General features: G+C 41.7%; 1 protein-coding gene, 1 non-coding gene and 1 pseudogene across 4 annotated transcripts; 1 reads left to right on the top strand and 2 right to left on the bottom strand.

The window, feature by feature from the left end:
- Positions 1–1686: 1686 nt before the first annotated feature.
- On the top strand, positions 1687–97421 carry PAPSS2 (3'-phosphoadenosine 5'-phosphosulfate synthase 2). 3 transcript variants are annotated; one of them, XM_025274204.3, is made up of 14 exons: positions 1687–2008; positions 36582–36635; positions 62301–62418; positions 66408–66643; positions 68852–68990; positions 69803–69921; positions 70044–70157; positions 72162–72273; positions 75438–75452; positions 79281–79486; positions 90067–90202; positions 93127–93395; positions 94807–95036; positions 95587–97421. In XM_025274204.3, the coding sequence occupies exons 1-14, from the start codon at positions 1982–1984 to the stop codon at positions 95726–95728; spliced, it is 1917 nt and encodes a 638-aa protein (XP_025129989.3). In that variant the 5' UTR covers positions 1687–1981; the 3' UTR covers positions 95729–97421. The 3 variants fall into 3 exon arrangements, with proteins under 3 accessions (XP_025129989.3, XP_025129990.3, XP_006073058.2); XM_025274205.3 differs by lacking the exon at positions 75438–75452 and having other exon boundaries at positions 1690–2008; XM_006072996.4 differs by lacking the exon at positions 36582–36635 and having other exon boundaries at positions 1690–2008.
- On the bottom strand, positions 19342–19413 carry TRNAC-ACA. The gene has a single exon. It is a non-coding gene; the product is annotated as a tRNA-Cys (tRNA).
- LOC112581689 lies at positions 86805–86922 on the bottom strand (annotated as a pseudogene).
- Positions 97422–104294: the final 6873 nt, after the last annotated feature.

Below are 104294 nucleotides of genomic sequence, written 5' to 3' on the forward strand. Positions count from 1 at the left end.
CTAGAGCCCATGGGCTTTAGCTCTAGAGAGTGGGCTCAGTAGTCATGGTGCACAGGCTTAGTTGCCCCTCAGGACATGGAATCTTCCCAGACTATGGACTGAACCTGTGTCTCCCGCATTGGCAGGTGGATTCTTAACCACTGGACCACCATGGAAGTGCTGTTTCAGCTTTTAAAGACATAATATGAAATAAACCAAACATAAAAATTGCTATTTCTCTATCCAAATTTAGTTTTCTCTTAGGTCAGGATCTGGCAGAGTTCAAAATACGGTTGCAACTGATACCAAAGGATTTTTTCAATAAAATTAGAATGAGATGTTACAGTTTAAACCCCATAAAATCAAAACATGCTAGTTCGTGTGCAGAACAGAAACTCAAACCCAGCATGTGCCCTCCAGTTGCTCACAGTTGAAGGGAGTGGTGGCAGCTTACTCTAAATAAGTAAGAAAATAAATATACTGATATTTCAAGACTGGACAAACATACGAGTTCCCATTTAGGTTTCTGACTCCTGATTTATTTTCCCACTTCCCCATGGAGAAGGGCAGTCAATGAATGAATACTCAGATCTTCAGTGTCTGTCTGGAAAGCTGGCAGTCTTCCAGAACTACAATTGGATATGAAAGCAAAGTTCCAGTCCTCACCTCCTTAAGCCACCACTTCAACCTTTTCACAGAAGGAAGACCAAAGTTGGAATGGGCAGCGTGGCCCTCATTGATCTGTTTGTCACGCTGTGCACAGACTTAAGGTACAAAGCGTTGGCCTTGGGACTGCCCTCAAGGTGTTGTCCCTAATCGTAGCTTCTCCTTCCTTCCTTTTGATTGTCCCAGATATTTGAGTTAAAAGAGATGCCCTCTGATAAAACTTTAAAGCCCTAGGATGTAGTCCATAAGCCAAGACAACTGGGCCTTCTCTTACTTTTCCTCCTCAGGGCCCTTCCTGGTTGCTGACCACAGGGAAGTACTATAAGAAAAGGTTTGGAACAGGGATTGAAACAAGCCGCTGGGCTACTATTTACCATTTTCAGGGGCTGGGCTTGCTTACTCAACTTGGTGAATAGGCGCAGCGCTTCAGCCCGCCCATCTGCAGCAGGAGGAAAATATTGTGGGCTCCAAAGGAGTGATTGCATGTAGACCCCTCAGTCCCAGGCCTGGCGCGGAAGATGCAGGCCGGCCTTGCCCATCGACATTTCTTCATCAGCGTCATCGATGATGATGCTGGTGCAGAAAGACTTAACAGTGGAGGCCGACCTGGGCCTGGGCGTGAATCCCCTCACTTGGAATATCATCTTGAGAAAGCCTGAAAGCCTCCACTGCTTCACGGGAGAAGGCAGGAGTCGATGCCTGGGGGGAGGGGTGCAGGGGGCTTAAGGCAAAGGTCAGCGGAGCGCAAAGTGAGGACCAGAAAATGTTAACCCTCGCTGTGATTACTGCCCAGGAAGACGAGCTGGGGCAGCGGTGCCCACGGAGGACCCTGACGACCAGCTTGGCGGTTTCAAGCAGGTCCCAGAGGCAGGAAGCCTTCCTTGAGAGGCGCACGGGTGGGGTGAGAGGTGAGGGGACGCTCAGGCACCCGCTGGGAGTGGGAACTGGGAGAAGCGAACTTGACCTCCGACTACGCGCGGGGCGTGTCTGTCCGCGCCTTGGGCTGCAAGGTCCTGCCTCCAACCTCGGCGGGCCCAGCGGAGCCGCTCCCGGGAGTCGGGGGCTGGGCCCGGGACCCCGCCCAGGCGGCGGCAGGGTACCCTGGGCTGGGCGCTGCTGGCCCAGCCGACGGGGCGGAGAGGAGCGCGGCGGGAGGAGGAGGAGGAGGGGGCTGGTCAAGGGAAGTGCGACGTGTCTGTGGAGCCTTTTTATACCTCCTTCCCCCGGAGTCCGGCAGCCGCCGCCGCCGCCGCCGCCACCCGAGCGTCCTAGAACCTCCGCTCCAGGGGCTGGGCTCCGAGTTCCAGCGCGCCGGGCACCGCCGTAGCCAGTCAGCATGTCCGAGGTTAAGAAGCAGAAGACGGTAGGCTGCCAGTCGCCTGCCTTCCTCCTCCGCTCTCGGCCCCGGACGCTCGGATCCCATCCTCCCCGGGAGGAGGCGAGCAGCCCGGGCGCGGAGGCTGGGGCGCGGGGAGGAGGAAGGGGTGGAGGGAAACAGGAGGGAGAGGCAGAGCCGGGATTCCCGGGGCAGCCCTCGCGGGGCAGTCCCTCCCCGCCCCGCGCCGCGTGGAACCTGCGCCCGGTGGGGTCGTCACGAGGGCTAGACCTCCGGAGCCGGAGACATGGGTCCCCATCCAGAGAAAGGTCCAGAGAAAGGTCCAGAGTTGGGAAATTTCCTTTCTTCCCCCGAGAACTTTTTCTAGACCCGTCTTTTCTTTTGAATGAACTCCGCACGGGTCCAAGCGGTGGGGTTTGAGGGACTGAGGGGACCCCGGTCCTGCCAGGTCTGGACGCTGGTGACACGTCAGGGACAGTCATTGGGGTTTTGTCCACGGAACCTCCTTGGAGTGGACTTGAGTGACAGACGTTCATAAAGGGAGAAGGCAATGGCACCCCACTCCAGTACTCTTGCCTGGAAAATCCCATGGGCGGAGGAACCTGGTGAGCTGCAGTCCACGGGGTCGCTGAGGGTCGGACACGACTGAGCAACTTCACTTTCACCTTTCACTTTCATGCATTGGAGAAGGAAATGGCAACCCACTCCAGTATTCTTGCCTGGAGAATCCCAGGGACGGGGGAGCCTAGTGGGCTGCCGTCTATGGGGTCGCACAGAGTCGGACACGACTGAAGCGATTTAGCAGTAGCAGCAGCAGTACGGCTATCTAGACGAGGGAGGGAAATTGCCTTTCTACACACTGGCAGGGTTCTAGCTCCTTGTTGGGATCGGATGGCACCTTAAGTTCAGCCATGGGGGGTGGGGTGGCGCAGGGGACTCCTCAGCTTGGGGGAGTGAAATGAGCGGACTGTTATGAGGAGGTTCAGTTTTATCCACAATGAATCTGGGCCATCCCCATTTGCAGGAAATAGAAGGTTGTTGAAAAGTGCCATTCCCACTTAGTGATAGGGGCTCCTGTAAATTCTGCATCCTTAAAAATGGCAGCGATGATCACAGACTCTTTTAAAGTTGGAAAGAGCCTCGTATAGACAGCATTGGGGCCACACCAGGGGTGGTGTGCAAGCCAGCCTCTGATGGCTGAACACTCATCTTTTTTTAACTACCAGACTGAAAGCCTCAGGTGATTATGGAGGTCAGGGAAGGGGCTGACCTCTCTCAAACAGATTTGTGCTTGGCACATAGTAGGTGGTCAATAAATGTTTTATTACTATTATGTAATACTTAATCACTGAAATCTCTTTGAGGTGTTTTTGTGTCAGAAGAGATGAAAAAACGTAAATTGGGGAAGGGGAGTGGAGGGGCACACACGGGCTAGGAGTGTGGGCTTGAGTGCAAGGGAAAGGGGGGCTCTGTGGTTTCAGGGACCACACAGCCCTCAGGAAGGTCCAGGAGGAAGGAGGCATCTATTTGAGAAGGGAGAATGGTCAGGGGGTTGCCCTTTATAGGAGCAATTTTAAAGTGGGGAGTCTCTTGGTATTATATTTGAAAACACTTAAGTGCAAATCACTTGTGTTTTATTCCTATTTAATTTCTGTAACATTCTAAATGGTGTCTTCTAAGCGACAAGCTGCTGAGGCACTTTAAAGTGAAGTGAAGTGAAGTGGCTCAGTTTGTCCGACGCTGCGACCCCATGGACTTAGCCTACCAGGCTTCTCAGTCTATGGGATTTTCCACAGGAGTACTGGAGTGGGGTGCCATTTCCTTCTCCAGGGGATCTTCCTGACCCAGGGATCGAACCCCCGTCTCCCGCATTGCGGGCAGACGCTTTACCCTCTGAGCCACCAGGGAAGCCCTTCTATCAGTAAGGTTTCAATTCTTACCTCCGGCTAGCATCAAGAATTCCTTCCAAATGAGATTGCTTTCTCAAGCATCAGTAATGAAAGGGCAGGTGATCTCTCCCTTTCTTGCCTCCAGTCGGCAAGAGCCTGTGAAGTGAAAGGCTTGAAAACAGGGACTTTACATACAAATCACTGCAACTGCACAGAGAGAGTGATAAACTTGAGAACCAGAGGATTTGGTTTTTGTACTTAGGCATTTAGAACCCTCTGTTTTTTTTTTTTTTTTTTTTTATTTGAGGTGTGTTTGTGTGTTCTGCATAGGATTAAATTAACCCCTAAAACAGCTAGGACAGCTTGGGAACTTTTATATAGCTGACATGATTATAACCCAGGGGACCAGTACAAGTCCCCCAAAGCGCCAGATAGATTCTATTGGGTAAAACGAGGCAACTGTAAATGCATCTGAAATCTCTCAAGCTTTAAATGTTAACACAAACTGTGTTTTGGAATTTTGCAGGCCAAAACAAAATCTGCCCACATGTGCGACCTCTGAACTAATCAATTATTTGAGAAATGAGTCTTGCTGATCTAGGAAGCTTTCCTGGAAGTGAGTCTGTGATCTGAGTTTCTGATCTTTTTCAGAAACTCACAGAAATCATTGCCTTATTTTCTGTATTGTCAACTGAGGATGTCAATTCACACCCCAGTGACTGCAGTCACTCTAAATATTTGTTGAGCCCCTACTGTGTGCCAGACAGTCTACTAGGGTGAACACATTGTCACCAGATTTTTTTTTTTTTTTTTTTTTTGCCTCACTCTCTGGATGAATATAGCCTTTCAGTTCAGACCACTCTAAGAAGAGTAAGTAGTTCTGGTTTAAATGTGAGAATGTAAGATGATTTTCTCACAAACTTGAAAAAACAAAAAAGGAAAAGTTCTGTTATGAGGGAAGGTAGTACATTCCTGCTGTGTTAGGCATCTTTACCATGGAAACCAAAGACAGCTAGGTGTCAAGCCCTCCCTGCTACCCTTGACTTCCCTCCAAACTTGGCCACCTCCCATCCCCTTGACACACACATCGATCCCAGGAGAAGGAAGGAGGCAGACAGCAGCCAGAGGATGGAAAGAGATGCAAAGGCCTGGTCCTTTCTTCTTGAATCATTTCCTGGATTAGCATTTTTCAAGGTCCACAGACAATGTTATTATGTCCTGGAGACAACCAATCTGAAAATTCTGAGAAAGTCAACTGAGATATTAAAGTATTTCCCGAAGGGTCAAAGAAGCCAGTGTTTGGGAGGGAGTGAAGAGCTATTGAAAAGTTAAAACTCCCCATAAATGTAAGCCATTGTTCATCTTTTATTATTTTAAAGATTCTGTACAATATCACAGTATTTTCCTGGAAGTGGCTACTTTTAAAACTATTTGAAGATACTGTGTGAGGCAAGACATGAATTTCCAACTGGAAGGAAGGAGAAACAAGTACTTCCCAGAGGCCAGGCCCTTTGCCTCATCCTTACAGCAGCCTTTACCCAGAAAATGGAGCCTCACCTCTAGGAGAGGAGAAATGCCAGCAGCAGCTTAGGATTTAAATTCAAGTTTGTCCACGGACTTCAACAGTGGTCCAGTTGTTAAGACTCCATGCTTCCATTGCAAGGGGCACATACATGTTCGATCCCTGGTTGGGGAACTAAATTCCAGTTTGTCCAACTTTGAAGTTCCTGCTCCTTTTAGTCCCTCTATTTCTCAGGCCCATAAATTTTCTCATCCATAATGACTTCCCCCTTACAGTTGCTGTGAGGAATAAATAGCTCCTAAACACTGTCTCGCTCAGTCTAGACCCATATGCAGTCACTCCTGTTACTATTTTTTATTACACCATATTGTCTTGGTGTGCCCAGCAAGGAGAAGAATGTACAGGTCAGACCATTCCAAAGGCTCAGTAAATGACAACCGTCAGAACATCTAATGACAGCAAACAAATACAGAAGTAGAGAGGTGATGACTTGAATTCTAATTGTAAAAAGCTGAATAGAAGATAAAGGTTAATAATCAATGCAGACTTACCAGAGAAACCCAAATAATCAGCAAGATTTTGTCAACAACCTTGGCCAAGAAAGGCAATCTTTATATAAGTAAATATTAGACCAACTCCTCTCTACCCTTCCTGCACCTTCAGCTATTTCCAGATTTATCTTAAAATTAATGTTGTCCGATTCATGCTGTTATTCCACGATCATCTCTTTGGACTTTTGCCGTTAAAGATAAATGTGGCTAACTATGAATTTTATGTCTCTGAGATAGTTATCTTTATCTTTCAGCCCTTTGTCTTCCTGTTCGTGTGCGTGGTTATCTGGTTTGCCTAGGGGATAATTAGACTGAACTCAAGCCTGGAAACCTGAGGGAATGAGAGTCTGAGAAAGGAATCAGTGATGTCAATCTTGGCCTTAGATTACTGTTTATTTCAAAACCTGTCACTAAATAATAATGGGCACTGTCTTCGTGTTTGGAAGTCTTCAGAAAACACAGAGAGTGAAAGTAAATATACATATAATACCATTGCAACTAACCTTTCATCACTTGGGTGCTTTGCTCATGACAAGTGAAATGACATGTTATCTCGGCAATCCTCCATACAGCCTGGCACAGAGTAGGTGCTCGATAAATATTTTTTCCATATTAGGCTATAAAATTGATTCGTGGTTGAATGTGTTTTTGGACATCTCTATTGTTAGATTTCTCCCAGCCCCTCTTATCTGTCTGCTCTCATGTGCTGGCTCATTTTCGCCTGGAAATCCATCATTACCACTGAAAACTCACCTGTAGGGATTCTTGAGGCTGAGAGTGAATTACCTCCCCACCCCACCCCAGAGGAGTTACTCTTGTTTCTGCCAGATGCCTGGTAACACTACTACTCTGGCACCACTTTGGGGATTCTCCGGGAAAGAATGCTGGAGTGGGTTGCCCTGCCCTTCTCCAGGAGATCTGGTGCATCAAATCCGCGTCCCCTGTATCTCCTGCAATGCAGGCAGATTCTTTACCCACTGAGCCACCTGGGAAGCCCCCTTTAACCTAAAGGTACCATTTAAAGTTTTTTAGACCACCCAGGTGATGACCATTTGAGTTGCACTTTTACGCACAGGGACCAACTTGTGCAGGCAAGTTCTCATGGACCACCTACCCCCCACCCCTCCCCTTCTGTAGCCTTTCAGTGTCAAGGCAGCTGTCCCTGCAGTCTCTTGGAGTGGGAAGTGACTTAATTCTGGCTCAATCTTATTTTAGGGGGTGACTCTTAGGAACCTCAGCTTAGGGTAGACAAAAGCCTTTTTATTCTCCCCCCTTGGGTGTGTTCGAGGCTTTGTTGTCTCTTTCACCTCCCCTGTGAGGTTGTCAAAATCAGTGCAGAAACCCCTTGTGCTGGCTTACATCTGAGGTTCTTGCTTTCCTGCAGATTTTGGCCAGGTGGTTCCTTACTATCTTATTGGCTATTTGATGTTTCTAATTAGGTTATTTTATATCATAACCTGAATTTTATTTTTTAATTTTTATGAAGCCTTTATTGAATTTGTAACAATATTGCCTCTGTTTTATGTGTTGGTTTTTTTGCCACAAGGTATATGAGATATTACCTCTCTAACCAGGGATTGAACTCACAGCCCCTGCATTGGAAGGGGAAGTTTTAACCACTGGACTATTAGGGAAGTCCCCACAACCTGCATTTTAAATTTGTTTTTATGGAAAGTTTGGATGGTTTAAGCTAAAACCAGCATTGGTGGAAACAAAAATCTCTGCCTTTTCTCAATTCCTGATTATCATTAACGTATGATGTGTATATGGAGAAGGTGATGGCACCCCACTCCAGTACTCTTGCCTGGCAAATCCCATGGACAGAGGAGCCTGGTAGGCTGCAGTCCATGGGGTCACTAGGAGTTGGAGACGACTGAGCAACTTCACTTTCATGCATTGAAGAAGGAAATAGCAACTCACTCCAGTATTCTTGCCTGGAGGATCCCAGGGATGGGGGAGCCTGGTGAGCTGCCATCTGTGGGGTGGCACAGAGTCAGACACGACTGAAGTGACTTAGCAGCAGCATGATGTGTATAGCATACCTTTCCCTTATACCTATAACACTTACAAAAGGAGTACTTTCAGAACAAGTAAACTTAAGTTGGGTTGCTAGTCAGAAATATTTAATTGAATCCTTTCTTCCCCTACAAAGTGCTAAAGTCTGGGCTAGGGAGAGAGGGGGGTTGGTGCTCACCTTATCTTAAAGTTTCTGCCTATATGGACATCCTTAGAGCTGTGCATTGTCCTGTCTCATCCTCAGTTGTTGGTCCAGGTCAAGTGCATTCCTGTCTGAAGCCCCTTCAGTTCAACACCTCTCTTTGCTTCTCCCATGCTCTTGTGGGTACCCTGAGGTCACTACACTGCAACTCTTGGGGTAACTCGGTGAGGCTATCTAAGATATTTGTTGTTGTCCCCTGACTTCCAGAAGGGTGAGAGCTGTGCCCCTACTCTGGTGTGACCATGCTGGGACTTCGAGCAGCTCTAGGGGCTGCTCGAGTCTATCCCTGCTTCCTCTCCCTGGGGGTCTGTCGAAGATCAGAAGCACAACCAGTGCCCCCTCCTTTCAGAGTCCCCAAAGCTAGTTGATTCCTCTTACCCCAAGCCCAGCACCGGGCCCAGAACACCACTCCCCTTCTCAGACTCACATCTGAGCTCCTTCTGCTTCTAATAGATATTAAATAGAGCTTTTCCAGAAAGGTTATTTAACATTAACATTGGGTTCCTTACAAATGTGGTCTTCTTGTTCCTCTTTCCTGCCTTTTGATCATTAAATATTTCTTTTCAATTTAGAATAAACTGGCACACAAGATGGAAATATCTTTTTCTATCTGCAAAAGAACCATTGTATTAAAACCTGACCTCTTGCCTCTGATAACACATGGTGTGTAAACTGACTTTCATCAGTTGGCTGATGTGACTTCCTTTAAAATCTAATCAGAAGCTCTTTCTGCACTTTACTTTTACTCCTAAAGTGGATTTTGCTATTACTGGTATTGTGAAAACATGACTGCAGCATAAACATGGCAAGCTCAATCTGTCTAGCACCAAAAAATTTTGGTAAAAAAAAAAAAAAAAAGGTTACCTGTTATAAAACTTCCCCAAATTATATCAAATGCTAATCATGAAAAGTGATCATTTCTATGCTAGGTTAGTATTTGTTTTAAATATATAGTTAACATCTTTGTATGTTTTATTAAAAAAATACGGATTTTTATCTACCAAGCATCTATGTCCAGTCTAATAGTACAATTACTTTTTCTTTTCTTTTTAATGTGTGCCAACTGTGGGCTTGAAAATTATTTGCAGACTTTGTTTGGAGACTTAAACCACCTACAGTGAAGATTCTGTCTCTATTACCTCATCCATCTATACCTTCCCCAAACATTTATTTGTGGGTAATTCGTGCTTTCTCAACTTTTAGCAAAATAAGCAACTAAGATGTTGGTGATGACTTTTATTTTTATATATTTCTTACTGTTAAAAAGCTGAATTAACTTTTTGGTCCTCTACTATGATCCCATTTTGTTTTCCTTCAAGGGCTCTGAAAACCTTTCTTTTTATTTCCTGTCTGATCCTCACTTATGAATTTGTTCACTTCATTTACTCAACAGATATTTTTTAAATGACCCAACCAGGACCTGTGCTTGCCATAATTCACCAGAGCTACCAAAGCCTTATATTCGTTAATTATAGTTTTTTAGATCGTTCCAATACTGTCTTTAAACTACTTTAAACATAGCATTTACTTTTTTCTAATTGCAACACCCCACCCACAAACTTTATATTCTTCCAACCTTCTGCCCAGTCAGTATTACAGTGGCCTGGAGCCAAAGCAATAAAATTCTCAACTGATTTTTCATACATTTTAAAAAATCTTTTTCTCCCCCAAATTAAAATTTTAAATTATTTACTTTTTATTCAAGTTGTTCCTACTTTAAAAATGTATTTTTTTCCTCAAGACTCCTAGCATTTTCCTTCTGGGAGGAAAATGAAGAGCTCATCTCCAAGCCGTACAGGTTGAGACACAGAGCTTTGCTGAGGCACATGACCATCTTCCTGGCCAGCTGGTGGTGATACCACCGCTGAGCTGGAACTCTCCTCATATAACTACAGGCCTAGCACTTTTCTCTTTTTGGCATGCCCTTCAAAAGAGGCCTTGCCCATTTTCTGTAGCTCTGCCTTTTCTTTTACATACTGGGAACTATTTTCCATAAATTAAAAAAAAAAAGAACTTCCAAGTTGGTTATCAGTGAATCACAGTTATACTTTAATTTAGCTTTAGCATCTTGCTCTGATAATCTGAAGATAGAAAGCATGGACCAGAGAGAAGTGTTTGAAAAATGAAGAACTACCCTGTTGGTCCAGTGGTTAAGATTCCATGCTTCCACTGCAGGGGACACAGGTTTGATCCCTAGTCAGGGAACCTAAGATCTCACATGCTGTGAGGCATGGCCAAAATGAATGAATAAATAAATTTTTAAAAAAGAGAAAAAAATGTAATTGACCATTTTGGAATATGTTTAATGGTCCAGTCCGTTTCTCTTTAGAAAATTCAACTTATACCCTCTTAAGCTCCTCAACCTCATTCACTCTTTCTTAAGCCTTCTCAAATAGTTTAACCATTTTATCAAAAAAGAGAAAAAAAGATAGTAATGATTGCATAGTGTGCAATACAGATCAATTTATATTAGGCAAAATTTCAGGCAAATTCAGTTGTACATTGAATCCTCAGTTCTTGCTGTAGAATTTCCAGTTTTATCTCTTAATCCATTCATTTCCATTGTTTTCTAAGTTCATGAAGTGCCGTGAAGTTGGTCACACCTAACTGTGTGGTTCAGCCAACTAAATCTACCTAAATTGCTGAGTTCCAATATTCTTTTCCTAAACAGTATGAATAAATACAGCTGTTGGGCCATTGTGTCACTAATACAACAATGCTTTAAGTAGTTGCTGCTGCTGCTACTGCTGCTAAGTCACTTCAGTCGTGTCCAACTCTGTGCAACCCCATAGACGGCAGCCCACCAGGCTCCCCCATCCCTGGGAGTCTCCAGGCAAGAACACTGGAGCGGGTTGCCATTTCCGTCTCCAATGCATGAAAGTGAAAAGTGAAAGTGAAGTCACTCAGCTGTGTCCGACTCTTCGCAACCCCGTGGACTGCAGCCCACCAGGCTCCTCCTCCATGGGATTTTCCAGGCAAGAGTACTGGAGTGGGGTGCCATTGCCTTCTCCGAAGTATTTACTAAAAATAAAAAAAAACAAAAACAAAATAAAATAAAAAACTTGCATTCATCTATTGTGTTTAAATTCACCATGTGACTGAGAACTAATAAACATAGATATTAAAATTCTCTCTATGGGATTTGCATATTTACCAGGAGTTTCGATTTTTAGAACATGTTTTGTTAGAAAATTCCTACTGTGTTGTGATTTGTTTATCATCTGAATTGAGCCCTTATGATGTGGCAGGCACTGTTTCACAGCTTGGCCTGTGCATTAACTCATGTAGTCTTCACAGTCTCCTGAAGGAAGTTGGTGAGCAAATAGTCAGGAGGGAACTCATTTAACCGAAATAAGGCTTTAGAGAGTTCCCCACAGGAGAAGCTAAAATCTTATTAGCTGCTCTGTAGTTAATAAGTTGTTTATTTCATAGAGGGAATGAGACAAACGCCAAGAAGCTAACGCAGTAGGATTAGGCAACTAGTAATATACTACTGTTTCATTTGTGAAATGTTTTGGCAGCTGCCTACTGCTAATATCTCAAGATAGTAATAATGAATTCTATTAAGAGACATGCCCCAGCACTTTTGTAAAAAGAGGAAATGGCACATATTTGCAAACGCATGTTACCCTTGCGGTCACACACATTTCTTTCCTTATGGTGACATAAAGTGAATAATTGGAAAGTAAATTTTCTTTGTGCTCAGACTCAACAAGGAGGGGTAATAGTTTTTATTGCCTAGTTTTACCACTGGGTCAGTATTCAACAAATGTGAACGGAATGATTTGTTTCCACTAAAGCTCCTAATACCTGAGCCAAGTTGTAACTGTGATTTGTCGATGATAAAAGGAAACCAGGCCACCCGTGTGTTTTTCACAAAATAAAAATTTGACCTAGCTGGAAGTCAAGGCTTAAGGATGTTGGCAAACCAGATAATGCTTCCATTTTCACTGGGGACCAATGAGGAGTGCCTGGAAATTGTGAGAGCGTGAATGACAGTTTCCAAGATGTTTGGAAGGAATGTTTGGGGGAATTTGTCTCATTCTGTCATCATAAGTTGGAAAAGTTTAAGATTTCAGCAATCCTGAGCCATAGCCTCAGTGACCACTTCTAGGAGGGCCTGGATTCAGACTGTCAGAAGACCATGGTGTTAAGAGGGCCAGAGCCCATGCTCACAGGGAAGGGAGCAGCATTGGCTGCACGTGATTGTAGGGGCTGAAATGGAAGTCTTTTAACAGAGAGGTTACCTCATTTAAAGGAGAAGGAAATGGCAACCCACTCTAGTATCCTTGCCTGGAGAATTCTATCGACAGAGGAGCCTAGTGGGCTATTGTCCTTGAGATTGCGAAAGAGACACGACTTAGTGACTTCATTTAAAGGGGACTCCCAGGTGGTTCAGTGGTAAAGAAACCGCCTGCCAAGCAGGAGACTCGGGTTCGATCCCTGCCTTGGGAAGATCCCCTGGAGAAGGAAATGGTAACCCATTCCAGTATTCTTGCCTGGGAAATCCCATGGACAGAGGGGCCCATTGGGCTTACAGTCCATGGGGTCTCAAAAGAGTTGGAGGCAACTTAGTGATTAAACAACCTTATTTAAATAACAGGAGTGGTAGTGACAACATAGAAATTAAACCACAAAATCCATTGTTTCACAGTATGAGACACCTTGGATACAAAATTCTGTCTGAAGGATGTGTTGTCTCTGCTTAGCTATTCAGTGAATGGAAAAATCCCGTCATAATAAACACCGGGTTTCTTTTATTTTCTTCTCAGTGTTGAGGCTCTGGTTTAATAAGTCCTTTACACTTCACGCTATGATATGTATTCCTTTTATTTTTTTTTCACTCAAATCTCCATTTTATTGACAACAACATGAACATGCTAAAAAGATAAAACTTCAGAGATTTCCCTTTATACAAGTATTTTTCTTAGCTCTCAAATACACCAAACATTTTAAAGTCTCTTTGAAGAAAGAATACAGAATATGTGTTATCTCCCCCTTTCTTTTCATTTTTGACATTATTTTCTTCAAAGATAAAAATTTTAAAGTATCTTATTTTGGAATATAGCCAATTAACAATATCATGATAGTTTCAGGTGGACAGCAAGGAGACTCAGCCATACATATACATGTATCCATTCTCCCCCAAACTCTCCTCCCATCCAGGCTGCCACATAACGTTGAGCAGAGTTCCCTGTGCTATACAGTAAGACCTTTTTGGTTATCCGTTTAAATATAGCAGTATGTACATGTCCATCCCAAATTCCCTAACTATCCCTTCCTCCCACCCTTTCTTCCAGCAACCATAAATTCATTCTCTAAGTCTGTGAGTCTGTTTTGTAGAGATGTTCATTTGTATCGTTTCTTTTTAGATTCTGTATATAGGGGATGTCATAACGATATTTCTTATTCTCTGTCTGACTTATTTCACTCAACATGACAATCTCTAGGTCCATCCATGTTGCTGCAAATGGCATTATTTCACCCTTTTTAATAGCTGAATAATATTCCATTGTATATGTGCACCACATCTTCTTTATCCATTCCTCTGTCTATGGGCGTTCAGGTTGCTTCCATGTCTTGGCTATTGTAAACAGTGCTGCAATGGACATTGGGCCGCACGTATCCTTTCAGATCATGCTTTTCTCTGGGCATATGCCTGGGAGTGGGATTGCAGGGTCATATGGTAGCTAGATCCCTCAAGGTTGAGGAAGGAAACTTGTTGGTCCAGCTAGGTGTCTAAGTAGGAGGAGGGAATAAGCATTTATTCAGGAACTTTCGATGCAGTCCCTCATGTCCTCCTCATAGTAACCTATGGAGTAGTTAATGTTCTTATCCACATTTTATAGTTGAGAGCAGTACAGCTTAGTAAGTCTGCTAAGTCACTTCAGTCGTGTCCAGCTCTGTGTGACCCCATAGATGGCAGCCCACCAGGCTTCCCTGTCCCTGGGATTCTCCAGGCAAGAACACTGGAGCGGGTTGCCATTTCCGTCTCCAATGCATGAAAGTGAAAAGTGAAAGTTAAGATGCTCAGTCATGTCCGACTCTTAGCGACCCCATGGACTGCAGCCCACCAGGCTCCTCTGTCCATGGGATTTTGCAGGCAAGAGGACTGGAGTGGCTGCCACTGCCTTCTCTGGCAGTAAAGCTTACTGATATGAAATAACTTGCCTTAGGAAGTGCCAGTGCAAATGGCAGGGCTGATTCCCTCCTAATTCTAAGGCCCTGTTTTCAATCATTCTTATCTCTTTCATCTGTTAATGTAACAGATGTCATGTACACTACAATTGTCAAAATGAAGATTATTCTGATGATTGAAACATACATGTAAACTGTCTTTGTGGATGCAGATGAATGCAGTGAAGAAACCGAGAAGATGAGGTGGTCGCTTCAAAAGTGATTTTCCTCAGGGGCTTTTTGGAATGTTGTGTGTAATCTTTAAAAGATGTGGATTTGAGCAAATGCTGTTAAAAGGCAATAAATGTTAGTCTGGAGGAGGCTCTGCAGCCATTTTTAGAATGGTAGTGTTTGGAACTGAACCCAGCATTTCACCTCAATAATACAAAGCTTCAGTGTTCTAGTGGGTGAATGCATATACTCAGGAATAAGTGTCCTTAGAAATAATCACAGTGACTTACATGTAACTCGACCTGGCCTTGTTCATTATGTGGGAGCTGCACAGTTGAGCATTCATGAGTTGCAAGTTCCCAAAGCCCCACAAGCTACGGGCCTGTTCTCTAGACGTACTAGAGGTTTCACTGACATTTCCCCAGCTCAGCACAGAATTTTCATCTTTCATGGTTCAAAGAGCCTGTGTCGTATACACAGGCTCATTACCAGAACAAATTGCAAAAGAATATGAAGAAAATACACTGAGGTAATGAAACACAGCCTTCAGCGGAACATTTACAGGGCTGGTGTTTAGAAGGGCAGCTAAGACCTGTGCTGAACACTATACTTGTGTGGTTCAGAGCATCTTCTGAAGGTAGTTACACATTTCTAGGGGACTCCATTTGGTATGTGTTGTGTTTCCATGAGGGTAATTGCCACCTCCCAGAATTACAGCAAGGTTCCTCTGGGTATTCACGATACCTTTCTTTCATCATGCTCATCAAGGCTTTTTCATAAATTCTTCTTAATTATCCTAGCAACTCTCTGGAATAGGTGGGTATAAGTATTATAAATCTTTACTAAAATAAAGCGATGTTAAAAATTCCCTAAGACCTTCTTGTGAGCCCATATGATAATAGAGACAACCCAAGTTTGCCGAGTTTAGTTGGCCTAGTACTTCATTTAGTCTCAGAACAGAGAGAAGCTCAGGGACACCTGAATGATATTTGGAATGAAGTCTTTCTTATTGTGGTCACACAAGATGATTGTGTGCTGTGAAACACCATACAGCCTCATTTTCATTTTGAGAGCTGGTGCTGTGAACACTATAATAGATGAATTAAGTGATTCAGCTCATTAGACCCATTTTTTTTTTACATTCACCTACAAAACTAGCATGTGATCCCTGAAATAGAGAAGGTTATACGTTAAAACTTTTCTACCTTTATTTTGATGTGGTATATATGTTTATTTTAATGAAAGTGGAAACTAAACCATGTCTTTGCAGCTAATTCATGCTGGATTACCTTCTTATTTCCATGAGACATAAAAATTTTGAAGTATGTCTACATGATGGCACCCTGCTTGGATCTGTGTATAGTTGTTATAAAGTACAGAAAGAGTTATTACCTTAAAAAGCTGATACAGACAGGGGCTTGAGGAAAGTGAAGGATACAAGAGTCAAGGAGATATCTAACTTGATCCTGTAGACCAGGAGTTAAGAAATTCAGTCCTGTGGCCAAATCCAGCCCTCACAATTTTGGTATAACCTGTAAGCCAAGAATGATTTTTAAAAAGTTCTGGGGAACTCATTGTTATGTCTCCATTAATGATACCATTGAAAATATTGTTCATTAATTACAACACATGATATACTCTTTATAAAGATCTGTGGAAGAAATTTCTATTCAGTCTTAGTATCAATAGCGGAAAGGTTGTATTTTTTCTGAGGATTTTTTTTTTTTGTATAATCGTTTGGGACTTGTACATTCCATGACTGTCCAGGTCAGTCCGCCTGCCAGAAAGCTCGGAAGTGGGTTTGTGGCTCATTTTCTATTTTTGTGCCAGTTTCATGCTTGGTGTCACTCACTTTATGCCCCTGTTTTGCTTTTTCTTTTCTTTTCCACGTCCACTCAGAAGTGAGGCTTTGCTATGCTTTATGGATCTAGTAAGTCATGAACATATATTAAACATGACACATATATTAAGAACATTAAAATATATATTAAAGGGACTTACCTAGCAGTCCAGTGGTTAAGACTTTGCCTTCCAATATAGTGGGTATGGTTTCGATCTCTGGTCAGGGAGCTAAGATCATCTATGCCTCATGGACAAAAAATCCAAAACATAAAGCAGAAGCAATATTGTCACAAATTCAATAAAGACTGTAAAAAAATCTTTTAAAAATATATGTATATTAAATTAAAAATAAGATGTACTGAAACTTTAGCTCCAGAAACTCACAGAGCATTCCTTTTGGTCTCATCTCAGAGAACTCTTCACCTTTTCCCTACTGTTCTATGACTTTCCAGGGCTCTGTGTCTGTAGGACCTTATGGAAACCAATCCTGAAAATGCTTATTAAGTGCTTTGTGGCCTAATGATCTGTCCTTGCTGCAGGCTTATCAGCAACCCCCCTGAAGTTGGATAAAGACATAGATCAGATGTTCTTCATCTAGAGTCCAGAGGACTTAGGAGGGTTGTGAACTTGGATGGAGAAATTATTTTTATAACCTATAATAGAAATTTATCACTTCCTTCAGTGATGATCACAGACAACAAATCATCACATTATTAATAGTGCTTGTGATTATGTCAGCAATAGAAGGCACAGATATTTTCAGATTCCATAGATTGTTGCTCATGTTTCTGATGTCATGAAAATTTCTGTGTTCTTTATTTCTCTGAAAATAAGATAATTATTATAGCTGCCCATCTAAACATCAGGATCTTTTTATTTAATATCCTGATAAAGACATATATTTATTACCGCCCTGTAATTTTTTAATTGATAACTGTAATTCAGTTTTTCCTTTGCAATCCTTTGTGTTTTATTTTATGCATTTAAAAACGTTTTTCTGAGAAGGGTCAGTAGACCACCAAAGGAATTCTTCTAAAAGGATAAGAAAGTTCTGTACATGGGTACACCCATGTAGGCCCACACACAGTTTTTACAAGCCGTTCCAGAGGGTTCACAGAAGTCCAGACAAGGTTCATGTCTAATAAGCAGTTTAGAAACTCAGGCCCTTATTAGCTAAAATCCATGATAGAAGATCCACATGAGGGAAGGGGTTTATTTTATTTTTTATTTTTTTGAGGCTCAGTTCAAATGAATCACTTCTAGGAATCAACCTGCAGTGCTTAGTCATAATCTTAGACTTAGTATTGATTCTGGCTGTCATCATTTAGAATTATCTCTTTCATCAATTAAGCAAGGAATGTACAAATCTTCATAAAAATAATCTCTTGGCTTTTGCCACATCAACTCTTGACATTTTTCAGTGAGGAATTACAAATTTGCTACTTCGGGGACTTCCCTGGCGGTCTAGAGGTTAAGAATTCGCCTTCCAGTGCAGAGGACTGAAGTTTGATCCCTGGTTGGGAAATTAAGATCCCACATGCCAAGGGGCAGCTAAGCCTGCATGCCACACGCAAAGATCCCACATATCACAACCAAGACCTGATACAGCCAAATAAATAAATAAGTATTAAAAAAAAATCTACCACTTCACACTCTTTGATTTTTAGTTTGTATTGGAAAGAGCTTTGAGTCTTTGAATGGTCAGAGGTGGACATGTTCATATTTCATAAATTTGGAATTGGATAAAAAATACAAATGCCACTAGATGTTAAGTACATAATACTTTTCCTATTGTTCTATTCTGAATGTTTTTGTTGATGGTGTCTGTACTAATCAAGCATATTTTTTTGTTCATGAAGCCACAGTTCATTTGAAAGTATCATTCTGTGCTAATATTTGTGTGTTGTACATCCCTGGTTAGGAGTTGCTTTACAATGCATGACTTTTATGTTTTTTTCTGTTCCTTTTATTGTACTGGAATTCTGAATTCTCTCCTTATTTTATTGAGATCTGAGGAGGACCTTAGAGATTATCTAGTCTGGTGTTTCTCAACTCTGCTAAACTTTACAAAATATTGATGCCTAGACACCACTCCCAGAGAACTGGATTGAATTGGTCTGCGTGGGGTTCTTCAAAACTTGGGTAAGAGGTTCCTTGGTCTGGCCTGGCTAGAGAACGATCACCTAGCTTACTTCCTACCCCATACAAATGTGGAGCATGGAGACATGCCTGAGGTCCTCCAGCTAGCTAGTAACAGATGGGTTTTTCCCTACTTCAGAATGCTATTTGCTCTTTAAAGATTTTTTTTTTCCCCAAAAAATGCTAGGCCATTTACAAGCTAACTCGGACTTCTGTGATGGCCACATTCCTCATGGAATATTTAAAATTAAATAGTACAGCTGCAATATTTAAAAACTTGCCATCCTTGTCCTATTTTAACATTACCTAATGAACAGACAGCTTTCTGGAAAAACCTGGAGATCTTTCTTTCTTAGTCAGTTGTTCCTGGCTGTGGTTACAATTTATCCCTGGACATTTGCCCCATTCCTGAATCACAATTAAGAGAGTGGCTTATTTTAGTAAGTAGCTTATAATTCTTAGTAATACAAGTCTCTAGACCTTACTGTTGAACCTAATGTGTCCCAATGGGAATAAATCTAAAAACAGTCCCTTGTCACATTTGATGGCTTTGAATATTAAAGATCCATGTTGGAAGAACTCTCCAAAAATAAGCCTGCCTTTCCATGTGATTTGCCAGCATAAATCCAACATTTCTGGGATATACATATAAGGACCTCATCAGCAGAAATGCTGTTCATTTATATATTTCATGCCTATCATCTGAACTTACTAAAGAAAGAAAGTGAAGTCACTCAGTCGTGTCCGACTCTTGGCAACCCCATGGACTGTAGCCCACCAGGCTCCTCCATCCATGGGATTTTCCAGGCAAGAGTACTAGAGTGGGTTGCCATTTCCTTCTCCAGGAGGTCTTCCCTACCCAGGGATTGAACCTGGGTCTCCTGCATTGTAAGCAGATGCTTTACCATCTGAGCCACCAGGGAAGTTACTAAATGAATCAACTTACTAAAATGAATCAAATTAATTTATAACCATTCTGACTTTTTCACCCACACTAATAAACTTCTTGCCTTGTTTTGTCTGATCAAGGATTTTGATCAACTTTATATATCTTGGAGAAGGCAATGGCACCCCACTCCAGCACTCTTGCCTGGAAAATCCCATGGACGGAGGAGCCTGGTAAGCTGCAGGCCCTGGGGTCGCGAAGAGTCGGACACAACTGAGCAACTTCACTTTCACTTTTCACTTTCATGCATTGGAGAAGGAAATGGCAACCCACTCCAGTGTTCTTGCCTGGAGAATCCAAGGGATGGCAGTCTATGGGGTCGCACAGAGTCGGACACAAGTGAAGCGACTTAGCAGCAGCAGCAGCATATATCTCATTGAGCTTAAAAATTAATAATGCTTTGCTTTATATAACACATCTTCACAGAGATTATTCATTCTTAATGCAGTAAATGAGAGGGGAAAAAAACAGATTTAATATAGATAATAGGTTTAAAAGGATTATATGACTCAAGCTAGTGCAATTCTTTTTTTCTAATTTATTTTTTATTGCAGTATAGTTGATTGACAATGTGTTAGTTTCAAGTGTGCAGCAAAGTGATTCAGTTTTATGTGTATATATATATATATATATATATATATATATATATACACACACAGTGGAGGGGAGAGAGAGAGAGCCACCAGGGAAGCATATATATATATATTCTTTTTTAGGTTCTTTTCCCATATAGATTACTACAAAATATTGAGTATAGTTCCCTGTGCTATACAGTAGGTTCTTGTTGGTTATTTATTTTATATATGGCAGTGTATATATTCTAATACTATCACTGAGTCATGTTTGACTCTTTGCGACCCCATGGACTGTAGCCCACCAGGATTCTCTGTCCATGGGATTGTCCAGGAAAGATTACTGGAGTGAGTTGCCATTTCCTCCTCCAAGGGATCTTCTTGACCCAGGGATTGAACCCATATCTCCTGGGTCTCCTGCATCATACGTGAATTCTTTACCCGCTGAGCCATAGAGGAAGTATATATTTTAATCCCAAATTCTTAATTTATCCCTTCCCCTGCTAATGACAATTCTTCAATCAATGGCAGGTTTTCTGATCTACAGTTGGTTTCTTTATGACAGTAGCTTCCATTTACCTTCTTTTTCCTTCTGTCTCATTTTGAAATGAGTTTGGTTATAACTATTTTGAAAAAGACCCTGATACTGGGAAAGATTGAGGGCAGCAGAAGAGGGTGACAGAGGATTAGATGGTTGGATGGCATTACCAACTGAGTTAGAGCAAACTCCAGGAGATAGTGAGGGACAGGGCAGCCTGGCGTGCTGCAGTCCATGGGGGTACAAAGAGTTGGACACAGCTTAGCAACTGAACAACAATTTTGAAAACAATGTGTCCATATATATTAAACATAACAAAATTCAAATTCTCCTTTTCCTATAATTCTCTTTAAAACTATCAGAACAGAAAATAAACTTCACCTATAGCAGGTCAGAATATCTTAGAATCAAAAATGACATAGATTAACTGGCTTGGCCTCTAGTAACCAGGATAGAGAAGAAAAGGGAATTCTACACTAAGCCCTCTCACCATCCCTGTGTAGAATCAGCATGGAGAATTGCCTCCCCAAGAAAGAGCCGTGTTTCCCTTCTAGATCATCTTCATTTTTGCAGGCAATATAATTTCAAAGTTTTGTAGAGTATAATCCCTTTATCAAGTTACTCTGGGAGAGCTATCTGCTATCTGTTTATGGGACAACATTATCTATGCAGTGTATAAGGTTTATGTTATACACATGCATGAGGATTGCACTTTGAACCAGTCCATATCTAGGGCTGATTCTAGATCTGTACCTGCCAAAGGATGAGCGTTTTAAAAATGTGATCACAGAGATGAGAAAACAGTCTTTTTTTTGACCCAGAGGGATGGTATGGGGAGGGAGGTGTGAGGGGAGTTCAGGATGGGGAACACGTGTACACCCATGGATGTATGGCAAAACTAATACAATATTGTAAAGTAATAAGCCTCCAATTAAAATAAATACATTTATATTAAAAAAAATTAAAATAAATTAAAAAAAAAATAAATGCTATGCTTAGCCTTACGAATATAGATAAGCATTTTAATGAATTAATTTTGAAAAGACTTGATGGAGCAAAGGTTTAAGCATAAAAAATAAAACCAAAAAGCTACAAGAAAAAAATATGAATCTTATGATCTCAGCTGGGAAGATGTTTCTAAGTGTGACACAAATTCAGATACCACACACACAAATACACATACAAAATTTTTTTTTAATTAAAATAAAATCAAAAGACAAACAACAACCTGTGGGAAATTTTATAACTCAGAGAAGACATAGTTCTGTTTTTCAAAATATACAGCATTCCTACAATTCAATATTTTAAATTATCAACAATCTAATAAGGAAAAAATTGTGGGAAAAGAATATGAAGTTCACAGAAGGGGAAATGCAAATGATTCTTAAATATGTGATAAGATGCTGAGTCTCATTTATTATAATAAGAAATACAAATTAAAAGTATGAGATTGAATTTTTCACCTATCAGACTGGCACAGGTAAAAACTTAACATGTTATATTGGCAAATGTGTGAGAGAAAAAAACATTCTTATACATTGCTGCTGCTGCTGCTGCTGCTACTAAGTCGCTTCAGTCGTGTCTGACTCTGTGCGACCCCATAGATGGCAGCCCACCAGGCTCCCCCGTCCCGGGATTCTCCAGGCAAGAACACTGGAGTGGGTTGCCATTTCCTTCTCCAATGCGTGAAAGTCAAAAGTGAAAGTGAAGTTGCTCAGTCGTGTCTGACTCTTCGCGACCCCATGGACTGCAGCCTACCAGGCTCCTCCGCCCATGGGATTTTCCAGGCAAGAGTACTGGAGTGGGGTGCCATTGCCTTCTCCAAATAAAGGGTTGGAAATAGCCTAAATATCAATCAATAGGAGGATTGTTTAAGTACATACTATGTACTCTTCTGTTATTACTACAATATATACATAGTACAAATTAATTTGCCACTGTTTAAAAAGAATGAGGTATCCCTGAATTATACCAATCTGGAAATATTTCCAAGCATTTTACTAAGTAAAAAGGGCCTGATACAAAAGAGTGTCTGGTTATATTTGGGAGAAAAAGGAAAAAAGACCTATATAGTTATAAGCACATAGAATATCCCTGGAAGGATACATAGTAAATTAATAGTATTACTGCCTTCAGCAAAGATAACTGAGTGTCTGGGTAGGAAATTTACTTTTCAAAAGGAGAAAGCTGTATTTATCTATCTTTCTAGATAATGTATATATAGTCAGGAACTGTGAAGGGTCTGTGATTTTATCCCACTTGCAGTCTACTTACCTTGCCATAATTTCATGGATAGTGGCAGAAAACAGCTCCTGAGTCAGAGACAAAGGGCTTTATTACTTACAGCACAGCAATCATGAACATCAGCTTTTGTGTTGGTTTCTCTTGCCCCCATCTCCCAAAAGGGGCATGCATCTAGATGGATACCTGCACAAGCAGTGAGTTGTATTACAGGAAAGAAACTGTAAGTGAAGGGAACCTGAATCTTTTTTATGATGGGCAGTAAGGAGGCTGGGCTTCCCTGGTGGCTCAGTGGTAAAGAATATGCCTGCTGATGCCGGAGACACAAGAACTTCAGTTCAATCCCTGGGTTGGGAAGATCCCCTGAAGTAGGAAGTGGCAACCCACTCCAGTATTCTTGCCATGAGATCATGGACAGGGGAGCCTCGCTGGCTACAGTCCATGGGCCGCAAAGAGTTGGAATGACTGAGCACACACACACACAACACTCGCCCTTTGTTCTGGAGGGGATGTTATCTCTCTCAACCAAGACTATTCACTATACAAACATCATTGAAAAGATAATCTGAAATAAAAAGCAATTAACACTCTGCACAGCAAAAGATGGGCAGAGACACAAGAGAACAATGGAGAATTATCTGAATCTCTTATTTATTTGTAATATTGTGCATTCATATACATTTATGGGCTTTTTGGGGGGGTTAGATATTTTATATATTTTATAAATGTATATATATACACATACATTTGGCCACTCGGTGTGGCATGCAGAATATTAGTTCCTTAACCAGGAATGGAACCTGTGCCATTAAGTCTTAACCACTGGACCACCAGGGAAGTTCCCATATATGAGGTTTGAAGACTAACAGTAACTCTTGATCATTTGAGCCTCTCAAATAAATTGTGTGGAGTGTGAACTCGTTAGTCATTGGTCACATTACTAGGCCCAGATCTGGTGTCATTTAACTACCTCGATCAAAGAATGCAATGGCCACAAACTGCACTCTGCACCTGGTCCCCTACTCTAAGGGTAAGTTACTGGTCAGGAGGAGCCCCAACCAAGAGTAAGAGCGTGCATGAATCCCAACTGCTTCTCCCCACGGCAACAGACGACAGGAGCTGACACTTTGGGCATTTGTAGTACTCTCAGTTTGGGGGATTAGACCCATTATTTTCTTTAGCACTGGAGTGAATGCTAAAGAAAGTGCTTCCTTTATTTGGCTTCATTTAGCTCAATTTCACACTGAAATCAGTTTTAGGCCTTTCCTTTGCAAAGTATGAATTGAAAATGGGTGATGAGGAGGGAGAGACTTTCTTGGCTTTGGCACCTGGATAACAAAGTAGCCCAGGAACAAGCTTTCATTCATCTGCGGAACACACTGGACTTGTGTCTTAGAGGTCAGGGTGGGCCCAGAGGGGTCACGGATGGTGGGTCTGTGAAGGGATGAATTAGCGTCCTGTTAGAAAGGTGCCGAGCCCCTTCTCAGTCACCTTGAATGCCCTCTTTTTTGCAGCAGCCACAGCAGTGGCCCATATTTTTAAACTTTTTATTGAAGTATAGTATATGTATATGAAAATATATAAATCTTAAGTGTTCTGCCCGATAAGTTTTCATAAAGTGAATATACTTGTGTATCTTAATCCAGCACCTGGATTAGGAAACAGAATACTATCCAAATCCCAGAAGCCCCTTTCAATTGCTAACTCTTCCTCCACAGGTAATCATCTGATTATTTGTACTAGTACAAAATAGAGTACAAGTAGAATGGTATACCATACACTCTGTATATGGCTTCTTTTGCCCCAAGTTATGTTTCTGAGAGTCCTCCATATCGCTGTCCTGTTTGTGTGGGGTTGGAATTTGTTCATCCTTATTGCTGCATAGCAGTCATTCTCAGTCGGGGTGATTTTCTCCTCGGGATATTTGGCATTGTTTGGAGACATTTTCTCGAGGTTACAACCAGGGAAGGAGGGAAGTTACTGCTAACCATCTTATAATGCGCAAGACAGCCCTCCTGCAGCAAAAGCCCAAACGCCAGTAGTGCTGAGGTTGTAAAACCCTGCTGTATAATAATAATATCCCATCGTGTGAATACACCACAGTTTCTTTACTCACATATTTCTTAGGGCCTCAACTACAGCTTTCATGAACATTATACAACTCAGGCCTGGCTTCAAAGTTCTTGAAACCATGCTTACCACAGTCTCATCAAAATAAAAAATTACCAAATAAGATATGCTTTTTATACTTAGAGTAAGTGTTAAAGTCAAAATGAATTCCTATGTACAGTCTTAAGTCATAGATAAAAATTGTGCATTTTGGAATCACTATAAGAATTTGAAGAGATTCTGAATGAGAGGACGAGATGTGCCAAATCCAGGTTTTTACCAAAGAATAAAGATCTGAAGGACCGTGATTAAAAACATCTTTACTGAAATAAATTTACATATCATAAAATTCATATAATTTATTAAATAAGTATACAAGGCAAAGATTCTGAGTAGATTTACAGAATTGTGCAACCCTCACCACAATCCAATTTTGGAACATTTTCATCACACCCAAAAGATCCCCTGTGCCCATTTGCAGTCACTGCTGTTTCTACCCTGACATCATTACTTCATTCTTTTTTATGGCTGCATAGTATTCCATTGCATGGATATGTCACATTTTGTTTATCTTGTCACCAGGTGATGGACAGCCGGGCTGTTTCCAGTTGTGGCTATTATAAAAAATGAACATGATGGTTTTTTAAATTGAATTATACTTGATCTACAAAGCTGTGTTAATTACTCCTGTACAGAAAAGTGATTCAGTTACACTATATATATTCTTTTATATTGTTTTCCATTATGGTTTATCATAGGATATTGAATATAGCTCTCTGTGTTATACAGCAGGACCTTGTTGTGTATCCATTCTATATGTTAAAGCTTGCCTCAGCTGACCCCAACCTCCCTCTCCATCCTTTCCCTAATGCCCTCCCCTTGGCAACCACCACTCTGTTCTCTCTGTTTGTGATTCTGTCTCTGTTTCATAGATAAGTTCACTTGTGTCATATTTTAGATTCCACATATAAGTGATGGCATATGGTATCTGTCTTTCTCTTTCTGACTTACTTGACTTAGTATGATAATTTCTAGGTGCGTCCATGTTGCTTCAAATGGTATTATTTTGTTCTTTTTCTTATGGGTGATTAGCACTCTATCGTATAAATGTACCACATCTTCTTTATCCGCTCATCTGTTGATGGATATTTAGGTTGTTTGCATGTCTTGGCTATTGCGACTAGTGCTGCTATGAACATAGGAATACATGTATCTTTTTGAATTATAGTTTTGTTCTGATATGAGCCCAAGAGTGGGATTGCTGGATCATATGGTAATTCTAATTTTAGTTTTATGAGGAACCTCCTTATTGCTTTCCACAGTTCCAATACTTTCCACAGTGTTGTTTCCACTTGGCTATACCGAGTTACATTCTCACCGACAGTGTAGGAAGGTTCCCTTTAACATGAAGAATTTTAAAGCATAGTTAGGTAATTGGCAAACACAAGTAGGCTTTTGAAGGAAAGACATGATTCTGGGTCAGATAATCTGTATCGTTTTCAAGGATAATTTGACTAATTAAAAGAAAATAGGAAGGAAAAAAAAAGACAGGAGAATGGCATAAGGAGTATTAGACTTAAAGGAAAAGGAAATATCTGACATTTAACCATACAGACTGTAGCATTTTTGGAGGATATTATAAACAAATAGGCTAAACTACAGGGCAGCGAAGCTCTGCCTTAAAAAGAAAGATAAGAATAATTGGTTGTATTCAGAGAAGTCATTAAACATGCCTCATTTTAGTATCCTGTGATAAAATAAATCATAGCTTCAAAGGATAGACTATATCCATCTACAGAATGGATATGCAAGGGACCACTGTATCCATTAATAAAAAATGATGTAGAGAAAGAGCACTCAGATCAAGTCAGGCTTATACTTCATAGAATTGTGAAGATCACAGACAAAAGCAGAAAGAAATTATTCTTTAAATCATAAGGCTATCTTTAACAGATATTAAGGCTTGTGTGTTAGTTGCTCAGTCATGTCCAACTCTTTGAGACCCCATGGACTGTAGTCTGCCAGGCTCCTCTGTCCCTGGGATTTCCCAGTCAAGAATACTAGAGGGTAGCCATTTCCTTCTCCAGCAGATCTTCCCCGTCGAGGGATCAAACATGGGTTTCCTGCATTGTAGACAGATTCTTGATCATCTGAGCCACCAGGGAAGCCCAGTAAGGCTTACCCCTTACTAAAGAATCCACCTGCAGTGTGGGAGACCTGGGTTCGATCTCTGGGTTGGGAAGATCCCCTGGAGAAGGGAAAGACTACCTACTCCAGTATTCTAGCCTGGAGAATTCCATGGACTGTTTAGTCCATGGGTTCGCAAAGAGTTGGACACGACTGAGTGAACTTCACTCACTTACTAAACACAGTAAGACTCCTGAGGCCAAACATAGGGAAATTGGTCATTGAGAGTCAAAGGGATTTCCTGGAGGTAGAATTGCCTCCCAAACACCAATGGAATGGAGAGCTCCCGGAGTAATGAACCTGCAGCCTAACCCCATCACCTTCACTGCTGCTGCTGCTGCTGCTGCTGCTAAGTCACTTCAGTCGTGCCGACTCTGTGCGACCCCATAGACAGCAGCCCTACAGGCTCCCCCATCCCTGGGATTCTCCAGGCAGGAACACTGGAGAGGGTTGCCATTTCCTTCTCCATCACCTTCACTGAAGGTGTTCAAACAGTAGGAACCTATTCTCCAGGCACATGGGATCATGTGGCTTCATGGAATGAAAGTTGTTCATTTTATTAGACCTGCACAATTACCCAGTAGCTGTGCTTGTGAGGTGTCAGGTGAGAATGAAGAGGGTCAGAACACTTGCTGATGGGTTCCCTCTCCTTTCCTCCCCTTCTCCTCCCTCATTCCTTCCAGGGGATAACTTTAAAAAAATAATACACAAAATTCTTAACATAGCAACTCAATCTCTTTTTGCAATAGAATAAACAAGATAAGGGACTTTTCACATTACAAAAAGACATCCTTTTCAAGGATTTGTTTATACAGCGTACATATGCAGCATTATATATTCCAAAAGGCAAAATGAAGCTGAACTGTTTAAAAAACTAAGATAAAACAAATCTTATAAGTTTTTTCCCCTCATTTTACTAGAAAGGTAGTTAAGCTATATCGCAAATTCAAGCTCATATTTTTGGTGAACCTGTTTAGTGTTTTCCAAGTTTATTTGGCCAATGCCCACTTTTTTATTCCCACAGACGACATAGTATCCCAAGGGACAAGCTGAAGACTGCAGTTTGTGAAATGTTAATGGGGCCAGACTTCATCATTTATGGCTAGTGCCTTATTTACATTACAGATTGAACTCGCAAATGAATCTAGTTTAGATGAGAAATTGAGTAGTCCTTCATCCCCATTCAACAAACTACCAGATTTTTCTAGTGCCTCCAATGAGGTGGATTGGCTCTACTTTTCCTGACCATAGATAATATGATATCCAGCACCACTCATCAGTCCACTGCATTGCTGCACCCAAATGAATTATTTGCCATGAAATCTTATCCTCAAGGTTCTAATCAACCAATCTAAGCTGAATAAATATTTGTTGTCTTTAGTATGTTTACATTCAGGCTTAGTATGGGTATACTCTGGCTGCCACAAAGCATGCAACCTTTGTAAATAACAGAGAAAACAAAATTAAAGTCTAATATTGGAAATTGTAAATGACATTCATGCTTTTTAAATCATGTTTTTATCATGTCAATTTGAAGAAATTCAAGTGTACATTTCTATCCAGGTAAAACAAATGTCTTAAACAAGAAAGAACGGAAAGAGAGAGGGGGATGGGGCAGAGAGAAGGAAGAAAGGGAGGGAGTGAAGGAGCAGAGGCAAGGGGTGGGGAAGGAAAGGAAATGCAAAACTGTAACTTTGCTTACCTGACCCAGGTTCCCATCTTGATAGTTATGTCCATAAAAGCTCTGTGTTTGCTTAAGTTTTGCTGAGTTAGTTTGTTCCTGTGGGTCTTGCAGAAGAGCAAAGCTTAACACCTAGCACCCCACCCCCAGTCTTGCTGGCACCAATCAACAGAGGGGCAGCTTGTAAGGTAAGTACACAGAGTCCAGTTGGAACAGCCTCGGGGCTGATTTTCCCCAGTGGAACCAAGAAGACCCTTGTTTCTGTGGCAGATTTAATAACTAGTATTCAAACAGGGCATCTTTATAATTTACATTCTGAGAGGATTTCCCTAGGCTATAAAACCACCTTAACTCAATGAAAGTTGTTCTCTATTCTTGCACTGGAGTTTTAAGATGAAGTCCTTAAGATGGAAAGTTACGTACACGATAATCACTCAGAATATTTATAATAGACAAAAGTTATAAAACATGGCATTAAAAAATATGTTGGGAAAAGAAAGAAAATACCTAGAAAAACAAGCATGAAATGATAAAAAAAATAGTCCCACCATCAACATGAAGCCATCTGCCCCAAATGAAGCTATGTGGACAGTGTTGCTATGGAAGATGTGCAGGGTGTGTAAGTGGGGGTAGCTACAGGGCTCCCTTTTAGCCTGGGCAACATAGGTAAATGCAGGGAACTGAGTGAGTCAGAAGGAGGAGAAGCATAGAGGAAAAACACAGTCAGGCTGAGAGGTTGAGCTGAGCCAATTGACCGAGCCCAGTGTGAGGACAAAGCATCTGGACGCCTCACTCATCCATCCAAGGAGTGGGGTTAGAGGGTAAGGAGGTTTTTGAGCCCTGAGACACACTTTGTGCTTCTTCCACAGATTCTGAGGGTAGTGCGGATTATTCCTAATTGTGTAGTTCCTACATGCAAACTAGGCCCAGAAGCATGGAAGTTCAACAGTGTGGGTCTTGTGTCTGTCTAAGGGAATAATGCCTTCAGCCTTACATCTGCTCTGTTTCCATCACCTGACAGGAACCAAACAGAACTCTGTGGTGTGAATTTGCGTTAGTGTGCAAAGTTCCTGTGTGTATCCTGCAGAACTTTGGTTGGAAATATTTTGTCTTGGTGTGGATTCATGAAGGTTTAAAGACATGGTCAGGCATAGAGAATACGGGAGAGGGATTGGGAGTTTGGGATTAGCAGTGAACTAGTATAGATAGGATGGATAAACAACAAGGTCCTACTGTATAGAATATACTGTATATTCGAGATCACGTGGTAAACCATAGTGGAAAAAAAAAAAAAGACTGGGTTAGGCAACCCAGCTGCAGTTAAGAGCCACTTTTCACTTCTACTTATTCAGAAACATCTTGCTTGTACTACATAGTAGCAAAAAAGTAACAGTTGATATGCTGCCTGCCTAGCCAATTTGAATCCATTTATAGCTATACTGTATTCATATGGTCTAAAAAATGCAGCAAAATAGAGTTGTGGGGTGATCTTAATGCATGATCAATGAAGACTGAAACCCACCCATCAAGTTAATCCTGTGTTAAAAAAAAAAAAAATCTTAGTCTTTCCCCTCCAGACCTAGATTTTTGCCTTGACTTAGCTGGATCATTGTTGCAAGAGTCTTTTTCTGTCTACTTGTGTGAAAGCAGCCATGGGGAATATAGTTGCATGTGGATCGTTTGTCATTCAGGTTGTAGTTGCAAAGGTAAGCCATGCTCTGTGTGAGTCCTCAAGCAACAGCTCAGCTGTGCTCATCACAGGTCTGATTCATGGCATGACATGTCAGTTGCAGAGTCGGCTGTCTCAGGAGGTCTGCCTTGTCTTTGAACACTACAGATTATTTGTTTTGCCTGTCTTTGAGCTCTAGATAAATGAAATCACTCAGCATGTACGTCTTGGGTGTCTGATTTCTTTCAGCGTTGTGTTTGCAAGACCCTTCCTCATTGTTGTGTGTCATTGTACATTGTTCATTCTCATTGTTGTGTAGTGTTCCATTTTAGTGAAACGCCACGATTTACTTACCAGGCTGCTGCTGAATGGCAATTGGGTGTCTTTCAATATTTATAACAACTTGTGAGGTAGGTGCTTTATTCTGTCCATTTGGGGGAGGGGGAAACTAAGGCTTTGAGCAGCTTTGGAATTCATTTATCTCAGGTTACATAGGCCTCTGTGGTCGAGCCAGACCTTGAGGCCAGGTCACTTGACCTGTTGTCTCCCCTCTCATTCTGTTTCTTGAGTGAAGTGCTTCTTTGATCTGCTTTTTGGCTTTCTTCTGTCCTTTAAACTGATTCGATCGTGAACCTGTAGGACCAGTTGGTGTTTAGTCCCTAAATCATGTCTTTTTTGCAACCCCATGGACTGTAGCCCTCCAGCCTCCTCTCTCCATGGGATTTCCCAGGCAAGAATACAGGAATATGTTGCCATGATGTACTCCAGAGGATCTTCCAGACCCAGGGATCAAACCTTCATCTCCTGCATTAGCGCACAGATTTTTTATCACTGGTGTCGCCTGGGAACTGCCTGTAGGCCTGGAGCAGGAGACAAATCCCTGTCACCAAGCTACATATGGACGCATCCCTTCCCCTGCTGCTGCTGCTCCTGCTGCTAAGTCGCTTCAGTCGTGTCCGACTCTGTGCGACCCCATAGACAGCAGCCCACCAGGCTCCCCCGTCCCTGGGATTCTCCAGGCAAGAACACTGGAGTGGGTTGCCATTTCCTTCTCCAATGCATGAAAGTGAAAAGGGAAAGTGAAGTCGCTCAGTCGTGTCCGACCCTCAGTGACCCCATGGACTGCAGCCCACCAGGCTCCTCCATCCATGTGATTTTCCAGGCAGGAGTACTGGAGTGGGGTGCCATTGCCTTCTCCGATCCCTTCCCCTAAGACTAAATAAAGCTTTGTTCCTGGGTCTACTTTACTGAGCTTAGAGTAAAGGCTCTCCCAGGTGGTTCCAGTAGTTCACCCGATGTGTCCAAATCCCTATAAATCCCGTATGTGGACTCAAGCTGGGCTCCCCACTTCAAAAATATATTTAAAAGCTAAATCGACTCTGGAGATGAGAGTTTAGCACATCTATTTTGTTTGTATATCTCTGGCTTTAACTGTTTTGATTCTATGATATATGAAGAAGCCTGAGGACTGTTTGGGGGGTTTTATTTGTATTTTTCTATATTGAGGATTTTTCCCCCCTGTATTGAGCCTTCTCTGGATATTTGTAGGGAAACAAATGTCAGTTCATGTTTTATTTTTTTTAGAAACATTTCACAAATACGTTTTTCTTCCTGTTGCTTCCTGGGAGACATTCAAGGGAAGGCTACAGATTAACACTGGAAAAAAAGACCAATTTTCTAGCCCTGAGATCAGGAATCCAGTATGTTTATAGGGTGGAAATGAGAGGCATAGGCAGGACTCCTCACTCCCAAATTCCATCATGCATCTCTTCCCTACCATCTTAGAACAATGCAGAAGTTTGCTACATCTTTGCTGTGATGACAGGATAGAGTCAGAGGAAGCCTGCATCTCCTCGTAGGGGACAGATAATCCCACCCAGAAATGCAGCTCATTCATTTTGTTTCCTACTCTGGAATGGAAGGGGTAATTTTGACAGCCTTCAAATCTTGATGGAAGTTTTGTCTTTAAATAACAAAGTTAATTGTGCATGTATGTATAGATAGGTTTTAGAAAAACTTGTAAAGGCCTTTAATAAAAGTTAAATGTGCAGTCCATCCTTTGTAGAATTTCATCATTTTCTTCCAGACCCTTCTTTCCACTGTGGAATCTGTGAGCTGTGCTAGCCAGAAGAGCAGCAGGTTTTTGTTTTTTGGTTTTTTTTTTTTTTTTTTTTTTAAGGGTAATTTAACTGATTGGTGGATAGAGGGGGAGGGGAAAGCTCTTTAAGTGTGTCTGAACTCAGTCTTTCTCCACTTGTGAAACTGCATTCTCTTCTCCCCAGTGTCTTCATGTAGTCATCCTCTTGCCCTACCACACACTCCCTTGCCACACCAGGATTCTGTATTCCATCTCAACCACCTTCTTAGCCAATGAACCTACTCACAACTAATTTAAGGCAATGTGGAAAGCTGTTATTTCTTAATATAGGGTATTAGGTCTTGCTGGAAAAAATTATCTAAACTTTGAAAAATATTATGTCTGACATTTCAGAACTGGTTGTAAAACTCTAGTCTCTTAAGACAAAACAAACTGTTCACCTATAATGTAGTTGTCTTTAGCAGCTAACAGTTTGGAACCCAGACTTTTAAGCCATCCTTTCCCCCTGGTTGACACCAAAGAAGAAGGGCATTCCTTTGGAAATACTTTATAAAGAGAGAACTTTTAAATGAAGTATTGAAAAAAGAATGAGGCACAAAGATAAATATCTTCAGTGTTCAAATGGCTTATGTATATAATAAAGGCAAGGCTAGAACTTTTTTTTCTGAGATGTAAACTGCTAGTAGTGTGGTAGATAAAATACAAGATGTCCAGTTAAATTTGAACTTTAGATAAACAACACATAATTTTTAGTACAGCCATAGCCAAACTATTGCATACTATATTTTTATTTGTCAAATATGGCAACTCACAGACAGTTCAATATGGTTTCAGCACAATTTCAATCAATTAATATTTTTTGAGCGCTTTCTGCATGATGGTTAAGCTCAGAGGTAGCCTTAGGCAGGTCTTGTGTGTGTCTTTTACCATTGTACCCACAGCTCCTAGCACAGCTTTTGGCATATAGCTGGTGCTCAATGAACATGTTTTTAAAAAAATTAATCAAAAGGATAACATAAACTCTAGAATATGATGAATTTATGATGCACATAACCTAGGTAGGAATACAAGCTCACACCTATAACAAGATAATATGACTTTGTTGTTGCAGGTCAGTCACTAAGACTTATCCAACTCCTTGCAACCCCATGAACTGCAGCACTCCAGGCTCCATCCAGATTCTGAATATATAAAGGTTTAATCCTACTTCAAAAAGAAGTGATAACTGAACAGGATATTGAACAATAGTCTTATCTGAATTTGATGCAATCTTAATTATCTGATTTAAAGCCACTCTACTGGCATATTACTGAAACAACCCTTTGTTTTTCTCCCTTGCTTGAAATTATACTTACATTCAATCATTGCACCAATTGCATCCAAAGAGTTAAATGGGAGAAACATTGAAGTTCCAATTGAAAGACTGAGAAATTTAACTGCACTAAAAAAAAAAAAAAGTATGACAAGCAACACCATAAACAAAGATATAAGTAACATGATTTATAAAGTCAAAGTACAAAAAACCAATGGGAAGATTACCTAATATATAAAGAGTTTCTATAAACCAATGAGCAAAAGACCAACAATGCAATAGAAAAATGGAGAAAGGGTATAAATTTGAAGAATAAATAAAGAAAATACAAAAAGTCCTAAACATAGTAAAAGGTCTACAATCACTTGTAATAATAGAAATTCAAACTAAAATCATATTGAAAAAAAATAAAATCATATTGAAATACCATCTTTGTCTATCAAATTGGAAGAAATCCTAAAGTTTTGATAATGCACTCTGTGGCAATGCCATGGGGAACCTGAAACTCCCATGTATTGCTGGTGAAAGTACTGGTAAAATCTTCTGTTGATAGCAATTTGATTATGTGGATCAATATCAAAAATGCCCATACTGATTGACCTCGTAATCTCACTTCTAAGAATTAATCTCATAGACATATGTTCACATGTGAGAAATCAAGGTAATTAATTGTTGCATTGTTTGCAGTAGTAAAAGTTTGGAAGCCTTTGAAATGTCTGTCAAAAGGGAACTAGTTAAATAAATTACGGTATATCCATACAGTAAAACCCCCACTCCAGTGTTCTTGCCTGGAGAATCCCAGGGACAGCAGAGCCTGGTGGGCTGCCATCTATGGGGTTGCATAGAGTCGGACACGACTGAAGCGACTTAGCAGCAGCAGCAGCATACAGTAAAACAATTTCCAGGAATAAAATGAATAAGAAATCTCTCTGTATTGATGTGGAAAGATTTGCCAACATAGACCAGCAAGGTGTGTCATAGTGTGGAAAAGTGGATTAAACAAATAGTATATACACATTTTAAAATTTACTTCTTCTTGCATACAGAAACCAACAGGAGGACTTTCCTGGTGGTCCAGTTGAGATTTTGAGCTTTCACTGCAAGGGGTGCAGGTTTGATCCCTGGTCATGGAAATAAGATCCTGCATGTGGTGTGATGTAGTAAAAAAAAAAAAGATTCAAGAAACCAACAGGATATAGAAGAAACTAATAAAAGTGGATACCTGTTTGCAGAGGTAGGGAAAGTGGAGATGGGGCACATGAGTGATGGGAGTGAAAGCAAGACTCTTCCATGTATCTTTTGTATATACCTATATATTAATATTTAAGGTTTGTGAGTCATATAGATATTACTTATTCAACAACTAAATAATAAAAAAAGAGAATGGCTTGTGTATCAGCCCAGGAGCAGAATACAGCTTAAACTCTGAGGGGAACTTCAGGGATTCAGACTGACAGGTGTGTAGAATATGAAAGTAGAGTGTGAGAGATGAGAGGAAACCCGGGAGCTGGCCTGGCGCTGAACTAGGTCAGAGCTGGCAGGAGGCAAGGAGTCCAACCAGGCTAGTAAAGGTGATTTCTGGGTAGTTTTAGAACAAATAGACTCCCTTCAGAGGAGGGAGCCCAGGAATGGATTTGGGAAAGGGCCCAGGTGATCTCTAGGAGCCAGATTAAGTAGAAAGGACTCAGCGTTGGGAAAGTATGTCATGAGATAAGCAAGATACACATTGTCTACAGTCCAGACTATACACTCTAGGGTATGTGTGTGTGTGTGTGTGTGTGTAGGGGCAGGGAAGGCTTCTGTTAGGCAGCATTTGTGTGTTTTAGTGCTTTGTTGGTCAGCCCCAAACACATCTTTATCAAGAAGCTGTGGTAACTTCTGACAGCTTATTTGCCTGCTATGGTCTTATTTCTAAACTGAGCTTTTACGATCCCCAAAGACCACTCAATTTGGAGTAAGAAGACAGATTTGAGACCCTAAGCGACCAGCTGTATGACCTTGGGTAAAACACTTAAAGTCTTTGAACCTCAGTTTTTCTGTCTGTGAAATAGACATGAAACAAACCATAGCCTGCTGTGTTTTGTGAAGCTCACATGCAGCTTTAGAAATTCTGAAGTTGCTAGGACAGGTGAGGGAGTGAGCACTGGTGCTGTTTTTGTCTCTGCTTTAGTTAGTAGACGCAGCTGCTCGTTCTGCACCTAAATGGAATGGCCACACACTGTTTGCTCAGTGCTGAGTTAGAAATAGCAGGGTACAAGGAGCTTTCACAGCTGGACAATAAAGGAGAATGCCTTTAACAATATTGCTTAACTCCTTTAAACAATAAAGGAGCGTTGCGGGAAGTCAGATTTCCTTCTACACTACATGTTTCAGGGAAGACTGAACAGAGGGAAGCAGTCTTCATAATTTTAACTATCATCATCCCCTTAATTATTATTATTGTCATTATTCATTACCATGAGTTAACAACTATTTGTCTCATTTTAGCTAACATTTAGTGAGGCCTTGACAACTGGCCAGGCCCCCGTGCTGTTTTATGTACATTTCCTTTTTTCATCCTCATATGACTTCCCTATGGCAACAACTGTTACGAAAACTATTCTACAAAAGAAGGAATGGCGAGTTTAAGGAATTTGCTCAAGGGCACACAGCTGGGAGCCGTAAGAATCAGGATGCAGTACCAGTCACTCTGATGTGGAGCCCATGCTCTTAACCTTTACACCATCTGTTTCTTTAAGACAATGCAGTGGAGGCAGGTGCGGTGGGGGCAAGAGCATCCATCTTTCTGCATGGTGAGTTTTAATTCATGTTGTTAATTTCATCAGACAGTACTAGCAGGTTTGGCTGCCTCCAAATCTGTAACTCAGCCAAGATTTTGAAAAAATGTGTGACATCTTTATCGCCCAATCCTACCACCTGGGCATGCATGTTCTTCCAAGACTATCACAGCCCCTGGCCCTCTACCTTTGCCCATGATAGAATCTGAATAATGAATCAAATTTTATCAAATATCATGAGAATGAAAAATTAGTTTACATAAAAATACTAAACATTCCTTCAGTAAATTCTAAACTTCTCCATGGGCAGAGCAGACTATCGAGTTCCTGGTAGAGCAGACTATTGACTTCCCAATCAGTGAAGTAGATGGACATGGCAGCAAAGAATCTGCTTATTTGCCACCCCCCTCATCTGCTGTTTCCCTTTCTGCAGTTTTAGTTTCCTGAAGTGAAGCATAGTCTGAAAATATTAAATGAAAAATCCCAGAAATAAACAAGTTATAAGTTTTAAATTGTGTACTGTTCTGAGTACAGCCTTCCCTGGTGGCTCAGACAATAAAGAATCTGCCTGCAATGCAGGAGACTCAGGTTCAATCCCTAGGTTGGGAAAATCCCCTGAAAAAGGAAATGGCAACCCACTTCAGTATTCTTGCCTGGAAAATTCTATAGACAGAGGACCCTGGTGGGCTATAGTGCATGGGCTCACAAAGAGTCAGATACAAGTGAGTGACTACAGTATTGTAGAGTAACATGGTGAAATCTCACATTGTCCTGTTCCATCCCATATGGGACATGAATCATTCCTTCGTCCAGCATGTCCATGCTGTATATAAGCTACCTGCCTGGCACTCCACTCCAGTACTCTTGCCTGGGAAAATCCCATGGATGGAGGAGCCTGGAAGGCTGCAGTCCACGGGGTCATGAAGAGTCGGGCATGAGTGAACGACTTCACTTTCACTTTTCACTTTCATGCATTGGAGAAGGAAATGGCAACCCACTCCAGTGTTCTTGCCTGGAGAATCCCAGGGATGGGGGAGCCTGGTGGGCTGCCGTCTCTGGGGTCACACAGAGTCGGACACGACTGAAGCGACTTGGCAACAGCAGCCTGTTAAGAGGAAAAAGCATAGTCTATACAGGGCTCAGTATCATGTGCTGTTTCAGGCATCTGCTGGGGGTCTTGGAATGTATTCCCCGCAGATAAGGGGAAACTACCATGACCACAATTAACATGAGTTCTCTAATATCACTAGTGTTTCCTAGGTATGCCTGAGCATTAAAATCACCCGAGGCACTTTAAAAACAAACTACAGGTTCCTGGGTCCTAACCCAGACAAAATGAATCAGAATCTCTTGGAGAGGGTCCTGAGATTTGTTTTTTAAAAATCCTGTGCTTTTAACAAATACCCTCTGAGTCTTATGTCAGAGTCTTGAGTAAGTTTGGGAAATGAGCTATCAGTAGAAACAGGATACTGTGGGGTCAGAGGAAGAAGCTAAGTCTGTCTGTGGGTGGGGAGATTAGTCAAAGCCTCAGAGCAATGTTTATGCCACACCTTCATGAGTGAGTAAGCAGACATGAGAGACGGGCACTCAAAGGGCACTCCAAACATGGAGAATATGGGTGAAAGCGCAGAAGCACAGGGAAAAAAAATGGTTGTTCTGGGGTTTGTGTGACTGGAGTTCATGGAGTTCAAGGCCACAGAGGGCAGTAGGTAAAAAGCAAGTCATGGCCCAAAGTGAGGCCTATGTACTTTACCATAGAAGCCAAAGGATTTAAGCAAAAGAATTTTACTGTGGAGGCAAAGGAGAGGATAACTTGATGAGGAAAGAGGTGAGGGGTCCAATTTGAAGGCTGTCACAAAGGTTCTCATGAGTGATTAGCTAATAACAGGTGGTAAGTGCTTTGGAGAAGGCAATGGCACCCCACTCCAGTACTCTTGCCTGGAAAATCCCATGGATGGAGAAGCCTGGTGGGCTACAGTCCATGGGGTCGCGAAGAGTCGGACAGGACTGAGCGACTTCACTTTGACTTTTCACTTTCATGCATTGGAGAAGGAAATGGCAACCCACTCCAGTGTTCTTGCCTGGAGAATCCCAGGGACAGGGGAGCCTGGTGGGCTGCCGTCTATGGGGTCGCACAGAGTCAGACATGACTGAAGCGACTTAGCAGCAGCAGCAGTAGCAGAAGTGTTTAGTCACTCAGTCGTGTCCAACTCTTTGAGACCTGTCAGGCTCCTCTGTCAATGGGATTCTCCAGGCAAGAATACTGAAGTGGTTACCCATTCCCTTCTCCAGGGCAGGAATCAAACCTGGATCTCCTGCACTGCAGGTAGATTCTTTACTGTCTTTGCCACCAGGGAAGCCCAACAATAGTGAGGTGATTTCTTAGTTAAAGTTGACAGGACTGAGTGATATATTGATTGTTTTTTAAATGAGGGAGGGAGCAGTAGGATTTCTCCTAGCTTAAATAATAGAAGTGTGGGCCATTACAAGTGATGAGAAATATGGGAAAAGGAGTAAGGGGCAATGACAAGAAAATGAATTATTGATGATGCTGAGTTTCAGTGGCTCTGGGGGACCATACCTGCTAAGCATTTAATACTTGAAGATAGAGATTTTGCATAGCATTTTGATAGTAAACAAAGCCTTGGGAACAGATGAGAGTCACTGAAGAATGTACAGGGGAAGAGCAGAACCCCAACATTTAAAGGGACATGAGGATCGTGTGAAGGAGCCTATGGAGGAAAAGAGAGAAGGCAGAAAGGCACAGGAATAGAATGATATCCTGAAAGCTAAGGAAAGAGAGAATTTTCCAGAAAAGAGTGGTCATAGGGATAAAATGAGAGGGAAACATTGTTTTAGGAATTCTTGGCTGCTCCGTGTCTCTTCCCAATGCCTTGAGTTGGCAGCTTTTGTACAGGTTCTACATGGATCTCTAATCTAAGAAGTGCGTATGTAACTGGCTGGGTGTTTTGTATAGCTGCTTGAAGAATAGGCAGTGTATTGAGGGTATGGAGAGAGTGTTCCAGGTAGGATGGGCTGAATGAGAAAAGTTGCAGAGCCAGAACGAGCTGTATTCAGGAAAGCTTGAGACCTGCTCAGAGCAGAAGTTCTGCAGCTCAGAGTAGCAACCGTGATTGAAAAGGTCACTGAAGCCTGCCAGTGGGGGACCTAAATTCCAATCTAAGAGTCAGGACTTTATTCTGTGGACAGACTTTATTCAATGGGGAGCCATTGAAAGCTTTGAATATAAAAGTAACATGATTAAAAGATACTTTAGAAAATTCATCTGATTGTCTGTTGGAAGAGGATTGGAAGAGGAAGTGAGAACTAAAAACTATTAAGGGAGTTCTGAGCCAAGGGGTGGATATGATGGATGCTTTACAACTCTGGGGAGATCAGAAAGAGCAAGATTCACAGGCAGCTGTGGCAAGGAGTAAGGTCTGAAAAGCAGGGCCATTTATTCACAGAGATATTTATTCACAGCAGTGGAGGGTAATCCAGCCTTAAAGAGGGGACTCCAGATCACGGTCAAGAAGACAAGCAAAGGTCAGATCTGGAGAAGGAGGTCATAGCATCCGGAGATCTGGGGACTGAAAGGTGATTATATTTGAGCAGCGAGCCAGGAGGACCCAGAACAAGTTCTATTGGAGAGAATGACACCAATGAGGCCATTCGTTCTGGACCAAAACTGAAGACCATATGGAGGCCTGCTCACCACATAATGTGGAAATAGGCCTGAGCATTAAAGTGGCCATGCTGAGTCATGCTAAGAGTCTAAGTCAGGGTGTTAACAATAGAAACTGGAAGCAATATCCTTATATGAGAGATACTATGAAGAAAAACAGGACTTGAGGATGGATGATGCTTAATTAGAGAGGAATGAGAGCAATGGCTCCTTTAAGTCTTGAGTCATTTTAAGAACAAGTCACCTTCCAAAGATTAACTTGGAGATGAGTTATGTAGGCCTTAGGAAAGTTTCATCCTTAAGAACCTTTCTCCATCATGAAATGGTTTTTTTTTTTAAATGTCAGTCTAATGTACTAGTCTAATACTGCCGCTGCTGCTAAGTCACTTCAGTCGTGTCCGACTCTGTGCGACTCCATAGACGGCAGCCCACCAGGCTCCCCCATCCCTGGGATTCTCCAGGCAAGAACACTGGAATGGGTTGCCATTTCCTTCTCCAATGCATGAAAGTGAAAAGTCAAAGTGAAGTCGCACAGCCGTGTCCGACTCTTAGCGACCCCATGGACTGCCCCCTACCAGGCTCCTCCGTCCATGGGATTTTCTAATACTGCTACCCACAGTATAACCATGGGATCTAAACTTCCCCTGGCCTCACGTACCACCTTTCAACTGGCTTCTCAGTGCCGGTGTGAGCTGACCCCCTCCAACTAGCTGAAGGAGGCTTTTTGGTCCACATGTGAAAATTTGTGAGCATCTGTGGGTGTGGGACTCCCCTCCCTTGGAGGTTCTGGAAAGGAACTCTACACACATACATCCCCAAATTTCAGCCACATATTTTTCCAACCTGGGTACACTCTAGGACTATAAGCAATTTCAGGATTCTTCGATCCAAAAATATTAACTCTTACCTTGCAATAAACTTCATCTAATAGCTTCTCTTCCACTTTCCTGTTTCTGAAGCAAAAAACATAGCCTTTTGAAGGTTTTGTGGTTTTTTTTTCTCCTCCCCTAAGGAGTTTCAGATCTCCTTTTTTCTCCTGCTTTTTCTTTATTTATTCTCCTCCCTCCATATGGAAAATTAAGGGCTATGTGTGTCATAACAGGAGGTTTGGAGACATAAAGAGGGCTGGAAGAAAATTAATTCGCCTTCATTTTAGAGGGACAAAAGGAGTTCAGAAGAGAGAGAACATTGCTAGATTTCATCATTTTCCTCTAAAACCAAAATCTTACTTGTAATATTTTAGAATGTCCCCATAAACCATGTGGGTATGTCACAACTTGTTATCTATGTATTTAACTCATCAATGTCTTATCTATTTTTCTTTCTGTCCTTCCTCTTTACTCCTCAATATGCTTATAAAAGGATTTCTCAAAAACGCCAAGTAATTTTAATACTTAAATTAGAAGTAAAATAATAAGAGTTGGTGATTTTTAAGAAATATGATCAGGACAGATAAAGAATCCAGCAATGCAGAGGCTAAGGTGATTATGAAATGTACAGGTTTTCACAGATTTTTTATTGCCAAATCTTGTAAAAATGCACTCTTTTAAGAAATAGATTTCTTTTTTTAAGAACAGTTTTAGATTTACAGAAAAAATTGAGAAGATGATAGAGTTCCCAAATACCCTGCCATTAGGTTACCCTATTATTAACTTTTGCCTTAGAGTGGTACATTTGTTACAGTTAAGGGACTGAAAACACATTATCATTAACTGAAGTCCATGCTTTTTTTCTTTTTTCAGATTTCCTTAATTTTTACCAAATAATTTTTCTGTTCCAGGATCCCACCCACATTAAATTTAGTTGTGATGTCTCCATAAGCTCCCCTTGACAGGGATAGCTTCTCAAACTGTCCATGATTCTGATAACCATCACACTCTTCAGGAGTGCTGCTCAGGTATTGGTAGAATGCTTGGAGTTTGCCTAGTGTTTTTCTCATGTGAATGGGAAGTGACCCCACCTGGTTGTTCTGTCAAACGTGAATGTCAGGCCATGGCAGGGATCCTGCTGGTCTGCCTAGTGTGCACCCTGCCCCATTGGCTACTTCTAACAATTGGACCCAGGACTTCCCAGATGGGGAAGTGAGAAAAGAATCCGCCTGCCAATGCAGAAGACACGGGTTCAATCCCTGGTCGGGAAGATCCCCTGGTGAAGGGAACGGCAACCCACTCCAGTATTCTTGCCCGGGGAAATCCCAAGGACAGAGGGCCACAGTGGCGGGCTATAGTCCATAGGATCACAAAGAGTCGGACACGACTGAGCACACACGCAAGCAGTTGCACCCATAGTGGCTCAGGCCGGGCCTCGCGGCGTCGAGGGGGCGTGGAGAGGCCGGCAAGGGGACAGAGCTGGCATCCTGGCACGTGGGTTCACTGGGTCCCGTATTGCATCGCGGTGGGCGCGCAGCCAGCTCTGGGGCTCCAGAGGAGCCCCTCTTCCCCTCGTGGGTGGTGAAGTCCAGTCCCGCCAGCATGGACCCCGGATGCAGACGGCGCCAGGGAGCTGAGCGCGCTGGTGCCTCCCGAGCTGCAGGAGAGGCTGGGACCGAGTGTGACGCAGGGAGTCGGGTGCAGACCAGAACCTGAGGAAGAGCCAGATGGCTTTGCAAGCGAGTGCCACGAGGGGCTACAGTCAAAGGAAAATCAGGCTGACTCAGGGGCACATGAGCAGAAGACAGACCTAAAGCACAGAGCATGTTACGTTCTTGCAGTCACTGGTGTATTAGACGAGTGGAAAGATTCTGTGACTATACTAAGAGAGCTGCAAAACGTGGAAGATGGTGTCAGAGTTCTCCAGTGTCATAAACTTGTGCCTGCAGAGTATCTGCTGCTGCTGCTAAGTCGCTTCAGTTATGTCCGACTCTGTGCTACCCCATAGACGGCAGCCCACTAGGCTCCCCCGTCCCTGGGATTCTCCAGGCAAGAACGCTGGAGTGGGTTGCCATTTCCTTCTCCAGTGCATGAAAGTGAACAGCAAAAGTGAAGTCACTCTGTCCTGTCGGACTCTTCGCAACCTCATGGACTGCAGCCTACCAGGCTCCTCCTCCATGGGATTTTCCAGGCAAGAGTACTGGAGTGGGGTGCCATTGCCTTCTCCAAGCAGAGTATCTAGAAAAGCCGAAGCTGAGCTGTTCCCCAACCAATGGACGCTCATAGTCTCTTTCCTTCCCTTCCAGAGGAGACGCCACCTCTTGACTGCTGCACAGACTCTAGGTTGCTATCTAGCTGTAGCCTTCCAGGCTTCTCTGTTCATGGGATTTCCCAGGCAAGCATACCTGAATGGGTTGCCATTCCCTTCTCCAGGGGATCTTCCCCATCCAGGGATGGAACCCGAATCTCTTGCATTGCAGGCAGATTCTTTACCGCAGGAGCTGCTAGGGATGCCCATCTAGCTGTTAGATGCCCTGAATTGAGAGGACCTCTATCTTCACCCTACCATCTCCTCAGGGGAGGGGCTTCTTTATTTTCTTTTACAAACATCTGAATGATGCTTGCAGATTGTGTGAACTTGCCATCCAGAATTTCCAAAAAATAGCAAGTTTCTCAGATGCTTTGAAAAAATTATGTAAAATATTTTAATAAGCAAAGCCATGTGGTTTTTTTGTTTTGTTTTTTTTTTGTTTTTTTTTTAAGAAACTTGAACTATACCCTCTCCTTGTACTTTTCCGGTTGTCTTTTTTTTTTTTTTTTTTGCATACAAATTCTTGTCATTTGACCTCAGTCTGTGGTTTTATTTCATAGTGCTGGCTTCTAAAAGTCAAACCAACCTAATTGCAGGTTTATTTTCCCCTTAAGTTGTTTTCTCATTCACAGCATTAGCTTATTCAATAAATCCTTCAGTAGTGGGAACTGGTGAAAAGTGATCATTTTGGATTTTAAAGAAATTTAATATACATTCTTCTTTTATGGGGCCAAATTTTAATTTATAAATTTCAAATTTGGATCATTTCTATATTGCCCAGTGACTGTTTTTGACAAATGCTTTAGTTTGGTCTTTTCAGAAATTTGCCAACTCATTTGCTTCCTTTTTCACAACTGGTTGTTTGTCACTGGCTACATGATATGGATATTTCCCTTGTAATTCAAGAGTAGTTTAACACCAAGTATAACCCTATGGAGTTAGTGATTTCATACCATCTCAGGATGGTATGAAGCAAATACATCTTACTGTGGAAACTGTATTCCTAGAATTGGAATTTTTAATGTGCTCAGATGTCTAATCCTATCATCCACGATCTCTCTTTATACACAATAATTTAGAACAATATTATCTTCAGTATTGGAGAAGGAAATGGCAACCCACTCCAGTATGCTTGCCTGGGAAATCCTATGGACGGAGGAGCCTGGCAGGGCTACAGTCTATGGGGTCACAAAAGAGTTGGGCACAACTGAGTGACTTAACAACTTAACAACAGTCTTTAATATAAATTCCTCTTGAAAACATATTTTCAGTTTTGAATTTAGTGACACTTTTTCAGTTAAAACTTCCTTATCTACCAATAACCACAGGACTGGAGCTGAATCTTAAATGTCATATGGGTAGAGATTGCACTGAAGTTGAGTTAGATGGCCTTAATGATTTTCAGCTGTTTACAGATCTTAGCCCAAGATCGTTGAGGCACCTTTTTCTGGGAGCTTCCCACAAGGGAGTCAGCTGACCTAGACTCTGCCTTGTAAATAGAATGCATAGAAGAGTGAACAGAGATTCCCACTTGTGATATCAACTTCCAAAAGCCACAGTTATCTTCTCTATGGGCATTTTTCCTCTGCATGAAATAATGGTATGCCAAAAACAACCATCACTTCTGATCACGTGAAATAAATTGTACTTTAAAGTTTATCTGTTAGAGTGCAGTGTACTTTATTACGTATTTTAGGGAGACTTGTCTCAAATATTTAGTTTATTAATTTGATTTTGTCTGGTTATTGTTGGTTGTAATGTACCTTGTAACTCAGGTACACGGGTCTGTTAGTCTTCGAGCATCAAACCATTTAGTTTTACCATTTTCTGGTTGAGAAATCCTTTATATTTAAAAATATTTTAATTTCAGAGTTCAATGTAGAAAAATCAGAATGTAGAGATAAGAAGAAATATAATTGCTTAGAATTACCTGACCCTCAATGAAAGAGACAGAAAAGACATGAGTTCAATCCCTAGATTGGGTAGATCCCCTGGAGTAGGAACCGGCAACCCACTCCAATATTTTTGCCTGGAAAAATTCCACGGACAGAGGAGCTTTGCAGGCTATAGACCATGGAGTCACAAAGAGTTAGACATGACTGAGCACAACAGAATTTGACAATTACTCTTAGCATGTCCAGATATTTTTCTTTGTAGCCCTCTACATATAGATACATATATTTTATTTTTTTCCTTAAAATGTTCATATTTATTTTTAAAAAATTTTTATGCAAAAGAGACAAACACACAAATATGATAAGTAACTTACAATGTGAAAAAAATACATATTCTTACTAGTAACTAAATAGGTACAAAGTAATCTGGGGGGGGGGAAGTATTAAAATGCAAACATAACAAATCAGTTGGAATATTTAAAAACAAGTATACCATGTAGCCTGGCAACTTGACTTTATCTTACTAAAAAATGAACTAGCAGTACATAATGACACTTATGAAATAGTTCACAACTCTTCATACTCAGTTGTTTCCCTTTGGGTTATAGACCCAAAGGAAATACTCTGAAAGGAAAGAAACATAAATAAATATCTGTGATTGTAAAACATTTGAAGCTACTCAGGTTAAGTAATGAAAATAGTGTAAGAATAATCTTTTGATTGTTTACATTTTTTATGTAGTATCAAAAGCCATAATGGACATTATCTCATTTAGTCCTCATTGAGGAAGCTGTGCAGAGAAGGAAATGGCAACCCACCCCAGTATTCTTGACCGGGGAATCCCATGGAGAGAGGATCCTGGTGGGCTGCAGTCCATAGGGTCGCACAGAGTCGGACATGACTGAAGCGACTTAGCATGCATGCATGCATGCATTGCAGAAGGAAATGGCAGCCCACTCCAGTATTCTTGCCTGGAGAATCCCAGGGACAGAGGAGCCTGGTGGGCTGCCGTCTATGGGGTCGCACAGAGTCGGACACGACTGAAACGACTTGGCAGCAGCAGCAGCAGCAGAGGAAGCTGTGACACGGAGGTCACACAGCTGGGACCTGGAAACTAGGGAGTTCTGTCTGGGCAGAGTAAGACCTACACTGAGAGTTGGAAAGCCTGGCGGTGCCTCCTGTGCCTTCCAGGTGCAGGACTTCAGTTAGTAGTTTGATGATCTGTAAATGGGTCACAACGCACAGCCTCCACAGCTCCCAGGCTTTGAGCAATGAGTGAGATAATGCCTAGGAATGCTCCTACCATGAGCCTGAGAGGACACTTACTGAGATCACTGCTTTCTGCACCTGAATCTTTAAATGAATCTTCAGACTGCACATTGAAGTCAGAGAGGTTTGGAGCACTTTTAATCAGCACGAGAGCAATGAAACTATAGCCCAATAGCTGTGAGGCCCAAGTTCAAAGGCAACAGTGGTATTGTCTTCAGAGAAGTAAAGTGGATTTGTGTGAGCTGTGTGGGAGGCAGGAGGGAGTAGAGGGAATTCAAATCCAGTTACTTGTTTTTGACTGAAAACATTAGGCACATGCCAAAAAACCTTTGAGCATTGAGAAACTCACAACCTGGCCTGCGGTTTCCAGCTTCCTCATTCCTCCAGCGTCCTCTCTTGCATAATCCTGGTCACTGTGGCACAAGCTGGAACTTGGCTCCCAGGATGCCCTGCCCCTCCATCAATCATCTGAAGTTCTTTCCCCGTGTAGCTACTTTTCTTCCAGTCACGAAAAACCAGGGCTGAGGCAGTCTGCCATGACCCAGAACCCCGAATTCCAGACACTCCCTACATATTTCCCTTTCAGCATTGCCAATGGGAGTGAGGGGTGGACCTGGCAGAGACACAGTCTGCAACCCTGGGCTGGGAGATAAAGTCCCAACTCGATAGCTCATGAGGCTGACTGGGGCAAAGGCCATTTTCGTGCTGATGACGAAGGTTTCATGACTGAGACAGTCAACAGAAGAGCAGTCAGTCTGGGGGAGAATGAGGAGGCATCAAACTGATGCATGTCAGAGTGGCATATTACTGGCTGGGCTTTGGGTCAGAGAAAAGGGTAACTGGAATAGCAGCAGCATCCTCATGTGTGTGTGTGTGTGAGTGATGTTTCAGCCCCACAAAGTGTTCTCCTAGCCATTGTCTGACTTGATCAAGAGCCCCACAATCCCTAGACTTCACTTAGAGTGGACATAAGCCTTAGAACACTCCTAAATCTGGTAACTTCAGCCTCAAACTACCATGCTGTGTCCATAGTAGATTAATGCCACCTTTGCTTCACCAGCCTCAACATCTCATCGTGTCCTATGCTTTCTTTGGTACTTTATGTAGACAATTATTTAATCCTTTCAGCAGCCCTACAAGTAAACTATTCTTGGCCCCATTTTATAGTACAGGAAATGGAGGTTCAACAACGTTCATCACTTGCCCAGGTTCTGGGCAAGTAGGTTATGAAGAGGGTTTCAAACCCATATTTGCTTGACTCCAAAATCCATTCTCTGTGACTCCTGTGCATGCTGGAGGGTATTTTTCTGTGTCAGTGACCTGGAAGAAGGTAGGGATTTTTGCCTTTTTTTCCCCCCCCTTAGGGATCCAGAATAGAAGTATGTCACCAACTTTGTGGTTTCTGGACCACTTCCTGCTAAGTGACAGTGTTAGACGAGTTGCGGGGCAGAGGGAAGCAAGCATTTTTTTCTTTAACATGTGCTTTGCTTTCCGTAAACAGAATCCTTTTTCTGGCAGCCACTTTCTTTCCAAAGCTTAGAACACCATATGCTTTCAAGAAGGGAGGAAACGTTTCATTCAAGGAAAAATTTTCAGCTGCCCTGCCCCTCTGCAGTTCAAATAGTCTTCAAAACATCTGTTTCTATTTTATTTGTTTGCCTTTTGGAGAAAATGAAGAGTAAATTTGAGGTTAATAAGAAGCAAGATATCTTCCTCTTGAAACAAACGACCCCCCACCCTACCCGCCACTGCCCCCGCTCCCAGTACCTGGCAATCTGAAAAGATTTTGTTTGTTTGAAACATTGTTGGAGTAATAGAAAATCTAGACAAACACCCATGATTCAAATGCAGTTAATAAGAACCATAAATTCAGAGATTAACTATTATATACCATAAGAGAACAGGTCCCTTCCAATGGACTCTGATGTTTTTGAAAACCAAGCACTTGTTGGGGAAGCAATTAACAAGATCATAACAAAGTTTCCACAGAAAACTAACATAGCCTGGAGTTTATTCTGGATCTCAGCCTGTAGGGAGAGGGAACCACTAAAAGACAGAAATTAAAAAAAAAAACTCTGTGGGCAAACTAAGCTCTGGTGGGCATTCACGTGCCTAGGTGGACAGGAGCCCTTTAGGTCAAACATATCGTGATGGGATCAGAGCCCTTTTCTACAAATGCAGCAGAGTTCAACAATATTATTCCACCATCTGACTCTCTGACTCTCATTAGGTATTTTCTTATTTGGTTACTTGGAAAAAAAAAAAAAAAAGGCTCTTTTTTTGGACATCCCTGGCAGTCCAGTGGTGAGACTCCATCTTCCGGTACAGGGGGTGTGGGTTTGACAGCTGGACTGGGAGCTAGGACCCATGCGTCATGGCCAAATAACCAAAACAGAAAAAGAAAAAACAAGCAATACTGTAGCAAATTCAATAAAGGCTTTAAAAAAGGTCCACATTTAAAAAAAAATCTTTAAAATGGCTCATTTTTGCATGTGGTAAAATTTACATGTAACGAAATAACCATCTTAAGAGTACATTCTGTGAGTTCTGGTAAATGCGAACACCTGTGTACCTCAAACCCTTATCAAGATGTACATCATGGCCTTCACTCAGAGACAACTCTTGTTCAGATTTGACACATTAGTTTTCCCTGATGGGGGATGTCATATAAATAGAATCACATGTAGTATTGTTGTGTGAGGTTTCTTTGACTCAGCAAAATGTTTTCATTTATTATCATCTTTTTATTGCTGACTAGTGTTCCATTAGAAGAGTATTCTACAATTTGGGAGTTTTGTTTTGTTGTTACCTATTTTCCTGCAGATGGACATTAGGTTATTTCCAGTTTTTGTCCCAAAAAATCTAATCATATTCTTTGTATAAGTCTTTTTGTGGATAGAAGTTTTCATTTCTCTTGAGTTAATAGCTGTGAATGCAACTGCTGAGTTATAGGGGATGGTAAATGTTTAATTTTATAAGGAACTTACAAGTTTTTTTTCTTTTTTCCAAGATGGTTGGATCACTTTACACCTCCACTACCAACATATGACAACATACCCTTGCTAACATTAGATGTTATCAGTAGCATCTCATTTTTATTTTAATTTGCATTTCTCTCATGACTAATAGCATTGAGCACCTTTTCATGTGCTTATGGTTCATCTGTGTATCTTCCTTTGTGAAGAGACTGTTCAAATCTTTTGCCCATTTTCCAAAAAGTGGGTTGTCTCTTTATTATTGAGTTGCAAATATTCTTTATATATCCTCACATCAGGGGATGGAGGGAACATGAAGTGACCACTGAACTGAGAAGTCATCCTGAGACCAAAAGAATGAGGCAGGCAACTCCAAATAAACAATGGATCACTTTATTATACGGCAACTTACAGGGTAGGATCAGGATTGAGTCAACAGTGATCCAGAGGCATTCACAGCTGTACTTTGTGCCACTGAGGGGCCATTGGGTCAATTTTATAGTTAACCTAGAATGTGGGGGTGGGCACTTGGAAATAGGATATGCATTTCTATGGTAAGATTTATGAATGGGTAACTTTGTGGACATCAGGAATACGTCAGTGCAGGTTTTCATCATTGTTTGGGGACTAATAAAGCATAGAGGTCACCTGAGTCTAGCGATTCTTAAACAATATCTGTTAACTAAAAGCCCTGAGGATAAAGAATTCATTCACTACAGTACGGTTCTGGGCAGGGTCAGCAGAAGAACAGGAAATACCATAAGGGCCCAAGATGGCTGTGGTTACGCTAACTGTCATACACTTCATATAGTAGAAAAATATATATGTCTCAGACCACCCCTCCTCCTCTGATAGGCCCAGGTACATGAATTTTTTTGTCTGTGTCTGTGTGCATGCTAAGTCGCATCAGTCGTGTCAGACTCTTCGGCCCTATGGACTGTAGCCCACCAGACTGTCTGTCCGTGGGATTCTCCAGGCAAGAATACTGGAGTGGGTACCCATTCCCTTCTCCAGGGGATCTTCCGGATTCAGGGATCGAACCCACATCTCTGTGTCTCCTGCATTTGTCAGGCAGGTTCTTTACCAGTAGCACCACCAGGGAAGCCCAATGTTGCCAGAAATTCTGCTTGGTTTTTTTACTGTATTCCCAGTATGGCCTCTGGCACTTAGTAGGAGCGCATTTACACAAACATTTACTGAAAAAAAAAAGTCAACGAATGAACAGATGAATGGACTTTTGGGCCTGATATCCAGACACAGTGTTCTTAAATTTAATGACAGTGATTAACAAGGAAATGGAGAGAGAGAAAATCTTAATGTTATCCTTGAGTCATAAAGTGTACTTGACACAAAAGACTCAGGGTACCTTCAGGGGGTTTGTTCACCCAGGGGGAAGATGGCTAGAATATCTCACGGAGAAGGCTCATTTGTCCCCGTTTCTGAAGCCTCTTGTGCAAGCCAACCCTGCTGACTAGTGTGCTGCATTCTGTGACTGTGTCCCAACCCTTCCAAGTCTTGGATTCCAACTGGGCTTGTGCGATGGATGATTAGAGCCTCTCCCCTTGGAGAGTTTTAGGTAACTTAACCCAGCTGATCCTGGCTTCAGCACCTTCCCCTTGGCTGCTGATGACACTGATAATGCCGTTTCCTGCCAACTGTTCCTCTGCTGGGCCCTGTGCCTCACTAGCATGCCCACCTCTATGGGTGTGCACTGTCTTTCTGGGCTCCCAAGGGCCAGCGGGGGGCTCCTTCCTCCTTGGTCTTGAAGTGGTTTTCCTGATCCTAATCCACCTGTCTCCAGACTCTCCTGCTGGGGCTATCCACTGAATGATCATGTCAGAATCCACATCTGTAGGGAACTTGGCCATTTACAAAGTATGTTCCTGTCCACTATCTATGTGTGTGTGCATTAGTTGCTCAGTCATGTCTGACTCTGTGTGACCCCATGGTCTGTAACCTGTTGGACTCATCAGTCAATAAAATTCTCCAGGCAAGAACACTGGAGTGGGTTGCCATTCTCTTCAGCAGGGGATCTTCCTGACCCAGGGATCAAATCTGGGTTTCATGAACTGTAGGCAGATTCTTTACCATCTGAGCCACCAGGGAAACCTATTATCTATGCTGCTGCTGCTGCTAAGTCGCTTCAGTCGTGTCCGACTCTGTGCGACCCCATAGACAGCAGCCAACCAGGCTCCTGCGTCCCTGGGATTCTCCAGAAAAGAACACTGGAGTGGGTTGCCATTTCCTGCTCCAATGCGTGAAAGTGAAAAGTGAAAGTCAAGTCGCTCGGTCGTGTCCGACTCTTCGCGACCCCATGGACTGCAGCCCACCAGGCTCCTCTGCCCATGGGATTTTCCAGGCAAGAGTACTGGAGTGGGGTGCCATTGCCTTCAGGAGCCTCCAAATAGCCCCATTTATATTTTCCTTGATTCCCTACCCCCCAAACCCAAGGAAAACCATAAAGAGGTGATTTAATTTGCTCCAGAATATAAAAGTTGCTCATGTGACCCAGAGTTTTCTAAGACTCTCTGGGTCTTGCTCAAAGAATATTGGAGCTTTTTTTTTTTTTTTTTAGCTCTGATGGGTGTACATGTTCAATGTTTAAAAGGCTTCATAGATTTTACAATTTGGCAACTTGGCTTACATCTATCATTGTTGTTTAGTCATTAAGTTGTGCCCAGCTCTGTGAGTCAATGGACTACAACTACAGCGTGCTAGCCTTCACTGTCCTTGGATAGCCTCCACCATCTCCTGGACTTTGCTCGATTCACAGCCATTGAGTTGGTGGTGCTATCTAACCATCTCATCCTCTGCCACCCCCTTCTCCTTTTGCCTTCAATCTTTCCCAGCATTGGATCTTTTCCAATGTCATTAGAAATGTAATTACCATATCAAGAACACATATGGGTGGTTCTCAACTTTTAAATTTTTATATGAGCATCATTATGAATTTCCCTGGCCCACCTCCTTTTCCCTCCTTGGATCACATATTCACATATTACTTTTTTAAATGTCCACTACAAACTGTATTTACTGACTCCTTTTACCTTTTTTATTCATCAGACATGTATACCTTCCAGAGTTTAGGGTCAGGATCAGATAATCTGTGCCCTCAAGCTGATTTTATTACAGCCAGAATAAAGACATCTGAGATTTGAGTTAGCCTCCAAGACTAATAAGTGGTACATTTCCATTTCTACAGGGCTTTTTGTAGATTAAAAAGTTCATGCACTGACCCATGGGAAAGTGGAAGCAGATTTTAGTGCTTGTGAAAAACGAGTCCTATTTCAGGGAGAAACTCTCTAGTCACTGATGTCTATGTCTGGGTGGCAGAGGAAGCGGTATAAGGGTCTTTAACACTTCTCTGTGGCTCTCTAGACAGTGAAGCTCAGCCAACCTCACGCTAGTACTTCCTCAGCAGCTGGAGTATTTGGGCTGTTCATGCCTGGGACTTGGGAAGAACCTGCATTTATAGAAACAAAGACATTCTGCTAACCACTGGCTAAAGGTAGACATTTTAAAATGATCCTGGGACCAGAAGTTTTACATTGTATCAATAGTTGTCTCTTTCAAATTTTACCTTCCAAGGGCTGTGATGGTTCTTCTAAAGGCAGTGTCTGTTTCTAAGTGAGTACAATTAATTAATGTCGCTCTGTATGCCTGTTGAGGTCCTTTAATGGACTGGAACCTGATGGTCCGGAGTCGATGATAAGAAAGTAAAAAAGAGAAAGAGGCTGATATTCCTTGGTTTACACAGAAAACCAATAAAACCCTTGACACGGGGCTTGCACTGCTTCATGTAGGCACCGGGCACCCTCTTGAGGGGGTGAAGGCACTGTGCGCCTTCTCGAGAGGGTCTTAGAAGCCCAGGCAAGAAAGTGAGCTCAGCGGGCTTCTGCGCTCCAAAGAATTAGCCTGAGACAGAGAGAGAGAGAAAGAGAGAAAAAGAGAGAGAGAGAGACACAGAGAGAAAGACAGAGAGAGAGAGAGAGAGAGAGAGAGAGAGAGAAAGAGAAAAACATAGAAAGAAAGATAAAGAAAGAAAGAAAAGACACAGAGACCTGAGAGAGAAAGAAAGAAAGAAAACACACGGGGACCCAAGCTCTGATGGAGCAAAGGTGTTTTATTCAACATAGTGTGGGTATATATACTGTCTTACAAGGTAACTATTTTCAGCAAAGATAAAAATCAAAAGTCCAGACTTACAAATTATCAAGGAAACATAAGGCAATCCATATCAAAGAGAGAGGGTTGTAAATAATCACTTTTACCATACGGTTCATAAAAAGGAAGAGGGTCCTAAATAGTTACTTATCACCAAATGGAAAAACTAACGAAGGAAATGCATGCATTCCTCAGCCCCGGGAGCGGTTTGCCAACTCCTCTTAATTCCTGAATATTCAGGAATTGATAAAGGTCAGAGGATTTATGACAGATCCAATACAGCACACAGGAAACCTCCTGTTAAATACTTCCTGACAATTCCCCCCATTTTATTATATTTGTAAAAAAGGTCCTGACCAATTGAGTTTGTTTAGTATGGCAACGATAGACAACAAATATAGTTACCAAGACAATCACCAATTACACTTCCAGACCCATGCGGTAGGTAATACTTTGAAACCATCCTCGTGGGTCTAGCCCAGATAATTGATCAGCTAGTTGTTTAGCTAAAGTTTCCAAGACCTAGAGCCAGACATCCTGGAATGTGAAGTCAAGTGGGCCTTAGAAACCATCACTACGAACAAAGCTAGTGGAAGTGATAGAATTCCAGTTGAGCTATTCCAAATCCTGAAAGATGATGCTGTGAAAGTGCTGCACTCAATATGCCAGCAAATTTGGAAAACTCAGCAGTGGCCACAGGACTGGAAAAGGTCAGTTTTCATTCCAATGCCAAAGAAAGGCAATGCCAAAGAATGCTCAAACTACCACACAATTGCACTCATCTCACACGCTAATAAAGTAATGCTTAAAATTCTCCAAGCCAGGCTTCAGCAATATGTGAACCGTGAACTTCCTGATGTTCAAGCTGGTTTTAGAAAAGGCAGAGGAACCAGAGATCAAATTGCCAACATCTGCTGGATCATCAAAAAAGCAAGAGAGTTCCAGAAAAACATCTATTTCTGCTTTATTGACTATGCCAAAGCCTTTGACTGTGTGGATCACATAAACTGTGGAAAATTCTGAAAGAGATGGGAATACCAGACCACCTGACCTGCCTCTTGAGAAACCTGTATGCAGGTCAGGAAACAACAGTTAGAACTGGACATGGAACAACAGACTGGTTCCAAATAGGAAAAGGAGATCGTCGAGGCTGTATATTGTCACCCTGTTTATTTAACTTATATGCAGAGTACATCATGAGAAACACTGGGCTGGAAGAAGCACAAGCTGGAATCAAGATTGCCGGGAGAGATATCAGTAACCTCAGCTATGCAGATGACACCACCCTTATGGCAGAAAGTGAAGAGGAACTCAAAAGCCTCTTGATGAAGGTGAAAGTGGAGAGTGAAAAAGTTGGCTTAAAGCTCAACATTCAGAAAATGAAGATCATGGCATCCGGTCCCATCACTTCATGGGAAATAGATGGGGAAACAGTGGAAACAGTGTCAGACTTTATTTTTTTGGGCTCCAAAATCACTGCAGATGGTGACTGCAGCCATGAAATTAAAAGATGCTTACTCCTTGGAAGAAAAGTTATGACCAACCTAGATAACATATTCAAAAGCAGAGACATTACTTTGCCGACAAAGGTTCGTCTAGTCAAGGCTATGGTTTTTCCTGTGGTCATGTATGGATGTGAGAGTTGGACTGTGAAGAAGGCTGAGTGCCGAAGAATTGATGCTTTTGAACTGTGGTGTTGGAGAAGACTCTTGAGAGTCCCTTGGACTGCAAGGAGATCCAACCAGTCCATTCTGAAGGAGATCAGCCCTGGGATTTCTTTGGAAGGAATGATGCTAAAGCTGAAACTCCAGTACTTTGGCCACCTCATGTGAAGAGTTGACTCATTGGAAAAGACTCTGATGCTGGGAGGGATTGGGGGCAGGAGGAGAAGGGGACGACAGAGGATGAGATGGCTGGATAGCATCACTGACTCGATGGACGTGAGTCTGAGTGAACTCAGGGAGTTGGTGATGGACAGGGAGGCATGGCGTGCTGCGATTCATGGGGTGGCAAAGAGTCGTACACAACTGAGCGACTGATCTGAGCTGATCTGAAAGTTTCCAAATTAGTGGAAGAGGGCAGAAGTTTAGAAAAAGTTTCAAAGCTTTCCTTTTGCAGTAACTGAACATTCAGAGAGGCATTATCATGTATATTTTGTAAATGAAATTTGACTTGTTCCCAGTTGTAGCACTATGATTGAAATGAACATGAGTAACACAAAATTGAGTAGAATTCCATTCGCATTTTAGTATTATTTGTTTTTGCAAATCTATTAATTGATCTCTGACCCATTTGCTGGCTGTTTTTAGTTCCTATATTTCCTCTTGAATATCATCATCTACCTGAGCCTGAGTAGCCCACATATTATGAGCATCTTCAGTCCAATTTTGGATAAAATTATGTGTTTGAATCGAGGTATGTAAAGCAGCGCCGGCAACAGCAGCCGTGGTGCAAATAGCTATTAACCCTAAAATGCCAAGGATCAGCCATCCAACAAACCGTTTAGATCGTAGGAGCAGTTTAGTAAGTAATCTGGAAGCAAGTCCAGCCATGGGACCTTCTTCCCAGGGTCGTTGGAGATGTATTGGTAACCACAAATTACATTGAGATCGAAGAATCAAAAGGGAATCATTTCTTAAAGAAATAGAGGAGTTAAGACAAGTATATAGTTTGCAATTAGCACAAGTTACAGAACATAAAGTCTTATTAAATTGTAAATTTCTTATGGGTATAACAAAAGGAAGTGGGACACAGGCCTGTATAAAATATGATTGCTTATAGCAAAAGAAAAAGTTACTGTGACTACGACTGGTCCCTGTGAAATGTATGGTCCAAGTTCCAAGTTCTTCGGTGCTCACAGCAAGTTTCCAAACGTCCCATTGTTCAGGCCCACTCTGTTTATCGAGGACGATCCTAGGACGAGGTGGGGCTAATCCACCGTCAAGCCACCCAAGAAGTCCTTTGTCATGGTAATGCTCCATTGTAGTGTCATTAATTTTCCATTCCATGAGTAGCATAGTCACACACAGTGCTGTTAACATCTTCTGAGCACTTGGATAACCACATACCATGGGGTCCCCAATCAACAATTGTATTGGCCACAAACATTTGGCTTGACACTTGTCCCAATGAACAGGAGTATATGGAAAGTTCTTATAAGTAAACCCTTTGCATAATGTTCTTTGTTCTTTCCCTAACTCTTTCCCTAAAGTCTCAGTAGTATAAACATGGTTCACAGACAAGGAAAGGGCAGTAAATAATCCAAGCAACGTCCGAAAATCCTTTCTGGGAGGCAGGGCGAAAGCCCGTTTGTCGGCTAATATTTATGCATAATTCTGCTGGGCCCATGCACAAAGGAAGGACCTCATAACCTAGAGAAATATTAATTAGTTTTCCTTCTTCTTCAGCCTGTGAGGGCCCTTTAATGCTCCAGGGAGAAGGCATATGTATAGAGTCATTAGTTGAAACGATTGGTCCTCTCTCCGTCCATTCGACCACCTGTTGTAGAGGGGGGTTAGGTATGTAAGCCCCGTAAGTGTGATTAGTTAGAGCTCGAACAGGGGAGGTACAGGCCAGGAGACTGAGCATGGCCAGGAGAATGTATTCAGGACTCTGAGGCATCCCCTGTTGAGAGACCAAATTTTCAGCTCGATTAGTAAGGGTTTTTATTTGTCCCCAAGTGGAGAGATCATAGGGTTGATGCTGTCGAGGGTGGTGCTTCCTAGAGATCTTTAGAGCCGCCATGGCCCATATTGGAATTTCTTCCTCCTGGGATATTTGTTGTTTCACCTCTATTTTGAAGGCTGGGGGCCCCCTTGGGTCGAATCTTCCAAAGAGGAAGCCATGCGAGTTTGGTGGATCCATCTGGGGAAATACAAGCATACCCCTTTCCCTGTAAGATTAGTTTCCCATATTTCCATTGTTTCTTTAACCCATCCTGGTTCCAAATGGGCAGAGGAAGAGAAGTGTCCTTCAATTCCTCAAAATGCTTTTCTGCTCTTGTTAAGATTTCTCCCTGTGGTAAGTTAAAAAACTTTAAAACAAATAAAGTTGTATTAACAATAGTTATAGGTTTAGAAAATATCTTATGTTGGAATCTAGTAAAGTCTGCTTTAGATAAGGAAGACAGTAGTGTTTCTGTGTATTCCCCTTCTTTAAATTTTTTTATTTGCAACTCAGTGTGTGATGTGCTCGTTCAACTATGCCTTGTTCCTGTGGATATAAGGAATACCTGTAATATGTTTAATAGAAAAATATCGTAAAAATTGCTTAAAGTGTCTAGAAATACAGGCGGGCCCATTGTCTGTTTTTATAGAACTAGGAGTTCCCATTACAGCAAACAAGGTAATAAGTGAGTTATAACGTGTTGTGTAGCCTCACCGTGAAGAGGTGGGGCCCAAACAAAAGAACTAGTGTCAACACAGACATGCAAGAAAGAAGAGGGAGAAAGTTCAGGGCAATGTTTTACATCCATTTGCCATAGTTCATTAGGTTGCAAACCATGAGGATTAATACCTTGTGCCATGGGTCAAAGATGAATGGGTCTACAAGTAGAGCAATTACTGATAATTTCTTTAGCCTGGCGGTATGGGATTATCCATAGCTGGTGTAGGGAGCCAGAATTGTTACACAACAGAGCATGCTGTTCCTCTGGAATAGCAAAGGAAACCAGTTTATCAGCCTGCTCATTACCATGAGTCTTGGGGCCGAGAAGGCAAGAATGTGCTCGAATACGTGTAATATAAATGGGAGAATTGCGGTTTCTAACAGCAGATTGTAGTTCGAAAAAAAGTTGTTGAATAATAGGTTGATTGGAATTTATGGTGGAGGTTTCTATATTTTTGAATATAAAAATTGAATATATTGAATCAGAGACTATTAATGGGGTAAGGATGTAGGCAAATAACTTGAATGCTGCTGCTGCTACTGCTAAGTTGCTTCAGTCGTGTCCGATTCTGTGCAACCCCATAGAGGCAGCCCACCAGGCTCCCTCATCCCTGGGATTCTCCAGGCGAGAACACTGGAGTGGGTTGCCATTTCCTTCTCCAATGCATAACAGCATGTAATTCATTTTGTTGAGCAGAATGAAATTTGGTATAAAAGACTTTATATTCCTTAAGAGAGCAGAATGAAGCTTTGGCGTTTTTAGTCCCATCTATATAAAAAAAAAAAAAAAAAAAAAATGGAGAAGGCAATGGCACCCCACTCCAGTACTCTTGCCTGGAAAATCCCATGGACAGAGGAGCCTAGTAGGCTGCAGTCTATGGGGTCGCGAAGAGTTGTATACGACTGAGGGACTTCACTTTCTCTTTTCACTTTCATGCGTTGGAGAAGGAAATGGCAACCCACTCCGTGTTCTTGCCTGGAGAATCCCAGGGACGGGGGAGCCTGGTGAGCTGCCGTCTATGGGGTCGCACAGAGTCGGACACGACTGAAGTGACTTAGCAGCAGCAGCAGCATAAAAAAAACCTCAGCTTGTGGTATAGGTTGTGAGCTGATAATCCGAGAAATAATAAATTCAGTATTTCTGAAGCAATTCCACAGCTTACCAGAAGGATAGTGAAATGAAATTTCTCGAAAATATTCCAGAAACGCTATTTGGAAATCGGTAGAAGTTTGCAATGCTTTCTCAAATTGAGATTTATGGATAGGTATTACAATTTTATGAGGATCAGAACCATTAGCGTTTTAGTCCTATTTCTTCCATTGATGATGATTAGAGCAATTAAATCAAGGTAGGGTGTAAGTGACTTTATTTCCCTAAAACAGGTATAGATCCATTCTACTGGGTGTTCTTTTGGGGAAGAAGTCCTGTGGGAGAATGAAGAGAGGGGAGTATAAATAATTCTAGAGGCAAATCTAGTTTGATGCGAGTAAGAAATTGTTTTTGTAATTTATTTTGCACTAAGTAGAGTTCCCCTCGTGCCTCTTGAGAAAGTGAACGAGGGCTATTTAAATCAGGATCTCCTTTTAAAGTATTAAATAGGTTATTCAGTTGATAATTAGCAATGCCTAAAGAAGGTCTAATCCAATTTATAATGCCTAAGAGCTTTTGAAAATCCTTTAAGGTTGATAATTTATCAGTACGGATCTGAGTTAGTTGGGGAGTAATACGTTGTCTATTAACAACGAACCCCAAGTAATGGTAAGGTGTAGAGGTTTGAATTTTTTCAGGGGCAATGATTAATCCAGTTTTCTAAGCATAGTTGAGCTATATCAAACATGTGTTGAGTTTCTAAGATAAATGGAGCTGAAAACTATATATCATCCATATAGTGAATACCAAGAAAGTTAGGAAACTGCTTTCTCACAGGCTCGAGGGCTTTGGCTACGTAGTACTGGCACGTGGTGGGAGAGTTCATCATCCCTTGTGGCAGTACAGTCCACTGGCACCGTTTATGAGGTCCGATACGATTCGGATAAGGGAGAGAGAAAGCGAATCTCTCTCCGTCTAAAGGGTGTAAAGGTATATTTAAAAAGCAATCTTGTAAATCAATAATGATAATATGCCAATTTTGAGGAATAGTGGTAGGTGCTGGGATTCCTGGTTGTAATGCACCCATAGGTTTCACAGATGCATTAACTTTTCTAAGGTCTGTTAGGAGACGCCATTTGTTAGATTTCTTTTTTATAGCAAAAATAGGAGAGTTCCAAGGAGAACAAGATTCCTGAGTATGCTTTAATTCTAGTTGTTTATCTATAAGTTCCTTAGCTGCCCGTAATTTACAAATTATCAAGAAAACATAAGGCAATCCATATCAAAGAGAGAGGGTTGTAAATAATCATTTTACCATATGGTTCATGAAAAGGAGGAGGGTCGTAAATAGTTACTTATCACTGTATGGAAGAACTAACGAAGGAAATGCATGCATTCCTCAGCCCCGGGAGCGGTTTGCCAACTCCTCTTAATTCCTGAATATTCAGGAATTGATAAGGGACAGAGGATTCATGACAGATCCAATACAGCACACAGGAAGCCTCCTATAAATGCTTCCTGACTTATGCCAGCTATAAAGGATGAGTTTTAGTTGGCAAGACTATGTATTCTATTATTTTATTGTATGTATACATATGCCAGCAAATTTGGAAAACTCAGCAGTGGCCACAGGACTGGAAAAGGTCAGTTTTTATTCCAATCCCAAAGAAAGGCAATGCCAAAGAATGCTCAAACTACCGCACAATCGCACTCATCTCACATGCTAGTAAAGTAATGCTCAAAATTCTCCAAGCCAGGCTTCAGCAATACGTGAACCATGAACTTCCTGATATTCAAGCTGGTTTTAGAAAAGGCAGAGGAACCAGAGATCAAATTGCCAACATCCGCTGGATCATCGAAAAAGCAAGAGAGTTCCAGAAAAACATCTATTTCTGCTTTATTGACTATGCCAAAGCCTTTGACTGTGTGGATCACAATAAACTGTGGAAAATTCTTCAAGAGATGGGAATACCAGACCACCTGATCTGCCTCTTGAGATATCTGTACACAGGTCAGGAAGCAACAGTTAGAACTGGACATGGAACAACAGACTGGTTCCAAATAGGGAAAGGAGTACGTCAAGGCTGTATATTGTCACCCTGCTTATTTAACTTATATGCAGAGTACCATGAGAAACGCTGGGCTGGAAGAAACACAAGCTGGAATCAAGATTGCCGGGAGAAATATCAATAACCTCAGATATGCAGATGACACCACCCTTATGGCAGAAAATGAAGAGGAACTAAAAAGCCTCCTGATGAAAGTCAAAGTGGAGAGTGAAAAAGTTGACTTAAAACTCAATATTCAGAAAACAAAGATCATGGCATCCGGTCCCATCACTTCATGGGAAATAGATGGGGAAACAGTGGAAACAGTGTCAAACTTTATTTCTGGGGGGCTCCAAAATCACTGCAGATGGTGACTGCAGCCATGAAATTAAAAGACACTTACGCCTTGGAAGGAAGGTTATGACCAACCTAGATAGCATATTCAAAAGCACGGACATTACTTTGCCAACAAAGGTCCGTCTAGTCAAGGCTATGTTTTTTCCTGTGGTCATGTATGGATGTGAGAGTTGGACTGTGAAGAAGGCTGAGCACTGAAGAATTGATGCTTTTGAACTGTGGTGTTGGAGAAGACTCTTGAGAATCCCTTGGACTGCAAGGAGATCCAACCAGTCCATTTGAAAGAGATCAGCCCTGGGTGTTCTTTGGAAGGAATGATGCTAAAGCTGAAACTCCAGTACTTTGGCCACCTCATGCGAAGAGTTGACTCATTGCAAAAGACTCTGATGCTGGGAGGGATTGGGGGCAGGAGGAGAAGGGGACGACAGAGGATGAGATGGCTGGATGGCATCACTGACTTGATGGACATGAGTCTGAGTGAACTCTGGGAGTTGGTGATGGACAGGGAGGCCTGGCATGCTGCGATTCATGGGGTTGCAAAGAGTCGGACACGACTGAGCGACTAACTGAACTGATACATATGAGATTTATTATTTTATTTTCAAATATTGTTCTTTTTCTTGTTTTGTAGGAGATCCAGCAGAAATCCACCAATGTCGTGTATCAGGCCCATCACGTGAGCAGGAATAAGAGAGGGCAGGTGGTTGGAACACGGGGTGGTTTCCGAGGATGTACCGTATGGCTGACAGGTATGCTGTGCTGAGATTTAAATGTATTTTATTTTGACTAAAAATTGGTGGTAACACACAATTTTAAGGAAAATAATGTGACATATTTTATGTGTCACATATACATATTCCATGTGTATTTTAACATTAGAAGGAGGCTGAGAGCTGTAGTAGAAAGCTTGGGTGTCAGTCCTAATTCTACCCATCTGTGAGAAATAGGGCTTACATCAGGTCATAGAATGTCTCTAGTTCTCTGTTTCCACCTCTTTGACAAGAAAGGATGGACGAGTTGATTATGACATTCCCTTTCAGCTCTAAGGAATTCTGTAATCCTCAATTTCATGCCTAAGCTCATTTCAGTTCAGTTCAGTTGCTCAGTTGTGTCCAACTCTTTGTGACCCCATGAACCACAGCACGCCAGGCCTCCTTTTGTCCATCACCAACTCCCAGAGTCCACCCAAACTCATGTCCATTGAGTCAGTGATGCCATCCAACCATCTCATCCTCTGTCGTCCCTTTCTCCTGCCTTCAATCTTTCCAAGCATCAGGGTCTTTTCAAATGAGTCAGCTCTTTGAATCAGGTAGCCAAAATATTGGAGTTTCAGCTTCAATATCAATCCTTCCAATGAACACCCAGGACTGATTTCCTTTAGGATGGACTGGTTGGATCTCCTTGCAGTCCAAGGGATTCTCAAGAGTCTTCTTCAACACCACAGTTCAAAAGCATCAATTCTTCAGCGCTCAGCTTTCTTTGTAGTCCAACTCTCACATCCATACATGAGTACTGGAAAAACCATAGCCTTGACTAGACAGACCTTTCTTGACAAAGTAATATCTCTTCTTTTTAATATGCTGTCTAGGTTGGTCATAACTTTGCTTCCAAGGAGTAAGCGTTTTTTAATTTTATGGCTGCAATCACCACCTGCAGTGATTTTGGAGCCCAAAAATAAAGTCAGCCACTGTTTCCACTGTTTCCACTGTTTTCCCATCTATTTGCCATGAAGTAATGGAACCAGATGCCATGATCTTAGTTTTCTGAATGTTGAGCTTTAAGCCAACTTTTTTGCTCTCCTCTTTCACTTTCATCAAGAGGCTTTTTAGTTCCTCTTCACTTTCTGCCATAAGGGTGGTATCATCTGCATATCTGAGGTTATTGATACTTCTCCCGGCAATCTTGATTCCAGCTTGTGCTTCTTCCAGCCCAGTGGTTCTCATTATGTACTCTGCATATAAGTTAAATAAGCAGGGTGACAATATACAGCCTTGACGTACTCCTTTTCCTATTTGGAACCAGTCTGTTGTTCCATGTCCACTAGCAGTTAAAAATGAGGCTTTCCTAATTGACATCAAGTTTTGGCTGTCTATTAGAGATGTTCTTTATTCTTTTCAGATGTTTTAACATTCTAGGGAGATATTTTTCTTATTAAAAATATTAAAATCCAGGCAAGAAGAAAAACTCTATGTTTTCTATGTAGCTGAGGATGGTCCCTTTTGTATAATAATAACTCATTCCCACCGAAGTAACCAAATGAATCTTCTTTTACTTGTGCTTCTATAGCCCCAGAATGTCAAAGCTAAGGGTTAGTGACAGAGCTGGAATTAGTCTGGGGCTCTTACCTGTATTTTCTGAGTATAGGTAGAGGAAGCTGATGCCTGGAAATGCAGGTCTGACATAGGCTGGACTCAAAAGGAAAAAAAAACAAAACATGTTCATTTTGTAGACGTAATATTTCACATCAAGATTAGCTTAGATGCAAAGATATTTTTGTCCAGGTTATGAAATCAACTTATGTGTTACTGTCTGTTCACAAATGTGGATTTATTCTAACCTGAAGATAATTCTAAAAAACACAGCAAGCAAGGATCTGCCTTGTGTCTTTTCTTGCTCTCCTGAGTCTTTCCTGTTCCTGTCTAAAGCAGCCTCATTCTTCTTTTTCAAGTTACTTCCTAGTGCCTGCAGCACTTGTCCTTGGTTTCCTGGTTTTGTCCATCCCTGGAACAGCAACTTTTCCCGCTTTCCAGGGTGAGGCTACATGGTGGGCGCAGAGCCTGCTTTGTTCCAGAAGGCAGTTTCACTGGTCTCAATGCCTGGTGTTTCCCCAGGTTCCCTCTAAGAGACGTGTTGTGCAGCCGTGGATAAAATGGCTACACTCCAGACGTTTCCCTCTTGCAATGTGTTTGCCTTCATGTGTTCATTTAAATTTTGAATCAAAACATATACAGGGACTTCCCTGGGGGTCCAGTGGCTAAGACTTGGTGCTCCTAATGCAAGGGGCCTGGGTTCCACTCCTAGTCAGGGAACTAGATCCCACATGCCGCAAGGGAGTCCTCATGCCACATCTAAAGGAAGATTGAAGATTGCACGTGCCACAACTAAGACCTGGCACAGTCACATAAATAATAAATATTTTTTAAAAAACCATATACACAGAGTCCATTTTTCCTAATTTGAAACACCCTTGAAAAGAAAAAAAAAGAACTAGTGGAAGAGAAAAACAAAATCTCAAAAGTATACTTCCCCCATCTTTTCTTAACTTTCAAAAAGTCTTGTCCTCATTTATTTTTTATTCTCAAATTACAGATGTTGGATACTGACCAGGCAAATCAGGAGAAACCAGATTCTTCAAATCTAGGGAACTGAAGTTGGGCCTCAGCTTCACCTACATTAGTTGTGTGATTTTGGATCAAGCTCGCTAAGCCTCTTATTTGTAAAATGAGAATGAAGATAGTACCTCCTCATAGAGATATAGGTAGAACTGAATGAAATAATGGCAACCCACTCCAGTACTCTTGCCTGGAGAATCCCATGGACAGAGGAGCCTGGTAGGCTGCAGTCCATGGGGTTGCTGAGAGTCGGACGTGACTGGGCGACTTCACTTTCACTTTTCACTTTCATGCATTGGAGAAGGAAATGGCAACCCATTCCAGCGTTCTTGCCTGGAGAATCCCAGGCACGGGGGAGCCTGGTGGGCTGCTGTCTATGGGGTCACACAGAGTCGGACACGACTGAAGCGATTTAGCAGCAGCAGAATGAAATAAAACATGTATGTGCTTAGCAGAGGTCCTGGTCCCTAGTAAAGCTTTCAGTAAATATAACTGGTGTTACTTCAATGCATTAAAATAGATATTCCAATGATCTATATTTTCTGTATAGTTAACTGTATTTGGAAATTTCTACTATTTCTCTCATTTTCTGATACAAAAGAATGTACCAGAGACTCAAGAATCTCGTTTCTCCTGTCCTACAACTGGACATGTTTTAAGAGGAATTTATCACATTGCGTGCTAAGTCACTTCAGTCGTGTTGCACTCTTTGCAACCCTATGGATGGTAGCCCACCAGGTTCCTCTGTCCATGGGATTCTCCAGGCGATAATCTGGAGTGAGTTACCATATGCTCCTCCAGGGGAGCGGACAGGAGAGGAGGGGCAGGACAGGCTGGGGGTACGGCTTAGGTGATCAGCTGACCCTCTTAGCAGTGCTGTGTGTGGGGATCATGCCACAGTACCCTGCTTTTGCTCCAAGGCACCTCAGAAATGACACTGGTTTGTGGGGTTTTTGTATCTTTTTGTGTATAATTTGCTCCAACTATGCCAGGGTGTAGTTACTTTGAGTCCCTTTAGTTGCTTTGTATCTGTTGCTCCAGGAGACCTTTGTTCAGGTGCAAGCACTCTAGTAAAGGGTCCCAGGTCCCAGCCAGTCTCAAAAGCAGAATCCCTGGGGACTGTGTGGAGCCTGCCAAGGTCTCCCTATTGACAAACCTCTTCTGCTTTGAAAGGCTATAATCCTAATAAAGGACAAATAGCTATTTCAAGATTTGAAAGAAATGCTAGTACTTAACTTTCAGTAAGTTTCACTTTTTCTAGATTTGAATGGTTTAGATTTGAGGTCAATCAAATGATTGTCATGAGGGTTTTAATTACTCTTGAATTAGGTAAAACTTAGAATCAATCACAATTTTATCATCTTAAACAGAGACATCTCCAGTCTTGTCTTGACTGTTCTCAACAGGTCTCTCTGGTGCTGGAAAAACAACGATCAGTTTTGCTCTGGAAGAGTATCTCGTCTCCCACGCCATCCCTTGCTACTCCCTCGATGGGGACAACATCCGTCATGGCCTCAACAAAAATCTTGGATTCTCTACTTGGGACAGAGAAGAAAATATCCGCCGGATTGCAGAGGTGGCCAAGCTGTTTGCCGACGCTGGTCTGGTCTGCATTACCAGCTTCATTTCTCCTTTTGCAAAGGTAAAATGACTTGGCAACATGCAAGATTCCCACACACAGCACCAGAGCTCTCCAACTGCCAGGATGAGGAGCTTGGCGGAGGGGAACAACAGAGAATATCATACTTTGTATCCCCCACCTTCCCTCACTGCTCACTTGCTCCCTCATTTCCTCTCTTTAATATTGGTTATATAAAGAGAGTCCCTTCATTTCCAGATGCCAGGGCACCAGTTGACATAAACCCTTCCACTTTCACAATGGTAAGTACACTTGGCCAGAGTTGAAAGGAAGAAAAAGTTAAACAAGAAAACTCCTAAAGCTCAGTAATTTTTATTTCTCCAAAAAGTCAGAGGGTTTGCCTGACTAAAGAAAACAGCAGTTCATTGACAAGGCATCAGGTTTTCTGTGTTTAATGTTGAAATCAACAAGGTAGAGTGTCACTCCTCTTGTTTTAAAGCACAGAATTGCTGTGAGCTACAAATAAGACACAATGACTTTGAACATATCCTTCGAATGAAATACTGTCATTATGCCAGCCCTGTCTTTTAGTTGGGATTCTTTTCCATGGGTTTTTTTTTTCTTTTTTCTTTTTAAAGTCCTTGGGAGAGGTGTTTACTAGAGTGAAACTTCTTTAAAGGGCTAATTTCCTGCCACCTATGCAGAGCTCAAACCCTAGTGTTATCTTAAGGCCATGGAAGACCAGAGTACAGTGTTTGTGATGAATTTCTTTGTGAAACCCCGTCTTACTTTCTTTTTTCAATATTCATTTATTTGGCTACGTCAGGTCTTAGTTGTCCTACACAGTATCTTTGTTGTAGCATGTGGACTTCTCTAGTTGTGGTGTGTGGGCTCTCTAGTTGTGGTGTGTGTGCTCTCTAGTTGTGGTGTGTGGACTTCTCTAGTTGTGGTGTGTGGGCTCTCTACTTGTGGTGTGTGGACTTCTCTAGTTGTGTGGTGTGTGGGCTCTCTAGTTGTGGTGTGTGGACTTCTCTAGTTGTGGTGTGTGGGCTCTCTAGTTGTGGTGTGTGGACTTCTCTACTTGTGGTGTGTGGGCTCTCTAGTTGTGGTGTGTGGACTCTCTAGTTGTGGTGTGTGGGCTCTCTAGTTGTGGTGTGTGTGCTCTCTAGTTGTGGTGTGTGGGCTCTTTACTTGTGGTGTGTGGGCTCTCTACTTGTGGTGTGTGGACTTCTCTAGTTGTGTGGTGTGTGGGCTCTCTAGTTGTGGTGTGTGGACTTCTCTAGTTGTGGTGTGTGGACTTCTCTAGTTGTGGTGTGTGGGCCCTCTAGTTGTGGTGTGTGGACTCTCTAGTTGTGGTGTGTGGACTTCTCTAGTTGTGGTGTGTGGACTTCTCTAGTTGTGTGGTGTGTGGGCTCTCTAGTTGTGGTGTGTGGACTTCTCTAGTTGTGGTGTGTGGACTTCTCTAGTTGTGGTGTGTGGGCTCTCTAGTTGTGGTGTGTGGACTCTCTAGTTGTGGTGTGTGGACTTCTCTAGTTGTGGTGTGTGGACTTCTCTAGTTGTGTGGTGTGTGGGCTCTCTAGTTGTGGTGTGTGGACTTCTCTAGTTGTGGTGTGTGGACTTCTCTACTTGTGGTGTGTGGGCTCTCTAGTTGTGGTGTGTGGGCTCTTTACTTGTGGTGTGTGGGCTCTCTACTTGTGGTGTGTGGACTTCTCTAGTTGTGTGGTGTGTGGGCTCTCTAGTTGTGGTGTGTGGACTTCTCTAGTTGTGGTGTGTGGGCTCTCTAGTTGTGGTGTGTGGACTTCTCTACTTGTGGTGTGTGGGCTCTCTAGTTGTGGTGTGTGGACTCTCTAGTTGTGGTGTGTGGGCTCTCTAGTTGTGGTGTGTGTGCTCTCTAGTTGTGGTGTGTGGGCTCTTTACTTGTGGTGTGTGGGCTCTCTACTTGTGGTGTGTGGACTTCTCTAGTTGTGTGGTGTGTGGGCTCTCTAGTTGTGGTGTGTGGACTTCTCTAGTTGTGGTGTTTGGACTTCTCTAGTTGTGGTGTGTGGGCTCTCTAGTTGTGGTGTGTGGACTTCTCTAGTTGTGGTGTGTGGACTTCTCTAGTTGTGGTGTGTGGGCTCTCTAGTTGTGGCGCTTAGTAGTTGCGGCATATGGGATCTTAGTTCCCCAGCCAGGGGTCAAACCTGTGTCCCCTGCATTGGAATGCAAATTCTTAGCCTTTGGAACACCAGGGAAGTCCCTCTTCTCACATTCTTACACGTAATTTTTTCCCAGGATCGTGAGAACGCCCGCAAAATCCATGAAACCGCAGGACTGCCCTTCTTTGAGATATTTGTAGATGCTCCTCTAAACATTTGTGAAAGGAGAGATGTAAAAGGCCTCTACAAAAGGGCCCGAGCTGGGGAGATCAAAGGTAAGACGGCCAGCTCAGTAGCCCTTTTGCCACTTACGCCACGGATTCGTATGTCTGTCCCCTGAAATCTGTCTGAAGTTTCAAAGACTGTTTTTCAAAACTACATATAGCACACACAACTGTTTATCAAACCGTAATATCTTCAGTGTCTCCATGGGCTTATGAAAATGTGGCCTTGTATTTCTCAAGAACTGTCACCCCTGCTGCTGCTGCTGCCAAGTCGCTTCAGTCGTGTCCGACTCTGTGCGACCCCTGAGACGGCAGCCCACCAGGCTCCCCCGTCCCTGGGAGTCTCCAGACAAGAACACTGGAGTGGGTTGCCATTTCCTTCTCCAATGCATGAAAGTGAAAAGTGAAAGTGAAGTCGCTCAGTCGTGTCCCACTCTTCGCGACCCCATGGACTGCAGCCCACCAGGCTCCTCCATCCATGGGATTTTCCAGGCAAGAGTACTGGAGTGGGGTGCCATTGCCTTCTCCTACTGTCACCCCAGCCAAAAGCAATCAAGTTCAGAGAACTAAAACAAATATATGTATGTGACTGTGTGTGTAGGAGGAATCTTTCAGAGTTTTCCTCCCTCTTGTCTTCCTTTTCCATTCTAATTAACTACAGAGGGCTTGGACACAGGTTTTATTGAAAACACAGATGTAAATGTTCTTACCCATGGCTGGAGGTCAAGGAAGGCTGTTTGACCTTTTCTGTTTTAATCTGAGTACAATGGTTGAAAACATTTATTCCAACATGTGCTATGTCTTATTGAGTCAAAACATTGTTCTGTTGGTGCAGACGTTACTTTCAGCCTTCTGCTTTGCAGGGTTTACAGGTATTGATTCTGATTATGAAAAACCTGAATCTCCTGAGCTCGTGCTTAAAACCAATTTGTCCTCTGTGAGGGACTGTATGCAGCAGGTGGTAGAGCTTCTACAGGAGCAGGTGGGTGGACTGAACTTTTTTAAAAAAAATAATTTTACAAAGTCATGAGAGATCATCTATTTACTGAAGTGTCCTTTATATAGTTTTCATTCCAAATGGTTACCAAGTCTGCTTCCTTTCAGAACATTGTACCCCACACTGTAATCAAAGGCATCCATGAACTCTTTGTGCCAGAAAACAAACTCGACCAAGTCCGAGCTGAGGCCGAAGCACTCCCTTCATTATCAATTACCAAGGTAAGAGGATGCAAACTGGCTGATGGAAAATTTGGCTAAATATCAGTTATTATAATCCATTTACAGTTACTCTCAACAATAAGGTAGGTATGCATAAGGAAAATTCAATTCCTATAAAGAAAAACAGTTGCTTTCGCCAACCTTTTTTTTTTTTTTTTTTTTTTTACTGCTTTTCCAAGAATATCTCTCACCAAGAGTTGCTACAAAGCAGCTCATCAATTTTATGTTCAGGAAGATAACTTCTATACTTGCAGAGGACAGTTTTATATAGTTGTTGTTATACTTTCAGTTATGCCAACATACAGGCATTGTGTGCTAAGTTGCTTGTTGTGTCCAACTCTTTGTGACCCTTGGGACTGTAGCCCGCCAGGCTCCTCTGTCCATGGGATTCTCCAGGCAAGAATACGCGTGGGTTGCCATTTTTTACTCCCAGGGATCTTTCTGACCCAGGGATTGAACCAGTGTCTCTTGTGTCTCCTGAATAGCAGGTGAGTTCTTTACCACCAGCATCACATGGTAAGCACTGGGCAGTAATTATTTGTTGACAGTTGCCAAGAAAATAGTTTGTCCAGAACATAAGTGTTTCTTGGACCACTGAAAAGTTTTACTAAAATAAAAAGCAACCCTGATCTAAAGTGATATGAATGCCTTGATCTTTTTCTACACTGCACATCCCACTTTTCCTTTATCAGGGAGAGTCCAGTCTAAGTAGAGGAAGTTTTAGTTACATGGATTTACCACCTGGATGATATTAAGATGCAATTCCAGCAAACAGCCCTGCAAATACCTTGGCCTCTTTAGGGCTTCCCGAGGCTAGTGGTAAAGAACCCACCTTAAAGAACCTGCCTGCCAGTGCAGGAGACAGAAGGGATGTGGGTTTGATCCTTGGGTTGGGAAGATGCCCTGGAAGAGGAAATGGCAACCCAGCTCAGTATTCTTGCCTGGAGAATCCCATGGACAGAGGAGCCTGATGGGCTACAGTCCATAGGGTTGCAAAGAGTTGGATATGACTGAAGCAACTTAGCATGCACGCTTTGTAGATTAGGGTTAGTTGGTTCATACAAGGTGATCAAGTTTTCATTGGTAACCTCTTGGTATCCATTAAAACCCTGGACATTTCTATGAGGCAGAGTACATTGGGAATGTGCTTCAGCTCATGAACACCCCAGGCTGTAGTAAGTCATGACAAATTTATAAACAGAGCTCCCTGACTCTACACAATAAATTTTGAGTTCTGCAATGCTTCAGGCAGATGAGAAACACATAATTATAATTGTGGAATTTGAGTTCCAATAACAGAATGGTCTGCAAGGTACAGAGGAACTTCAGAGAATCTAATGATTAATTTTTTTGATCCTAGGGATGACAGGGAAGATTTCAAAGCAATGGTCCACAAGCTGGATTTTTTTTTTTTTTAATTTTTGAGATGGATTTTAAATGATGAATAGGGTTTTCAGGTAAAGCGGGGGATGGGCTTGAAACCATGTGTGTGTTCAGACTACACATGGGCTGGCACTGCTGTTGACTAGGCTCCTGGGTGGGGAGTTGTGGCAGGTGAACATTCCTACAGGAGCCCCTAGGGCCAGAGCTAATATCATGCTAAGAAGTTTGGACATTTATCTTAGAGTCAATGGTTTGCCCAGTTCAATCAAATAGCTAGCATATTGGTGAAAACAGTGTAGCTAAACCATAATTATTATGGAATAAAGAATGTACAGTGAATCTTCAACATAGTCGCAAATTGTAAGAATAGACACAGCCCAAAGTGCTCAAAGAAATCATCCCAGTTTGGAATCCTTTTGCCACCCTCCCAATAGAAGGTTCTAGACTTACACTTCTCCAGGTCCTAGATCATGGGCCAGCATTACATCTGGGAACGCTTAAAACATAAAGTGTTCTGCCTTCATTCTCTTCTCAGCTGAGTAAGAACGGACTGCCGTGGGGCCAGACGGCTGGGACACAGAGCTCATGGAAACATTCACCTGCTTTTTTTGTGTTTTGCAGCTGGATCTTCAGTGGGTCCAAGTTTTGAGTGAAGGCTGGGCTACTCCCCTCAAAGGTTTTATGAGAGAAAAGGAGTACTTGCAGGTTGTACACTTTGGCACCCTGATAGATGGTATGGGTTTTTGTTTGTTTCTTACTCTTTATCATTAGAAAAATATTTCTCAGAAGTCTTCACAGGAACAAGAAATGCTAATCGTTGCTTTGTAAAACATATTGTGAAAATATGTATTTATGATGTGTCCAATTATGTATAAGCTTCCATTTTTAGGATTTTTTGTTGTTGTTATCCTCAAAGGATTATTGATTACCAAAAGCGAAGAAACCAAAAAATGAAGGTTTAACTTCCACACAGTCAAGAGAAGGTTAAGTCTGTTTCACCTCCACTTGTCCTTTGCTGGCCCTGATACCAGAAGGCAGTGGACAGTGAGAAGCACCATTGCCAGCTGCCTGGACCATCCTGGGGGAGCCAGGGTGAACTCCGTATCACTGCTGACTTGTGGGATGCCTCCCCTCCTCCAGCAAACATTACTGCAGCAGCTGCCTTCCTTAGTGCATAAAGTGTGGCTCTTCATGTCCATACATGAAATATATTAGGATGACTTCATCCACTAAATTCTACTAGGGGGTTTTAAGGCAGCTTTCTGGGCAGAAGCTGAATGGCTTTTAGAGAACTGCTCTTGTCAAGGTCGGAAGGATGTGTTATTCAGAACACTTCCGGATCCTTCTATGATCATTTCCTTCCTAGAACTGTCTTGACCTTATCAATTACCACTTATCTATTTCAAGATCTTGGGGTATTATTGATACATGGGGAAGGGATGGTGATAGATGCACACTGAATGTATAATACTGAGCAGGGCTTCAAACCTTTTAGGAAGAAAAAGCAGGTGTTCTTTCTTGAGAAAGATGTTTGTGTTCTAGGCTTGTGCCCAGGGAATGGGACATAAAACAACCCCAGCTGTAGTTAGGCTTCAAACCTCCCCATACTCTCCAGAAGTCTCCTTAATTCCTACATAATTAATAAAAATAGTTACCAGGGATATAATAGGTAGCCCACCTCTGCCTAAGCAGAGGCAGGATATCATAGTGGATAAGAGTGAGCCATGGAGCCCGATGGGTTCATTTACCAGTGATTAGCTATGAAGTTGGAACACATTACTTAAACACTCTGGGCCTCAGTTTTCTCATCTGTAAAATGGGGATGTTAATAACAGTACCTACCTCATTGGGACTTAAAAGACTTAACCTTCTCATTGGGATGTTGAGCATTTAAAAGGATACCTTGTCCAATACATTCCATATATTATATTCCATAAAATATATTCCATATATTAACACCTCCCCACCACCCCCATGTACAATTAAAAGGCCATGAAAGTCTTGAACAGACTAAGAGGCTTATCTCTAGTAACATCCATTTGAAAGTAGCACAGATAAGACGTTCATCATCTAGCCAACAAATATTCATTGAGTGTCCTTGGATGTCAGGTTTTGTTCTAGCTGCCGGAGATAGATAAGGAAGACAGATATGAGCTTGCTGGGACAGGCAGTGCAGTTCATCTGAACTCTATGGAGGGGTTTTCCAGCCACATTCGTGGTTGTCAAGCTTTTTTGTTTTTTTAAGTTATTGCTGTTTCAGTGAAATCTGAGGCCACGTATAGAACAGATGAAAATGGAACTGCTCCTGTAGAAGGGGTGGGCTCGGCCTTTCTCCTACCCATCAGCAGCCCTGGGGGCATTTACTAATTGCATAAGGCAGTTGAAACACTCTGTCCTCTACCATACCATGTTAGTCTCATGGAAGAGCTTGGCTCGGTGGATTTTGAACTGAGTGAAAAGTGAAGTCACTCAGTCGTGTCCAACTCTTTGCCACCCCATGGACTGTAGCCTACTGGGCTCCTTCCTTCTCCAGGAGATCTTCCCAACCCAGGGATCAAACCTGGGTCTCCCACATTGCAGGCAGAGACTTTACCATCTGAGCCACCAAGGAAGCCATTGGACTGAGTAGACAGGGTTACATTTCAAAAATGATGTATTTCTACATCAGAAGGTTGGGCAAGATATTATTATACAGATATCATTTCATTTTAACCAGTTTATGAAAGTTTGAGTTACCACCATTGAAAATTTGAAATAACTTTTGTAGTCACAGATGTGGCCGTTTTCATCCACCATTAAACAATTGCACATCTTGATCACCTAACAGTCTGCCAGTAAGGTTTCTATTCTGACTCTGTCTCCCAAAACTATTTTTTGGTTTTAATTTTCTCAAATGGTCACAATTTATCCCATAGTTAAAACAAATTAGTTTGTTATAAAGAAAAAAATTAGTTCAGTGTACTCAGTCCAAAATCAAAATAAAAACTCACTTTTTAGTGTTTTTGATGATTATATGAGTTACTCCTTATATTACTCAAGGATCTGTTTTCATGTCAGTGTATTATCACTTTATTTCTCACTGGATATATAGTTTCGAGGTTGTCACAGATTCTCCAATGATAAATGTCACATCTAAATTTACAAATGGAACCTTAAGCTTGTATTCTTGACTGGTGGCATCCAAGTAGGGTTAAGACATGGCAGCTTTGTGTGACAGGATCATTTAATGGCAAGTCTTCTGTGGCTTTGACTTTCTAAGGCAGGGCTTGAGAGCTTTCCTACATATTGCCAGCATTTATTCAGCACATAAGGTGTTCTGACCCCAGTGCTTGACATTGGACATCACATTTAATCTGGATTAATGCCACTGTGAAGGTGTTTTGTCCATATGAGGGAATAGTATTGGGAAGGTTAAATAACTCACCTGAAGTCTGGATTCAACTCCAAGTTATCCTGGTTCTAAATCTGCATTTTTTCTACTGGGCATACTTTTGTGTCCTCCAAACATCTGGAATTCTAGGATATTCTAGAGCAGCTTGCCTCCACACCTCCCAAAGGGTGACCGTAGTTATTACACCACTTATTTATAAGAGGCAACTTCTTGCTGAAGTTGGAGGGGCTTTTGACATATGTTATAATTATTTAAAAACATAATCATTTAAACAATACTGTTGGATTTTATTGGACAGTATTCAATAGAAATTCTGTTTTCTCCAGTTTTTTGCTGTCTTATATTCTCTATTTTTAGAAATGGCTGTAGCAAAAATCTCAGTAATTTGTCTGTTGTATGTATAAAATTTCATAATAGGAATTTGTTCTTTGACATTGTTGCTTTACTATTATTTTGATGGAAAGTTGAAAACAATATTTTTCTTAACTGTGTTTGTATTTCTCTAGGCATGTTCCTTCCTGGTATGTACTTTAACTTCCCAAGTAGTTAAATTATTATAATTAAACGTGTTATATTAACTAGAAATGGTAAGGACATGACTTTAAAAAAACATCTAAATGAAACAGTTGGAATTGCTAACAGTTCACGATCCAACCAGTTTTAAGAGAATAATGCTGCCTTCTGTTGATAGGAGTCCAAGTAACAGGAAATTTCTGGATCAGATGCAGCTGTTGTTTATAATGTATTCAGCTGACAAAAGTAAAGTTGTTTCTAAATTTTTATTGCATATTTGTTCTTGAGATTTTAAAAATTTATTATCCTTTATGCTTAATTACTTCTACTGAGTGTTTGTCCTCATTTAGTTTCACAAATCTGGAATTTTTTCCCATTGAATTTATAAAACATTTCTAATTGATGAAAGATAAGTCAATTTTAGATGCAATTTAAAGTGGATGCACCTGGTTGGATTGTGGATGACTATATTTCATTTGTTTGTGATAAGTGATTATGCATGAATTTAATTTCAAGCTATGATGATGGATAGTTATAAAACTGGGACTAAATACATGCCCACTGTGATTGTAAATGTCTGTGCTATACCAGAAGAAAAAGGTAAAATTCTAAAGATATCATTTATCTTGAGTATTATTTTCATCATTGTTGTTTTTCCTTGAAAAAAGATTAGTCAATAAAAAGTATTTTAGTTTTTGCCTAGAAACAGTCCCAAACAAATGATAAACATATCTGCAAGGTTAAAACAAGAAGCTTGACAATTATTTAAAGCAAAAGCAAAATTATTCAATTAAACATGAAGTAAGTGCTGGACTAACTATAGCTAAAAAACCACGATATTCTTTTTCACAGTGAGTTACACCACAGTGAAATAATCAGGGTGGTTCCCACCAGAGTTGAAACAAATAATGGAAAAGGTCTGAAAGCCCGAGTCAATGTCTAAAGCTATAGAGGATATTTCAGCACAGAGTTAAATAGTAGGATAATTGTATGTATTATCAATGGAAAAGTTGATTAAGATAGGGGAACGACAGTAAATTTTTTACCTGTGTGGAGTTGTAGCTACAGGTGTATGAGATCAGTTGGCATTTCTTCTTGGTAGAACTCCCTTCCACAACATCCCACAGATTAGCTGTCTTGACAACCTATCAGGGAGTGCTGTGTCCTTAGTTGGGATTTTTCAATCAGGCCAAGATGAAGGTGGATCAGAGGCTACTCTGGGCTGGAATCTAGTGGACCAGAAGAGGCAACGGCAACAAAAGAGTGGAGCCTTCTTTGGGATTCAACCCAGAATCACTGATGGAAGGCAGCATTGCAGGCACATTGCAGGCAAAGCTGGGTTTCCTCCAATACCGCCAACCTTTTGCTCTGCATCTTGTCTTACTTTATTTTTGTCAAGCTACTCTTCATAAGCAGCGTGGTCAGTAATCCACAATCCACAGAAAGCATGATTTCTAATGAGATCATCAGCATCCTCGGAGGTGTGTTTCTTTGCAGGCCTCCTCTTTTTATCAACTATACTATGCAGTGGGCTTAATGATCTTTCATCATAATTAATAGAGTGCTTTTCAGTATGGCTCTTCCCAGTAACCCAGGGATGTACATGTTATTTATGATACTGTTTTCCAAGTGGAGAAACTGAGCACAGAGGTGAGAGACACAGGTACTAAATAGGAGATTACTTGGCTTTGAGTTTAGTGCTCTCTGTAGAGGGCTTGCTCGGACTACTTTTATTGTCTCTGAACTTTGAAACAGAGTTGTTTGAGCGACAAAAATCATTACTTTCTGTGCACAGTTATCTTCCTTGTTTAGAAGGCTCCCAGAGCAGATTGCAGGATTTTATGATGGACATAATTTCTTTATTGCTGGAAGTTACCATCTATATCTGGTGACATGCCTTATGTCCTAGTAACTTTTAGAGAGTATTTTAAATGTGCAAAGTGATATGCCTGCAAACTTTTTTGTTTCATAGCTAGCAGGAGAGTATTATGCCCCAAGGGGATAGAATTCAGACCTCAGACCTTTATCAGAGACGGTCTAAAGTTGGATTTTGACAGGTAGATTTACAAGGCTTCATTGATCTATGGTACATTGCCTCCAATCCATAAGTAACAGTATTTGCTTCCTGTCTTGAATTCCTGAGTTTGTAATGGGGAAGAACACATCTGACTCCAGATCTCCATATTTGATCTGTTTCTTTAACTTTTGTATTCTATTGCTTTTTTAAAAAATTTATTTATTTTAGTTGGAGGCTAATTACTTTACAATATTGTAGTGGTTTTTGCCATATACTGACATGAATCAGCCATGGGTGTACATGTGTTCCCCATCCTGAACCCCCCTCCCACCTCCCTCCCCATCCCATCCCTCTGGGTCATCCCAGTGCACCAGCCCTGAGCACCCTGTCTCATACTTCGAACCTGGATTGGCGATCTGTTTCACATATGATAATACACATGTTTCAATGCTATTCTCTCAGATCATCCCACCCTCGTCTTCTCCCACAGAGTCCAAAAGACTGTTCTATACATCTGTGTCTCTTTTTCTGTCTCGCATATAGGGTTATCGTTACCATCTTTCTAAATTCCATATATATATCTATTGCTTTTTTTTTACAAGTTAATCAATAAGGGGATGTTGCCCATAAGCTTACATTATACATAATGCCCCATCTCTAGGAACCCTGGCTCACATGAAATACCTTTGTTTAGCTAAAATACTTTTAAGCTAAAATACCTTTGTTTAGCTCACAGGAAACATCCTGACCAGGCCCACCTGAGAATGGCTGCAGTGAGGAAGATATTAACACATCCCCTGGGGAGTCTGACTGCAATTAGGAAATGTTTGACTTTATCCCCTCCCCTTTGGGTATAAAAAAAGCCTGGATTCAGGAAAGATGGTTCTCTCAGATGCGAGTCTACCAACTTCTTGGTCTGCTGACTTCCCAAATAAAGTTGCTATTCCTTGCCCCAACAACTCATTTCTCATAGACTAGTCTGAGGAGCAGTGAGCAGTCAAGCTTAAACTGGTAACAAGTTGAATGTTTTCTTTACTCATCTTTCTTTCATTCCCTTCTGAGTCTTGAACTTGGCAACACCCCCCAAATTGCCCAAATATTCTTTAGTGTTACACCCTTAATTCTGTGCCCCCATTTTCTCACTGTAAGTACAACAGAAAGTCTGACATACTTGCTGGAGTGTTGGGGCACCGTTACAAAAGCGGGGAAACAGCTGTGTAATCTCTCTTATGTTCTCTGGCTTCATTAAGGAGTCACAGACCTCCCTTCCCATCTTCAGGGGTTTGGTTCCAGGAGCCAGTGCATATACCAAACTTTGTGCATGCTCCAGCCCCATGGTCCAGCCTCTGTATCTGTGGATTCCTCATTCACGATTCAACCAAAGGTGGATCCTGTATGAGGCTTGCTATCTGCAAGGTGGTTTAATATGCAGGTGCAGGATTTGCAGAGACGCCGGGCAGTGCCTTTATTTGGTCTAATTGGATTTTTAAAGACTAAGCTCCCTAGTGTGTGGAAGTCAGGACGGAATTTTCCAAAGGGAACTCAGAAGGGAGACAATCCCTCCTGGGCCTCCAAGTCACTTACTGAAGCCATCTCCACAATTTGAAACACCCCACTTTTCACAAATGCTCCATCTCTTGCTTTGAGAAGCCTCTTCTTAAAGGATTGATCACAGATTCTAGAAAAACTAGTGCAGCAGCACAGCTATGTTAGAGTGGGTCTTGATGCCTTTTGCAGGAAATGGCACACATGGGAGTCCCCTTTAAAGGAGCACATGCCTCGTACCCCACGTTCACACACCACATGGCTCTTTCCACAGATGGAGTGATCAACATGAGCATCCCTATAGTACTCCCCATCTCTGCAGATGATAAGACACGGCTGGAAGGCTGCAGTAAGTTTGTCTTGACACACGGAGGACGGAAGGTGGCTATCTTAGAAGATCCTGAATTCTACGAACATAGAAAAGAAGAGCGTTGTTCCCATGTGTGGGGCACAACGTGTGTAAAACACCCCTATATCAAAGTAAGTGGCAAAACTTTCAGAAGGGCTTTCTTTCAACTTGGGGTAAAAAAAAAAAAAATCTTTTAAATTCCTTCACGAAGGACTTAGAAAAACTGGTGAGATGGAAGAATGTGTTTCTAAGGGAGGTATTGCAAGCTTTGCCTGGGGAGATCCTTTTCGTCAGGGAAAAAAAATGACTTTCTGTTTGAGGGTTGGTCTGAATGGTCTCTTGTGATGGCCAGTCCCCTCAGCTAAATGGGTTACAAATGGACCGGAGAGATAATTTTGTCTAGCATCCTGAGGAGAGGACTAAAATCATAGCTGTGCTATGCAAAAAACCACAGGCAGAGCTTGCAGCCCTGTTTATCTTGAAATTCACAAGGGAAGTCAATTTCTTCATACAGACTGGATCCAACTGACCTCTGGAAAGAGACTTGGAGTTCATGCTCTGTGGCCATTGTGGGGGAGGAGGGTGGTGGTCAGTGACATTCTTTCAGTAAACAAGGGCACAAATAGCGGCAGTTTCCCGAAGGAAAATGCCACACTTTCATTAGTGGATATTTTTAAGATTGAAAAATGTGTTCATCTGATTAGGACTGTTTTGGAGTCAATCTGCCTAAAGGCAAAATAGACTAAAAGTTTTCAGATTCCTTTACAGCTTCTAAATGTTGGCAGTGATAGGGTGGGATGGCAAGGAGTGGAATTGCTAGATGTTGATGTGGTTCATTTTCCATAAAGAAAAATATGTGAAATTGAATGCAAAAGCCATCCTTCATCCAAGAGTAGAGCATTAGAGCAAAAATAAGAAAAGACACATACTAGTGATTTCAGAAAGTTCACAGGAATAAAGAACCATTTGCAACCCAGGAGACTCTAGAAAACCTTGTGATTAAACAAGGCAGTCCTCTCTCCGGCCCTCTGTTTCTTCATTTGTAAAAGGAGCGGACCAGATTCAGAATAACTCCGAGATGTCTTCCAGTCCCGTGACTGCACACAATGGATGTGTGAAGAAACCTGTCCAAATCTGTTAGACAAACCTTTTCTTTTTTTTGGTTGTGAACTGATGCAAGGTAGAGAGAGCTTTTTCAAGGCCCTTGGTGGAACACAGAGGTCAGTGGGTGAGCAAAGCAGCTTTTCACTTATTGGACACAACTGTTCACCCTGCTGATAGGCTCAGAGCCATCTGAACATTTTCTCTCCAAGAGGCTGGCAGACAGTCATTAAAATAATTGGACAACAGCTATTTGAGGAATTATGTTCCAAGCCTTAATTATGCCTTTATTTCATTCCTTCTCTGATCATAATCCTATAGGTTTAGGATCTGACCTGCACTCAGTAACCTAAAGAGCAGTGATCCTACTTCATGCCAGTTCAGATACTTTCACTTTGGGGCCCTAACATTCACATACACATCGTTAGCACTAAAAAGAAAAAAAAAATCCAAAGAATTTCTTAAGCAGTTACTTCTTTTTATCTTGTCTGTTGGAGGTCAGAATTTCTTAGATGGTGGGGAGAGTGGTGGTGTGATTCATGGCCTTGACAATATAGTCAGTGACTCAGTACCATTAGATCATTAGAGGGACTCTGTCAAGATTCCCAGTGAGCTCATGGCGAGAAATGGGCCATGGATAACCAGAGAGAGAGAGGACCACTCACCCTGTATAAGCTACACTTTGAGTGCTGAAGGTGTGTTTATGAGAAAGGAACTCTCCTTATTGCACATTTTTATTTTTTTCCTTTAAGGTTCTTTAAAAAATTTTTTATTCATCTTTATTTTTGTCTGCACTGGGTCTTCAGCTCGCAAGCTTTCTCTATTTGCGGGTGGGGGGGGGGCGGGGGCGGGGGCGGGGCTACTCTCTAGCTGCGGTGCACCGGCTTCTCATTGTGATGGCTTCTCTTGTTGGAGCCCGGGCTATACGTGCGTGGGCTCAGTAGTTGTACTGCATGGGCTTCGTTTCTCCGCAGCATGTGCGATCTTCCCAGACTGGAGATTGAACCCGTGTCCCCTGCATTGGCAGGTGGATTCTCAACCACTGGACCACGAGGGAAGTCCCACTGCAAATCTTGTAGCACCTTGAAATTCACAGTAATTAAACATTTTTTTTTTTTTTTTAATTTTCAGAACTCCCAATTTTTCCAACAGTAATTCCTTCCAAAAGTATTCATAGGCCTTCTTGTATTTCCATGTGGCCCTGGGAGTTATATTTGCATGGAAAGTGGTCAGTCACCAAGGAAACGGTCTGCATCTGTTACACAACCCCTCAATGCAGTTTGCCCTGACCTTCCATCCCAATCCTCCCAACCCTCCCTCTCACGAATACGGAACCACAGATGAGATCATGAGGAAAAGCGGCTGAAACTTGTAAAAGTAATGCTTAAAGGAATCCTGTTGTCTTTTATCCATGGCTCTCAAAGCTTTTCCAAATGGTAATTGTTTCTCACAACGCTCCTGTGAAGCACCTAAGAATCATTATTCCTCTTTTATAATGTAGAAACCAAGAGTGAAGAATAGGAGGGAAGATTTTTATATCCTTTAGCCCTGCAGTGAAGACCATTATGGTCAGTTCGCCCAGCAGCATTGCCTGTTTAAAAATTACCCATGACCAGAGCCCTCCCTCACAGACTTTTTGATTTCCTTGGCCTGGGCTCAGTTCTGCCTGTCCTGGGTTTTGAAGCTCTTTGTGATTCCAATGTACTGTGAAGGTTGAGAACCATGGCATTAGATAATCATCCGGAGCTGTTTCTCATGGGGCTCCATCAGGGTATATCCTGCAAGCACCTCAGTTCAACATGGGCAACTTCACCCCAGCATGGTTCCCCTGCCTGTGTCCCCCAAGGTCCACCATCCAAAGCATGGTCCATGTCCAAATCCTGGATATCATTCTTTTTTTTTTTCTTTTATTTTTTCAGACATAAGATCAATAACATTTGTTTTCCATAATGAATTTTCTGTTTTTAATGTACATCTCCTGGCATTCTGAAAAAATATATTCCTAATTTTCTGTGTTATTTTCAAAGTATTATTTTTATTTAAGTTTAAGTATAGTTGATTTACAATATTATGTTAGTTTCAGGTATACAGCAAACTGGTTCAGTTATATGTGTATATACACACAGACACATACACACACACACATATATATATCCTTTCTCAGATTCTTTTCCCATATAGCTTATTACAGAGTATGGGGTAGGGTTCCCTGTGTTATACAGTAGGTCCCTGTGATGATCTATATTATATATGCTGCTGCTTCTAAGTCGCTTCAGTCGTGTCCGACTCTGTGCGACCCCATAGACGGCAGCCCACCAGGCTCCCCTGTCCCTGGGATTCTCCAGGCAAGAACACTGGAGTGGGTTGCCATTTCCTTCTCCAAGGCGCGAAAGTGAAAAGTGAAAGGGAAGTCGCTCAGTCGTGTCCGACTCTTAGCGACCCCATGGACTGCAGCCTACCAGGCTCCTCCGTCCATGGAATTTTCCAGGCAAGAGTACTGGAATGGGGTGCCATTGCCTTCTCCAATATTATATATAGTGGTATGTATATATTAATCCCAACATCCTACTTTATCCCTCCCCCTTTGGTAACCATGTTTGCTTTCTATAAGTCTGTTTCAAAAGTAAGTTCACTTGTATCATTTTTTAAAGATTCCACATATAAGTGAGATATTTGTCTTTCTCTTACTTCACTTACTACAGTAATCTCTAGGTTGACCCATGTTGCTGCACATGGCATCATTTCATTTTTAATGACTAATATTCCATTGTACATATATACCACATTGGATGTCATTCTTGCTTCTTTCTTCTCCCTTGTCCATTCAATCACCAGTCCTAGCAGTTCTGCTTCCAAAGTATTGCTTGGAGTTGTTCACTTCTCTTCTGTTCCAACTTGGGCCAGGACACTGAATTTCTTCCCTGTCTCTTGCCCTACTCCCCTCAAATCTTTTCTCCATTCTTCAGTTGGAGCAACTGTTCAGGCTTTATTTGGAACTCATACAGAGATATAATTCATCTTACTACTCATTACTTCCACCGCTGAAAATATTCTTTCATGCATTCTCAGCTGGTCATTGTAGCATCTCTCTCATACTTTTGCATATGCTAGTCCCCCAACCTAGGACACTGTTCCTTCCATTCCTTCCTCCTCACTGTGTTACACCTTCCCACCCTTAGCTGCTCCTTTCCTTCTTATGCGCACATCCCCTCTTCCTCTCTAGGTTGTTTCCTTCTCCTCTTCCTCACCTTGCCCTCTTGTTCACCATAGCTTTCTTCGTTCTCATCCGAGTGCTTGGGCTCCTCCTCTTATCCTTTATACATTCCTGCTGTCTGTGGCTCCGAGCCCAGTTCCTCTTACACTGTTTCACTAGACTTCCTTAAAGCTTGTTACTTGTACCCCTCTGTGTGTCCAGTTCTGAAGAGTCTCTAACTGTGGCCCTACACCTGCCTTTGGTAGGAGGCTTGGAAAGAAGTGGGGACTTATGGGCCAGAAAGTCCTTGGAAATGGGGCAGAGCCACTGGACCTCCCTTCCTAATAGCTGGACCACAGTTCTGGGATCACCTTTGAGAGAGATGCCCTTTGTCCTTCCTGATCCAAGATATACCTAAAGCCTGGTTTCAGCATCGCTCTCCATATATATTTTTAGGCTGGGTGGTGAATTAAACAGGTTCAGGATTGCCTTCACTAATAGAACAATGTAGGGTGGACCCCTGGCGTCCAGAATGAGTTACTGCATGCCCAAGGATTTGAGGTCTCTCAAAATTTTGTTTGTAGTTTAAGCAATGAGGAGAAAGTAAATGTATAGGTATGGGTATTTGACCATATTCTTAAGTCATTTTCCTGAGCATGGAATTTAGGAGGCAGGCCATGAAAAAACCACCAAACCCCTTACAATAACCCTTTCTCTGCTCAGGATTTCTCAACCACAGCACTACTAACCATGGGGCTGGGTAGTTCTTTGTTGTGGGGCTGTCCTGCTCAACATAGGATATGTAGTAGCATTCCTGGCCTCTATACACTGGATTCCAGCAGCACACCCTTCCCCACTGTGATGGTCAAAACTGTCTTCAGATATTGTCTGATGTCCCCGTTAGAGGCAAAATCGCCCTCTGTTAAGAACCATGGCTGGCTCTAATCCCCCATTCCCTGAAGAGCTGTGAAATGCAAGTCATTGTAAACCTTAACATCTGACCATGACAGGAAATTGAACCAGGCTGCACCATCACCACCTTGATGTCTTCTGGCTGGGTGTTAAAAATTAATCAGCTTTCTCTCCCTTTTCCTTGCCCCTCTCTTTTCTGCTAACAATACAGGCTGATTGCTAGTATGCTAACAACACACACTGTCTTTGAATGGTGCAAAAGGCAAGTCTGAATCTGGTCAGGGCAATGGTTGCACAACTGTGATGCGGTTGAGGAATAAGCCTTCCATAATGTTTGTCTTCATGACTGATGAGAGACACCTGCTCTCAGGTGTGATGTATTGCATTGCAGCGTCATATGGAACATATTTAGTTCAGTTCAGTTGCTCAGTTGTGTCTGACTGTGATCCCATGGACTAGAGCACGCCAGGCTTCCTTGTCCATCACCCACTCCCAGTGTTTACTCACTCATGTCCATGAGTCGATGATGGCTTCCAACCATCTCATCCTCTGTTGTCCCCTTCTCCTCCTGCCTTCAATCTTTCCCAGAATCAGGGTCTTTTCCGGTGAGTCAGTTCTTCGCATCAGGTGGCCAAAGTATTGGAGTTTCAGCTTCAACATCAGTCCTTCCAATGAATATTCAGGACTGATTTCCTTTAGGATAGACTGGTTGGATCTCCTTGCAGTCCACGGGACTCTCAAGAGTCTTCTCCAACACCACAGTTCAAAAGCTTCAATTCTTCAGCATTCAGCTTTCTTGATAGTCCAACTCTCACATTCATACATGACTATTGGAAAAAGCATAGCTTTGACTAGATGGACCTTTGTTGGCAAAGTAATGTCTCTGCTTTTTAATATGCTGTCTAGGTTGGTCATAGCTTTTCTTCCAAGGAGCAAGCATCTTTTAATTTCATGGCCACAGTCACCATCTGCAGTGATTTTGGAGCCCACCAAAATAAAAGATCAGTGCAAATAAATAGAGGAAAATAATAGAATGGGAAAGACTAGAGATCTCTTCAAGAAAATTAAAGATACCAAGGGAACATTTCATGCAAAGATGGGCACAATACAGGACAGAAATGGTATGGACCTAACAGAAGCAGAAGATATAAAGAAGAGGTGGCAAGAATACACAGAAAAACTGTACAAAAAAAGATCTTCATGACCCAGATAATCACGATGGTGTGATCACTCACCTAGAACCAGACATCCTGGAATGCGAAGTCAAGTGGGCCTTAGGAAGCATCACTATGAACAAAGCTAGTGGAGGTGATGGAATTCCAGTTGAGCTATTTCAAATCCTAAAAGATGTTGGTGTGAAAGTGCTACACTCAGTATGTCAGCAAATTTGGAAAACTCAGCAGTTGCCACCGGTCAGGAAAAGGTCAGTTTTCATTCCAATCCCAAAGAAAGGTAATGCAAAGAATGTTCAAACTACCGCACAATTGCACTCATCTCACACGCTAGTCAAGTAATACTCAAATTCTCCAAGCCAGGCTTTAACGTGAACTTCCAGATGTTCAAGCTGAATTTAGAAAAGGCAGAGGTACCAGAGATCAAATTGCCAGCATCCATTGGATCATCAAAAAAGCAAGAGAGTTCCAGAAAAACATCTACTTCTGCTTTATTGACCTCGCCAAAGCCTCGCCAAAGACTGTGTGGATCACAACAAACTTAAAATTCTTAAAGAGGTGGAAATACCAGACCACCTTACCTGCCTCCTGAGAAACTGTATGCTGGTAAAGAAGCAACAGTTAGAACTAGACATGCAACAGCAGACTGGTTCCAAATCGGGAAAGGAGTACGTCAGATCTGTATATTGTCACCCTGCTTATTTAACTTATATGTGGAGTACATCATGAGAAATGCCAGGCTGAATGAAGCACAAGCTGGAATCAAGATTGCTGGGAGAAATACCAATAACCTCAGATATGCAGATGACACCACCCTTATGGCAGAAAGTGAAGAACTAAAGAGCCTCTTGATGAAAGTGAAAAAGGAGAGTGAAAAAGATGGCTTAAAATTCAACATTTAGAAAACAAAGATCATGGCATCTGGGCCCATCACTTCATGGCAAATAGATGGGGAAAGAGTGGAACATATTTAAGTTCATGGGAAAAACAAAGGTTGTCATGTTATTCTGTTTTCAGGTTAACTGAGATATGATGAACATGTAACAATGTATAAGTTTAAGGTGTACAATGTAAAAACCAGGGTTAGATGCCACAAAGTAGATGGCAAGGCATTAACCGTATGTGTGCTGTCAGGCCTGGGGCCTCTTCCATCTTTGTCAAACAAAGTGCTCACCCTCTCATCAAACACTGTCATGGTTTTCTTTTTCATTACTTGGCCATTCTTTATACCACATTCACACCTAATATTTGTGGAATCCAGGGTAAGAATGAGCTGAAGCCCAGTATCATATTTAAAAGTTACTTATCTAAAAAATAAATAAATAAGTCACTTACCTAATAAATTTAAATAAAATGTTTCATCTTTTTACTTTGACAGTATGCCTTGATGGCACTCTGGAAGGCCAGGCTCAATTTTAGCCTTCTTGGTTCTGCATCAGGATAAAGTAGTGTGTGGGTAGTTGGCTCTTCATTTGCAGCCACCCCCTCCTCTTCCTATGCTTGGCCTTGCTGCATGCCCTGAGGACCCTCTGGGTCTGCTTGTGGGCACCCCAGGCAGAATGTCCCACGTACACAGATCATGGTCTAGAGAGTATATACAAATTTCAGGTGGGTCTGCTCACAAGAGGTTCTTTGCCCTGACAGAAGGGGCTCAGTTGAAGAGGACCAGAGTTGGGCCATTTAAAGTATGGGACAATGCACAGATGGTTCTTTCCAAGTCTCCTTGTTCTGTTCCTCACCCACCCTTTCCTGAAGTCACTTTTTCAACTGAGACTGGGTGTTGAAAAGTGAGAATATTGATAGTAGCTTTAGAGAAAACTTCAATGAAAAAATAAGTTTTTTTATCAATCATCTATTTATCTACCGTCTATCTATTTTGGGCTTCCTAGGTGGCTTGTTAGTCAAGAAGCTGCCTGCCAATGCAGGAGATGAAGGGGACGCAGATTCATTCTGGGTCAGGAAGATTCCCTGATGGAAATGGCAACCCACTCCTGTATTCTTGCCTGGAAAATCCTATGGACAGAAGAGCCTGGCGGGCTACATACAGGCTAGGGGGTTGCAAGAGTCAGATATAACTTATAGAGACTAAACAATTCAGTAGTGTTAAGTAATTCACCTTGTGAAACAGATCTCCAAAACTTTTTTCATCTTGAAAATCTGAAACTCTGTACCTATTAAATAACAAGTCTCCTTTCCTCTCCCCAGCCCCTGGTATCAACCATTCTATTTTCTATGAATTTGACTACTTTAGATACTTCATGTAAGTGGAAAAATACAGTATCCTTTTGTGCATTGCTTTTTCACTTAGCTTAATGTCTTCCAGTTTCATCCATGTTATAGCCTGTGACAGGATTTCCTTTGTTGTGAAGGCTGAATAATATTCCATTGTATGCATGACATTCATGTTCATCGTTGGTTCCTCTTTTGAGAGAGATCTGGGTTGATCCACCTTTTAGCTATTGTGAATAGCACTACTATGAATCAGTTCAGTTCAGTCGCTCAGTCGTGTCCGACTCTTTGCGATCCCATGAATCGCAGCACGCCAGGCCTCCCTGTCCATCACCAACTCCCAGAGTTCACTCAGACTCACGTCCATCGAGTCGGTGATGCCATCCAGCCATCTCATCCTCTGTCGTCCCCTTCTCCTCCTGCCCCCAATCCCTCCCAGCATCAGAGTCTTTTCCAATGAGTCAGCTCTTCCCATGAGGTGGCCAAAGTACTGGAGTTTCAGCTTTAGCATCATTCCTTCCAAAGAAATCCCAGGGCTGATCTCCTTCAGAATGGACTGGTTGGATCTCCTTGCAGTCCAAGGGACTCTCAAGAGTCTTCTCCAACACCACAGTTCAAAAGCATCAATTCTTTGGCGCTCAGCCTTCTTCACAGTCCAACTCTCACATCCATACATGACCACAGGAAAAACCATAGCCTTGACTAGATGGACCTTTGTTGGCAAAGTAATGTCTCTGCTTTTCAATATGCTATCTAGGTTGGTCATAACTTTTCTTCCAAGGAGTAAGCGTCTTTTAATTTCATGGCTGCAGGCACCATCTGCAGTGATTTTGGAGCCCAATATGAATATGGATGTGCAAATCTCTGTGAGACACTGCTTTTAATTCTTTTGGATATATATCCAGAAATGGGATTGCCGGATCATGTGTCAGCTGCATTTTTAATTTTTTGAAGAAACTCCATACTGATGCACCATTTTATAATCTCACCAACAGTCCATGAGGGAGTTCTCCACATCCTTGCCCACTCTTCTTATTTTCTGTTTGTGATAGTAGCCACCCTAATAGGTATGAGATTGTATTTCTCCAGTAACTAGTGATGTTGGATATCTTTTCATATCCCTGTTGGCCATCTGTACATCATATTTGGAGAAATGTCTGTTGAAGTTCTTTGCTGATTTTTAAATTTGGTTCTTTAATTTTTTATATCAATGAAGAATATCCACAATGATAGAAAAAGGCTATTCAAGTACTCTTCCCTTTTCTAACCACCTACCTGAAGTTGAATTTTGTTTACCCGTTTCAGTCAATATAACATATTACCATAGAATAAGTGAAAAAGTAGATATGAGAATCCAGCTGCCTTCCATTAAGTCAGATAATGAAGAGACTTGCAAACATGTAAAACAATGCTACTTTTCACTTATATTTTTGGACAATTATTTTTCACCAAAAAATAAAATGTTTATGTTAATATTTAATGACTTCATTATTGTTAGTTTTAGGTGAATAAATATTTTTAAGGATTCTCAGTTTGTTTAAAATTAATTTCATTTTTGGCTGTGCTGGGTCTTCTTTGCTGTGTGGAGGCTTTTCTCTAGTTGCAACAAGCGGGGGCTATTCTCTAGTTGCAGTGCCAGGCCTCTCATTGCAGTGGCGTCTCTCGTTGTGGAGAACAGGCTCTGGGGCTCAATAGTTGCGGCTCGTTTGCTCCAGAGCACAGGTGCACACACAGGCTTAGTTGCTCCAGGGCATGTGGGATCTTCCCGGATCAAGGATGGAACCCGTGTCTCCTGCATTGGTAGGCGGATTCTTTACCACTGGGCTACCAGGGAAGCCCTAAGGGTTCTCACTTTTAATCTCTAAAACAGAAAATAATGATAGATATAATCAGTATTTTTTTTAAAGTTCTTGTTTATCCTCAATAATTTTTAAGAGTAAAAGGATTTGAGAAATCAAAAAGTTTTATATATACTGTGCTAGAAATGTTGAAGAACTGAAAGCAGTTAGTTCAAGTGGCCCAAGACTGGTTCAGAAGAAGAAACTTTCTGAGATAAAATAGAAAATAATATGTATCACTAAGAATTTTAATAAATTATTTCTAGATGGTGATGGAAAGTGGGGATTGGCTGGTTGGTGGAGACCTTCAGGTGCTGGAAAGAATACGGTGGAATGATGGGTTGGACCAATACCGCCTGACACCTCTGGAGCTCAAACAGAAGTGTAAAGAAATGGATGCTGGTATGTAGGCTGACTCTCCTGCATTTGTTAATACTTCTAATCATCCTCTGCTTATAGAATTAAGGCTATCAGGAAACAGCATGTTTACAGGTTTGAAAAGTTGAAAACCTTCATCTATTGATATGTCTCAGTTCAGTTCAGTTCAGTCGCTCAGTCGTGTCCAACTCTTTGCGACCCCATGAATTGTGGCATACAGACCTCCCCGTCCATCACCAAGTCCTGGAGTTTACCCAAACTCATGTCCATCGAGTTGGTGATGCCATCCAGCCATCTCATCCGCTGTCGTCCCTTTCTCCTCCTGCCCCCAATCCCTCCCAGCATCAGGGTCTTTTCCAATCAGTCAATTCTTCACATGAGGTGGCCAAAATATTGGAGTTTCAGCATCAGTCCTTCCAATGGACACCCAGGACTGATCTCCTTTAGGATGAACTGGTTGGATCTCCTTGCGGTCCAAGGGATTCTCAAGAGTCTTCTCCAACACCACAGTTCAAAAGCATCAATTCTTCAGCGCTCAGCTTTCTTGATAGTCCAACTCTCACATCCATACATGACCACTGGAAAAACCATAGCCTTGACTAGATGTACCTTTGCTGGCAAAGTGATGTCTCTGCTTTTGAATATGCTGTCTAAGTTGGTCATAACTTTTCTTCCAAGGAGTAAGCGTCTTTTAATTTCATGGCTGCAGTCACCATCTACAGTGATTTTGGAGCCCCAAATATAAAGTCTGACACTGTTTCCACTGTTTCCCCCTCTATTTCCCATGAAGTGATGGGACCAGATGCCACGATCTCAGTTTTCTGAATGTTGAGCTTTAAGCCAACTTTTTCACTCTCCACTTTCACTTTCATCAAGAGGCTTTTGAGTTCCTCTTCACTTTCTGCCATAAGGGTGGTGTCATCTGCATATCTGAGGTTATTGGTATTTCTCCCAGCAATCTTGATTCTAGCTTGTGCTTCTCCCAGCCCAGCGTTTCTCATGATGTACTCTGCATAGAAGTTAAATAAGAAGGGTGACAATATACAGCCTTGACGTACTCCTTTTCCTATTTGGAACCAGTTTGTTGTTCCATGTCCAGTTCTAACTGTTGCTTCCTGACCTGCATATAGGTTTCTCAAGAGGCAGGTCAGGTGGTCTGGTATTCCCATCTCTTTCAGAGTTTTCCACAGTTTATTGTGATCCACACAGGAAACCATAAAGCTTAAAGCTTCCAATCATAAAGATATGGAAAGCTTATAAAGTTGAACTGCTGTAATATTATGCAGCTATTAAAAAAATATACACTGACACATAAAGATACCCAAAGTATATTTGTTAAGTAAAAAAGCAAATTTCAGAACAGTATGTATAGAATAATCTCGGAAAACAAAGTAAAATGGGATAATTTGCTTTTAAAACCCAAACCTACTTCTGTGTGTAGAAGTGGAAATGTCTGGCAACATGTGAACCAACCTGCCAATGACAACAGCTACCTCTAGGGATAAAGTGGGGCCAAGGGGAAGGGAAGATTTTCACTTTACATATTTTGAAAAAGAGAGAAAAAGTAACGATAGGATGATGGATGATTTTTATATTCTATTTTGGGCTTTTCTGTATTTCCTAAGTTTTCTATAATGGATGTACATTAATCCATTTCATAACCAAAAGAAAAATTAAGCCTCCCAGGACTTCATCACTAAGTGAAGTAGTTTTGAAGATTTCCATAAAGTGAAGATGTGTTTTTATATCTTTAAGTTGTTAAGATTTTGCAGATTCCAGAAAATGTTCCTCATCAATATTCGCCCCCTAGGGAAATGAGGCTGGAGCAGGGCACAAGGGGACGGATCGATACCAGCCCCTGCCTGAGCTGTGGTTTGTAAGAAATGTCTTGGCAACTAATGTGTTCATTTCTGAGTCAGGCTCTCCCTTTAGGGCTTCCTGCCTGTGTCCTATCTCTGTCTAAAAAGTCTGGTACTGGTACCTTTGGAGTAACACCCCTAAAGATCCAGGTGGTTTTCCAGCTGGTTCTTAAAAGCAAGCAGATATACTCAAATTCATGTTTTTTTTAAATGGCTGAGTAATATTCCATTATATATAGGTACCACATCTTCTTTATCCATTCATCAGTCAGTGGACATCTAGGTTGCTTCCATGTCCTGGCTATTGTAAACAGTGCTGCTATGAAAATTGGGGTACATGTGTCTTTTTCGATTATGGTTTTTCTCAGGGTATATGCCAAGCAGTGGAGTTGCTGGGTCATATATGGTAGATTTATTCCTAGTTTTTTAAGGAATCTCCATACCATTTTCCATAATGGCTGTATCAGTTTACATTCCCATCAACAGTGTAGCAGGGTTCCCTTTTCCCCACATCCTCTACAGGGTTTTAGTCAGTTCTAGCGAGGTGGATGAACCTAGAGCCTGCTATACAGAGTGAAGTCAGAAAAACGAATATAGTATATTAATGCATATATATGGAATCTAGAAAATGGTATCAATGAACCTATTTGCAGGAAAGGAATGGATGGATATGTGGATGTAGAGAACGAACTTGTGGACACAGTAAAGGAGAAAGTGGGATGAATGGAGAAAGTAGCATCTATATATATATATATATATATATATATATATAAAATCAGGTGTAAGATGGATAGCTGGTGAGAAGTTGCTGTGTAGAACAGGGAGCCCAGTCTGGCACTCTGTGATGGACCTGGAAGGATGGGTGGGGGGCGGGGGAGGTGAACGTATGTATAATTATGATTGATTTTGTTGTTGTATGGCAGAAACCAACACAACATTGTAAACATTTTTTGAAAATTTTAATTAAAAAATAGAAGAAAAAGCAAGTGGATATAACAAGTACACTGAACAATAAACACAGCTGCGTCTTTTTCTGTTCTTGAAGGCATTGCATGTCTTTGATCTTGGTGTTCTGCTTTCACTCCCCAGATGCAGTGTTTGCATTCCAGCTGCGCAATCCTGTCCACAATGGCCATGCTCTGTTGATGCAGGACACCCGCCGCCGGCTCCTGGAGAGAGGCTACAAGCACCCGGTCCTGCTGCTCCACCCGCTGGGTGGCTGGACCAAAGATGATGACGTGCCCCTGGACTGGCGGATGAAACAGCACACAGCTGTGCTCGAAGAAGAGGTTCTTGATCCCAAGTCAACCATTGTTGCCATCTTCCCATCTCCCATGTTATATGCTGGCCCCACAGAGGTGAGCAGTTCCCTGATCTGGGCTCTGGGACTCACAAGTGTAGGATCAAGTCTCACTTAGAAAAGCAAAAGCTCTTCTGGGATTCTTCTTTATGAACAGATTCTGACATCTTTTGGTCTCTTTTTATCTGACCTGATTATGTTTCCATATAGTATTTGTGGGGCTTCCCTGGTGGCTCAGAGTCTGCCTGCAATGCAGGAGACCCACTTCCTGGGTCAGGAAGATCCCCTGGAGAAGGGAACGGTAATCCACTACAGTATTCTTGCCTGGAGAATTCCATGGACAGAGGAGCCTGGCAGGCTACAGTCCATGGAGGTGCAGAGTCAGACACAGCTGAGCCGCCAACACTTTTCACTTTTCATTTGTAAAAATACTAGCAACACCAAATCAAACCTATCATATACTGCCTTTGAGACTCTGCAAGCTGGTATGTGAACAAGGTGGATGATACAGCTTACCTGGGTTATAGGGCAAGATGTATCTAGCCTAATATATCAGAAGTTACCACTTACTCTTAAGTGATTCACCATGCTCAGTGAGCTACATTAGAAGGGAGAGGATATTTTTAAAAGCTTAATGTCTCCCTTTCATCATAACACATTGGGCCTGTCAAGTAGACTTCCTTTGTCGCACAGCACCACCCGTGTAGTGGATATGAACAAGTCTGCAGTAAGAATAATGAATTGAAAAGGTCATAGCACTTTGGAATGCTCCAAGGTGAGTTTAATGAATTATCTTCAACCAGATCAAATTTCCAGGCCCCTAGCTCTCTTCCCTATCCTATTTCTATCTGAGCTTGAAAGAGGGCAACTTGTTTTGAAATCCCAATGCTGTGTTGAAATGGAATCAATGTGTGCATATGAATGTTAATTAGCTCATTACTGGCAGTTACATGGAAGTCCATGGTAAGAGATGGAGTTTGTAATCTCCCTTAAACTGTGATTTATTTTGAATAGGGAGGAACTGAAAAGTAAAATTCACATAGTTCTATGGAACAGTAAGATCTGAGTGTTCGTCGTCTGTTAGTCTGGAGAGATTACAAACTATAACCCCAGGTTCTAAGAGGGAAGGTTCTTATCTTTAAAGCTCCTATGTTAATTGCTCAGTCACGTCTGACCCTTTGTGACCCCACGGACTGTATGTAGCCTGTCAGGCTCCAGTTTCCATAGAATTCTCTAGAATACTGGAGTGGGTTGCCATTTCCTTTTCCAAAAACTCCTATATTCTTCCCAGTAGGACAATACAGATGAGCTAAGAGCAGCCTTGGACACCTCACTGACTTTCTTACAATTATTAGTTGACCCACATTGCTGAATTACTTTTGAAGCAGAATAAAGGGATGTCTCCATAAACTGGGGCCCAAAGGATTGGCCAGTGGTGATCAGCATGTCCTTGATGTGGTATTTCCTAGGTCCAGTGGCACTGCAGAGCCCGGATGGTTGCAGGGGCCAATTTCTACATTGTGGGCCGGGACCCTGCAGGAATGCCCCATCCTGAGACCAAGAAAGACCTGTATGAACCCTCTCACGGGGGCAAGGTCTTGACCATGGCCCCTGGCCTCACATCTGTGGAAATCATTCCATTCCGAGTGGCTGCCTACAACAAAGCCAAGAAAGCCATGGACTTCTATAATCCAGAAAGGTAGGTTTTCCGAAGAAAATTCTGTAATCAACATTTGTATGACTGGAATGATGAGAGAAAATTTTGGGAAAGCTCCTAGCTGGAGTGATGGTCCCTTGTAAGCTCAGACCTGGTCTTGCACATTCTTTGTCCCCCAAAGATGTAGCACATCTTGTAACAGATGGTCCTTAAGTATTTCCTTTCCAACACAAATTCCTTGGGCACGCTTTGAGTGCCTGGCACGTTACATGAAAGGGTTGTATATACAGAAAAAGATTTCAAGTGTTAATAGAGCACTCAACCATGCTCAGAGCTCACCAAGTAGTCAGAGCTATAGGAGACATGCCCTATGAACTGAGAGGTGCCGTGAGCGCTGACTGCAGAGCTGCTACGATTTCCGGGTCTTCTGCAAGTTCCTTTACTGAAAACTTACTGAACTGCTTAACTTAGAAAGGTGCAGCTTTTTACAGAAAGAAAAAAATGTAGTTTCAGAACCCATAACATCCTCCTGGGGTCTTTGAAGTAGATGTTATTTACCTATGCTGAGTTCTTTGTTGCTACCCTATGACAGGCACAACGAGTTTGACTTCATCTCAGGAACTCGTATGAGGAAGCTGGCCCGGGAAGGCGAAAATCCCCCAGATGGCTTCATGGCCCCCAAAGCATGGAAAATCCTGACAGATTATTATGCGTCCCTGGAGAAGAACAACTAAATGCCCTTCAGAGCCAGTTTCTTTTTGAACTGCTCTTTGATTTCTTTTTCTATTTTTGTGATTACTTTTCAATTGCTTTTATTTACAGTTTATATATATGTATATATACCACACACATGTGTATGTATGTGTGTGTGTATATATATAATATATACAGTAAAACTGAAGGCCAAACTTTAGCAGGTAAAAGAAATGTTATCATTTCAGAATGAAATTACTTTTCTACTGCATCTGAGCAGTAGCTCCTAGATTTCTTAAAGCTCTGACCATGTGTCTCCTTTACTTGCCAAAAAGTAAAGCATTTTTTTTCCAGCTGAAGTCTTGCCAACTTGCACTCTCCCATGTCATATACCAACAGAAGAAATCAGACGGGCAGCTTTCTATATAGCTGTGAAAGAAAAACAAAAAAAAGAAAATCTCACCCTAGATGAGGGGATGCTCATGTCAAGATTCTCCTTTGTTTCCCTCATGCCCAAATCTAGCCTTAATGCTCAGACTCTTCTGTACGACTGGAGAAACCCAATGAGTGAAAATGTGAAGTTAATCTCAGAGAGATATGCAATCTAGTTCTGCCACGAAAATTACATTGTCTAATAAGTCTTTTTTCTGTGAATAATAGAACTCCAGTTAAATGGTGACTTTTAATTAAATGGTGACTTTTAATTAAATGGCGACTTTTAATTAAATAGCATATAGGGCTTTGATGAAGAGATTTGCACTCAGGCCTCAATCTGGGAATGTGGAGACTTAATACTTTCTCCTCTTTGCTGTGATCATTGTGTTCCACGGAGATGCTGCACCTATTAACTGCAGTGGCATCGGCGGGGACCAGACCCAATTCAGACCCATCAGACTATTGAGCTGCTGGAACCGGACAAAAACACAGGAAAAGTCCAACCTTTTCATCTTACAGGTGACCAGACTAAAATGATGGACAAGCACTGGCTTGATGAGAGCACTGTAACTGAAGGGCCAAACTGGCATTTCGGAAGCGCTGGTGGCACAGGAGCACCCGGCTCTCCCGCCTCAGGCTGATATGCCTTCTGCACTGCACAACACAGGAGCTGGGTCTGGTTCCTGTCAACTGCTCAACAAAACTCCTTAACAGAGGGCACTTAACCAGTTTTCTTGGATGCTGAAAGGTCCAGAGGTTTTTAAAACCCAGCTGATTTTATTACACTTGAAAAAAACTTTTCCAAAGACTCAGCATGCTGTTCGGACATCCAACCTCTGATGGCTTTACTCTCTGGGAGGCAATCTGGCCCCTTATGTGTAATTCCGTGTTGCTTAGGAATATATGAAAAAATAGTACCTTTTGTAAATAGGTCTCTCTGGAAGAGACTCTGCAAAGAGAAAACTGTGTTTTTCATAGTTTTTTTTTTTTTTTTAAAGAAAATGCTAATCCAAGCTAATGAAACTTCTTTTGAGAAATAGATCACAATGGCCACAGCAAAGTATGACCATCTTTAATAGTAATAGTGCCTATATTCATGTAATCAGAGGTCCTACTGCCTTCTTAAAAACAGCATGTTTATTGAAAACACGAGACAAGACGCAGTGCCTTAATCAATATATTTTGTGAGTTTTTAATATATTTAAAACTGCTCTTCTGCTTCAGTAGTACTTAGTGCAAATAACTATTTCTATGTACAACTGATGCTTATTCTTATTTTAATAAATTTCCAAGATAAAAGCTGAGTCTTTCCTGCCTATCTTTTCAAGGATTGGTTGATATGTGTTGGTTGAAGCCCCTGTGAACTGGTGTAATTGGAGAGAAACAGCAGCTCTTCCCAGGGATGGGGGAGCCTGGTGGGCTGCCATCTATGGGGTTGCACGGAGTCGGACACGACTGAAGCGACTTAGCAGCAGCAGCAGCAGCAGCAGCTTTTAGACCATAATTACAAGGCTGTTTAACCTCTGTTTGTGTCATTTTTAAACTGTGCTCTCGACGTGCAGGCACAGGATCTCAGCCAACACTGCAGTTCCTCAGGGACCTCACCCTGGGATTTCAATGCAGTGGGATCTGGCGACCTTTAACTTTTCCTTAATTTGTTCCCTTTTCTTCAAAGTGCCTCCAACAAGCTTACGCAGTTCCAGCAGGGTCAGAAGTAGCTATGCTTTTCCACAGCACCCACTGCTCCACTCACGTCCGCAGTTGCTGCTGGTGTATTCAGCGGCCTCGACACAGGCCTGCAGATGTGGGGTTCTTTCCCTCCTAGAGTCCCTCCGTCTCTTCCGTCTTGAATGTTTCATGCAAATTTTTGTTCCTGAACTCACTCTAAACAAAACTGGTGTAACAGCCAACTCAAAGGTGCCTTTGTTACCACTTTATCTTTCTCTCCAGATCTTTACTTGCTGGCTCCTGGACAAAGCAGAGCAGGGAATGTGTAAGTAGATAAAGACAGAAGTGGTATTGAGGGAGTAGGCCAGACCGTACAGGGCTGTGTGGAAGGCACATGTGAATCACTGATTTGTTCGGATCGTGGTGGACTTACACCGATCAGCATTTATATCAAGCCTACAAGACTCCTTTCCAACCCATCTTTCTTGCACGAAGAAACACATCTTAGTCATTTGAGAACAATTAAGTTCACTTCTGCTTTTTCCTCATCTTCCTCCTATTACCTTTTAGGTCCAGTATAGATCTTCAACATACTTTCCTAATAGGTAGGTAATCAGGAAATCAGGTGAGCACAAGAACAACCAATTGTTTTTGTGGAGCTTTTGTCTTTGAGATTTTGAATGATACAGGTTTCTATTATATATGCATATTCCCATTACCAATAATGCATAAATTATCAAGAATTAACTATAGATTACTGAAAGAGTAAACCACTAATTTTTCCTTCCCCATGGCATGTATTTAATTTTTTGGTCAATATTAACTATTATTGGGCCATTCATTATACATACTCACCAATGGTTAAAGTGACGTATATAAGCAATTCACTTCAAAGGTGCCTATTTTAATGTTTTTTGCTTATATTTTAATTTTATTGAACTTACTAAAATAAATGGGCCACTGTCTAGAGTTTGGACATTTTTATTTGATAAAAAAAACCCAGACAAAATAAATACTTTTTTTATGGAGCTAGGCAAGAGTGATAATGCAAAGAAGTCTTGACAAACTGAGAAACAAATCTTTTACATTGAGTCTTCTATTAAATGGTTTTTCAATGCCTTATCTTTTGTTACTGAGGTACTCACCCCTCCTTGCCAAGCTATTACCATTTCCATAGATTTACTAATTTGGATTAACTGTAGGGAAGACCACTTTCAATTAGAAATCTAAATTACAGAATGTTTTTTAAAAAATAATACAATTTTATTACGCTCAAATCCATAAGCCACAAATGGGGCACAGCTTTTTAAATGTCATAACATGTATTTGTAATTGCTGCCATTGGTAATACAGACTTTATTTGGTAAAGTTCTTCCATATGGTTGGCTTGTTTCGGAAACTCAAACCTGCTCTGCACTTATTTTACTAAATAACTTTTGTGAAAGTTCTTATATGCCATACAACGTATTATACACTTTATGGGAGGTAAAGAAAAACCTTGATTTACTGCATAAGCCTGCTTTCCATAAACAGTTGAAAAGTACAGTTCAGATTAGGTTCAAATAATAATGGCCCGTGTGTCTGTGCTCAGTCACTTCTCTCTGCAGCCCATGGATTGTGGACCAGGCTTCTCTGTCCAAGGAATTTTCCAGGCAAGAATACTGGAGTGGTTTGCCATTTCTCCTCCAGACCCACGGATTGAACCTGGGTTTCCTGCATTGCAGGGAGACTCTTTACCATCTGAGCCACGAGGGCAGCCCCAATAATGGCCTGCTGCTGCTGCAGCTGCTGCTAAGTCGCTTCAGTCGTTTCCGACTCTGTGCGACCCCATGGACTGCAGCCCACCAGGCTTCTCCGTCCATGGGATTCTCCAGGCAAGAACATTGGAGTGGGTTGCCATTTCCTTCTTTCATGTAAACAACTCCAATACTGATCTGGTCTTTTAAGCTAGTTAAAAGAATGGCCTCTATGAATGTATTCACCGAGAAGAACCTACATTTATAGAAGATAATTCCATCAACTACTAACAAGGTTGTACCCTACATCTTGTCCTCAAATTATATTAAAAAAATTATATAAAGTACCAGATCTTTGGATATTCAAAGTAAACAACCAAGAAGAGCTTACAGCTTCCAAAGAGTCAAAGAAACACGTTTAATAAGCAGAAACACCAAATACATGGAAGTTGTCTATGACCTGTCTACCTAATGTCATGTTTTATAATTTAACAAGCCTATTTACAAGGCTGACACCTGTCAGTAGCTAACAAAGTAGCCAGTTTAAAGTTCCGATGATCAAGTCAGTTTTGCTAAGTGCCCAAAATGTCTATCAGCGTGGGCACTGGTGCATCGGTGTGCTGTTCAGTGAAAACTGGAATGGGAACTTACAGCACATCTATTTCAGCATCTCCATTACTGAACAGATAAGGAAATGGAGGCCCGGAAATGTGAGACGACTTCCCTAAGGACACGACAACCTACAGGCAGTCACTTTCTAGTTCCCAAAGCGTTTTCATGTGATGCCTAAAACCACCACAGAAGGTATACATTATGATTTCTATTTACAGATAAGGGAACAGATGCCCACAAATGTAAAGAGATTTTGCCCAAGGCTACACTATGTGTATGCTCTCTACCACACACTGTTATTAAGAGTTCCACAACTGCGAATGGAAGCCAGAAAGCTGCAAGTGGACTTTACATGACTTATAATAAATATCTGCACAACTTCTTTTGCTAGAATGTAGAAGGATGCAAAAGACGTTCACTTCCATAGTAATAAGAAAAATCCACACAAAAGAAAAATAATACTTTTCTATGAAACTAGCAAAGAACAGTGGATGCAGAGTCTTCTTCATGAACTGACTTCCAGGGAGAAATAAGCCCTTCAGAGGGAGCAGAGCGCCTTGGTCCTTTTTTATACCAGGGTAGACTCCTAAGTCTGGATATATTGTTTGGAAGAGCAGGCCTGGCTTAGATGGGAGACTTTGCAGGCATGAGGAGAATTCAGTTAACATTCAAGACAGTAGTGATTGAAATAAGGAAAAAAACATTTTAAAACAAACTGCTAGGCTAGACAAGTACCCTTTCTGGATTGTATAGAGAAAATGGCAGAACAGGGGTTGGAAGTCTTATATAGTCTCGTGGTGACTGGATGCCAGAACCCTGTCAGACTGAATACAGAGAACCACAAACATCTGACCATCAGAGGAACAGACTTGTACTTCCTGGAAATAAAACAAAAATCCATGTTATACTTCAGTCTCCACTGTTCTTTTTTTACACCTACTATCTTGAAAAAAATAAATTACAAGTTAGAAAAACAATCATTGTGCTGAAGAGTTTGGCATGCCAAGCAGCATTCCATCCCTCATCGAGTGGTAAAACCTATGGGACTGCACCAAGAAGTCTCTGAAGGCCTGCCCACACAAACTGGAATGTGCGTTGCCCGTATGTCCAGCATGCCCGCCTGAGTCATAATACTGCCCTTTACTCAGTAGTACAGGTCTTGTGTGACCAGCTGGTCATTTACCTTTTGTGTCTAGCCACATTCTGCACAACATTCCTTTCAATGAAACACCACTCCTTTTGTAGTTGACCAGTAAATCAAGGTCGAGTTAACCCTTGAATAAAGTAGGGGTTAGGAGTGCTAACACTCCGTATCCACAGTTCCCCTATATCCAAGCTTCTAAACCTGCATTCAAGCAAATGCAGGTAGACTGTGTAATATTGTAGTACTAACTGTTGAAAAAAATCTGAGGATAAATGGACCAATGCAGTTCAAAGCTGTGTCATTCAAGAGTCAACTGTATTTGTTCTCAAACCATTTAAGCCAAAGGAGTTCCTGAAAGGTCATTCTCTTAAAGCTCCAGGGGTGACCTTTTAGTTGGGTCTGCACACTTCTAGGATTCTGAAACTTGTGTGGGGCAATTTAAACATTTGGAGTTCATTTAATCTAGCAGAGGAATAAAAGAAACTTTTTTAAGCAATTCCTGTTTAAAAAAAAAAAAAACCTTCTGGAGCTTTCAGAGTTCCTAACCTAAGTCCACTTTCTTAGCCTCCTATGATCTTAAGAGGCTCCTCATATCCTTCAAATAAACCCTTTATTGCTTGGGTGAGCTCGAGTCGATTGCCTGCAACAGGACCCTAACGGGCACTCTTCATCAGACTGCAACTGTGCCCCAGGGGACAGTGCTCATCTCCCCAGACGTGTCTGCAAAGGACTCTGCTTACTGGATGATATACGAGCAACCCCTGTTTGAGTATCTTGGTCATTTTGAGAATTTCTGGAAGCTGCGTATCCTCAGGAAAGTAAGGCATACACCACTATGTTCTATTCTCAGCTCCAAATCTTGCATGTCAGTAATTATTTCAATGTTTGGCTCTAGTTTTACCAACCTATTATGATGCGCAAACCTGTGTCCTGAATGCATTCCATACTGGCCCTAACATTCACTGAAACTATATCCCAAAGCACACAAGCTTTTATCTAAAATTGTTCTCAAGCAGATTTATAACAGTAAATGTTAGACAATCACAAAAATATACTCCCAGTTCAGTATTTTGGTAATGAGACCCTTATGTTCTATTAGTATTAATAGTGTGTATGCCAGTGTTAAGAAAGGATGTTGTGTTTTTACTCACATGCTAAATGCTTTCTTTTAGGTTTGATCTTGTTTGCATTTGGCATTTGTGCTATGCAGGCATACCTAGGACATTATTGTGCCTTTTGCTGCAGACCATTGCAATAAAGCAAATCTCTCAATAAAGTCACACAAATTTTGTTTTCCTAATGCATAAAAAAAGTTGTGTTTACACCATACTGTAGTCTATTGAGTATGTAATAGCATTATATCTAAAAAAGCAACGTACATACCTTTAAAAGTACTTTGTTGCTAAAATATGCTAACCATCATCTGACAATGCAGGGTTGCCACAAATCTTCAATTTGTAGAACAGACACACAAGTAAAAGCACTGTCTGTGAAGCACAATGAAACAATGCACGCACTTTTATCTTCTCAATACAAGAGCCTACTGTATACCATAGGGAACTATATTCAGTATCTAATAATAACATACAATGGAAAAGAATCTGAAAAAGATTTTATAGACCTATATATACTTATGTATATAAGACATATAGGTATATGTTAAGTATATATAGATACATAAATTCAAATGTGTATGTGTATATCTGCATCACTTTGCTGCACACCTGAAACTAACAAGAATGCAAATCAACTATACTTCAATTGAGAGAGAGAGTGAGCACTGTAACCTTTGAAATGATTAGTAAACTATCTTTGGTAACTAAGTTAATAATAATTTTGGTAAAATCATTCTGTCAGCTTTAAATGGAATGATTCTGTGGCTTTATCTGAGGCTTCTAATTGGTGCTGGGGTTGTAGTCTTGCAAGTTACATGCTTAGCATATTAGAATTCTAGTCAATATTCAGACACTGACCTTAAGAGAAACTAAAAAAGGAATTACAAAATATATACATAATCCAGTTCCTTTCCTTTATCCAGAAGCTGTAATATTTGTCTACAAATAAAACAATTCCAGCTGAAAAACAAATTCCTACTGACAAATGTGTGTTTATTCAGGCACACTCAAGGCTTGAGACATCCGCAACACCAAATCTTCCAGTTATAGATACTAAGTAATGTTAGGTTACTGTGATCATATAGGCTATTTAAATTACTCCAATACAGCTACTGATCACATGGTGAGTTCTGGATCACCCTATAAGTGGGGGACTGAATGAGAAAGGAGATAAACTGGACAGGAAACACTGAATTGATTCAAATATTGAGTTTCTAAACTCTATTTTTAAAAGGCCAAGGAATAGTTTGAGATACACCAGACTTACCAGAAGTCTTCCACCAATGAGGCTTTTAGAGAAACACCACAGCTGATCATTTCATCTCAATCCCTAGAATAAAGATCTAGGGAATGGAAATAGGTTAAGCGTGAAGAATGCTCAATACTGAGCCTGGCCAATAGATGTGTACATCAGTGTGTAAAAGTAATAAAATGTGATAATGAACATTTGAACACACTATGCCAGGCTCTATGCTAAGCGTCTTATAGGCATCATCTCATCACACACCCTATAACTGCCGCTGTCATGCCATTTTATAAACGAGCATGTTAGGTGACTAGTCCAAGGATACAGTTAATTAATGGACAGTCTGCATTTAAACTCAGGCAATCGAACTCTAGATCTAGTAATTCTGTTACCCAAAGTGAAAAAATACCTTAGAACTTAGAATCCAATGCATGCCAAAAGCTTATGTCAAATATGTCTATAGCAGAAGGATCTATTACATAACACTAAACATTCTTTAAAAGCACATAATAAGGTTTCCTCAGTTACTTTAAGACACTAAGATACCTAGATGAGTCATGTGGTAATGGCTTTGTGGTGTTGGTTAGTGTATTTTTCTAACTTCATCCGATGATTAAAACTATGATAAATTTAACTACTACTATTGGTTAT

The sequence above is a fragment of the Bubalus bubalis genome, chromosome 23 (genome assembly GCF_019923935.1).
Source record: "Bubalus bubalis isolate 160015118507 breed Murrah chromosome 23, NDDB_SH_1, whole genome shotgun sequence".
Classification (NCBI taxonomy): Eukaryota; Metazoa; Chordata; class Mammalia; order Artiodactyla; family Bovidae; genus Bubalus; species Bubalus bubalis.

Bases quoted from the DNA above. Each gene is read 5' to 3' on its own strand.
- PAPSS2 (XM_025274204.3), top strand. From the start codon at position 1,982: ATGTCCGAGGTTAAGAAGCAGAAGACG. The intron at 36,636-62,300 runs GTGAGTTTTAAT...CTTGTTTTGTAG, and splicing joins AGCATCCATCTTTCTGCATG to GAGATCCAGCAGAAATCCAC. The intron at 69,922-70,043 runs GTGGGTGGACTG...GCTTCCTTTCAG, and splicing joins TAGAGCTTCTACAGGAGCAG to AACATTGTACCCCACACTGT.